This window comes from Pristiophorus japonicus, chromosome 10 (genome assembly GCF_044704955.1).
Source record: "Pristiophorus japonicus isolate sPriJap1 chromosome 10, sPriJap1.hap1, whole genome shotgun sequence".
In the NCBI taxonomy this organism is placed as follows: Eukaryota; Metazoa; Chordata; class Chondrichthyes; family Pristiophoridae; genus Pristiophorus; species Pristiophorus japonicus.
The window spans coordinates 148,673,800-148,810,820 of NC_091986.1; the positions used below are offsets into that span (position 1 = coordinate 148,673,800).

Sequence of the window (137,021 nt, forward strand, 5' to 3'; positions counted from 1 at the left end):
GCTGTGAGGAGGACACCAGGAGGCTGCAGGGTGACTTGGACAGGTTAGGTGAGTGGGCAAATGCATGGCTGATGCAGTATAATGTGGATAAATGTGAGGTTATCCACTTTGGGGGCAAAACCGCGAAGACAGAATATTATCTGAATGGCGGCAGATTAGGAAACGGGGAGGTGCAACGAGACCTGGGTGTCATGGTACATCAGTCATTGAAAATTGGCATACAGGTACAGCAGGCAGTGAAGAAGGCAAATGGCATGTTGGCCTTCATAGCTAGGGGATTTGAGTATAGGAGCAGTGAGGTCTTACTGCAGTTGTACAGGGCCTTGGTGAGGCCTCACCTTGAATATTGTGTTCAGTTTTGGTCTCCTAATCTGAGGAAGGACGTTCTATTGAGGGAGTGCAGCGAAGGTTCACCAGACTGATTCCCGGGATGGCAGGACTGACATATGAGGAGAGACTGGATCAACTGGGCCTTTATACATTGGAGTTTAGAAGGATGAGAGGGGATCTCATAGAAACATATAAGATTCTGACGGGATGGGACAGGTTAGATGCTGATAGAATGTTCCCGATGTTGGGAAAGTCCAGAACCAGGGGACACAGTCTTAGGATAAGGGGTAAGCCATTTAGGACTGAGATGAGGAGAAACTTCTTCACTCACAGAGTTGTTAACCTGTAGAACTCCCTGCTGCAGAGAGTTGTTGATGCCAGTTCATTGGATATATTCAAGAGGGAGTTAGATATGGCCCTTACGGCTAAGGGGATCAAGAGGTATGGAGAGAAAGCAGGAAAGGGGTACTGAGGGAATGATCAGCCATGATCTTATTGAATGGCGGTGCAGGCTCGAAGGGCCGAATGGCCTACTCCTGCACCTATTTTCTATGTTTCTATGTTTCTAGTATCAGATCAGCTACCCAGCCCCCAGTCATGACAGACTCAGAACGCTCGCCCATGGCTGGAGTTGAACTGAAACGATCAACTCAGAAGCGAAAAGTCCCGGACCACCTCAATTTGTAAAAAGACCATTACTAATATCTTAAAGGGGGATATTGTGATGTATGTATGCTTGGGTTTACTTGCCACCAGGTGGCGCCACTGTCGGAGGTCATTGGGTTGTACGCATGTGTGTGCGGCCCAGGTATAAAAGGCAAACCATCATGTAATGTAATCACTTCGGGCCCTAATAGAGCAGAGCCAGGTTTATACCTGTGTTAGTTTACAGTATTCAGTCTATCAAGTTATTACATACATAAGAATGTAATATGAAGTATAGCGGAGAGGCACTACTGGCACGAATACACGACCTCATCTCTCTCATCTGGAGGGAGGAGAGCATGCCGGGAGATCTTAGAGATGCAGTGATCGTGACCATCTTTTAAAAAGTGGACAAATCCGACCAGCAACTACAGAGGAATCTCCCTGCTATCAACCACCGGGAAAGTCGTCGCTAGAGTCCTCCTCAACCGTCTTCTTCCCATGGCCGACGAGCTCCTCTCAGAGTCGCAGTGCAGATTTCGGCCCCTCCGGGGCACAACGAACATGATCTTTGCAGCGCGACAGCTGCAGAAAAAATGCAGGTCCGGCGTGGTGTCGTTGATCCTGTGGGTGTGTGTTGTGGGCTCGAAAAAGGTGGTGTCTGCTGTGGGTTGTTCAGGGCAGTCTGTGAACTGCAGCCTCGTTTGGTCCAGGTGCTTTCTGCAAATTTGTCCATTGTCTAGTTTGACTACAAACACCCTACTCCCTTCTTTAGCTATCACCATGCCCACGATCCACTTGGGACCATGTCCATAGTTTAGCACATACAAAGGATCATTCAGGTCAATTTCCCGTGACACAGTGGCGCGACCATCGTTTACATTTTGTTGCTGCCACCTGCTCTCTACCTGATCATGCAGGTTGGAGTGAACCAGTGAGAGTCTGGTTTTGAGTGTCCTTTTCATGAGTAGCTCAGCTGGGGGCACCCCTGTGAGCGAGTGGGGTCTCGTGCAGTAGCTGAGCAGTACTCGGGACAGGTGGATTTGGAGTGAGCCTTCTGTGACTCGTTTAAGGCTCTGTTTGATGGTTTGTACTGCCCGCTCTGCCTGCCCATTGGAGGCTGGTTTAAACGGGGCCGAGGTGACATGTTTGATCCCATTGCGGGTCATGAATTCTTTAAATTCGGCACTGGTGAAACATGGCCCGTTGTCACTGACCAGTATGTCAGGCAGGTCGTGGGTGGCAAACATGGCCCTCAGGCTTTCAATGGTGGCGGTGGCGGTGCTTCCCGATGTTATTTCACATTCAATCCATTTTGAAAAAGCATCCACCACTACCAGGAACATTTTACCGAGAAACGGGCCCGCATAGTCGACATGGACCCTCGACCATGGTCTGGAGGGCCAGGACCACAAACTTAGTGGTGCCTCTCTGGGCGTGTTGCTCAACTGAGCACACACACTGCATTGCCGTGCACAGGACTCTAAGTCAGAGTCGATACCGGGCCACCACACGCTGTATCTGGTTATCGCTTTCATCATTATTATATTTGGGTGTGTGCTGTGGAGATCCGAGATGAAGGTCTCCTTGCCCTTTTTGGGTAGCGCTACATGGTCACCCCATGACAGCTCGTCCTTTCGCCGCTGGAACGGCTTAATTGGCTCTTGCATTTCAATGGCCCAGCTCCCATGCAGTACACAGTTTTTTACTAGGGACAGCAGAGGACCTTGGCTGGTCCAAGTCCTAATCTGGCAAGCTATGACAGGTGAGTTATCATTTTAAATGCTTCCATGACCATCAACAAGTCTGCGGGCTGCGCCACCATCAACAAGTTTGCAGGCTGCGCCATTTCCACCCCCGTGGTGGGCAATGGTAGCCAACTGAGAGCATCCGCACGGTTCTTGTCATGTATGTAACCACAATGTAACACCACTGTATTACTGTATACACTCAACCTAGATGCACATCTTGACCACAAGGGGTGAACTTGTGGGAGACACTCCTTACCTGATCACAGGGAGGTCCTTCATGAGCGCATAAGTCTTTGGTCATGAAGGGAGGTCCACGCAGGGTCATCATCTTTGGAGTCCTGTAAGTAAAGAGTTAAGGTCACAGAGTGACCTTGTCCCCAGAATGTGCCTCGTGTGGTTTCATATTGTAGAGTAAGGACTTTACATTGGCGACGAGAAACGGAAATTCACGACCCACGAGAATGGCCACCGGTAGCACAGAGGAACGGTTCTATGTTGGGGAAGACTGGGACAATTTTGTTGAGAGGCTTCAGCAAAAATTTGTTACAAAAGAATGGCTTGGGGATGCAGCGGCCGACAAGCGAAGGGCTCATTTTTTGACCAGCTGCGGACCAAAGACTTATGCGCTCATGAAGGACTTACTAGCACCTGAAAAGCCGGCGGACAAAACCTTTGAAGAACTTAGCAAATTGATCGGGGAGCACCTCAAACCGGCGAGTAGTATAAATATGGCCCGACACGGATTCTACACCCACTGATGTCGTGAAGGACAGAGCATACCGGACTTCGTAGCGGACCTCCGGTGTTTGGCCAGCCTCTGAAAGTTCACAGACGCCTGCAGGGGGGAGATGCTAAGGGACTTCTTTATCGAGGGCATTGGTTATGCGGGAATTTTCCACAAATTAATTGAGAACAAGGATTTGACCTTGGAAGCGGCGGCATTGATAGCTCAAACTTTCATGGTGGGGGAGGAAGAGACGGAAATAATATACACTCGTAATTCTGCCTCTAACGCGGCGATGGATTCGGGAGTCAGCATCATCAATGCGACTCAGAGCCCCGCAGGCAGGCAGGGGCAGTTCGACACTCCCCAGGCAGCAATAGACCCCAGAGTAGGACTTCAACAGAGACAATGACAGGCTGAACGGACATTCACACCATCACAGTGGACAATGCGGCCCGGGATGGGGCCATTGACACCCACAAATAAGAGCAGTCAAAGGGACAGTCAGCGCGGAATGCCTGGCCATAGTCCCTTTGTTCCCAACAATGGAAACTTTAACTCATGCTGGAGGTGTGGGGGAAAACACTCAGCTCGATCGTGCAGATTTCAACAGTTTGTCTGCAGGAACTGCAATCTCAGTGGCCACTTAGCTCGAATGTGCAGAAAGCCTGCAACCAGACTAATATATGAGGCGGATGGACCAGAAGAGGGTTCTTTGAAGCAGGATGACTTTTGGGGCAAATCGATGGACGCCGAGGTTCAGCGGGTCCATGTGGCAAATATTCACAGTTCATACACCAAAACGCCACCAATGATGATGAGGGTTTTATTAAACGGTATCCCAGTACGCATGGAGCTGGACACTGGGGCCAGACAGTCACTCATGGGCGTTCAGCAATTTGAGAAGCTATGGCCACTTAAAGCCAGTAGACCCAAATTAGCACGTATTGAGACACAATTACGGACTTACACTAAAGAAATCATTCCGGTGCTAGGCAGTGCAATGTTGGCTGTCACACACAATGGGGTAGTGAATCGGCTGCCGCTCTGGATTGTCCCGGGCAATGGTCCCGCACTGTTGGGGCGGAGCTGGCTAGCCGAGATGAACTGGAAATGGGGGTTGTTCACACAATGTCATCTGTGGAGCGAAGTTTGTGCTCACAAGTCCTACAACAATTCAATTCATTATTCCAACCTGGCGTCGGGACTTCCAAAGGCACTAAAGTAGTGATACACATCACCCCGGATGCCAGGCCAATGCACCACAAAGCCAGAGCGGTGTCGTATGTGATGCGGGAAAAGATCGAGAGCGAATTGGACCAACTGTTGAGAGAGGGCATCATTTCGCCTGTTGAATTCAGCGATTGGGCGAGTCCCATCGTTCCCGTCCTAAAAGCGGATGGCTCTGTCAGGATCTGTGGTGACTACAAGGCCACCATCAATCGGGTGTCCCTACAAGATCAATACCCGCTCCCGAGAGCGGAGGACCTCTTCGCCACGCTGGCAGGTGGCAAGCTGTTCACCAAGTTGGACCTCACTTCAGCCTATATGACCCAGGAACTGGCCGACGAATCTAAACTACTGACCAGCATCACCACGCACAAGGGACTGTTCGTTTATAACAGGTGCCCATTTGGCATTCGATCAGCGGCCGCAATTTTTCAAAGAAATATGGAAAGCCTGCTTAAACCCATTCCTGGAACGATCATATTCCAGGACGACATCCTCATCACGGGTCGAGACACCGAGGAACACCTCCACAACCTGGAGGAGGTGCTACGCCGACTGGACCGGGTAGGCCTGCGACTCAAGAAGTCTAAATATGTGTTCTTAGCTCCCGAGGTTGAGTTTCTGGGCAGGAGGGTTGCTGCAGATGGGATTCGGCCCACCGAATCCAAAACAGAGGCGATTCGACAAGCACCCAGACCCTGCAACACATCGGAATTGCGATCATTCCTGGGACTGTTGAACTATTTCGGGAACTTTCTGCCGAAATTGAGCACATTGTTGGAGCCGCTACACGTGCTCCTGCGTAAGGGTTGCGATTGGTTTTGGGGGGACTGTCAGGAACGGGCTTTTGATCGGGCGCAAAACCTACTTTGTTGAAACAAGTTGTTGACCCTGTACGACCCCTGCAAAAAATTGGTTCTGACATGTGATGCATCGTCCTATGGGGTTGGGTGCGTGTTGCAGCAGGGCAATGCTGAGGGTCAACTACAACCTGTGGCTTATGCCTCCAGGTCACTCTCTCAAGCAGAACAGGGATATGGGATGTTCGAGAAGGAAGCGCTTGCATGTGTCTATGGTGTAAAAAGAATGCGTCAGTACCTCTTTGGTAGGAAGTTTGAATTAGAGACGGACCACAAGCCATTAACATCCCTGTTGTCAGACAGCAAGGCTATCAATGCCAATGCATTTGCTCGCATACAGCGATGGGCTTTCACGCTGGCTGCTTATGACTACTCCATCCGGCACGGCACTGAAAATTGCGCTGATGCGCTTAGCAGGCTTCCACTGGCCACCACCGAGGGGGCAACGGAGCAAAGCGCCGAGATAGTCATGGCTGTTGATGCCTTTGACAGCGCAGGCTCCCCCATCACAGCCCGCCAGATCAAAATCTGGACAAACAGAGATCCCCTCCTATCCCTGATTAAGAAATGTGTCCTGACAGGGGATTGGCGCCCGCACACGGAGCATGTCCTGAGGAGGTCAGACCGTTCCACAGACGGATGGATGAGCTCTCCATCGAAGCTGACTGCCTACTATGGGGCAGCCGGGTAGTTATGCCCCAGAAGGGCAGGGAGGCATTCATCAGGGAACTCCACAGCGAGCACCCAGGAATTGTGCTGATGGAGGCCATTGCCCGGTCACATGTTTGGTGGCCTGGAATTGATTCAGACCTGGAACACTGTTCGCAGGTGCACAACATGTGCCCAGCTGGGTAATGCACCCAGGGAGGCCACGCTCAGCTTGTGACCCTGGCTCACCAGGCCATGATCACACATTCATGTTGACTATGCGGTCCCGTTCATGGGAAAGATGTTCCTTATTGTGGTAGATGCGTACTCGAAATGGATCGAGTGCATCATTTTGAATTCATGCACGTCATCCACCACTGTGGAAAGCCTACATGCGACCTTTGCAACCCATGGCTTGCCAGATATCCTGGTTAGTGATAATGGCCCATGTTTCACAAGCTACGAATTCCGAGAGTTTATGTCGGGCAATGGCATTAACCACGTCAGGATTGCACCGTTCAAGCCGGCCTCCAATGGTCAGGCGGAACGTGCGGTCCAAATCATTAAGCAAGATATGCTTAGGATTCAAGGACCCTCCCTACAATGCTGGCCTATAGATCCCGACTGCACTCGCTCACGGGGGTCCCACCCGCACAGCTACTAATGAAACGGACACTCAAAACTCGGTTGTCCCTCATTCACCCAGTACTGACCGACATAGTTGAGGGCAAGCGCAAGTCACAAAACGAGTACCATGACCATAATTCGAGGGGGAGATGTATAGAAATAAATGATCCTGTATTCGTCCTCAATCACGCCATGGGGCCCAAATCGCTTGAGGGCATTGTAATTGACAAAGAGGGGAATAGGGTCATCGTGGTAAAACTCAACAATGGTCAGATATGCCGTAAGCATCTGGACCAAGTAAAAAAAAGGTTCAGCATCGACACGGAGGAACCTGAAGAAGACCATGAGATGGAGCTCACAACACCGCCAGTGAACGAGCAACAAGAGAAATCAGAAGAATGCACAGTCCCTGCGGTCAGCCCAGACAGGCCGGAATCACCACAGGTGACAGACACTCACGTCAGTGTCCAACAACCTGAGCCCCAACTGCGGCGCTCCACGAAGGACGTACACCACCTGAAAGACTAAACCTGTGATCCCAATAAGACTTTGCGGGGGGAGGTGATGTCATGTATGCCACAATGTAACACCACTGTATTACTGTATACACTCAACCTAGATGCACATCTTGACCACAAGGGGTGAACTTGTGGGAGACACTCCTTATCTGATCACACAGGCATAAAAAGGGAGGTCCCATGCAGGGTCATCATCTTTGGAGTCCTGTAAATAAAGAGTTAAGGTCACAGAGTGACCTTGTCCCCAGAATGTGCCTCGTGTGGTTTCATATTGTAGAGTAAGGACTTTACAGTTCTCGGTGCCTGGCCTGTGGCAGATGGTATATTTATACGCTGATAGCGCGAGTGCCCACCTTTGTTTGCAGGCTGAGGCATTCGTATTTATCCCCTTGTTTTCAGCGAACAGGGATGTGAGGGGCTTGTGATCGGTTTCCAGCTCAAATTTGAGGCCAAACAGGTACTGATGCATTTTCTTTACCCCAAACACACACTAATGCCTCTTTCTCAATCATGCTGTCGGCACTCTTGGCCTTTGACAAGCTCCTGGAAGCATAGGCGACAGGTTGCAACTTCCCCGAAACGTTAGCTTGTTGTAATACACACCCGACTCCGTACGACGTCGCGTCACATGCTAGCACAGGTCTTTTACGCGAGTTATACAATACAAGCAGCTTGTTGGAGCATGAAATGTTTCTGGCTTTCTCAAAAGCGATTACTTGGTTTTTTCCCCTTACCCAGTTCTCACCTTTGCGCAATAACACATGTAGGGGCGCTAAGAGGGTGCTTAACCCCGGTAGAATGTTACCAAAATAGTTGAGGAGTCCCAGGAACGATCGCAGCTCCGTGATGTTCTGTGGCCTTGGCGCGTTCCTGATAGCCTCTGTCTTGGCATCTGTGGGCCGAATGCCGTCCACCGTGATCTTTCTCCCCAAAAACTCCACTTCTGTTGCCATGAAGACGCATTTCGCCCTCTTCAGCCGCAGCCCTACACAATCCAGTCGCTGGAGGACCTCCTCCAGGTTTTGTAGGTGCTCGGCGGTGTCTCGACCCGTGACCAATATGTCGTCCTGAAAGACCAATGTGTGTGGTACTGACTTGAGTAGGCTCTCCATGTTTCTCTGGAAGATCACTGCAGCCGACCGAATTCCAAACGGGCATCTGTTGTAGATGAACAGTCCTTTGTGCGTGTTGATGCAGATGAGGCCCTTCGAAGACTCCTCCAGCTCCTGTGTCATGTAGGCCAAAGTCAGGTCGAGCTTGGTAAACGTCTTGCCCCCTGCCAGCTTTGTAAATAGGTCGTCTGCCTTAGGTAGTGGGTATTGGTCTTGTAGCGAGAAACGATTAATAGTTACTTTATAATCGCCGCAAATCCTGACCGTGCCATCACTTTTGAGTACTGGAACAATTGGGCTGGCCCACTCGCTGAATTCCACTGGGGAGATGATGCCCTCGCGTTGCAGCCTGTCCAGCTCAATTTCCACTCTCTCCCTCATCATGTGAGGTACCGCTCGTGCCTTGTGGTGAATGGGTCGTGCCTCTGGCCCCGGAAAAGTTTCTAATGCCTGGCTCAAAAAGGAAGGAAATTTGTTAAGAACTTGGGTACATGAGGCCTCATCGACATGTGATAGCGCTCGGATGTCACCCCAGTTCCAGCGGATTTTGCCCAGCCAGTTCCTTCCAAACAGTGTGAGGCCATCGCCCGGGACAATCCAGAGTGGCAGTTCGTGCACCGTGCCCTCGTAGGTGACTTTGACCATGGCGCTGCCCAGGACAGTGATGAGCTCTTTGGTGTACGTTCTCAGTTTCGAATGGATGGGGCTCAGGGCTGGTCTGAATGCCTTGTTGTACCACAGTCTCTCAAACATCTTTTTACTCATGATGGATTGGTTAGCGTCAGTGTCCAGTTCCATGGCTATGGGTAAGCCATTCAATTTTACGTTTAGCATTATAGGTGAACATTTCGTCGAAAATGTGTGCACACCGTGTACTTCAGCATCTGCCTCCTCTCTCTGAGGCTCGAAATTGCTTTGATCTACCACAGACCGATCTTCCTCTGCCATGTGGTGGTTATCAGGTTTTGCAGAGCCTGCAGCTCATTTGCAAGCTCGTTGGAGGTGCCCCATTGTTCCACAGCTCTTGCAAACATACCCTTTGAAGCGGCATGAATAGGCTGAATGGAAGCCTCCACAATGCCAACAAGGTGTGAATTGCCTTGCATTCATCCTTTGTAGGGGACTCTGAGTCATCTGGGTCACCTGAGGCCTGCTGGCAGTTGCAGACTCGTGGTTTCTGCCCTGTACATTTCTGCTCGCAAACACAGTTCCAGTTAATTTATGAACATTGCTAGCACTTGTGTGCTGAGAGATTTGTTTGGTGTTATCACTGGTGGACATAAACGCTTGCACTATCGCAATGGCCTTACTGAGGGTCGGTGTCTCTACAGACAAAAGTTTTCGTAGGATGGTCTCGTGGCCAACGCCCAGTACAAAAAAGTCTCTGAGCATTTGCTCCAGGTAGCCATCAAACTCACATTGTCCTGCAAGTCGCCTTAGCTCGGCGACATAGCTCGCCACTTCCTGACCTCAGATCGCTGGCATGTGTAGAACCGATACCTCGCCATCAGCACGCTGTCCCTCGGGTTAAGATGCTCCGGAACCAGTGTACACAGCTCCTCATATGACTTATCTGTGGGTTTCACCGGAGCCAGAAGATTCTACATGAGGCTGTAGGTCAGTGCCCCGCAGACCGTGAGGAGGACCGCTCTCCTTTTTGCTGCGCTTCCTTCTCTGTCCAGCTCGTTGGCTACAAAGTACTAGTCTAGCCGTTCGACATAGGCTTCACCCTCCGAGAACTTCTCCAGGATACCCACAGTTTGCTGCATCTTTGCGTTGGATTCGTATACTCATCGGCAGTTATTGTGTTCCTAACACAGATGAGACGGCACACAGGGAGGTTAAAGTAACAGTGACCTCAGTCTTTAATAAGACACTCCAGAGTGAGGAACAGGCCTTAGGGGCTGGCTTATATACAGTGCTCCTAAGGGATGCTGGGATCCCTTGGGACTTCAGGGGATGAGCTCCCTGGTGGTGGAACATGGGAGTGCATGCTTTACAGATACACAACAGCCACCTAAGAACTCATGCTAAGAGTGGAACAAGTCTTCCTCGATTCTGAGGGACTGCCTATGATGATGATGATGACATAACAATTACCATCACCAAATCCCCTACCATCAACATCCTGTGGGTCACCATTGACCAGAAACTTAACTGGGTCAACCATATAAATACTGTGGCTATAAGAGCAGGTTAGAAGCTGGGTATTCTGTGGCATGTGTCTCATCTCCTGACTCTCCAAAGCCTTTCCACTATCTACAAGGCACAAGTCAGGAATGTGATAGAATATTCTTCGCTTGCCTGGAGGAGTGCAGCTCCAACAACACCCAAGAAGCTCGACACCATCCAGGATAAAGCTTCATCCACCATCTTCCACCTTCAACATTCACTCCCTCCACCACTGGTGCACCGTGGTTGCAGTGTATACCATCTATAAGACGCACTGCAACAGCTCGCCAAGGCTTCTTCGGCAGCACCTCCCAAACCTGCGGACTCTACCACCTCGAAGGACAAGGGCAGCAGGCGCGTGCAAGCTCCACCACCTGCAAGTTCCCACCAAGTCACACACCATCCTGACTTGGAAATATATCACCATTCCTTCATTGTCGCTGGGTCAGAATCCTGGAACTCCCTACCTAACAGCACTACGGGAGAACCTTCACCACAAGGACTGCAGCAGTTCGCGAAGGCGGCTCACCACCACCTTCTCAAGAGCAATTAGCGATGGGCAATAAATGCTGGCCTTGCCAGTGACGCCCACATGCCAGGAAAAAAAAATAATAATCCAATAGGCTAATATGGCTCATTTTTTGGCAATTAACTAATTGCACACAGAAAACACACACAAAAACTGGAAGATTCGAAGGTCTAGTGCTCCTTGATGCCACACTCAGTAAAATGCTGCCTTGATATTGAAGGCAGTCACTCTCACCTCACCTCTGAAATTCAGCTCTTTTGTCCATGTTTGGACCAAGGCTGGAATGAGGTCTGGAGCCGAATGGTCCTGGCGGAACCCAAACACAGTCAATTGAATTTTGGCAAATATTTAAAGAAGTGTATATCCAAATAAGGAAGAAATTCAACAATTAATTTAATAATTTTTCACATTTAATTGAAAGAAACCAAATAAATATTGCAAGGAAGAGCAAGAAAATGGGGAAAATATTTAACAATTAATAGTCCAAGTATTTAATAAAATGATATTTTAAAATTTTTGGCCAAAAGGGAAAAATGAAACACTGGTTTTCACACTGATAGTGCTGGTGTATATTTTAAACATGGCATTTACAGATAAGTACATTGACAGTCGAGTTGTGCATATTATTTTTACAGCAATTTAATACACTAGGGGGCCGAAATTCAGGGTCCACATAAGGCCGGTTACCGACGTTTTGTGACGGCCATGCGGCGGAATCGAATGGCCGCCAAGTTGCAATCCATTGGCCGTCCGACCCAAATTCAGCCTGGGCATTTTTCAGCCTGTCCCCACTTCCACCCTGCTGCTGCCAACTGCCGCAAGCACGTCATCAAAGCACGCACCGCCGCTATCTCGCATCTCCATTCCAATCCGCCCCAAATTTCCTTTAAAAAGTCCATGAGCCACTGCACGGTGCCCCCAACAGCTTTTTCTGTTTGTGCACCTTGTCCTGTCTGTGTGCAGCATGGCAGCGTGCAGCCCTTCAAGGGGAGGGCCCACTGCCGCGGCCGCCATGTTGTTATTTTTGCGGGATGACTTCCCGATCGGCCGGCCAATAATTGTCCCTGGTTCGGCTTGGCTGCCAACAGGCAGCCTGACATCCGCTCTTGGGTGCCAGGCCGCTGGCCCGGCCGAAACCTTCCCTGGTGGCCCTGTGAACCGATGTTTGTCAATGCCGAATGCTCTCCCAGGCTCCAGGGAACCCGGCAGCTAAAGGGAGGGGAGGACTGCTGGATCAAGGAGGTAAGTGCCTGGATCCACATACATGCCTCGACAACTCCCCATGACCGGACACTGTCCGATCTCCCACCCCTGACCTCCCCCACGAAGCCTCCAAACTCGCCCTCCCACCCCCACCGAGGCTTCCAATCTTTTCCACTGCGGCCTCCCACCTCCTCCCCCCACCCACCAAGGCCTCCTATCCCCCGCCTCTCCCCCGCCCCTGGCCTCCGATAGCCCCCACCTCCGACCTTCCGATCCTTGGCCTCCGATTGCCAACCCTGGCCCAGCCTGATTTTATTTCAGATTTCCAACAGCCCTGCAAGGGATGGGCTAAGCCCATGTTTTGGAGACGGGTAGGAAGTGGTGGGGTGGGCAGTCTGACCCTCCACCCCGATCACAATCTCCTCCGATCCCAGCCTTCTGACAACCCCTCCAGCTCCTCACCCCATCTGATCCCAGCCTTCCAACCCCTCTGATTCTGGGCTTTCCGACCACCCCAATCGCTGCCCCCTGCCCCGCCCCTGCGATCTCGGCCTTCTGACCCCACGCCCCCCACATCCCAGCCTTCCGACCCCCTCCCCTCCGGCCTCCAATCCCTCCCTACCTCCTCTCTGCTCCTCGGCTGAACCCATTCTCACTGGCTGCAGGTGGGAAACAGAGAAAAAAAATGTTAATCAGTCCCTGCCACTAAATTCAGCAGGGCCTGAGGGAAACCCGTTCTCTCAGGTGTCCCGATCACAATCCAGCCCTCCACCCCCGTCCCCCACTCCCACCATTCCCTGGCCCCCTCCAAGTTAAAATCCTGCCCACTATGAGGGCAGCACAGCTAGACAGGGATTCACATGGGCCGATCCCACTCCTGAGGTGAATGATCAGCCATGATCTTATTGAATGGTGGTGCAGGCTCGAAGGGTCTACTGCTGCACCTATTTTCTATGTTTCTATGTTTCTATGTTGCAGGGCTGCTGGAAACCTGAAAAATGCTGGAAATACACAGCACATCTGTCAACTTCTGCAAACATCTTCTGCTCACTGCTCCAACACCAATCCAGGAGTCTGGGTTGGGGTTCATTGCAGATGCACCCACTGGAGTTCTTGCTTCCAAAAAGGAGCCTGCCATTAAGCAAAATCCTACTGGTGTTACAGTGGACCCACTCCCATAGGGTCTTGTCTGTAATAGCACAAATGCTTCATTCTCAAGGTTAAAAAAATTAAGTCATAAAATGATTCACTTTAAAAAGTTAGGCAATCTTACTGGTCTACATTCTATCTAAACTCAAATCAGTGGCTAAAACAAAGATAGAGTTCATCTCCTATGCAGTCAGTTAACAGGAGTAACATTTACATGGAAAGTTTATGCTGTGGACAAAGATCATCATAGGGGGGTCCCTCGTATCGAGGATGACTTGCTTCCACGCCAAAGAGGGATGAGTTCACAGGTGTTTCAATGAAGGACCTAATATTCCAGGTCCCGAACTACATCCTGAAGGGTGGAAGATGCCTGTGCGTGGATTTTTTTTAATGTGTGGTGGCCGTTGCACGTCAGCCACAACACGGGCTTGACAGAGCTAGGTCTTGGTCCAGTGGCAAGGATTAACCAAGACAACTGGAGATCAGCTCTGCTCCACGGACCTAGTGTGCGCACATATTGCAGTGTGGGCTGGCACGTGCTGCCCCTGGGCCTATGCCTCTTCTGGGTCCCAAACTCACGCCTCTCCTGGGCCTCGATCATGTCGCTCTATGATCACTCGCCGCTCCTGCGCCCCAACCTCGCCGCTCCTGCCCACGCTCCAATCAGCGAACTAGACCCTGATGACGTCCAATCCAGTTTACAGTGGTTTCTGCAGCACCAGACTCTGAAATGTTCAACATGGCGGACAACTTCCCACACACGGAGCAGATGAACGGCCTCTCCCCAGTGTGGACAAAGATAACCCCAACACAAATGTGTTTATGTACTGTCATCTGCATTTGTGCAATTTAAAGAGTATTTACTGTGTGTTTATTAAACAAAGGAAACCAGTTTATTGTTAAGGAATTTTATTGCATCAGCATATAAAGAAACACAATGGGATTTAAAACACTAATAAGAGTTAAAGAAAAAATTCTTAAGAAACCCTTACAGCTGTACAGCTGTTCTGGTTTGCTGTTACCACAGGGTAGTCTCTGGAGATAAAGTGGATGGTAGGTTCTTGGGTATTGACATCACTTACTGAAACAGGGTTATCGAATCCACTAGATGCAGTTTGATGAATCTGGAGTTCAGCTGTGTGTGATGGAGTTGAGTTGTAGAGAATAAATCCAACCAAAATGATCACAAAAGCCAGGATATACAGTGCTGAAAACTAATAACAAATAAAGAATTGAAGGTACAACTATTCAGAGGTTTTTAATTGTTATGTATTAATTCAGTATAAGTGAAGCTTAATGACTTAAACCACCTAAAAACCTCAAACTATCTATTTTTCAACTTAATAGCACAGAGATACTAAATCTGAACTTCTGTTGAACTCCAAGAACTGTATGAGATGAGTTTTTCTCCACATAACAACCAAAATCTAACTTCTTAAATACAGAAATTAATTTATTTACAGTTTGCAGCATGAGATATTTTTCAGCATACAACAATGCTATTTTTAATGTAGATAAATGAGAATTATTAACTAAGAGTCCAGCTATTGTGGCTATTGTTCAGTGCTATCCACCCACAGAGGAACACAGCTGGGAAAAGTAGATTGTAGAATTACCCTTCAATTGTCATTTTTTTTTAAACTTTAAAAAAGAAATGCAAAAGAGAATTTTAATGTTAACCTTTCATATTAGTTGACTGGTTGATATAAAAGCAATATGTTAGGCCGCATGAGGTTGATGCTAATCACAGTAGTGACTTGAATCTTTTTCTTTTGGTTTCCATAGCACCCTCTTACACACTGCTATCAGGAGACACTAACCTTTGTACCGTTCTGTAATTATCCAACCCAGAAAATAGCCTGAAAACTGTTACTTGAGACTAGCTCTCAGCGTTGTGCTTTGTATTCTGTAATTGCCAATAATATTGCCAAGCACCTTGGCACAGCTGTATGATCTTTTAACAAAAAGATTTTATGGATGAATCAAATATATGCTTTATCCAATGGGACTGCCTAAAACAGTGTTGGTACATTAAAGTTAAGTTGACTAAAATATACAGAATAATAACTGCAATTATACCATATGATGATTTTGTGACATCATGAAAAATTATTGAACAATAATTGAAACTCTGGTTACTTCTATCTTAAGAGCTCTCAAATGAACACATAGCTAATTTTCAAAGAAATATTTATGGAGTTAAATGTCACTGATCTAGTTGTCACTAATTCAAGAGAATATATTATTTTAGTATCTTTACCTCAAATTTCTTTCCTCACCATCAAGTTTTTCTCTGCTTGTACTTTCCCAGTGTCTTGCACATGATGCACCCTCAATAACTATTAATGAGCCAACAGTGGTAAACCCATGAGAATGACCCAATGATGAAGGGAGAGAAATTATAAAGTGCTGCAGAATGGAGAGACCTGGAGGTCCTTGTACATGAAAGACAAAAAATTAGTATGCAGATGTAGCAAGTAATCAGGAAGGTAAATGGAATGTTGGTCTTTATTGCAAAGGGGATGGAGTATAAAAGTAGGGAAGTCCTGCTACAACTGTACAGGGTATTGGTGAGGTCACACCTGGAGTACTGCATATAGTTTTGGTCTCCTTATTTAAGGAGGGATATACTTGCATTGGAGGCAGTTCAGAGAAGGTTCACTAGGTTGATTCCTGAGATGAAGGGGTTGACTTATGAAGAAAGGTTGAGCAGGTTGGGCCGATACTCATTAGAAGAATGCGAGGTGATTTTATTGAAACGTATAAGATTCTGAGGGGGCTCGACAAGGTAGGTGCAGAGAGGATGTTTCCCCTCATGGGGAAATCTAGAACTAGGGGGCATAGTTTCAGTATAAGGGGTCGTCCATTTAGAACTGAAATGAGGAGGAATTTCTTCTCTCAGAGAGTCCTAAATCTGTGGAATTCTCTGCCCCAGAGAGCTGTAGAGGCTGGGTCATTGAATGTATTTAAGCTGGCAATAGACAGATTTTTGCGTGATAAGGGAGTGAAGGGTTATGGGGAGCAGGCAGGGAAGTGGAACTGAGCCCAAGTTCAGATCAGCCATGATCTTATTAAATGGCGGAGCTGGCTCGAGGGGCCAAATGGCCTTTACCTGCTCCTATTTCTTATGTTCTTATAACTAAATTCAGATTTGATCTACCCCTCTGGGAAGATGCCTCTTCTACATTTAGCACCTCTCCACTGCAGCACAGCTGCAATCAGGAACTCAGCAGACTAAGAGAATGTCCGGTTGTTCCATGGCACAGCATATCTAAAATTTCTCATAGTCTTGTGCCTTGCTTGTTGCTTTACTAAGTGTTCCCTGGGTACATTTTGAAAAGGTGTCTGAAATTTCACCTTAGTACTGACATTTCAACTACGTGCCAAATTATGCATACCTTGGAGGAGCCGAATTCAGGTTCAATGAAGTGAAGGAGTTACTGATAGTTTAAAATTTGAGGAGCCATAGTGGCTGATAGAATGGTTTCCCAGAGTGCAGAAAATTTGAATTCACTGATTTAAATTTTGAATTGGATTCATGCTTTTTGTTGTTCCCTGAGAATGTAATGCCTTTTGTTCAAGAAGGGAGAGAAGGATATATCAGTTTACTATAGATCAGACAGTCTGTCGTATCCATAATTTGAGTTAAGATTAATGAGAATTTAGAAATACGTGGGTTAAATCAAGGACAGCCAACACAGATTTGTCAAAGAAAAGTCATGTTTGATAAATTTAATAGCTTTTTGAAGAACAGATTGATTGGATAAATGAAAGAAGTGTCGATATGGATTTTCAAGGGGCATTCGGTAAGGGGTTTCGCAACAGGCTTGTTATAAAAATTCAGGTCAATGGGATAAGAGAGAATGCAGTAGTATGGATAGAAATTTGGTTGACAGACAAGAAACAAGTAGTTAGGTGTTGCTCAGATTAGAGAAGGGTTGAAAGTGGTCGAACCCAAAGGTCATCTTTTGTTCTCAGTATATATAGATGATTTGGACTTAGGTATAGGGAATAAAATTGTGAAAGTTGCTGATGACACATAAGTAGGAGGTTTTGCAAACAGCAAGGAGCATTATAAAAGATTTCAGGGTGAGCAAAATTGTAGAAGGGTGGCGGCACAGTTTAACAAGGAAAATTGTGAGCTGATACATTTTGAGAGGAACAACAAGAAATAGGAACATACAGTCAATGGAAAGACACTGAAGGGTGTAGATGAACAGAGACCTATGCTTCAAATACACAATTCCTTGAAAGTGTGCACATATGGAGACAAAAATATTAAAAAAGACAATAGTATTTTGGGTTTTACAACTGAAGCATAGAATACAGGAATGGCCGCTGGATGGCAAGATGGCTGCCAGGGTGACAGCTCCCTAGGGAGCTCCCCTGCTGAACAATTAGCACCTTCTGCCATCCGGCAACTTCCCACCCCTCCCCCCCTCCCCCCCTCACTGGCTAAACCTCCCCTAGCCCGAATAGACCCTACTAGGGGGTCTTGGACACTTAAACCCCTGCTCTAAACCCAACTCTACGAATCCTATGGGTTCGGGCCTACCTCAGGCTTCACCATGCCACTCATCAGCAACGATGACCGGGGTCCTTGATGCACGACGATGCCTGGCGAGCAGGTGAGCCTCCGACCAGGGGATCGGGACATCGCCACCCCCCCGCCTCCAGCGACGGGCCTCCACCCCTCCAGTGATGGGCCTCCATCCCTCCAGTGACGGGCCTCCATCCCTCCAGTGACAGGCCTCCATCCCTCCAGCGATGGACCTCCACCCCTCCTGCGATGGGCCTCCACCCCTCCAGTGACAGGCCTCCATCCCTCCAGTGGCAGGCCTCCATCCCTCCAGCGGCGGGCCACCATCCCTCTGGCGACAGGCATTCTTCCCTCCAGCGGGATCGGGCCTCTCCTCCTCGACGGCTGGACCTCTCCTTCCCCACTGGTGACCTGGCCTCTTCTAACTGGTGAGCATCACGGCGATGACTCTTCCACTCTCCCATTCCTTACTGACCTCCCACATGGAGCTTCAGCGGACCACTGACCTTCCCAATGACTGCCCCCAACCAAGCCTCGGACCACCTACCATCAAGGCCGCTACTCGGCACCGAGCTTGTGGCCAACATCTCTCCATAGGTAACTAGGCTCATACAGCAGTGCCTGTTCTCCAGTCATCTTGAACCCCTTTGCCGCTGGACCAAGACCTTGCTCAGCTAAGCCCAAGTCGTAATCGGTGTGCAACAGCCACCCCACGTTAAAAGAACTAATGCACAGGCATCTTCCACTCTGATAACATGAAGTTCGGGACCTGGAACGTCAGGAACCTCATGGACAACTCCAACAGCGACAGGCCAGAACGCCGCACCGCCATGGTTGCCCGGGAACTTAGACGCTTTGACATCAACATCGCCGCCTGAAGTGAGACCCAGCGGGCAGGGGAAGGCCAGCTCAAGGAACAAGGTGGAGGTTACACCATTTACTGGAAAGGGAAATGAGAGGAAGAACACCGCCTTCACGGAGTCGGCTTCGCCATCAAAAACGAGCTGGTTGACAGCCTCAAAGATTGCCCCTGCAGGGTTAACGAACGCCTCATGATTCTTCGATTCACCCTATCCTGGAACCAGTGCGCCACAGTCATCAGTGTGTACGCCACACCACTCGATGGAACGGATGAGACCAAAGAGAGTTTTTACTCCAACCTCGAAAAATCCCTGTCCCGTGTTTCCGCGGACGACAAACTGATCCTCCTAGGTGGCTTCAACGCCAGGGTCGGCAAAGACACAGACCTCTGGGGAGGCGTGATTGGCAGAGAGGGGGTAGGGAAAGCCAATTCCAGCGGTACCCTACTCCTGACAAAATGTCTAGAGCATGAACTCCTCATCACCAACACCCTGTTCCGCCAGAGGGACAAATACAACGCATCGTAGCAACACCCTCGCTCCAAACACTGGCACCTGCTCGACTATGTCATTGTCCGAGCCAGGGCTCGCAAGGATGTGCGCATCACCCGCGCCATGACAGAAGCTGACAACTGCTCGACGGACCATCGCCTAATCCGATCCATCATCGACATTAACATAGCCCCAAAACAGAGGGGACAGCAGAAGCAGTGCCGCAAAAAGTCAATGCCGGGGCACTTAAAGACCCTCTTAAGAGAGACCTATACAGCCAGCGCCTCACAGCTAACCTGGTGTGCCTTGATGACCCTGAGATGCAGAATGCCCACAGCGCTTGGTCTGCCCTCCAGGCCTCCATAACCAGTGCCTGCGAAGAGACGCTTGATCACTCAACCAGAAAACACCTGGACTGATTTGATAAGAATGATCAGGAGATCCAAGAACTAATAGATCGCAAGCGCAGAAAATTTCTGAGCCTTAAGCAACAACCCAACAGCAGCAAAGCAACATTACAGATGACTCAAGGCTGAGGTCCAACAAAAAACCCGGGACCTAAAGAACAGGTGGTGGATGGAGCAAGCACAGGAGATACAACAACTGGCCAGCAGCTATGATGTGCGAGGAATCTTCATTGCAGTCAAGGCCACCTATGGTCCAAACTCCCAAGGCCCCACCCCAATGCTGGCCAAGAACAGGGAAACACTCATTAAATACACCGAGGCATTCAGGGCCCGCTGGAAGGAGCACTTCGAAGATCTCCTCAATCGAGACTCTGCATTTGACTCAAGTGTTCTCTACTCCATCCCACAGCTTGCGACCCGCCACCACTTCAGTGAAACCCCAAAGCCGCACGAGGTAGGAAAAGCCATAAGACAGCTCAAGAAAACAATGCTATAGGAACGGAATCCCTGCTGAGGCACTAAAGTATGGTGGAGAGGCATTGTTGGCATGGACACATGACCTCATCTCTCTCATCTGCAGGGAGGAGAACATGCCGGGAGATCTCAGAGATGCAGTGATCGTGACCATCTTTTAAAAAGGGGACAAGTCCGACTGCAGCAACTACAGAGGATTCACCCTGTTATCAACCACTGGCAAAGTTGTCGCTAGATTCCTCCTTGACCGTCAGATAGCTCAGATGAATACGTGGCTTGAGGAGTGGTGCAGCAGGGAGGGATTCAAATTCCTGGGACATTGGAACCGGTTCTGGGGGAGGTGGGACCAGTACAAACCGGACGGTCTGCACCTGGGCAGGACCAGAACCAATGTCGTAGGGGGAGTGTTTGCTAGTGCTGTTGGGGAGGAGTTAAACTAATATGGCAGGGGGATGGGAACCTATGCAGGGAGACAGAGGGAAGTAGAATGGGGGCAGAAGCAAAAGATAGAAAGAAGAAAAGTAAAAGTGGAGGGCAGAGAAACCTAAGGCAAAAAGCAAAAAGGGCTACATTACAGCAAAATTCTAAAGGGGCAAAGTGTGTTAGAAAGACAAGCCTGAAGGCTCTGTGCCTCAATGCGAGGAGTATTCGGAATAAGGTGGACGAATTAACTGCGCAGATAGCAGTTAACGGGTATGATGTAATTGGCATCACGGAGACATGGCTCCAGGGTGACCAAGGCTGGGAACTCAACATCCAGGGGGTATTCAACATTTAGGAAGGATAGACAGAAAGGAAAAGGTGGCAAGGTGGCATTGCTGGTTAAAGAGGAAATTAATGCAATAGAAAGAAAGGACATTAGCTTGGATGATGTGGAATCGGTATGGATGGAGCTGCAGAATACCAAGGGGCAGAAAACGCTAGTGGGAGTTGTGTACAGACCACCAAACAGTAGTAGTAAGGTTGGGGACAGCATCAAACAAGAAATTAGGGATGCATGCTGTTGTGTATCTGTAAAGCATGCACTCCCATGTTCCGCCACCAGGGAGCGCATCCACTGAAGTCCCAAGGGATCCCAGCATCCCTTCGGAGCACTGTATATAAGCTGGGCCCTAAGGCCTGTTACTCACTCTGGAGTGTCTTAATAAAGACTGAGGTCACTGTTACTTTAACCTCCCTGTGTGCAGTCTCATCTGTGTTAGGAACACAATAACTGCCGACGAGTATACGAATCCAACGCAAAGATGCAGCAAACTGTGGGAATCCTGGAGAAGTTCTCAGAGGGTGAGGACTAGGAAGCCTATGTTGAACGGCTAGATCAGTACTTTGTAGCCAACGAGCTGGACGGAGAAGGAAGCGCTGCAAAAAGGAGAGCGGTCCTCCTCATAGTCTGCAGGGCACCGACCTACAGTCGCATGAAGAATCTTCTGGCTCCGGTGAAACCCACAGATAAGTCATATGAGGAGCTGTGTACACTGGTTCGGGAGCATCTTAACCCGAGGGAGAGCGTGCTGATCACGAGGTATCGGTTCTACACATGCCAGCGATCTGAAGGTAAGGAAGTGGCGAGCTATGTCGCCGAGCTAAGGCGACTTGCAGGGCAATGTGAGTTTGATGGCTACCCGGAGCAGATGCTCAGAGACTTTTTTGTACTGGGCATTGGCCACAAGACCATCCTACGAAAACCTTTGACCATAGAGACACCGACCCTCAGTAAGGCCATTGCGATAGCACAGGCGTTTATGTCCACCAGTGATAACACCAAACAAATCTCTCAGCACACAAGTGTTAGCAGTGTTCATAAATTAACTGGAACAGTGTTTGCGAGCAGAAATGTACAGGGCAGAAACCATGAGTCTGCAACTGCCAGCAGGCCTCAGGTGACCCAGAGGACTCAGAGTCCGCAACAAAGGATGAATGCAAGGCAATTCACGCCTTGTTGGCGTTGTGAAGCCTATTCATGCAGCTTCAAAGGGTATGTTTGCAAGAGCTGTGGAACAATGGGGCACCTCCAATGAGCTTGCAGACGAGCTGCAAGCTCTGCAAAACCTGATAACCACCACGTGGCAGAGGAAGATCGGTCCATGGTGGATCAAAGCAATTTCGAGCCTCAGAGAGAGAAGGCAGATGCTGAAGTACACGGGGTGCACACATTTTCGACGAAATGTCCACCTATAATGCTAAACATAAAATTGAATGGCTTACCCATAGCCATGGAACTGGACACTGGCGCTAGCCAATCCATCATGAGTAAAAAGATGTTTGAGAGACTGTGGTGCAACAAGGCATTCAGACCAGCCCTGAGCCCCATCCACACGAAACTGAGAACGTACACCAAAGAGCTCATCACTGTCCTGGGCAGCGCCATGGTCAAAGTCACCTACGAGGGCACAGTGCACGAACTGCCACTCTGGATTGTCCCGGACCCACACTGCTTGGAAGGAGCTGGCTAGGCAAAATCCGCTGGAACTGGGATGACATCCGAGCGCAATCACATGTCGATGAGGCCTCATGTACCCAAGTTCTTAACAAATTTCCTTCCCTTTTTGAGCCAGGCATTGGAAACTTTTCCGGGGCGAAGGTGCGGATCCACTTAGTACCAGAGGCACGACCCAGTCACCACAACGCGCGAGCATAACTCATATGATGAAGAAGAGAGTGGAAATCGAGCTGCACAGGTTGCAACGCGAGGGCATCATCTCCCCAGTGGAATTCAGTGAGTGGGCCAGCCCAATTGTTCCAGTACTCAATAGTGATGGCACGGTCAGGATTTGTGGCGATTATAAAGTAACTATTAATCGTTTCTCACTACAGGACCAATACCCGCTACCTAAGGCAGACGACCTATTTGCGACGCTGGCAGGGCAAGACGTTTACCAAGCTCGACCTGACTTCGGCCTACATGACGCATGAGCTGGAGGAGTTTTCGAAGGGCTTCACCTGCATCAACACGCACAAGGTACTGTTCATCTACAACAGATGCCCGTTTGGAATTTGGTCAGCTGCAGCGATCTTCCAGGGAAACATGCAGAGCCACGCACGGTGGTTTTTCAGGACGACATATTGGTCATGGGTCGGGACACCGCCGAGCACCTACAAAGCCTGGAGGAGGTCCTCCAGCGACTGGATCACGTAGGGCTGTGGCTGAAGAGGTCGAAATGCGTCTTCATGGCAACAGAAGTGGAGGTTTTGGGGAGAAAGATCACGGCAGACGGCATTCGGCCCACAGATGCCAAGACAGAGGCTATCAGGAACGCGCCCAGGGCATAGAACGTCACGGAGCTGCGGTCGTTCCTGGGATTCCTCAACTATTTTGGTAACTTCCTACCGGGGTTAAGCACCTTCTTAGAGCTCCTACATGTGTTATTGCGTAAAGGTGAGAACTGGGTATGGGGGAAAAAAACAAGTAATTGCTTTTGAGAAAGCCAGAAACATTTCATGCTCCAACAAGCTGCTTGTATTGTATAACCCGTGTAAAAGATTGTGCTAGCATGTGATGCATCGTCGTACGGAGCTAACGTTGCGGGGAAGTTGCAACCTGTCGCCTATGCCTCCAGGAGCTTGTCTAAAGCCGAGAGGGCCTACAGCATGATTGAGAAAGAGGCATTAGCGTGTGTGTTCGGGGTAAAGAAAATGCATCAGAACCTGTTTGGCCTCAAATTTGAGCTGGAAACTGATCACAAGCCCCTCACATCCCTGTTCACTGAAAACAAGGGGATAAATACTAATGCCTCAACCTGCACACAAAGGTGGGCACTCGTGCTATCAGCGTATAACTATACCGTCCGCCACAGGCAAGGCATCGAGAACTGTGCGGATGCTCTCAGTCAGCTACCATTGCCCATCACAGGATTGGAAATGGCGCAGCCTGCAAACTTGTTGATGGTGGCGCAGCCCGCAGACTTGTTGATGGTCATGGAAGCGTTTGAAAATGATAATTCACCTGTTATGGCCCATCAGATTCGGACTTGGACCAGCCAAGATCCTCTGCTGTCCCTAGTAAAAAAAACTGTGTACTGCATGGGAGCTGGGCCAGCATCCCCGTTGAAATGCAAGAGCTAATCAAGCCGTTCCAGTGGCGAAAGGACAAGCTGTCCATTCAGACAGGCTACCTGTTGTGGGATAACCGCGTAGTGCTACCCAAAAAGGGCAGGGAGACGTTCATCTCGGATCTCCACAGCACACACCCGGGTATAGTAATCATGAAAGCGATAGCCAGATCCCACAGGCCCGGTATCGACTCTGACTTAGAGTCCTGCGTACGAAAATGCAACTTGTGTGCTCAGTTGAGCAACGCGCCCAGAGAGGCACCACTAAGTTTGTGGTCCTGGCCTTCCGGACCATGGTCGAGGATCCATGTTGACTATGCGGGCCCGTTTCTCAGTAAAATATTCCTGGTGTTGATGGATCCTTTTTCAAAATGGATTGAATGTGAAATAATGTTGGGAAGCACCGCCACCCCCACCGCCACCATTGAAAGCCTGAGGGCCATGTTTGCCACCCACGACCTGCCTGACATACTGGTCAGTAACAACGGATCATGTTTCACCAGTGCCGAATTTAAAGAATTCATGACCCGCAATGGGATCAAACATGTCACCTCGGCCTCGTTTAAACCAGCCTCCAATGGGCAGGCAGAGCGGGCAGTACAAACAATCAAACAGAGCCTTAAACGAGTCACAGAAGGCTCACTCCAAATCCACCTGTCCCGAGTACTGCTCAGCTACTGCACGAGACCCCACTCGCTCACAGGGGTGCCCCCGGCTGAGCTACTCATGAAAAGGACACTCAAAACCAGACTCTCACTGGTTCACTCCAACCTGCATGATCAGGTAGAGAGCAGGCAGCAGCAACAAAATGTAAACGATGGTCGCACCACTGTGTCACGGGAAATTGACCTGAATGACCCTGTGTATGTGCTAAACTATGGACATGGTCCCAAGTGGATTGCGGGCACGGTGATAGCTAAAGAAGGGAGTAGGGTGTTTGTAGTCAAACTAGACAATGGACAAATTTGCAGAAAGCATCTGGACCAAACGAGGCTGCGGTTCACAGACTGCCCTGAACAACCCACAGCAGACACCACTTTTTTCGAGCCCACAACACACACCCAAAGGATCAACGACATCACCCCGGATCATGAAATTGAACCCATCATGCCCAACAGCCCAGCAAGGCCAGGCTCACCCAGCAGCCCTGCAGGGCCAACAACACGCCAGCCCAGCGAGGGCACAGCCAACACACCAGAACAGACATTTGTACCGAGGCGGTCCACCAGGGAAAGAAAGGCTCCCGACCGCCTCATCTTGTAAATAGTTTTCACTTTGAATTTGGGGGGAGCGATGTTGTGGGTCTGTAAAACATGCACTCCCATGTTCCGCCACCAGGGAACGCATCCCCTGAAGTCCCAAGGGATCCCAGCATCCCTTGGGAGCACTGTATATAAGCCGGCCCCAAAGGCCTGTTACTCACTCTGGAGTGTCTTAATAAAGACTGAGGTCCTGTTACTTTAACCTCCCGGAGTGCAGTTTCATCTGTGTTAGGAACACAATACATGCAACAAAGGTACAGCAGTTATCATGGGTGATTTAATCTACATATTAATTGGGCTAACCAAACTGGTAGCAATGCAGTGGAGGAGGATTTCCTGGACTGTATTAGGGATGGTTTTCTAGACCAATATGTCGAGGAACCAACCAGGGAGCTAGCCATCCTAGACTGGATGATGGGTAATGAGAAAGGACTTATTAGCAATCTTGTTGTGCAAGACCCCTTGGGGACGAGTGACCATAACATGGTAAAATTTTTTATTAGGATGGAGAGTGACACAGTTAATTCAAATACTAGGGTCCTGAACTTAAGGACAGGTAACTTCAATGGTATGAGACGTGAATTGGCTAGAATAGACAGGCAAATGATATTTAAAGGGTTGACGGTGGATATGCAATGGCAAACATTTAAAGATCACATCGATAAACTTCAGCAATTGTACATCCCTGTCTGGAGTAAAAATAAAACGGCGAAGGTGGCTCAACCGTGGCTAACAAGGGAAATTAAGGATAGTTTTAAATCCAAGGAAGAGGCATATAAATTGACCAGAAAAAGCAGCAAACCTGAGGACTGGGAGAAATTTAGAATTCATCAGAGGAGGACAAAGGGTTTAATTAAGAGGGGGAAAATAGAATGCGAGAAGAAGCTTGCCGCAAACATAAAAACTGACTGCAAAAGCTTCGATACATATGTGAAGAGAAAAAGATTAGTGAGGACAAATGTAGGTCCCTTGCAGTCGGATTCAGGTGAATTTATAATGGGGAACAAAGAAATGGCAGACCAATTGAACAAATACTTTGGTTCTGTCTTTACGAAGGAAGTCTCAAATAACCTTACGGAAATACTAGGGGACCGAGGGTCTATGGAGAAGGAGGAACTGAAGGATATCCTTATTAGGCAGGAAATTGTGTTAGGGAAATTAATGGGATTGAAGGCCGATAAATCCCCAGGGCCTGATAGTCTGCATCCCAGAGTACTTAACGAAGTAGCCCTAGAAATAGTGGATGCATTGGTGATCATTTTCCAACAGTCTATCGACTCGGGATCAGTTCCTATGGAATGGAGGGTAGCAAAATAACAGCACTTTTTAAAAAAGGAGGGAGAGAGAAAGCGGGTAATTATAGACCGGTTAGCCTGACATCAGTGGTAGGGAAAATGTTGGAATCAGTTATTAAGGATGAAATAGCAGCGCATTTGAAAAGCAGTGACAGGATCGGTCCAAGTCAGCATGGATTTATGAAAGGGAAATCATACTTGACAAATCTGGAATTTTTTGAGGATGTAACTACTAGAGTGGACAAGGGAGAACCAGTGGATGTAGTGTATTTGGAATTTCAAAAGGCTTTTGACAAGGTCCCACACAAGAGATTGGTGTGCAAAATCAAAGCACATGGTATTGGGGGTAATATACTGGATAGAGAACTGGTTTGCAGACAGGAAGCAGAGAGCCGGGATAAACGGGTCCTTTTCAGAATGGCAGGCAGTGACAAGTGGAGTGCCACAGGGCTCAGTGCTGGGACCCCAGCTTTTTACAATATACATCAATGATTTGGATGAAGGAATTGAGTGTAATATCTTCAAGTTTGCAGATGACACTAAACTGGGTGGCAGTGTGAGCTGTGAGGAGGACGCTAAGAGGCTGCAGGGTGACTTGGACAGTTTAGGCGAGTGGGCAAATGCATGGCAGATGCGGTATAATGTGAATAAATGTGATGTTATCCACTTTGGGGGCAAAAACTTGAAGACAGAATATTATCTGAATGGTGGCAGATTAGGAAAAGGGGAGGTGCAATGAGAACTGGGTGTCATGGTTCATCAGTCATTGAAAGTTGGCATACAGATGCAGCAGGCGGCAAAGAAGGCAACTGGTATGTTGGCCTTCATAGCTAGGGGTTTTGAGTATAGGAGCAGGAAGGTCTTACTGCAATTGTACAGGGCCTTGGTGAGGCCTGGAATATTGTGTTCAGTTTTGGTCACCTAATCTGAGGAAGGATGTTCTTGCTATTGAGAGAGTGCAGCGAAGGTTCACCAGACTGATTCCCAGGATGGCTGGACTGACATATGAGGAGAGAATGGATCAACTGGGCCTTTATACATTGGAGTTTAGAAGGATGAGAGGGGATCTCATAGAAACATACAAGATTCTGACGGGACTGGACAGGTTAGATGCGGGAAGAATGTTCCCGATGATGGAGATGTCCAGAACCAGGGGACACAGTCTTAGGATAAGGAATAGGCCATTTAGGACTGAGATGAGGAGAAACTTCTTCACTCAGAGAGTTGTTAACCTGTGGAGTTCCCTGCCGCAGAGAGTTGTTGATGCCAGCTTATTAGATATATTCAAGAGGGAGTTAGATATGGGCCTTACGGCTAAGGGGATCAAGGGGTATGGAGAGAAAGCAGGAAAGGGGTACTGAGGGAATGATCAGCCATGATCTTATCGAATGGTAGTGCAGGCTCGAAGGGCCGAATGGCCTACTCCTGCACCTATTTTCTATGTTTCTATATTTCTATGTCTTCTCCCTGTGGCCGAGGAGCTCCTCCCAGAGTCACAGTGCGGATTTCGCCCCCTACAGGGCACAACGGACATGATTTTTGCAGCGCGACAGCTGCAGGAAAAATGCAGGGAGCAGCACCAGCCCTTATACATGGCCTTTTTCGACCTTACAAAGGCCTTTGATGCTGTCAACCGCGAGGGTCTATGAAGCGTCCTCCACTGTTTCGGATGCCCCCAAAAGTTCATTAACATCCTCCGCCTGCTCCACGACGACATGCAGGCCGTGATCCTTACCAACGGATCTATTACAGACCCAATCCACGTCTGGACCTGGGTCAAATAGGGCTGCGTCCTCGCCCCAACCTTCTTTTCAATCTTCCTCGCTGCCATACTCCACCTCACAGTCAACAAAATCCCCACTGGAGTGAAACTAAACTACAGAACCAGTGGGAACCTGTTCAATCTTCGCCGCCTCCTGGCCAGGTCCAAGACCACCTCTGCCGTCGAGCTACAGTACGCAGACGATGCCTGTATCTGCGCACATTCAGAAGCTGAACTCCAGGACATAGTCGACGTATTTACTGAGGCGTACGAAAGCATAGGCCTTACGCTAAACATCCATTAGACAAAGGTCCTCCACCCGTCTTTCCTCGCCACATAGCACTGCCCCCAGTCATCAAGATCCATGGTGCAGCCCTGGACAACGTGGACCATTTCCCATATCTTGGGAGCCTTTTATCAACAAAAGCAGACATTGATGAGGAGATTCAACACCGCCTCCAGTGCGCCAGTGCAGCCTTCGGCCGCCTGAGGAAAAGAGTGTTCGAAGACCAGGCCCTCAAAACTGTCACCAAGTTCATGGTCTACAGGGCTGTAGTAATACCCGCCCTCCTGTATGGCTCAGAGACATGGACCAGGTACAACAGACACCTCAATTCGCTGGAGAAATACCACCAACGATGCCTCCGCAAGATCCTACAAATGCCCTGGGAGGACAGACGCACCAATGTTAGTGTCCTCGTCCAGGCCAACGTCCCTTGCATTGAAGCACTGACCACATTTGATCAGCTCCGCTGGGCAGGCCAGACACAAGACTCCCAAAACAAGCGCTCTACTCGGAACTCCTTCATGGCAAATGAGCCAAAGATGGACAGAGGAAACGTTACGAGGGCATCCTCAAAGCCTTCCTGATAAAGTGCAACATCCCCACCAACACCTGGGAGTCCCTGGCCAAAGACCGCCCTAAGTGGAGGAAGTGCCTCGAGTCTCATCACTGAGTGCATGCAGAAAACAAGCGCAGGCAGCAGAAAGAACATGCGGCAAACCTGTCCGACCCTCCCTTACCCTCAATAACTGTATGTCCCATCTGTGGCAGGGACTGTGGTTCTCGTATTGGACTGTTCAGCCACCTAAGGACTCATTCTAAGAGTGGAAGCAAGTCTTTCTCGATTCCGAGGGACTGCCTATGATGAGAATACAGGAGTAAAGCAGTAATGATAAATTTATACAAAACCACAATTAGAGAACTGAGAAGTTTTGGATACCCATTATAGAAAGGACATTAAAGCCATCGTGAGCATATAACATAAATTAACCAGGATGATAAACTATAGTTATAAAAAATATACTTTAAATACTGGGGGGCTGAAATTTGGTTGGACCACGTTTGGGGCGGTAATATTTTATTTTGAGAAAATTTAGCGCCATCAAGATGCCTTGCCAAATTATGGAAAAATGTCTGTTTTCGCCCCAAGGGTGAAGTGGCGAGAGGTGGGGGGTAAATGAGGTGCTAAAGGCCTCAGCTGGGCAATGCAGGGACGCTATTCACAGCCACTTGAAATCCCCTCCGTGCCTTTCAGTTCCGCGCGGAGGGGTTTCCTGTACGGGCTGCTCCTGCACACTCTCAACTTTGCCATCCTCGCCGGCCGTCCGGACACGCCATGGCGTACCATCCTGCCGTCCGGAGGAGGCGGGGGTCCCCGATGGAGGGCACTCTACGCAGGGGTCCTCCCACTATTCATCGGGGACTTGGCCTGGAGGGTGGTGCACGGAGCAGTGCCGTGCAATAAATTTTTAAGCAGGTTCACGGACTCCCAGGCCGCCTGCAATTTCTGCGGTCTGGAGGAGTCCGTGTTCCATGTTTTTATTGAGTGCACGAGGTTGCAGCCCCTGTTCCATTATTTGAAGGGGCTGCTCCTGAAGTTCTGGCTGCACTTCAGTCCCACTCTCCTGATCTTTGGGCACCCTGTGCGGAGGGGAGCGGGTAGGTCCGAAGGCTTCCTCGTAGGACTGCTCCTGGGCACGGCCAAGGGTGCCATCAGCCGGTCCAGGCAGCGGGCGGTCGAGGGGGTCGTTCAACCTGACTGCCTGCCTCTCTTCCGCTCTTACATCCGGTCCAGGGTGTCCTTGGAGATGGAGCACGCGGTGTCCACCGGTACGCTCGCGGCCTTCCGCGAGAGGTGGGCACCGGAGGGACTGGAGTGCATCATCACGCCCGGCAACCAAATTTTAATTTGATTTTATGTTTTAAAGTTTAATTTGTTTTAATTGCCGGTGCTTTTAGTGTACCCCTTCCCTTTTATAGGGGGCACTGGGGAAAAATTGTGATTTTAGTGCCCAAAAAAACCACACACAAAAAAAGAAAAACACAAAAAAAAACAAAAAAAGGGGAAAAAAGGGCCTTGTAAATGTCTGGTGTGTCACCCAGGTAGGGTGGCACGGTTTAATGTCTTTTGTTTTTGCAGATAAACTCCAAAAAGAGTTTCACAGCCACTTGCCCAATTTCAGCTGAGTTCCATTCAGCAATCAGCCTTCAATCCTTGACTCCAGCTCCATCTGGCTCTTAAAGGGGAGGTCATTTGAACTTAATGCCGCTCATTTTCAGCATTGCTGAACTTCGGTCACTGATCTCTGGAGCTGAGGAAGCTGGTGAAATGGCTGCTGGTGATCCCCCTTTAAGGGAGAGGGCCACAAGATTCAAAGATGTCGATTTGGAGGCATTGGTGGGGGCACTAGAAACCAGGAGGGCCTCCCTCTTCCCTGCCTCGCACCGCAGGTGTCCCGTGCCATGTGGCAAGAGATGGGCCGGGAGGTGTCGGCAAGCACTGAGGTGCACAGAAGCCTCATCCAGAGCCCCAAAAAATTCAATGACCTATGTCGGATGGTCAAAGTGAGTACAAACTTCCACACCTCCTCCATACCAGCCTCTCAACCTCTGTCTGTGCACACTGAATGTTGTGTATGGAGGAAGAGTCAGACTGAACACTGTGAGCTCAAAGTAAAGTGTGATCTTAGTCTTTTATTGCAGGTCTCCAGAGTGCCTCTCCAACCTGTGAAGTCTCCATAAATACATTTGTTCCCAAGGGATTATGGGATTCCTTGGGACTTGAGCCCTCTGGTGGCTGCACAGAGTAAATACAAGTTTACATTTCTAACAACACTCCCCACAAAAGTCAATAGTGTAACTATTTACAATGTGAGTCGATCTGGGGCCCTTCTTGCCCTGGTTGATCGTATCGGTGTGAAAGCTGGTGTTGTTGAATCATTTGTTGGGCCCTCGCTGGGCTGCTGTGCAGCTGGCCTTGCTGGGCTGCCTGGTGTGCTGGCTCCTGCTGGGCTGCTGTGGATGATGGGTTCTGCTTCGTGGTCAACCGTGATGCCGGTTGCCTCTGGTGTGTATGTTGGGGGAATCAAAAAAGGTTGGGTCCAAGGTGGGTTGCTCAGGACAGTCCGTGAATCTGAGTTTTATTTGATCCAAGTGTTTCCGATGAATGAGTCCATTTGAAAGTTTAACCCGAAACACCCTGCTCCCCTCTTTGGCCATGACAGTGCCGGGAAGCCACTGAGGACCTTGTCCATAATTTAATACAAATACAGGATCATTGATTTCAACCTCGCGTGACACATTTGCGCTATCATGGTTTGCACTTTGTTGAAGCCGCCTGCTCCCTACCTGTTCAAGTAGATCAGGGTGAACTAACGAGAGCCTTGTCTTAAGTGCTCTTTTCATAAGCAGTTCAGCAGGTGGGATCCCAGTGAGTGAGTGGGGTCTCATGCTGTAGCTAAGCAAGACTCGGGATAGGCGAGTCTGCAGTGAGCCTTCAGTTACCCTCTTCAAACGTTGCTTGATGGTTTGCACTGCTCTCTCTGCCTGACCATTGGACGCTGGTTTAAACGGGGCAGATGTGACATGTTTGATCCCGTTACGGGTCATGAATTCTTTGAACTCAGCACTAGTAAAACATGGCCCGCTGTCGCTCACCAGGACATCGGGTAGGCCGTGTGTGGCAAACATGGCCCGCTGGCTTTCAGTGGTGGCAGCGGACGTGCTAGCTGACATTATCTCACATTCAATCCACTTGGAGTACGCATCTACAACCACAAGGAACATTTTAACCAAGAACGGGCCTGCATAGTCAACGTGTATCCTAGACCACGGTTTGGAGGTCCAAGACAATCAACTTAGCAGCGCTTCCCTGGGTACATTGCTTAACTGCGAGCATGTATTACATCTGTGAACACAGGACTCTAAATCTGCATCGATACCGGGCCATCACACGTGGGATCTGGCTATTGTTTTCATCATTACAATGCCTGGGTGGGTACTGTGGAGGTCATTGATGAAGGTGTCTCTGCCCTTCTTGGGGACCACTACTTGATTGCCCCACTGAAGACAGTCTGCCTGTATAGACATTTCATCTTTGCGCCGCTGGAACGGCTTTATCTCTTCCTGCATTTCCACTGGGCGACTGGACCAGCTCCCGTGAAGCACACAACTTTTGACTAGAAATCATAAGGGGTCCTGGCTTGTCCAGGTTTTGATCTGCCGGGCAGTGACGGGTGATTGCTCACTCTCAAATGCTTCCATAACAATGGCTAGATCTGCGGGCTGCGCCATTTCCACCCCCATGGTGGGCAGTGGCAGCCTACTGAGAGCATCGGCGCAGTTTTCTGTGCCTGGCCTATAGCAGATGGCGTAGTTGTATGCGGACAACGTGAATGCCCATCTCTGGATGCGGGTCGATGCGTTGGTATTTATCCCTTTACTTTTGGAGAACAGGGATATAAGTGGCTTATTGTCAGTTTCCAATTCGAATTTAGCCCAAACAGATATTGATGCATTTTCTGTACCCCATTGACACACGCTAACGCTTCTTTTTCAATCATGCTGTAGGCTCTCTCAGCCTTAGACAGACTCCTGGATACATAGGCAACCGGTTGCAGCTTCCTGAAATCATTAGCTTGTTGCAATACACACCCGATGCCATATGACGATGCATCAGATGCTAGTACCAAATGCTTATATGGATCATACAACACAAGCAATTTGTTCGAGAATAACAATTTTCTCGCTTTTACAAAGGCATTTTCTTGGCTTTTGCCCCAAACCCATTCATTCCCTTTTCGTAGTAAGACATGCAGTGGTTCTAACAGTGTGCTGAGACCCGGTAAGAAGTTACCAAAGTAGTTCAGGAATCCCAGAAATGACCGCAGCTCTGTCACGTTCTGTGGCCTCGGTGTTTTCTCGATTGCATCCGTCTTCGTGTTGGTGGGCCTGATGCCATCCACCGCAATCCTCCTTCCCAGAAACTCCATTTCAGGTGCCAGTAAAACGGAATTCAAGTGTTTTAACCTGAGCCCCACGCGGTTGAGTCGACTAAGAACATCCTCCAGGTTCTGCAGGTGCTCGACTGTGTTCCGACCTGTGACCAAGATGTCGTCCTGGAAGACCACGGTGTGGGGAACCGACTTCAGTAAGCTTTCCACGTTTCTATGGAATATCGCCGCCGCCGATCGGATTCCAAACGGGCATCTGTTATAAATAAAAAGACCTTTGTGCGTGTTGATGCAGGTGCGGGCCTTCAATGATTCCTCCAGTTCCTGCGTCATGTAGGCTGAAGTCAGATCCAGCTTTGTGAATGTCTTTCCTGCCGCCAGCGTTGCAAAGAGGTCGTCGGCCTTTGGTAGTGCTATTGGTCCTGCAGGGAGAAACGATAGTTACTTTATAATCGCCACAGATTCTGACGTTGCCGTCTCCCTTGAGGACTGGGACGATAGGACTGGCCCACTCGTTCAACTCGATCGGGAAAATGATGCCCTCTCTTTGCAGCCGGTCTAGCTCGATCTCTACCCTTTCGCTCATCATTTACGGTACTGCTCTCGCCTTGTGATGGATGGGTCGCGCCCCTGGAATTAGGTGGATCTGCACTTTTGCTCCTTGGAATTTCCCGATGCCTGGTTCGAACAGTGAAGGAAATTTGTTTAAGACCTGGGCACACAAAGTGTCCTCAGGGGTGATAGTGCTCGGATGTCGTCCCAGTTCCAGCGTATCTTTCCCAGTCAGCTCCTGCCGAGTAGTGTGGGACCATCGCCCGGTACCACCCAGAGTGGTAGCTTGTGCACCGCTCTATCACAGGAGACCTTTATGGTAGCACTGCCGATTACAGGTGTCAGTTCTTTTGTGTAAGTTCTTAGTTGCGTGCAAACTGGAGTTAAGACTGGCCTTGAGGCCTTGTTGCACCACAACCTTTCAAAAGTCTTTTTGCCCACGATGGACTGGCTCGCGCCCATGTCCAGCTCGATTGACACCGGGAGTCCATTTAGTTCAACATTCAACATTATCAGGGGACAATTCGTGGTGAATGTGTGCACCCCATGTACCTCTGCCTCCTCTATCTGAGGCTCTGGTTCGTCGTGATCCTCCGTGAATCTGTCCTCCTCTACAACATGGTGGTTTGCAGGTTTAACAGGCTTTGCAGCTTGCCTGCACACTCGTTGGAGGTGTCCCATTGTTCCACAGCCCTTGCAAACGTACTCTTTGAATCGGCATGAATGGTCACCCTGCAACGCCAACAAGGTGTTAATGGCCTTGCATTCATCACCCTTGATGGTGGACTCTGAGACATCTGCGGACATGTAGCTGCAGGTATGTGTGACCTGCCCTGTATGTTGCGATTCGAAAACAACATCACTTTGTTCACAGTGCTTGTAGCAGCACTTGTGTTCTGAAAGATTTGCTTCGTATTGTCACTGGTGGCAATGAACGCCTGGGCTATCGCTATGGCCTTACTCAAGGTTAGGGTCTCTACGGTCAAAAGTTTGCGAAGTATGGTTTCGTGGCCAATGCCAAGTACGAAAAAGTCTCCGAGCATGTGCTCCAAATGTCCTTCAAATTCGCAATGTCCTGCAAGGTGTCTTAGCTTGGCGACATAACTCGCCACTTCCTGGCCTTCAGACCTTTTGTAGGTGTAGAACCGGTACCTCGCCATCAGAACGCTTTCCTTCGGGTTCAAATGCTCTCAGACCAGTGTGCACAAATTGTCGTACGATTTCTCCGTGGGTTTCGCTGGAGTGAGCAGATTCTTCATGTGGCCATACGTTGGTGCCCCACAGATGGTGAGGAGGATCGCCCTTCGTTTGGCAGCGCTCTCTTCCCCATCTAGCTTGTTGGCCACGAAGTATTGGTCGAGTCGCTCCACAAAAGTTTCCCAAATCATCTCCCTCCAAGAATTTCTCCAGGATGCCCACTGTTCTCTGCAACTTTGGGTTTGCTATCTGTATCTCGTCGCCAATTGTTGTGTATGGAGAAAGAGTCAGACTAAACACTGTGAACTCAAAGTAAAGTGTGACCTTAGTCTTTTATTGCAGGTCTCCACAGTGACTCTCCAACCTGTGAAGCCTTCTTAAATACCTGTGCTCCCAAGGGATTATGGGATCCCTTGGGACTCCAGGGGATGAGCCCTCTGATGGCTGTACAGAGTAAATACAAGTCCACATATATAACACTGAGCAAACCAGCACTTCCACACCTCCCAACCACCAAGCATCTGCAGATAGTCACACTCACATCCTCATCTCACGCCTTGCCTACAATCACAGCTGTTCAACCATGGTAGGCATATCTTCCACATACATAGCTGGACTCTTACTCACATGAGTTCTTTTCTTTTTCAGGCCAAGATGTCACATAATAGATGGGAGCATCACAGGACTGGAGATGGGGAACTTGAACTGCGGCCCCTCCCTTAAGGAGCACGAGCTGGGATTCATTGGCCCACAGGTGGTGGGCACTGTGGCTGGCAGAGACATTGACCCCACTGGGGGCAACAATGATATCTTTATCCCCTCTCCTTCTCTCATACCACTTCCCCCCCCTCTCCCCCATCCCAGAAGGCTTTACCACTTTCCAATCCCCTCTCCTTCTCTCAGAGCACTTCCCACCCCCCGCCCCCCAACCCCCACCCACCACCTCCCCCTCCCCTGCCACCCCACACCAGAAGGCTTTATCACTTTCCAGCTCCTGTTAAGGTCTGTCTGTATTCCTTGCACCATTCCTGCACCACTGCCCTCACCTTAATGCATGTCTTGTGCCATTTATACTTTCAGATAACCAGTCAGAAGCTGTCCATTCTGCAGCTGAGCCCCCCCCCCCCCACAAAAAAACATTCTGGAGGAGAGCAGGAGGAGGAGGAGCCAAGCACTGCATCATTGCATCTCTCACCCTTAGGCACCAGCTCAGATACTGGCACTACCTGTTCCTTAGAAATTAGGCTAGTAGAGGGGTCTGCACTGCAAGATGCACTGGGGCCTCGCGGGCTGCAGCAAGGCCAAGGGGAAAGGAAATCTTGAGAGCCATCTCCCCAGAGGGAGAGTTCATGCATGAGTTCTGCTCCACAGGACACAGATGAGGACCTTGATGGGGAGCCATTCACACAAAGGGTGATGGCCATGCACTCTGACATCATAGGTACAATGGCAAGGGTGCCAGAGAGGCTCTCGTCAATGATAAGTGTTGTGTATAGAAGAACACCATGAGGCTGAGTACTGTGAGCTAAACTTAATGTGACCTTAGTCTTCTTTATTACACCTCCAGAGTGCATAAACAACATGGCAGCCAACCTTTTATACTAGCCCTGCACATGTGTGCAGGTGACCATTAGGACTCCAACAGTCACGCCCTCTGGTGTCAAGTATTATATAGTTACATACATAACATCACTCCCCCCCCCACTCCCCCCCGCCAAAGTTTTCGGTACAAGTTATTTACAAGTTGAGGCGATCCGGAGCCCTTCGCTCCCTGGTTGATCGTCTAAGTTCAAACCCTGGCGTGTGTGAGTTGGCCGGACCATTGCTGCACTGCACCATGGCAGGTCTAACTGAACGGTCAGGAACGGTGGATTCATCCTCGTGATTGACAGCGAGGTTGATTGCTGGTTGGGTGTGTGTTGGTGGATCGTCGATGGTGATGTCCTCTTCAAGTCGTTCCTGGTTATCAGTAAATCGCAATTTGGTCTGATCTAAATGCTTTCTGCACGTTTGGCCATTTAACAGTTTGATTATAAACATCCTATTCCCTTCCTTGGCCAAAACAGTGCCAGCAACCCACTTGGGACCATGACCGTGATTCAGGACAAACACAGGGTCGTTAACATCAATGTCACGTGAAACAGCCGCGTGATCGTGGTATATGTTCTGCAGGTGTCGCTGGGTTTCCACGTGATCATTAAGATCTGGTTTTGAGGGCTCTCTTCACTAACAATTCTGCCGGGGGAACCCCGGTGAGCGAGTGGGGTCGCATCCAGTAACTGAGCAGAATGCGAGAGAGGCGGGTCTGCAGTTTCATGCTCTGCTTGATTGTTTGGACTGCCCACTCCGCTTGACCATTAGACTCGGGTTTAAACAGAGCAGACCTGACATGTTTGATGCCATTGCGGGTCATAAACTCATTGAATTCCGAGCTGATGAAACATGATCCATTGTCACTGACAAAGACGTCGGGCAAGCCATGGGTGGCGAACATGGCCCGGAGGCTTTCAATGGTGGCTGTGGACGTGCTGGATGACATGATTACGCATTCAATCCATTTGGAGTAAGCATCCACAACTACTAAAAACATCTTTCCTAGAAGGGGGCCGACAAAATCTACATGGATCCTGGAGGGCCATGACCACAGACTCAGTGGAGCCTCCCTTGGTGCATTGCTCAATTGCAAGCAAGTGTTGCGCTGATGCACGCATGACTCCAAGTCCGAGTCAATGTCGGGCCACCAAACATGTGACCTGGCAATTGACTTCATCATGACAATGCCTGAGTGGGTACTGTGTAGGTCGCGTATAAAGATTTCGCTGCCTTTTTTTGGCAAAACCACGCGATTACCCCATAAAAGACAATCCAACTGGATGGACATTTCATCTTCGCGTTGGTGAAATGGCTTAATTTCATCTTGCATTTCCACGGGAACGGCCAACCAGTTCCCATTTAGGACGCAACTCTTTACTAATGATAGCACAGAATCCTGGCTGGTCCAGGTCCTGATCTGGCGAGCTGTGACGGGTGACCCCTCGCTCTCAAAAGCATCCATGACCAGTAGCAAGTCTGCGGGCTGCGCCATTTCAACCACAGTGGTGGGTAATGGTAGCCGGCTGAGAGCATCGGCACAGTTTTCAGTGCCTGGTCTATGCGGATAACATAGTCAGAAGCGGATAATGTTAGTGCCCATCTTTGGACGAAGCATTGGTATTTATACCTTTGCTCTCTGAAAACAGCGACTTGTGGTCAGTTTCAAGCTCAAACCAAAGTCCAAATAAATATTGGTGCATTTTCTTAACCCCATATACACATGCTAATGCCTCTTTTTCGACCATTCTATAGGCTCTCTCAGCCTTAGACAGACTTCTAAACACGTATGCAACCGGTTGGAGGTTGCCCGATACATTGGCTTGCTGTAACACACAGCTGACCCCGTACGATGAGGCATCACAAACTAGCACTAAACGTTTACATGGGTCATAGTGTACAAGTAACTTATTTGAACATAGCAGGTTCCTGGTCTTCTCAAAGGCAGTGTCTTGAGATTTGCCCCAAACCCAGTCATCACTCTTACGTAGCAACATGTGCAAAGGCTCTAACAACATGCTCAACCTGGGTAGAAAGTTTCCAAAATAGTTGAGGAGTCTCAGGAACGAATGCAGCTCGATCACATTCTGTGGTCTGGGTGCATTCTTGATGGCCTCTGTCTTTGAGTCCGTGGGCCTAATGCCATCTGCTGCAATCTTTCTCCCCAAAAATTCGACTTCTGGTGCCAGGAAAACACACTTGGAGCGTTTCAGCCTGAGTCCCACTCTGTCTAGGCAACTTAGAACCTCTTCCAGGTTGTGTAGATGTTCGATGGTGTCACGATCAGTGATCAGGATATCGTCTTGAAACACAACGGTGCGCGGAACAGATTTCAGCAAACTCTCCATGTTTCTCTGGAAAATGGCTGCAGCCGAGCGAATCCCGAAAGGTCACCTGTGGTATATAAACAGCCCTTTGTGTGTGTTGATGCACATCAGTCTTTTCGAAGATTCAGCCAGCTCCTGTGTTATGTAGGTGGAGGTTAGGTCCAACTTGGTGAACGACTTTCCCCCCGCTAACGTTGCGAACAGGTCATCCGCTTTGGGCAGCGGGTATTGATCCTGTAGTGAGACCTTGTAGTCTCCGCAGATTCTGACCGTGCCATCGCTTTTCAACACCAGAACAATTGGACTGGCCCACTCGTTGAACTCGACTGGCGATATAATTCCTTCGCGTTGGAGTCTGTCCAGTTCGATCTCGACTTTCTCCTTCATCATGTGTGGAACCGCCCGAGCCTTGTGATGGACGGGCCACCCATCGGGGCCGAGATGGATCTGTACCTTGCTGTCTGTGAAGTTGCTGATGCCTGGTTCGAATAGCGAGGGAAACTTGCTCAGTACTTGAGCACAAGAGGCGTCATCCACTGAAGATAATGCTTTGATGTCATTCCAATTCCATCTAATCTTTTCTAGCCAGCTTCTGCCGAACAGCGTTGGGCCATTGCCTGGAACAATCCACAATGATAGGTCATGCACAGCTCCATCATGCGATACTTCCACTGCCGCACTTCCAATGACTGGTATGAGCTCTTTGGTGTATGTACGCAGCTTTGCATTAAACGTGCTCATTTTGGGCCTTTGTGCTTTATTACCTCACAGTTTCTCGAAAGCCGTCTGACTCATTATTGACTGACTCGTGCCCGTGTCCAACTCCATGGATACTGGAACTCCATTTAATTTGACTTTCAGCATTATAGGAGGGCTCTTGGTGGTGAAGGTATGTACCCCATACACTTCTTCCTCGGGTTGAGTTGCCTGTGCTGCGTGATCCGCGCCGGATCGATCATCCTCTGCCATGTGTCATCACAGGTCTTGCAGCTGCAGACGTATAGGTCCTGCCATATGCAGTTCGGCCTGCTAGCGACATCATTTTATGCACAGTACTTGCCGGTGAGCTTCGATGTTGCGAAGATAACTGTTTGGTGTTATCATCCGTGGCCATGCATGCCTGGGCGATTGCGATGGCCCTGCTCAGGTCTAGGGTTTCGGCAGCCAGCAGCTTTTGAAGAATGACCTCGTGGCTGATGCCCAGCTCGAAAAAGTCACGCAGCATTTGCCCCAATGCAGCTCTAAAATCGCAAGGTCCCCCGAGGCGTCTCAGATCGGCAACATAATCCACCACATCCTGGCCCCCGGAGTGATGGTGCGTGTAAAAACGATATCTGACCATGAGGATACTCTCCTTCGGCTTGAGGTGGTCCTGAACCAGCGTGCACAACTCTGTATATTCCTTCTCCGTTGGTTTTGTCGGTGCGAGCAAATTCTTTATGAGGTCATATATTTTAGGCCCACAGACGGTGAGGAGAACTGCCCTGCGCTTGGTTGCGTTAGTGTCTCCTTCCAGCTCATTGGCCACGAAGTACTGGTCGAGACGCTCGACAAAAGCTTCCCAATCATCACCCTCTACAAATCTCTCTAATATTCCAATGGCAGCCATGGTTGCGTGAAGGTTCGTATTCTGCTACTTGTCGCCAATTGTTCTGTATAGAAGAACTCCATGAGGCTGAGTACTGTGAGCTAAACTTAGTGTGACCTTAGTCTTCTTTATTACAACTCCAGAATGCCTAAACAACATGGCAGCCAACCTTTTATACAGGTCCTGCACGTGTGTGCAGGTGACCATTAGGACTCCAACAGTCGCGCCCTCTGGTGGCAAGTATTACATAGTTACATACATAACAGTAAGGACTGTGGAGGTGTCCGCTTCCAGCACTGCAGAGAGCTCTGCACACACCATGGAGCCCATCACTGCCAGTCTGCAGACAATGCTGACTCCCAGAGACCAGGCGGATCCACACATGACGTGTGTCATGGGCGACACGGCAGCTCCCACTGCAGCACAGTCAGAAGCAACTAAAGTTTTAGTGCTGTAATGCAGACAATGGTTTGTGGCATCAAAGTTCAGACTGCTCTCATGCAATTTCAGCTGGATGTCACAAGTGCTCTGACTGCTGAAATCGCCGCTGGATCCACCACTGTCCACCGGGGATGTCACAGTGTTGCAGCTGCCCACCAAACTATGCTCCAACATATTGGTGGTGATGCTGAGGTGCTGCCCCAGAGAAGTGACTCTGGGTCAGTGGAGTAGGAACCTGCTGTCCTCTCTCAGGGTGACAGCGTTCCTGAGCCCACCACTGCCACTCTTCCATTGCACTGGTCGCTAGCCGTCACTCAGCCAGCCCAGACTGCCATGCCCAGCCAGAAGTGGTGCAGTCTACAGTTGCCCCTTCCAGGCCCAGAGCTGGTCAAGGACGTCCTGCAAGGCCATCTGTAGTCTCTAGCCCTGACACACTAGCCATGCTGCAGCCACAGGGGATACAATGCAGAGGAGCACTAGATTAGTTAAAGCAAAAAGGGGATATAAGGAAATGCATAAGGGTGATTAGTAAATATATTATGTAAGCATTTGTTGTTCTGGTATAAATTTGGATTGGAACGTTTATTCTTTGCTGTTGTCTCTCATTTCAGTTTTGGGGCTTTGGAAAGAAAGAAAGAGTTTGAATGGAAGGGAAATTGGATGTGGTGATGGGGACATCCAGAGGAACTGGGAAGTGGGATGGACTTCACTGGAATTGAAGTCTGATGGGACGGTCGCGGACCTCCTTTGCAGAATGGCGATGAGCTCGCTGCCTCCTCCGTCGCTGTTGTTGCTGCTCCTGCTCCTCTTCTTCCTCCTCCTCCTCCTCAGGTGGTGCGGCTATGCCTGGTAGCAATGGTTGTGCCCTTATGATGGCCATGTTGTGCAGTATGCAGCAGACGACAACGAACAGGGACACCCGCTCAGGCACGTACTGATTGGCTCCTCTCGATCGGTCAAGGCAGTGGAACCGTTGCTTAAGCACTTCGATGATCCACTCAAGAATGTTCCTGGTGGCGGCATGGCTAGCATTGTATGAGTGCTGGGTAGGAGTGCTGGGGTTACGGAGGGGAGTCATGAGCCAGGTGGATAGCAATTAGCCCTTATCTCCGAGCAGCCTTCCCTGAGTTTGATGTTTTGGCTGGAACAGTCTAAGGATAAGGGGTAAGCCATTTAGGACCGAGATGAGGAGAAACTTCTTCACTCAGAGAGTTGTGAACTTGTGGAATTCTCTACCACAGAAAGTTGTTGAGGCCAGTTTGTTAGATATATTCAAAAGAGAGTTAGATGTGGTCCTTACGGCTAAAGGGATCAAGGGGTATGGAGAGAAAGCAGGAATGGGGTACTGAAGTTGCATGATCAGCCATGATCTTATTGAATGGTGGTGCAGGCTTGAAGGGCCGAATGGCCTACTCCTGCACCTATTTTCTATGTTTCTATGTTTCTATGGTGCAGGATGAAGGCATCGTGGCTGCTTCCCAATGGCAAGCAATCATGGTGAGGATTCTCCATGTGTGGTTGCAGACCAGCTGCACATTCAGTGAGTGGAAGCCTTTGCGTTTACGGAAGACCTTAGGATTGTGATGCGGTGCCCACAAAGTGCCATGGGTGCTGTCAATGGCGCCCTGCACCATGAGGAAGCCCATTCTCCTACCGAAGCCACATACACACTCATGCTGCTTCTCTCTGGTCATGAAGAAGGAAATGTAGTCCCTCCTTCTTCTGTACAGAGCATCTGTGACCTCACAGATGGAGCAATGGATGGCAAACTGGGAGATGTTGGAGATGTCTCCTGTCGCTCCCTGGAAGGATCCATTGGCATAGAAATTGAGCATGATGGTGATCTTCACTGCCACTGAGAGAGCCGTCCTCACCCTGGTCTGAGGCTTAAGGTCTGGTTGCAGCAGATGGCAGAGCTGTGTGACCACATCCGTTCTGAAGCGCAGCCTTCGAACACATTGGTCCTCTGTGAAATTGATGCATGAGAACTGCTGCCAGAATACACTGGGAAGTAAGGTCTCCTGTTGCCAGCCCTGTTGGGACTTCTCCCTCTGGCCACATTTTTCTGTCTTTCTCCCTGTCTTTCTCCCTGTGCCTCTCCCTGTCTTGCCCATATGTCTTTCTCCCTGCCTGTCTCTATGACTTTCTCTCTGCATTTGTCTCTGCATTTGTCTCCGCGTTTGTCTTCGCCTAAGAAGCCTTCGATGGAGACATCGGAGCAGGAGGTCGCGTGCCAACACAGCCCCCATGAAACGAGATAAATGTTGTGACTTGAAATCTGCCCTGAATGAATAGTTAGAAGGCAGAACAGTCCTTGAAGTCATAATCGCTATAATCTGTCCACCTGCCACTCTGCCTATGTGTTAGCAAGCTGCAAAGAGTAATGGCCGACAGAATTATTTTTTCAACATGGCGTTTTTAAATAGCGCTGCTTCAGCTGATTCCCAATTCCAACTCGACAGCTGAAGCTGTCGTTGTCACCGCCAGATGGTAAGTGAGGGCGCTTCCGGCAGGAGCGAGGCAATACCTCATACCTCCTCCGTAAAACCCCCACACAATTCTGCGTGGGGCGCTGTTATCACCGTGCCTGGGTGGAAAATATTTTGCACCCAGTTAGCACATCCCGGAGGCGCTAATGGCAGGCGCACAAGAGGCCAATTTTGGCCCCTGGGACTATTTACGCTGATGTAATGAATGCTAAGAGTAGATTTAATAGATATTGTTTTAATTAGAAAAGGTTTTCTGAGAGTAAATCTATATAAGCAACTATTTCCGCTGGTTGGGGAGTCAATGACGAAAGATCATCAGTTTAAAATTATTATTAAGAGTGAGGACAGATATTAGATGAGATTTCTCCACACAAAGAATTGTTAGAGCATGGAATGCTTTGGCACAGGAAGTGGTTAAGGCAGAGACCATTGTATCCTTTAAGGAACATTTAATAAATATTCAAAGCAGAGGAAGAACCAGGTCTATGGGAAGAATGCAGGGCAATGGATCAGACACAACAGATGAGGTAGAATATTCATTTCGATCACAATAACTCTCTCGCTGCAAAGCAAAGGAGACAGCCTTCATGCTTTAAGTTCTTTGAGAATTGGTTGAAAATTATTGAACCCTATGACTATGATACTGACCTTAGATCACCAAAGGGGAATGTTTCCTGAATAACAGGTGTCTTGGGTGATTACCCTGGATTTGAATAAATGACTCCATGCGGCCACTGATTAGGTTTGACATTACATACGTGCAAAACTAGAAAACTAATGAAAGCTGACTGCCTCCCCCGCCCTCAAAAATGCTGACAAAGTTTGACAGCTTCAAAGAAGCTCTGTATATAGACCTATGACAGATGAAGTCAAAGTGTTAGACTGAGTGCAACAGGACAAGGGTTTATCATAACCTAAGCTGCAGGCTTACCCAACATTTCATCAATTTATTGCAGTATAAGTGCTGAAAGTCTGCATTTTATCTACATGGGCATGCTTCCCAGAACATTTTGATTTTTAACACCTGATATGGTGCATCGATTGACATTTTGGAGCCTATTGTGAAAATGAATCTCAGTATAATTCCTTTTAATTACAATTAAAATGTATCCGTTTCCTGCTGAATTCCAGTTTCGTTTCTTGCTTTCCTGTGACGTCACAGGCCGACCTCCAGGCCTCCCGCTTCTCGCCGACCTCCAGGCCTCCCGCTTCTCGCCGACCTCCAGGCCTCTCGCTCCTTGCCGACCTCCAGGCCTCCCGCTTCTCGCCGACCTCCGGACCTCCCGCCCCTCACCGACCTCCGGGCCTCCCGCCCCTCACTGACCTCCAGGCCTTCCGCCCCTCGCCGACCTCCGGACCTCCCGCCCCTCACCGACCTCCAGGCCTCCCGCCCCTCACCAACCTCCAGGCCTTCTGCCCCTCGACGACCTCCAGGCCTCTCGCTCCTTGCCAACCTCCAGGCCTCTCGCTCCTTGCCAACCTCCAGGCCTCTCGCTCCTTGCCAACCTCCAGGCCTCTCGCTCCTTGCCAACCTCCAGGCCTCTCGCTCCTTGCCGACCTCCAGGCCTCCCGCTTCTCGCCGACCTCCAGGCCTCCCGCCCCTCGCCGACCTCCGGACCTCCCGCCCCTCACCGACCTCCAGGCCTCCCGCCCCTCACCGACCTCCAGGCCTTCCACCCCTCAACGACCTCCAGGCCTCTCGCTCCTTGCCAACCTCCAGGCCTCTCGCTCCTTGCCAACCTCCAGGCCTCTCGCTCCTTGCCAACCTCCAGGCCTCTCGCTCCTCACCGACCTACGGGCCTCCCGCCCCTCACCGACCTCCAGGCCTCTCGCTCCTCACCGACCTCCAGGCCTCTCGCTTCTCGCCGACCTCCGGGCCTCCCGCCCCTCGACAACCTCCAGGCCTCTCGCTCCTCACCGACCTACGGGCCTCCCGCCCCTCACCGACCTCCAGGCCTCTCGCTCCTTGCCAACCTCCAGACCTCTCGCTCCTCGCCGACCTCCAGGCCTCTCGCTCCTTGCCAACCTCCAGGCCTCCGGCTCCTCACCGACCTCCAGGCCTCTCGCTCCTCGCCAACTTCTGGGCCTCTCGCTCCTCGCCAACCTCCAGGCCTCTCGCTCCTCACCGACCTCCAGGCCTCTCGCTCCTCACCAACTTCTGGGCCTCCCGCTCCTCACCAACCTCCGGGCCTCTCGCTCCTCACCGACCTCCAGGCCTCTCGCTCCTCACCGACCTACGGGCCTCCCGCCCCTCACCGACCTCCAGGCCTCTCGCTCCTCGCCAACTTCTGGGCCTCCCGCTCCTCGCCAACCTCCAGGCTTCTCTCTCCTCACTGACTTCCCGCTCCTCGCCAACCTCCAGGCCTCCCGCTCCTCACTGACCTCCCGCTCCTCGCCGACCTCCGGGCCTCCCGCTCCTCGACGACCTCCAGGCCTCTCGCTCCTCACCGACTTCCCGCTCCTCGCCGACCTCCGGGCCTCCCGCTGCCGAGTGTGTTACTCCCCTGCGCCCCGCTGATTTCAGATTCAGCTCCAAACTGCATTTCTGATCTCTGCCCGCTAACAGCCCTCAGCCGAGCAGGTAAGTGATTGGCTGGTTTATTGATAAGTATCTCTCTTTCTATTTTATAACAGATAAGTCTAATTAGAGGGATGGCAGGGCAGTTCAGTCCTGTGGAGTGCATGTCCTGCAGCATGTGGGAAGTCCTGGATGCTTCGCGTAGCTTAGACAACCATGTGTGCAGGGGGTGTCTCCAGCTTCAACTACTTGAGCTCCATGTTTCAGAACTTGAGCAAAGGCTGGAGTCATTACGTTGCATCCGGGAGGCTGAGAGCTACGTGGATAGCACGTTTCAGGAGGTGGTCACCCCGCAGCTTAAAATCGTGCAGGCAGAGGGGAAGTGGGTGAATACCAGAAGGAGGAAGAACGCTAGACAGGTAGTGCAAGAGTCCTCTTCTAAGCCCATCTCGCTTTCCAACCGATATTCTCTTCTGAGCACCAATTGAGGGCGATGGAGCCTCTGGGGAGTGTAGCCAGAGCCAAGTCCAAGGCGTCACAGGTGGCTCAGCTGCACAGGGGGGAGGGACAAAGAATAAAAGAGCTTTAATGATAGAGGATTCAATAGTTATGGAAATAGAGAGGCATTTCTGCAGTCGTAGATGTGACTCCAGGATGGTATGGTGCCTCTCTTGTGCCAGGGTCAAGGATGTCACAGAACGGATGCAGGGCATTCTGGGGGGAGAGAGTGAACAGCCAGAGGTTGTGGTCCATATTGGGACCAATGACATAGAGGGATGAGGTCCTGCAGGCAGAATTTAGGGAGCTGGGAGAAAAATTAATGGGTAGGACCTCAAAGGTAGTAATCTCCGGGTTACTACCGGTGTCACTTGCTAATGAGTACAAGAACAGAAGGACAGAGAGGATGAATGCGTGGCTGGAGAGTTGGTGCAGGAGGGAGGGCTTTAAATTCCTAAGGCATTGGGACCGCTTCTGGGGGAAATGGGACCTGTACAAACGGGACCAATATCTTCACGGGGAGTTTTGTTACTGCTGTTGGGGAGAGTTTAAACTAGCTTAGCAGGGGGATGGGAACCTGAGAACAAATTCAATCAGTAAGGAAGTAAAGCTGAAATTGGAAAGCAAAAATGTAGAAAGTGAATCTGTAAGACAGAGGAAACAAGGATTAGTAAGTAGTAATCAAAGAGGTCTTCCTATGCTAAATGGTATATACTTCAATGCAAGGAGTATAGCGAACAAGGCGGATGAGCTGAGACCACAGGTAGACACTTGGGAGTGTGACATTACAGCCATTACAGAGACATGGCTGAAAGAGGGGCAGGTTTGGCAGCTCAATATTTCTGGTTACAGGATTTTTAGACAGGACAGAGAGGGGGTAAAAAAAGAGGGGATCACAGTATTGATTAAAGAAACTATTACAACTGTGAGGAGGGATGATATGTTAGAGGGATCATCAAATGAGACCATATGGGTCGAACTGAAAAATAAAAAAGGGGTGATCACACTGCTGGGCGTGTATTATCCCCAAACAGTGGGAGGGAGATAGAAGAGCAAATATGTAGACAAATTTCTGTGAAGTCCAAAAACCATAGGACAGTAATAGTAGGGGATTTCAACTATCCTAATATTGATTGGGACAAATATAGTCTGAAGGGTATAGAGGGTGCAGAATTCCTAAAATGCATTCAAGAGAACTTTTTTAATCAGCATGTAATAAGCCCAACACGAGAGGGGGCGGTTTTGGATTTAGTTTTGGGGAATGAAGCTGGGCAGGTGGAAGGGGTATCAGTGAGAGAGCACTTGGGTGCCAGTGACCATAATTCAGTCAGATTCAAGGTAGTTATGGATAAGGACAAGGATAGACAGGAACAAATGTCCCAAATTGGGGAAAAGCTAACTTTGCTAAGTTGAGAAGTGATTTGGCCACAATAGACTGGAAACAGCTACTTGAAGATAAATCAGTGTCGGAACAGTGGGAGTCATTCAAGGAGGAGATCCGGAGGGCTCAAGTCAGACATGTGCCCTTAAAGAAAAAGGGTGGGAATAACAATTCTAGAGCCCCTTGGATGTCTAGGGACTTATAGGGGAGGATAAAGAAAAGAAAAAAAAGGAACCTTATGTCATATACCGATGGCTAAATACTGCAGAATATCTGGAGGAATATAGAAAGTTCAGAGATGAAATTAAAAAGGATATTAGGAATGCTAAGAGAGAGCATGAAATATTCTTGGCAAGTAAAATCAAGGAAAACCCTAAGATGTTCTAAATATATTAAGAGCAAGAGGAAGTCATAACGGGGAACAAAGAAATTGAACAAGTACTTTGGTTCGGTATTCACGAAGGAGGACACGAACAACCTTCCGGTTATAAAAGGGGTCGGGGGGTCTAGTAAGGAGGAGGAACTGAGGGAAATCCTTATTAGCCGGGAAATTGTGTTGGGGAAATTGATGGGATTGAAGGCCGATAAATCCCCAGGGCCTGATGGACTGCATCCCAGAGTACTTAAGGAGGTGGCCTTGGAAATAGTGGATGCGTTGAGTCATTTTCCAACATTCCATTGACTCTGGATCAGTTCCTATGGAGTGGAGGGTAGCCAATGTAATCCCACTTTTTAAAAAAGGAGGGAGAGAGAAAACAGGGAATTATAGACCGGTCAGCCTGACATCGGTAGTGGGTAAAATGATGGAATCAATTATTAAGGATGTCATAGCAGTGCATTTGGAAAGAAGTGACATGATAGGTCCAAGTCAGCATGGATTTGTGAAAGGGAAATCATGCTTGACAAATCTTCTGGAATTTTTTGAGGATGTTTCCAGTAGAGTGGATAAGGGAGAACCAGTTGATGTGGTATATTTGGACTTTCAGAAGGCTTTCGACAAGGTCCCACACAAGAGATTGATGTGCAAAGTTAAAGCACATGGGATTGGGGGTAGTGTACTGACATGGATTGAGAACTGGTTGTCAGACAGGAAGCAAAGAGTAGGAGTAAATGGGTACTTTTCAGAATGGCAGGCAGTGACTAGTGGGGTACCGCAAGGTTCTGTGCTGGGGCCCCAGCTGTTTACACTGTACATTAATGATTTAGATGAGGGGATTAAATGTAGTATCTCCAAATTTGCGGATGACACTAAGTTGGGTGGCAGTGTGAGCTGCGAGGAGGATGCTGTGAGGCTGCAGAGCGACTTGGATAGGTTAGGTGAGTGGGCAAATGCATGGCAGATGAAGTATAATGTGGATAAATGTGAGGTTATCCACTTTGGTGGTAAAAACAGAGAGACAGACTATTATCTGAATGGTGACAGATTAGGAAAAGGGGAGGTGCAAAGAGACCTGGGTGTCGTGGTACATCAGTCATTGAAGGTTGGCATGCAGGTGCAGCAGGCGGTTAAGAAAGCAAATGGCATGTTGGCCTTCATAGCAAGGGGATTTGAGTACAGGGGCAGGGAGGTGTTGCTACAGTTGTACAGGGCCTTGGTGAGGCCACACCTGGAGTATTGTGTACAGTTTTGGTCTCCTAACCTGAGGAAGGACATTCTTGCTATTGAGGGAGTGCAGCGAAGGTTCACCAGACTGATTCCCGGGATGGCGGGACTGACCTATCAAGAAAGACTGGATCAACTGGGCTTGTATTCACTGGAGTTCAGAAGAATGAGAGGGGACCTCATAGAAACATTTAAAATTCTGACGGGGTTAGACAGGTTAGATGCAGGAAGAATGTTCCCAATGTTGGGGAAGTCCAGAACCAGAGGTCACAGTCTAAGGATAAGGGGTAAGCCATTTAGGACCGAGATGCGGAGGAACTTCTTCACCCAGAGAGTGGTGAACCTGTGGAATTCTCTACCACAGAAAGTTGTTGAGGCCAATTCACTAAATATATTCAAAAAGGAGTTAGATGAGGTCCTTACTACTAGGGGGATCAAGGGGTATGGCGAGAAAGCAGGAATGGGGTACTGAAGTTGAATGTTCAGCCATGAACTCATTGAATGGCGGTGCAGGCTAGAAGGGCCGAATGGCCTACTCCTGCACCTATTTTCTATGTTTCTATGTTTCTATAACTAAAGAAAGGGTAGGGCCTATTCGAGGCCATGAGGAGGCGGAAGATGTGAGTATGGTTCTTAATGAATACTTTGCGTGTTTTCACAAAGGAAAGGGGTAATGCAGATACTGCTATCGAGGAGGAGTGTGAAATTCTGGATGAAATAAACAAAGTGAGAGAGGAGGTATTAAGGGGCTTAGCAGCTTTGAAAGTGGATAAGTCCCCAGACAAAATGCATCCCAGCCTGTTGAGCAAAGGAAAAGAGGAAATAGCAGAGGCCTTGACCATCATTTTCCAGTCCTCTTTAGATTCAGGCATGATGCAGGAGGACTGGAGATTGCTAATGTGGTACCCTTGTTTAAGAAGGGAGAAAGGGATAGGCTGAGTAATTACAGGCTTGTCAGGCAAACCTCAGTGGTGGGAAAATTATTGGAAAAAATCCTGAAGGACAGGATAAATCTACATTTAGAAAGGCAAGGATTAATTAGGGACAGTCCGCACAGATTTGTTGAGGGAAGATTGTGTTTGACTAAGCTGATTGAATTTTTCGAAGAGGTAACTGTTACGTATGAATAAAGAGTCTGACTGGATACTGTGAGCTCAAAGTAAATTGTGACCTTAGTCTTTTATTGCAGGTCTCCAGAGTGCCTCTCCAGCCTGTGAGGCCTCCTTAAGTACCTGTGCTCCCATGGGATTGTGGGATCCTTTGGGACTCCAGGGGATGAGCCCTTTGGTGGCTACACAAGGTATATACAGATTTACATATATAACAACACTCCCCGCCAAAGTCAATAGTATAACTATTTACAAGGTGAGTCAATTTGGGGCCTTTCTTTCCCTGGTTGATCTTCTCGGTGCAAATGCTGGTTTTGGTGAGTTGTTTGTTGGGCCCTCGCTGGGTTGCTGTGCAGATGGCCTTGCTGGGCTGCTGGGGATGGTGAGTCCTGCTGGGCTGCTGCGGGTGATGGGTTCTGCTTCGTGGCCAACCGTGGTGACGGTTGCCACTGGTGTGTATGTTGGGGGGTCAAAAAAGGCAGGGTCTAATGTGGGTTGCTCTAGATAGTCCGTGAATCTGAGTTTGTTTTGGTCCAAGTGTTTCCGGTGAATGAGTCCATTTGAAAGTTTGACCCAAAACACCCTGTTCCCCTCTTTGGCCACAATAGTGCCGGGAAGCCACTTGGGATCTTGTCCATAGTTCAACACAAATACAGGATCATTGACTTCAATTTCGCGTGACACATTTGTGCTATCATGATTGTTGAAGCTGCCTGCTCTCCACCAGTTCATGTAGATCAGGGTGAACTAACGAGAGCCTTGACTTAAGTGCCCTTTTCATGAGCAGTTCAGCAGGTGGAATTCCAGTAAGCGAGTGCGGTCTCGTGCGGTAGCTAAGCAGGACTCGGGATAGGCGAGTCTGCAGTGAGCCTTCTGTTACCCTTTTAAAGACCTGCTTGATTGTTTGAACTGCTCGTTCTGCCTGACCATTGGACGCTGGCTTAAACGGGGCAGATGTAACATGTTTGATCCCATTACGGGTCATGAACTCTTTGAACTAGGCACTGGTGAAACATGGCCCATTGTCACTCACAAGGACATCAGGCAGTCCGTGTTTGGCAAACATGGCCGCAGGCTTTCAGTGCTGGCAGCAGACGTGCTTCCCGACATTATCTCACATTCAATCCATTTGGAGTACACATCTAGAACCACAAGGAACATTTTACCCAAAAACGGGCCTGCATAGTCGACATGAACCCTGGACCACAGTTTGGAGAGCCATGACCATAAAGTTAGTGGTGCCTCCCTGGGTACATTGCTTAACTGCGAGCATGTGTTACATTTGTGCACGCAGGACTCTAAGTCCGCAGCGATACCAGACCACCACACGTGGGATCTGGCTATGGCTTTCATCATTACGATGTCTGGGTGAATACTGTGGAGGTCATTGATGAAAGTGTCCCTGCCCTTCTTGGGAACCACTACCCGATTGCCCCACAGAAGGCAGTCTGCCTGTATAGACATTTCATCTTTGCGCCGCTGGAACGGCTTTATCTCTTCCTGCATTTCCACTGGGACACTGGACCAGCTCCCGTGAAGCACACAATTTTTTACTAGGGACAGTAAGGGGTCCTGGCTTGTCCAGGTTCTAATCTGTCGGGCTGTGACGGGTGATTGCTCACTCTCAAATGCTTCCATAACCATGACTAAATCTGCGGGCTGTACCATTTCCACCCCCGTGGTGGGCAATGGCAGTCTACTGAGAACATCGGCACAGTTTTCTGTGCCTGGCCTGTGGCGGATGGTGTAGTTGTATCCGGACAATGCGAGCGCCCATCTCTGGATGCGAGCCGATGCATTAGTATTTATTCCCTTACTTTCGGAGAAAAGGGATTATCAGTGGCTTATGGTCAGTTCCCAATTCAAATTTGAGCCCAAACAGATATTGATGCATTTTCTTTACTCCATAAACACACGCTAGCGCTTCTTTTTCAATCAGGCTGTAGGCTCTCTCAGCCTTAGACAGACTTCTGGATGCATAAGCAACCGGTTGCAATTTCCCAGAATCATTAGCTTGTTGCAATACACACCCAATGCTGTACGACGACGCATCACATGCTAGTACCAAACGTTTACATGGATCATATAACACAAGCAATTTGTTTGAGCATAACAATTTTCTCGCTTTTACAAAGGCATTTTCTTAGCTTTTGCCCCATACCCATTCATCTCCTTTACGCATTAAGGAATGCAGTGGTTCTAACAGTGTGCTGAGACCTGGTAAGAAGTTACCAAAGTAGTTCAGGAGTCCTAGAAACGACCGCAGCTCCATCACATTCTGTGGCCTCGGTGCGTTCTCGATTGCCTCCGTCTTCGAATCGGTGGGCCTGATGCCATCCACCGCGAGTCTTCTCCCCAGGAACTCCACTTCAGGCGCCAGGAAAACACACTTCGAGCGTTGTAACCTAAGCCCCACGCGGTTGAGTCGACTAAGAACGTCCTCCAGGTTCTGCAGATGCTCGACTGTGTCCCGATCTGTAACCAAGCCACTTCCTGGCCTTCAGACCTTTTGTTGGTGTAGAACCAGTATCTCGCCATCAGAACGCTTTCCTTCGTGTTCAGATGCTCCCGGACCAGTGTGCACAAATCATCGTATGATTTCTCTGTGGGTTTTGCTGGAGCAAGCAGATTTTTCATGAGGCCATACATTGGTGCCCTGCAGACGGTGAGGAGAATCGCCCTTCGTTTGGCAATGTTCGCTTCTCCTTCCAGCTCGTTGGCCACGAAGTATTGGTTGAGTCGCTCCATGAAGATTTCCCAATCATCTCCCTCCAAAAATTTCTCCAGGATGTCCACTGTTCTCTGCATCGTTGGGTTCGTCATCTGTATCTCGTCGCCAGTTGTTATGTGTGAATAAAGAGTCTGACTGGATACCATGAGCTCAAAGTAAAATGTGACCTTAGTCTTTTATTGCAGGTCTCCAGCGTGCCTCTCCAGCCTGTGAGGCCTCCTTAAGTACCTGTGCTCCCAAGGGATTGTGGGATCCCTTGAGACTCCAGGGGATGAACCCTCTGGTGGCTACACAAGGTATATACAGGTTTACATATATAACAGGAGGGTCGATGAGGATAGTGCGAACGATGTAGTGTATATGGACTTTAGCAAAGCTTTTGATAAGGTCCCACATGGCAGACTGGTCACGAAGGTAAAAGCCTAGAGGATCCAGGGCAAAGTGGCAAGTTGGATCCAAAATTGACTTGGAGGTAGGAAGCAAAGGGTAGTGATTGATGGATGTTTTTGTGACTGGAAGGATGTTTCCAGTGGGATTCCGCAGGGCTCAGTACTGGGTCCCTTGTTTTTTGTGGTATACATCAATGATCTAGATTTGAATATAGTGGGTATGATTAAGAAGTTTGCAGATGACACTAAAATTGGCTGTGTGGTTGATAATGAAGAGGAAAGTCATGGACTGCAGGAGGATATCAATCTACTGGTCAGGTGGGCAGAGCAGTGGCAAATGGAATTTAATTCAGAGAAGTGTGAGGTAATGCACTTAGAGAGGGCTAATAAGGAAAGGATATACACATTAAATGGTAGGCCACTTAGAAGTGTAGATGAACAAAGGGACCTTGGAGTGCTTGTCCACAGATCCCTGAAAGTAGCAGGCCAGGTGGATAAGATGGTTAAGAAGGCATACACAATGCGTGCCTTTATTGGCCAAGGCATAGAGTAAAAGAGCAGGGAGGTTATGCTTAAATTGTATAATACAGTGGTTCGGCCACAGCTGGAATACCGCGTGCAGTTCTGGTCACCGTATGATAGGAAAGTCGTGATTGCACTGGAGAGGGTGCAGAGGATGCTGCCTGGAATGGATAATCTTAGCTTTGTGGACAGATTGGATAGGCTGGGTTTGTTCTCCTTGGAACAAAGCAGGTCGAGGGGAGACCTCATTGAGGTGTATAAAATTTTGAGGGGCCTGGATATAGTGGATAGCAAGGGCCTATTTCCCTTGGTGGAGGGGTCAATTACGAGGGGGCATAGGTTTAAGATGGTTGGTGGAAGGTTTAGTGGGGATTTGAGGGGAAACCTCTTCACACAGAGGGTTGTGGGGGTCTGGAACTCACTGCCTGGAAAGGTGGTAGAGACAGAAACCCTCACCACATTTAAAAGATGCTTGGATTACAGCTTGAAGTGCTGTAATCTGCAGGGTTACAGATCTAGAGCTGGTAAGTGGAATTAGACTGGATAACCTCTTGTTGGCTGGTGCAGATACGATGGTAAGTACTGCAGGGTATCTAATACGGCCAGAGTGGGCTCCTGGACTAGTTTCGATCACTTGGATGGGGTCAGAGAGGAATTTTCCCAGATTTTTCCCCCAATTGGCCTGGGTTTTTATCTGTTTTTTTGCCTTTCCCAGGAGATCGCATGGCTCCGGGTGGGGAGGAGTGTAAAATGTTGCATTACATGGGGTATCGCAGTTGTGTGGGGAAGACTGGTTGGACCGGATACTCTTTACCTTTCCGCCATTGTTCATAGGTTTCTATGTAACCTTCAGGGCTGCTGACCGAGGGCCGTGTGGCTCTTTGTCGGCCGGCACAGACATGATGGGCCGAAATGGCCTCCTTCTACACTGTAAATATCTATGTTTCTATGTTTCTATCATCATTCCAAACCCACTCCCTATTTTGTTTCTGAACTTTGTCATTCCACAAATACAGTGCTAGTAATTATCAAATAATGCCAGTTCATGCATTCACTGAAGAGAACATTGTTTTACCTCAAGAAAGCAGTTGCAAGCAGTACTGAAGAAAATAAACTTTATAGCCAGGCATGCTCAGGAAAATTCCTTTGAGGAAAATAAAAGTTTTTCGAAGCTGCATTTTAGCAGCTTATTTTTAATTATACCTTCTTTGCGGGCAAACGCTAAATGAACAAATCTGTAGCTGTAACTCTCAGAAACCAACAACTCATTTGAAATTCTTCTGCCTCAAGTTTGTATGCAACCAACAATAGGAGAAAGTAATGACTGGTTCCAATCCTACCCTTCAAACAATCGGATTCTCAAAAGGTCCTGTCCCAACTTCCAAATGATCTGATTGAGCGAAACTGACAACCTCCACTGCTGGTGAATAAGCTATTCTTTCTTGTAAAGCACTGGCAAGTTGACACATGCCTGGACGATCCTACCGGTGGTGGCCTGGACCTCTGAAGATGAAAGGGTTATTTTTTTAATTGCGTAACTGCGGCCCTCTTACTCTGGCCGAGTAAGTGCCAAGATTATGGCCTGTGGATATTCAGTGCCACTGTATCTTACGTTGAGTGAAAATACTCAGATACATAACAGATGAGATGAGTGATAAAATACAACCTATTGGATCAATAAAGTGGATTGCTTCATCCAATTCATTAAGAGTAATTTACACGCCTACCAGTGTACCTCAGGGCTCTAACCCAGGTTTCATCTGTTTCATCATCTATATGCTGCCCCTTGGTGACATCATCTAGAAGCACAGGATCAGGTTCCACAGCTTTTGTTCAACCCTCCGAATGTCTGTCCAACATTAGGTTTTGAATTCATCAAATTTTCCTCTGCTTAATATAAACAAAACCAAATCGATCTTTGTCATCTCCCTTCATCTCCTGTGTGCCTCTGCCATTCATCCTCCCCAGCTACCATCTCAGGCTAAGTATCGTTGTGCAGAGCCATGACAAGCTGCTTGATCCCTGAGCAGAGTTTTCTTTCCCACATCCCTACTATTCCCAAGATCACCTTCTTCCACTTTTACAATATTGGCCACCTCAGCTCTACTTCCCTCTCACCGAGACTCTAATTCATGCCCATTTTTGAGGCTTGATTTCTCTAATGCTATCCTAGCCAGACTGTTGAAATCCCATCTCTACAAAGCAACTCATTCAGAATGCCACTGCCCTACTTCTGACCCACTCAGGCCCTACACTTTCATTATCTTAGACGCCACTTGCTCTCTATGGCCCCAAGTTTCCGCACGCGGCAAAACAGGCGCCCCTCCGAGCTGGGCGCCCGTTTTTCGCGTCGAAAACGGCACCTGAAAAAAAACGCGCTATTCTCCACCTCCCTGCAGGTCCTCTGGCCCTCGGCGCAGCGCAGCAGGAGCTGTAGGGGGGCGGAGCCAGGTCCCTGCGCTGAAAACAGTGCCGGGACCTCTGCACATGCGCGCTACAGTGGGCACGCAAGTGCAGTAGCTCCAGGCGCCCGAAACTGTGTAGGAGGGGCCCGAAGCACGCAGCCCCTAGCCCTGGCCGAATGGCCTCACTGAGGCTGCGTGAATAAGGCTCCTCCCACGGCCAGCTCCTGCTTCCTCCCGACTCCCGCTCCCGCTCCTGCTATCCCCCCCCACCGGACCCGACCCGACCCAATTCCCGCTCCCGCTCCCGCTCCCCCCCAACTGGACCCGACCCGACTCCTGACTCCCGCTCCCGCTCCCCCCCCGACTGGACCCGACCCGACTCCCGACTCCCGCTCCCGCTCCCGCTCCCCCCCGACTGGACCCGACCCAACCCGACTCCCGACTCCCGCTCCCGCTCCTCCCCGACTGGACCCGACCCGACCCGACCCGACTCCCGACTCCCGCTCCCCCCCGACTGGACCCGCCCCGACTCCCGACTCCCGCTCCCGCTCCCCCCCGACTGGACCCGACCCGACCCGACTCCCGACTCCCGCTCCCCCCCGACTGGACCCGACCCGACCCGACCCGACTCCCGCTCCCACTCCCCCCCCGACTGGACCCGACCCGACTCCCGACTCCCGCTCCTGCTCCCCCCCGACTGGACCCGACCCGACCCGACTCCCGCTCCCGCTCCCCCCCGACTGGACCCGACCCGACCCGACCCGACTCCCGACTCCCGCTCCCCCCCGACTGGACCCGACCCTACTCCCGCTCCCTCTCCCGCTCCCCCCCGACTGGACCCGACCCGACTCCCGCCCCCGCCCCCGGACTGGATCCGACCTGACCTCCCCCTCTCCCTACCCCCCCCCTCCCCCACCCCGCCGACCCGAACTGAACCTCCCTCCCCGACCCGACCCAACGCCACCTACCTGTAAATCTGGTGCTGGGGACGGGCCCTACCCGAAGTCTCGGGCCCGGCCCATTCAGCCTTCGACCCGCTGCCTGAAAGGCCTGCCTGAAGCACTTTCACACAGGTAGGAACATGGTTTATTTAATCTTTTCTTTGCTTATAAATTTTTATTCAGGTTGGATTTATTTGTATAATATTTGTATAAGTATAACTAAGGATTTATTGTAGAATTTAATGACTTCCCTTCCCCCCCTCGTTCCCTACGCCTAATTTGTAACCTGCGCCTGATTTTTTAATGTGTAGACAAGGTTTTTTCAAGCGTACAAAAATCTTCACTTACTCCATTCTAAGTTAGTATGGAGTACGTTTTCACTGTGGAAACTTTGAAATCAGGTGTAAGTGGCTGGACATGCCCCCTTTTGAAAAAAAAATTCTGTTCCAAAGTGAAACTGTTCTACCTGACTCGAACTGCAGAAAACTAAATGTGGAGAATTCCGATTTCTAAGATACTCCGTTCTACACCAGTTGCTCCTAAAAATCAGGAGCAAATCATGTAGAAACTTGGGGCCTTAGTCTCCAAGAATCAACTTCAAGATTCTTTCCTTCAGCTCCAAAAGCCTCCCTGGATTTGTGCCATCCTACTTCAGTGATCTCCTTCTGTCTTTTGTTCCTGCTTGTACCCTTTGCTCCTCTGACACGATCTATTCCCTGTTCTCTGTCCTTTTCGCTCCACCATTGGTGTTGTCCCCTAAACCACTGCCCTGCTCTCTGGAACTCCCTCCCACCAATATCATTCCACCTTATCTCTTCCGGTCCTGCTTTCAAAAATCTTTCTTTGCACCCTTCAGCCCGACTTCATAACTCCATTCTACTTGTTCTTTCCCTTCCACTCAATGTCTATTTTCTTATTTCTGTAAGGTGCTCTGAGACATCTTTACAATTGAGAGTAACTACAGAAATTTTAATTATTTTTCATCTAGTTAGTGGAGCAATATTTTTCTTGAAGTAAATTTTAATCAGAATTGATTTTTATTCATTTGTCTCTTGTTGTACTTGAACATATGACATTTTAAAATTACTCTTAATGAATTAGATGAAGCAATCCACTTTATTGATCCAATAGGTTGTATTTTATCACTCATCTCATCTGTTATGTATCTGAGTATTTTCACTCAACATAAGATACAGTGGCACTGAATATCCACAGGCCATAATCTTGGCACTTACTCGGCCAGAGTAAGGGGGCCGCAGTTACGCAATTAAAAAAATAACCCTTTCATCTTCAGAGGTCCAGGCCACCAATGGTGGGGCTCAGTTGCGCCCTTCAGCAAGCTGGTATTCTTCTTCTCATTCAGCATACTAGCAACCATGAGTCCCTGTGAGGCCAAGGATGCAAGAATGCCCAGCATATGGGGTACCCACCATCAGCCCTGTTCCCTCTGATGTGAGTGCCCTTATAAGGAGTAAAGGGAGGTTCCAGCCTATGCCCTACAAAACCCCTCACATAAGGCTAGCAGCTGACGTATCCAGATCCTGGAAGCGTTTGTGGCTATTCTGGTGGATTCCCGACAAAGGAATTTCGTCCCCAGTGTTTTGTAAAAAAGTGATTTACGGAGGACAATAAAACTCTCAGTCAATCTTCAGATGGAAACAGTGCATCATAAATTTCTACTGGTGGGATTTCTATGGGTTGTCCCAATCTTTCACTGTCACTTCAGCAGAAGATCTGTGGATTCCCTAGGGAAGCTTACAGGGTTACGGACCAAGAGCTGGAAAGTAGGATTAGACTGGATAACTCTTGGTCGGCCGGCGCAGACGCAATAGGCCGAAATGGCCTCCTTCTGTGCTGTAAATTTCTATGATTCTATGGGGCCGAAATTGATGGCCTTACCGCCCACTGCCGCCGAGTTTTTTCACCGCTCTCCCCTCGGTGACAGATTCCTCCAGGTCTGCATCCGGCGGGAGGGGAGTACCGCCGGGAACCACCTCTGGTGGCCAAGTCGCGTAAGTGACCTCTCGCCCGCCGAGCTGGCATATTGGTGCGGGCGGGAGTCGGCGGCAACAGGGGGAAGGATCGCTGCATGGAGGCAGGTCTAACCCCGACGGTAAGAAGACCTGCAAGAAAAGTTTAGTGATCATTTTTTAATTTTATTTTTTTCAGGGTTTTACCTGTATGAGGTCCCCTGAAGGTGTTATGATGCTTTTTTTTTTATTGTGAATATTTTTATTTTTCAGTGTTTCTCCCTCCCTGGGTCCGACTCAATCCTCGGCGGCACTTTGGCGAGGAACGCATTTACCGCCAAGATTGGGAGCTCCTGCCCGCTGCCGCCCAGATTGACGGCGTAAGCCATTATTTGGCTGCCAGGTGGTATGGCCATCTCTTTTAGAGGGATCTTCCTGGCAAAGTACCGCCCGGTCTCTCGGTGACCATCGGCTGTCGTTTGGGCGGCACTTGGGCGGGCCTTGGCTTCCACCAAATTCGGACACTATGATCCTATGAAATGGCATAAATGGATAAAACAGCTGTTTACGCCACTTCTCCAAGGTTTCTGCTAATTTTCTATCAAAGTTATGGTCAGAGATTGGGACAACCCCACGAAAGGCCTCCATCAGGTTTTTTAAATAGGTGTAATAAAAATGAGTTACATTTTGGTACTTTTGATTTGGTGCCTGTTCCTTTAAATCCAGTCATAAGCAGTTTAAAAAAAAGTGACTGCAGTTCAGATTCTTGTGCAAACCTATTTTGAACTATCTTTACGTTTCATTGCTTACAGGCTGGAGAGAAGAAAAATGGAAATTTAAACAATGCTGTGTGATTAGTTTTGTTTGTATAAGACTAACAGTTCCTTTTTAAATTTGAATGGCTTGATGTTCAAAATCCAGGAAATTCCAGTAACTCGTATTTATTAAAGCAAAAGTGATTCTGCTTGAATCAATTTGAAAACCTCTCAAAGAAACCAATCAGTTTGAAATGCCGGACAGAGAAAATTTAGATTAATATAAGCTCCCGCAATGGTAATAAATTGAAGAGACATTGCATAGTATAAATGTTATTTACATAGGTCGTATTTAGGGTTCTTATCCTTTTATTATTTTTCTGCTCAAGGAACTTGGTGGAGTGATTGCCACTATAAATATCATCATCATAGGCAGTCCCTCGGAATCAAGGAAGACTTGCTTCCACTCCTGAAGTGAGTTCTTTGGTGGCTGAACAGTCCAATACGAGAGCCACAGACCTTGTCACAAGTGGGACAGATAGTCGTTGAGGGAAGTGGTGGATGGGACTGGTTTGCCGCACGCTCTTTCCACTGCCTGCACTTGATTTCTGCATGTTCTCGGCGTTGAGACTCGAGGTGCTCAGCACCCTCTCAGATGCACTTCCTCCACTTAGGGCGGTCTTGGGCCAGGGACTCCCAGGTGTCAGTGGGGATGTCGCACTTTATCAGGGAGACTTTGAGGATGTCCTTGTAGCATTTCCGCTGCCCACCTTTGGCTCGTTTGCCATGAAGGAGCTCTGAGTAGAGCACTTGCTTTGGGAGTCTCGTGTCTGGCATGCGGACTATGTGGCCTGCCCAGCGGAGCTAATCGAGTGTGGTCGGTGCTTCAATGCTGGGGATGTTAGCCTGAGTGAGGACGCTGATGTTGGTGTACCTGTCCTCCCAGGGGATTTGTAGGATCTTGCGGAGGCATCGTTGGTGATATTTCTCCAGCAACTGGAGGTGTCTACTGTCATGGTCCATGTCTCTGAGCCATACATGAGGGCAGGTATTACTACAGCCCTGTAGACCATGAGCTTGGTGGCATTTGGAGGGCCTGGTCTTCAAACACTCTTTTCCTCAAGCGACCGAAGGCTGCACTGGTGCACTGGAGGCAGTGTTGGATCTCGTCGTTGATGCCTGCTCTTGTTGATAGGAGGCTCCCGAGATATGAGAAGTGGTCCACGGTGTGCAGGGCCGCACCGTGGATCTTGATGACTGGGGGGCAGTGCCGTGCGGTGAGGACAGGTTGGTGGAGGACCTTTGTATTACGGATGTTTAGCATAAGGCCCATGCTTTCGTACGCCTCAGTAAATACGTCGACTATGTCCTGGAATGCGGCCTCTGTATGTGCACAGGCGCAGGTGTCGTCCGCGTACTGTAGCTCGACGACAGAGGTTGGGGTGGTCTTGGATCTGGCCTGGGGACGACGAAGGTTGAACAGGTTCCCACTGGTTCTGTAGTTTAGTTCCACTCCAGCGGGGAGCTTGTTGACTGTGAGGTGAAGCATGGTGGCGAAAAAGATTGAGAAAAGGGTTGGGGCAAAAACACAGCCCTGTTTGACCCCAGTCCAGACGTGAATTGGATCTGTAATGATCCATTGGTAAGGATCACGGCCTGCATGTCGTCGTGGAGCAGGTGGAGGATGGTGACGTACTTTTGGGGGCATCCGAAACGGAGGAGGACACTCCATAGACCCTCGCGGTTGACAGTGTCAAAGGCCTTTGTAAGGTCGAAGAAGGTTATGTATCAGGGCTTGCGCTGTTCTCTGCGTTTTTCCTGTAGCTGTCGCGCTGCAAAAATCATGTGCGTTGTGCCCCCGCAGGGGACGAAATCCGCACTGTGACTCCGGGAGGAGCTCCTCGGCCATGGGAAGAAGACGGTTGAGGAGGACTCTAGCGACGACTTTCCCAGTGGCTGATAGCAGGGAGATTCCTCTGTAGTTGCCGCAGTCAGACTTGTCCCCTTTTTTAAAGATGGTCATGATTACTGCATCTCTGAGATCCCCCGGCATGCTCTCCTCCCTCCAGATGAGAGCGATGAGGTCTTGTATTCATGCCAGCAGTGCCTCTCCGCCATCTTTCAATGCCTCAGCGGGGATTCCATCCGCACCCATAGCCTTGTTGTTTTTGAGCTGTCTTATGGCTTTTTCTACCTCGTGCAGTGTTGGGGTCTCACTGAGATGTTGGCGGGTAGCATGCTGCGGGATGGAGTCGAGAACACTCGAGTCAAAGGCAGAGTCTCAATTGAGGAGATCTCAATCCTGGTCTCCAGTCGTCTTGGACGCCCCCTTGCCACTAGATCAAGACCTCGCTCAGCTAAGCAACGACCACCCCACATTAAAAGAATTCGCGCACAGGCATCTTCCACTTCGTTAACATGAAGTTCGGGACCTGAAACGTCAGGACTCTCATAGACAACCCCAACAGCGACACGCCGGAACGCCGCACCATAGTTGCCCGGGAACTTAGACGCTTTGATATCGACTATAAATATATATCTGTATTGTATGACTGCTACTTATTTGCTGGTTTAATTTTGTTAAATAAATTCACAAATTTAAAATAAGTTGTGATGGTATAATGCTTTACCACTCCTGAAGACAGGGCTAAGATCTTATGAAGAATAAGGCCAGTAGATGAAATAATTAACAGCCAAGGTTTTATTATTCATTCCCTGAGTATGTTACTGAAAGCTTACTTAGAGATCAAGGTTGGGATAGATTAAAGATGTGGGGAGTTAGCACTCACACATCAGAGTGATCTAAAATATGAGGGGTAGAAAGACACAAAAGTGTAACAATAGGCATACATTGAAAAGTCACTCATTTGTTTGGGATGCAACTTAAAAACCTGAGGGATAGGCTGTGGCATTGAAGCACAAAAGCCCAGGGTCATAGACTGGAGGAACACAAGTTCAGTCTCCATTCTGTTAAATTCCTAAACTCAGCCACGCGGCACAGGGAATTGCCAAGTGGATGTCAGGCATTTCCCTGCCGAAAGGAGCAAAAATCTCACAGAGGAAGTTGTCAATGGATCTTTTGGTGCCCAGCTAAGATCAGTGAAGACATTGGAGCAGCTAGACTGTCTACCTTCTTGGAAACAACAGGTAGGCGTCCCGGCAAGACCAGAACAAAGGGAGAGAAAATGGCCCTTACAACAATATGTAACCCAACCAAAATAAAGGAAATCTGAGGTAGAATATCCTCCAATGAATGTATTCAGTTTCTCTTGGATGGTTGCTCACCTTGTAATGGAATAAGAAAATCCCAAAGAAGAGGCTGTAGAGGTCCGCAGTCAGGATGGCAAGGTTGACCGAGGTGGCATTGCTGAGCTTAATCACAACTGGCAGGAAGCTATACCAACCAAACATGCAAACAGCAAATGCAGTGAATAATAACACTGTAAGAAAAAGAGGATATGGTTCAAGAACAAATATATGTTTAAATCTAATCTTGAAACTGTGATAGTGTACACCTAATGTAGTCAGACACGATCCAATCAATTTAGCAGTTATTTGATACATTCTTTCCCTATTTTCTTTGTTCCCCTCCCTCATTTCCAAACAACCATCAATTGGTTCCTTTATTAGCAGGGCGGCGAGAGACTATGTAGTCATCACAGTTTCTCTCAGATGTGCTGTTCAATGGCTCAAATTGCAATTGATTTAATATTATAGTCATCTTTACTGGCCTTGCTGGAAATATACAAAATATGTCAATTTTTACAAATCACATCAGAAATTCAGCTGTGATTTTAGACCATTAATAGTCAGAAAATCATGGGCTGTGCTCTTAATTTCTCATGCGCATTGTCAACAGACAGGGCACAGAAAATTACCCCAGTTATGCATTACATTTGCCAATTCAAAACCATGCCTTTAGGTTGCCTTGTATTGATTTTCCAGACGCTGTCCCCTTACTGCTGCACCATAAGGGAACGATAGCATAGTAGCAATGCTACTGGACGAATAATCCAGAGGCTTGGACTAATGATGCGGAGACGTGAGTTCAAATCCCACCATGGCAGCTGGGGAATTTAAATTCAGTTAATTAAATAAATCTGCAATAAAAAGCTAATGGTGACCATGAAACTCGCGGATTGTCGTAAAAAACAATCTGGTTCACTAATGTCCTTTGGGAAGGAAATCTACCATCACTACTTGGTCTGGCCTATATGTGACTCCTTACCCACAGCAATGACTCTTAACGTCCCTCTGAAATGGCCTAGCAAGGCACTCAGTTGTAACAAACTGCTATGAGAAACAATAAGAAAAATAAAACCGGACAGACCACTCGGCACCGGCTACAGACACGACAACGGCTACATACAACGACAATCCCCGTCGACCCATCCCTGGGTATGTCATGTCCCATCGGCATGACAGACCGACCAGAGGTTGCGCAGCACAGTGGTATACAGTCGGGAGGGAGTGGCCCTGGGAGTCCTCAACATGAAATTTCATGGCTTCAGGTCAAGCATGGGCAAGGAAACCTCATGCTGATTACCACCTACTGCCCTCCCTCAGCTGATGAATCAGTACTCCTCCATGTTGAACACCACTTGGAAGAAGCATTGAGAGGAGCAAGAGCACAGAATGTACTCTGGGTGGGGGAATTCAATGGCCTTCACCAACATCTGGGGATTTGTGCCAAAATTGAGAGCACTGATTGGTCAAGCAACAGCCTGACATAGTCATACTCACAGAATCATAACTTTTAGCCAATGTCCCAGACTCCTCTATCACCATCCCTGGGTATGTCATGTCCCATCGGCATGACAGACCGACCAGAGGTTGCGCAGCACAGTGGTATACAGTCGGGAGGGAGTGGCCCTGGGAGTCCTCAACATGAAATTTCATGGCTTCAGGTCAAGCATGGGCAAGGAAACCTCATGCTGATTACCACCTACTGCCCTCCCTCAGCTGATGAATCAGTACTCCTCCATGTTGAACACCACTTGGAAGAAGCATTGAGAGGAGCAAGAGCACAGAATGTACTCTGGGTGGGGGAATTCAATGGCCATCACCAAGAGTGGCTCAGAAGCACCACCACTGACTGAGCTGGCCGAGTCCTGAAGAACATGGCTGCCAGACTGGGCCTGCAGCAGGTGGCGAGAGAATCAACACGAGGGAAAAACCTACTTGACCTCGTCCCCACCAATTTACCTGTCGCAGATGCATCTGTCTGTGACAGCATTGGTAACAGTGACCACTGCACAGTCATTGTGGAGATAAAATCACATCTTCACACTGAGGACACCCTCCATCATGTTGTGTGGCACTATCACTGTGCTAAATGGGATAGATTCAGAACAGATCTAGCAGCTCAAAACTGGGCATCCACGAAGGGCCATCAGCAGCAATAGAATTGCATTCCACCACAATCTGTAACCTCATGATCCAGCATATCCCTCACTCTACCATTACCATCAAGCCAGGGGACCAATCCTGGTTCAAAGAGGAGTGTAGAAGAACATATCAGGAGCAGAAACAGGCATACTTAAAAATGAGGTGCCAGCCTGGGGAAGCTGTAACACAGGACTACATGCATGCTAAGCAGTGGAAGCAGCATTCTATAGACGAGGCTAAGCGATCCCACAACCAATGGACCAGATTAAAGTTCTGTAGTCCTGCCACATCAATTCGCGAATGGTGGTGGTTCATTAAAAACCTAACAGGAGGAGGCGGCTCCATGAATATCCCCATCCTCAATGATGGCGGAGCCCAGTACGTGAGTGCAAAAGGCAAGGCTGCAACCATCTTCAGCCAGAAGTGCCGAGTGGATGATCCATATTGGCCTCCTCCTGAGGTTCCCACCATCACAGAAACGAGTCCTCAGCCAATTTGATTCACTCCACGTGATAGCAAGAAACGACTGAGTGCACTGGATACAGCAAAGGCTATGGGCCCGAACAATATCCCGGCTGTCGTGCTGAAGACTTGTGCTCCAGAATTAGCCACGCTTCTAGCCAAACTGTTCAAGTACAGCTACAACACTGGCATCTATCCAACAATGTGGAAAACTGCCCAGGTATGTCCTGTCCACAAAAAGCAAGACAAATCCAATCAGGCCAATTACCGCCCCATCAGTCTACTCTCAACCATCAGCAAAGTGATGGAAGGTGTCGTCGACAGTGCTATCAAGCGACACTTACTCACCAATAACCTGATCACTGATGCCCAGTTTGGGTTCCGCCAGGACCACTCGGCTCCAGACCTCATTACAGCCTTAGTCCAAACATGGACAAAAGAGCTGAATTCCAGAGGTGAGGTGAGAGTGACTGTCCTTGACATCAAGGCAGCATTTGTCCAAGTGTGGCATCAAGGAGCCCTAGTAAAACTGAAGTCAATGGGAATCAGGGGGAAAACTCTCCACTGGTTGGAGTCATACCTAGCACAAAGGAAGATGGTTGTGGGGGTTTGAGGTCATTTATCACATCCCCAGGACATTGCTGTAGGAGTTCCTCATGGCAGTGTCCTAGGTCCAATCATCAATGACCTTCCCTCCAACATAAGGCCAGAAATGGGGATGTTCGCTTATGATTGCACAGTGTTCAGTTCCATTCGCAACTCCTCAGATAATGAAGCAGTCCATGCAGCAAGACCTAAATGATGTTCAGGCTTGGGCTGATAAGTGGCGAGTAACATTCGCGCCACACAAGTGCCAGGCAATGTCTATCTCCAACAAGCGAGACTCTAACCACTGTCCCATGACATTCAACGGCATTACTATTGCCAGATTCTGCACCATCAACATCCTGGGGGTCACCACTGACCAGAAACTTAACTGGACCAGCCACATAAATATTGTGGCAACAGGAGCAGGTCAGAGGCTGGGTATTCTGTGGCGAGTGTCTCACCTCCTAGCTCCCCAAAGCCTTTCCACCATCTACAAGGCACAAATCAGGAGTGTGATGGAATACTCTCCACTTGCCTGGATGAGTGCAGCTTCAACAACACTCAAGAAGTTCCGACACATCCAGGACAAAGCAGCCCGTTTGATTGGTACCCCATCCATCACCTTATACATTCACTCCCTCCACCACCAGCGTACCGTGGCTACAATGTGTACCATCTACAAGATGCACTGCAGCAACATGCCAACACCCCTATGACAGCACGTCCCAAACCCGCATGGGAACACTACCATCTCCGCATTCCCCTCCAAGTCACACACCATCCTGACTTGAATGTATATCACCGTTCCTTCATCGTCACTGACTCAAAATCCTGGAACTCCCAACATACCAGCACTGTGGGAGTACCTTCATTACACAGACTGCAACAGTTCAAGAAGGCAGCTCACCACCATCTTCACAAGCCAATAAATGCTGGCCTTGCCAGTGACACCCACATCCCGTGAATGAATTTTAAAAAAGCATTGAGATCAAGTGCAGCATTTTTACTTTCAAGGAATCTGGTGTTCTATTCTTTTTATGTTATCTTCCAGACAATTGTGGTTTTCCTCTGTTATAAATTTAGGGTCTGACCTTTTTGAGTTCAGTGGCACAGTTCACTCCTTTGAGCATCTTACTTTTATGGGCATTATTGTACACTGTTGGGGTACAATAATAGTATGCCTTCGTAACCTGAATCAGATATTTATGTATTTTGTAGGTGTCTCTCCGTTTTTCCGAAGGCAGACTGAGCAAACACTTGGTAAGATGAGGTCTGATACAAACCGAGAAGCTGCTTTATTTCACCATGAACAACAGTTATGGTTGGACTCGAATTCAATCAGCACAACTTATTGTTCCATAATAATACAAAATAAAGAACATGCCAAACTTCTCCACATAAGATCATCTTACCTGACAAGATGAATTCAAGCTTTCCCCCAGCACAGGTATTTATCATCATCATCATGGGCAGTCCCTCGGAATCGAGGAAGATTTGCTTCCACTCTTAACATGAGTTCTTAGGTGGCTGTACAGTCCAATACGAGAACCACAGTCTCTGTCACAGGTGGGACAGATAGCCGTTGAGGGAAGGGGTGGGTGGAACTGGTTTGCCGCACGCTCTTTCCGCTGGCCGCGCTTGATTTCTGCATGCTCTCGGCAACGAGACTCGAGGTGCTCAGCGCTCCCTCGGATGCACTTCCTCCACTTAGGGCGGTCTTTGGCCAGGGGCTCCCAGGTGTCAGTGAGGATGTTGCACTTTATCAGGGAGGCTTTGAGGGTGTCCTTGTAACGTTTCTGCTGCCCACCTTTGGCTCATTTGCCGTGAAGGAGTTCCGAGTAGAGCGCTTGCTTTGGGAGTCTCGTGTCTGGCATGCGAACTATGTGGCCTGCCCAGTGGAGCTGATCAAGTGTGATCAGTGCTTCAATGCTGGGGATGTTGGCCTGGTCAAGGACGCTAACGTTGATGCGTCTGTCCTCCCAGGGGATTTGTAGGATCTTGCGGAGACATCGTTGGTGGTATTTCTCCAGTGACTTAAGGTGTCTACCGTACATGGTCCATGTTTCTGAGCCATACAGGAGGGCGGGTATTACTACAGCCCTGTAGACCATGAGTTTGGTGACCGTTTTGAGGGCCTGGTCTTCAAACACTCTTTTCCTCAGGCGGTCGAAATTTGCACTGGCGCACTGGAGGTGGTGTTGAATCTCGTCGTCAATGCCTGTTCTTGTTGATAGGAGGTTCCCGAGATATAGGAAATGGTCCACGTTGTCCAGGGCCGCACTGTGGATCTTGATGACTGGGGGGCAGTGCTCTGCGGCGAGGACAGGCTGGTGGAGGACCTTTGTCTTGCTAATAGGTAGCGTAAGGCCCATGCTTTCGTACACCTCAGTAAATATGCGACTGGGCCTCCCGGCTGGGCCTCCTGCAGCGACTGGGCCTGGCTATCGGGCCTCCACCCCTTCCTCCAACGGCGATCAGAACACCTCCAGCAACGGCAGATGGGCTTCTGCTCCACGACGGAATCTGGGCCTCCTCAGCGATGGCTGGACCTCCTGCGGCGACAGATAACCTTCTCCTCAACAGCGACCGGGTCTGCTGGCCTTCCCCCCCCTCCTTCAGCAATGACTGGAGTTCTCCTTCCCCACTAGTGACCTGGCCTCCAGCACATGGTGAGTACCATGGCTGTGACCCCCCTGCCCTCCCACTCTGAACCCCAGTGGGCCACTGACCCTCCCAATGCCTGCCTCCAACCAAGCCTTGGACCATCTACCATCAAGTCTGCGGCCAACATCTCACAGGTATTTATTACCTCTTAGTCTCTGCAAAATCCCTTGACGCTTTCTCTTTTAAAAAATCTGACTGACTGTGTCCTTGTCTCTGTATTCACAGCTTAAAAAAGAAGACTTACCAGACACTTCCTAAGGAGCGCCTGAATCAATAGATGTGGGATATCTATTAATGAGACAAGTTAACACATTGCTCATTGTTTACATTCTGCTGCTAACAGGGAATATGCCACATCTGGAACCTATATTTTGTTATACAAGTACAACAGTCACTTCCCTGACACAGGAGCCAATCTTTTTGAGAAAAAATGATCACAGGCAAGTGACAACTATATGGCAAGAGGCAAAAATTGATTGAAAGACTTGCATTCTCTTTCATTCTGGAACTGGTTCAGAAGTAGTTCTGCTTTATTATCTGAGGCTGCCAGTTCTATGAAATCTGCCCTTTCTATACTTTGGAGTGGGCCCCAAGCAAAAAACAAACCGTGCACTTTTGAAATTCATGGTTCAAGCTGCTGGATCTCTCTAATGACTTGGCAAATTCTGTATAGGCCAGTGATGGGAGAATCATATTAGTCCTGTTTTGGTAGGCAAAAGTCCTTAGCTTGATGGCTATTAGAAAATATGGTAGCCTTTGCCTCCAGTGCTTGCTTCTACATTTGCTACTAAGGGTACTGCTCTACCTGGAGCTGCCAGCAAAAGCCATTTCTTTAATGGAAAGCAGCAGCACTTCTTAAAGTTGAAACTGTCACACTGCAAAACAGGCATAAGAGACACCCCGATTTGCCCAAAGAGGAAACATAGAAACATAGAAAATAGGTGCAGGAGTAGGCCATTCGGCCCTTCTAGCCTGCACCGCCATTCAATGAGTTCATGGCTGAACATTCAACTTCAGTACCCCATTCCTGCTTTCTCGCCATACCCCTTGATCCCCCTAGTAGTAAGGACTATATCTAACTCCTTTTTGAATATATTTAGTGAATTGGCCTCAACAACTTTCTGTGGTGGAGAATTCCACAGGTTCACCACTCTCTGGGTGAAGAAGTTCCTCCGCATCTCGGTCCTAAATGGCTTACCCCTTATCCTTAGACTGTGACCCCTGGTTCTGGACTTCCCCAACATTGGGAACATTCTTCCTGCATCTAACCTGTCTAACCCCGTCAGAATTTTAAATGTTTCTATGAGGTCCCCTCTCATTCTTCTGAACTCCAGTGAATACAAGCCCAGTTGATCCAGTCTTTCTTGATAGGTCAGTCCCGCCATCCCGGGAATCAGTCTGGTGAACCTTCGCTGCACTCCCTCAATAGCAAGAATGTCCTTCCTCAGGTTAGGAGACCAAAACTGTACACAATACTCCAGGTGTGGCCTCACCAAGGCCCTGTACAACTGTAGCAACACCTCCCTGCCCCTGTACTCAAATCCCCTTGCTATGAAGGCCACCATGCCATTTGCTTTCTTAACCGCCTGCTGTACCTGCATGCCAACCTTCAATGACTGATGTACCACGACACCCAGGTCTCTTTGCACCTCCCCTTTTCCTAATCTGTCACCATTCAGATAATAGTCTGTCTCTCTGTTTTTACCACCAAAGTGGATAACCTCACATTTATCCACATTATACTTCATCTGCCATGCATTTGCCCACTCACCTAACCTATCCAAGTCGCTCTGCAGCCTCACAGCATCCTCCTCGCAGCTCACACTGCCACCCAACTTAGTGTCATCCGCAAATTTGGAGATACTACATTTAATCCCCTCATCTAAATCATTAATGTACAGTGTAAACAGCTGGGGCCCCAGCACAGAACCTTGCGGTACCCCACTAGTCACTGCCTGCCATTCTGAAAAGTACCCATTTACTCCTACTCTTTGCTTCCTGTCTGACAACCAGTTCTCAATCCATGTCAGCACACTACCCCCAATCCCATGTGATCTAACTTTGCACATCAATCTCTTGTGTGGGACCTTGTCGAACGCCTTCTGAAAGTCCAAATATACCACATCAACTGGTTCTCCCTTGTCCACTCTACTGGAAACATCCTCAAAAAATTCCAGAAGATTTGTCAAGCATGATTTCCCTTTCACAAATCCATGCTGACTTGGACCTATCATGTCACCGCTTTCCAAATGCACTGCTATGACATCCTTAATAATTGATTCCATCATTTTACCCACTACCGATGTCAGGCTGACCGGTCTATAATTCCCTGTTTTCTCTCTCCCTCCTTTTTTAAAAAGTGGGGTTACATTGGCTACCCTCCACTCTATAGGAACTGATCCAGAGTCAATGGAATGTTGGAAAATGACTGTCAATGCATCCACTATTTCCAAGGCCACCTCCTTAAGTACTCTGGGATGCAGTCCATCAGGCCCTGGGGATTTATCGGCCTTCAATCCCATCAATTTCCCCAACACAATTTCCCGACTAATAAGGATTTCCCTCAGTTCCTCCTCCTTACTAGACCCCCCGACCCCTTTTATAACCGGAAGGTTGTTTGTGTCCTCCTTTGTGAATACCGAACCAAAGTACTTGTTCAATTAGTCCGCCATTTCTTTGTTCCCCGTTATGACTTCCCCTGATTCTGACTGCAGGAGACCTACGTTTGTCTTTACTAACCTTTTTCTCTTTACATATCTATAGAAAGTTTTGCAATCCGTCTTAATGTTCCCTGCAAGCTTCTTCTCGTACTCCATTTTCCCTGCCCTAATCAAACCCTTTGTCCTCCTCTGCTGAGTTCTAAATTTCTCCCAGTCCCCAGGTTCGCTGCTATTTCTGGCCAATTTGTATGCCACTTCCTTGGCTTTAATACTATCCCTGATTTCCCTTGATAGCCACAGTTGAGCCACCTTCCCTTTTTTATTTTTATGCCAGACAGGAATGTACAATTGTTGTAGTTCATCCATGCGGTCTCTAAATGTCTGCCATTGCCCATCCACAGTCAACCCCTTAAGTATCATTCGCCAATCCATCCCAGCCAATTCACGCCTCATACCTTCAAAGTTAGCCTTCTTTAAGTTCTGGACCATGGTCTCTGAATTAACTGTTTCATTCTCCATCCTAATGCAGAATTCCACCATATTATGGTCACTCTTCCCCAAGGGGCCTCGCACAACGAGATTGCTAATTAATCCTCTCTCATTACACAACACCCAGTCTAAGATGGCCTCCCCCCTAGTTGGTTCCTCGACATATTGGTCTAAAAAACCATCCCTTATGCACTCCAGGAAATCCTCCTCCACCGTGTTGCTTCCAGTTTGGTTAGCCCAATCTATGTGCATATTAAAGTCACCCATTATAACTGCTGCACTTAATTGTTGACAAGTAGAAATTCAAAATTACCTGCAATTTTTATACAAATATTAGGCTCTTATTTTGATTTGTTTATGCATTTTCTTAATGTTTGACAAATTTTCTGGAATTCTTTGAGAATGTAACGAACAGGGTGGATAAAGGGGAACCAGTGGATGTGGTGTATTTGGACTTCCAGAAGGCATTTGACAAGGTGCCACATAAAAGGTTACTGCACAAGATAAAAGTTCACGGGGTTGGGAGTAATATTTAGTATGGATAGAGGATTGGCTAACTAACAGAGAACAGAGAGTCGGGATAAATGGTTCATTCTCTGGTTGGCAACCAGTAACTAGTGGGGTGCCGCAGGGATCAGTGCTGGGACCCCAACTATTTACAATCTATATTAACGATTTGGAAGAGGGCACTGAGTGTAACGTAGCCAAGTTTGCTGACGATACAAAGATGGGAGGAAAAGCAATGTGTGAGGAGGACCCACAAAATATGCAAAAGGACATAGACAGGCTAAGTGAGTGGGCAAAAATTTGGCAGATGGAGTATAATGTTGGTCATGTACTTTGGCAGAAAAAAATCGCAGAGCAAGTTATTATTTAAATGGAGAAAGATTGCAAAGTGCCACAGTACAGCGGGACCTGGGGATACTTGTGCATGAAACACAAAAGGATAGTATGCAGTAACAGCAAGTGATCAGGAAGGCCAATGGTATCTTGGCCTTTATTGCAAAGGGAATGGAGTATAAAAGCAGGGAAGTCTTGCTACAGCTATATAAGGTATTGGTGAGGCCACACCTGGAATACTGCGTACAGTTTTGGTTTCCCTATTTACGAAAGGATATACTTGCTTTAGTGGCAGTTCAGAGAAGGAAAATGTTGGAGTCCATTATTAAAGAAGCAGTAGCAGGACATCTGGAAAAGCAAAATTCGGTCAGGCAGAGTCAGCATGGATTCATGAAGGAGAAGTCATGTTTGGCAAATTTGCTGGGGTTCTTTGAGGATGTAACAAACAGGGTGGATAAAGGGGAACCAGTGGATGTGGTGTATTTGGACTTCCAGAAGGCATTTGACAAGATGCCACATAAAAGGTTACTGCACAAAATAAAAGTTCACGGGGTGGGGGTAATATATTAGCACGGATAGAGGATTGGCTAACTAACAGAAAACCGAGAGCCAGAATAAATGGTTCATTCTTGGGTTGGTAATCAGTAACTAGTGGTTGCCGCCGGGATCAGTGCTGGGACCCCAACTATTTACAATCTATATCAACGACTTGGAGGAAGGGACTGAGTGCAACGTAGCCAAGTTTGCTGACGACACAAAGATGGGAGGAAAAGCAATGTGTGAAGAGGACACAAAAAACCTGCAAAAGGACATAGACAGGCTAAGTGAATGGGCATAAATTTGGCAGATGGAGTATAATGTTTGAAAGTGTGAGGTTATGCACTTTGGCAGAAAAAAATCGAAGAGCAAGTTATTATTTAAATAGAGAAAAATTGCAAAGTGCTGCAGTACAGCGGGACCTGGGGGTCCTGGTACATGAAACACAAAAGGATCGTATACAGGTTCAGCAAGTGATCAGGAAGGCCAATGGAATCTTGGCCTTTATTGTAAAGGGGATGGAGTGTAAAAGCAGGGAAGTCTTGCTACAGATTTACAGGGTATTGGTGAGGCTATACCTGGAATACTGCGTACAGTTTTGGTTTCCATATTTAAGAAAGGATATACTTGCTTTGGAGGCAGTGCAAAGAAGGTTCACTAGGTTGATTCTGGAGATGAGGGGGTTGACTTATGAGGAAAGGTTGAGTAGGTTGAGTGGATTGAGAACTGGTTGGCAGACAGGAAGCAAAGAGTAGGAGTAAATGGGTACTTTTCAGAATGGCAGGCAGTGACTAGTGGGGTACCGCAAGGTTCTGTGCTGTGGCCCCAGCTATTTACATTGTACATTCATGATTTAGACGAGGGGATTAAATGTAGTATTTCCAAATTTGCAGATGACACTAAGTTGGGTGGCAGTGTGAGCTGCGAGGAGGATGCTATGAGGCTGCAGAGTGACTTGGATAGGTTAGGTGAGTGGGAAAATGCATGGCAGATGAAGTATAATGTGGATAAATATGAGGTTATCCACTTTGGTGGTAAAAACAGAGAGACAGACTATTATCTGAATGGTGACAGATTAGGAAAAGGGGAGGTGCAACGAAACCTGGGTGTCATGGTACATCAGTCATTGAAGGTTGGCATGCAGGTACAGCAGGCGGTTAAGAAGGCAAATGGCATGTTGGCTTTCATAGCGAGGGGATTTGAGTACAGGGTCAGGGATGTGTTACTACAGTTGTACAGGGCCTTGGTGAGGCCACACCTGGAGTATTGTGTACAGTTTTGGTCTCCTAACTTGAGGAAGGACATTCTTGCTATTGAGGGAGAGCAGCGAAGGTTCACCAGACTGATTCCCGGGATGGCGGGACTGACATATCAAGAAAGACTGGATCAACTAGGCTTGTATTCACTGGAGTTCAGAAGAATGAGAGGGGATCTCAGGCGGGACTGACATATCAAGAAAGACTGGATCAACTAGGCTTGTATTCACTGGAGTTCAGAAGAATGAGAGGGGATCTCATAGAAACGTTTAAAATTCTGATGGGTTTAGACAGGTTAAATGCAGGAAGAATGTTCCCAATGTTGGGAAAGTCCAGAACCAGGAGTCACAGTCCAAGGATAAGGGGTAAGCCATTTAGGACTGAGATGAGGAGAAACTTCTTCACCCAGAGAGTGGTGAACCTGTGGAATTCTCTACCACAGAAAGTTGTTGAGGCCAATTCATTAAATATATTCAAAAATGAGTTAGATGTAGTCCTTACTACTAGGGGGGTCAAGGGGTATGGCGAGTGTTATGTAATGATGTGTGTATCGTCCCAGTACCTTAAATGTATTGTAAGTACTATGCCACACCACAGAGAGCGCTGCGGTGGGAAACCCTGGTAGCACCTGTAACAAGGACTATATAAGGCTGACCACCATACCTGGGAGGCACTCTGGAGCTGAACAATAAAGGACGAAGGTCACAACAGTTAGACTTACAACAGACCGTGTGGAGTCAGTGATTTGTGTGCTACATACACCACATTGGCAACGAGGAAGCGGACGAGCTCCACGCAACCATGGCTACTCTGGGCTCGCTAAAGGATTTTACCGTGGGCAATGATTGGGAGGCCTTTACGGAAAGGCTCGAGTACTACTTCACAGCAAATGACCTGACGGAGGACACATACGCAATGAGAGATAACCGTAAGGCGATATTGCTCTCCAGTTGTGGAGATGAGGTTTACTGTCTCGTCAGGGATTTGCTGGCACCTGGGAGCGCCAGGGACAAATCATACGAGGAGCTGACTGAACTCATTCGTGACCAGTTGAAACCGAAGGAGAGCATCCTCACGGCCAGATACAAATTTTACCATCACTGCAGACCTGAGGGCCAGGATGTCACCAAATATGCTGCGGACCTCAGGAGACTCGCGGCGCCGTGTGATTTTGGGGCACACCTTGACGAGGCTTTGCGGGACGTTTTCATTATGGGGATTGGCCACGAGGGCCTCCTTCACAAGCTGCTGGCCACGGAACCCACAGTCACTCTGACAAAGGCCATCGCCATCAGCCGGGCACATATAATCTCGACTTGCAGCACCAAGCAAATAATCCACACAGTCTCGAACCCGGCAGGCACTGTCCACAGGGTAGCGCCCACCACGGACAAAACTGCAGAACGTGGCTCTGCCCAGGGCAGAGAGCACGGACCTCGGGATCCTGGAGCTCAGAGTCCGCCGAGGGGGGCCAATCAAGCAGCACCATGCTGGCGCTGTGGAGGAAGCCATGGGGCTCACCGGTGCAGGTTTGCGGAGTATACGTGCAATACCTGCCACGTTAAAGGCCACCTTCAGCGTATGTGTAAAAGAAATCGGACTCACCGTGTGGCTGAGGAGATGGGGGATGATCCACTGTTCAGCGAGGATCAGGTAGAAGATGATGAGGTGTTTGGACTGTATACGTGCACCGACGATTCGCCCCCAGTGATAAGTGAAGTAAAAATCAATGGAGTCCCAGTGAGTATGGAAGTGGACACGGGCTCGGGTCCGTCGTTGATGAGTCAGAGAACTTTTGATAAACTGTGGATTAACCCAGCTGCACGACCCAAGCTGGTCCTGGTCACGGCGAAGCTGCGTACCTGCACCAGGGAACTAATACCTGTTCTCGGCAGAGCGATGGTGCAGGTATCCCATGGAGACGAGACGCACGCTTTACCTTTGTGGGTCGTTGCAGGCGATGGGCCGACACTCCTCGGCCGGAGGTGGATGGGGACGGTCCGTGGGAGCTGGGAAGACTTCATCACTCCACAGGCTGCTGCTCCCCGGGGTGCTGCCGTGCCCCGGGTCCCCAGAGAGCAGCGCCGACCGAGCTGGAGCTGCAGCCTCAATCGCCACAGGCAAACCCCAGGCCTGGACCTCACACAGAGATCCTGCAGCCTTAATCGCCACAGGCAAGTCCCAGGCCCGGGCCTCACACAAAGATCCTGCAGCCCCAGCCCCCACAGGCAAGCAGCCCTGCACAGAGGGGCCCAAGGGTGGGTGGAGGTTGAGCCGGCGGGACGCTGTGGGCGGGGTGCTGAGGGATCCAGGGGCCGGCGGATCGGAAGAGCCCCGCAGAGGAGCTGTTACTGTCGGGCGGCGGCAGCAGCTGGAGGTCGGGGGCTACAGACGCCGCGGGGGACGCGGCAAGTGCAGCCGCTGGAGAGGCCACGACGGCCGCAGGAGAGGCAGCAAGTCAGGTGGCAGCGGAGGCTGCGACGGCGGAGGGCATTCGGAGCGGTGGAGATGATGTTATGTAATGATGTGTGTATCGTCCCAGTACCTTAAATGTATTGTAAGGACTATGCCACACCAGAGAGGGCGCTGCGGTGGGAAACCCTGATAGTACCTGTAACAGGTGCTATATAAGGCTGACCACCACACCTGGGAGGCACTCTGGAGCTGAACAATAAAGGACGAAGGTCACAGCAGTTAGACTTACACCAGACCTTGTGGAGTCAGTGATTTGTATATACACCACAGCGAGAAAGCAGGAATGGGATACTGAAGTTGCATGTTCAGCCATGAACTCATTGAATGGCAGTGCAGGCTCGAAGGGCCGAATGGCCTACTCCTGCACCTATTTTCTATGTTTCTATGTTTCTATTCATTGGAATTCAGATGAGAGGTGATCTTATCGAAACGTATAAGATTATGAGGGGGCTTGGCAAACTGGATGCAGAGAGGATGTTTCCTCTGATCGGGGAGACTAGAACTAGAGGGCATAATCTTAGAATAAGGGGCCGCCCATTTAAAACTGAGATGAGGAGGAATTTCTTCTCAGAGGGCTGTAAATCTGTGGAATTCGCTGCCTCAGAAAGCTGTGGAAGCTGGGTCATTGAATAAATCTAAGACAGAGATAGATAGTTTCTTAACTGATAAGGGAATAAGAGGTTATGAGGAATGGGCATGGAAGTGGAGCTGAGTCCATGATCAGATCAGCTATGATCGTATTAAATGGCGGAACAGGCTCAAGGGGTAGTATGGCCTACTCCTGCTCCTATTTCTTATGTTCTTATGTTCTTATTAATGGACTATAATTTTGTGAAATGTTGTAAAGCAAAACCAGAAATTGCATGTATTCCTGATGAGAGTAAGTTATTTGTTTGGTTTTTCCTCCGATACAGCAATTTCAATGTTTCAGCCTTTTAGTGCAAAATTTGGATACTAGGGCAGTAAATCATGCTGTAAAAATTCATGGGGTTTATTGTGATTATGACATTAAGACAGGAGAAGCAATGGTATCCATGACTGCAGTTTTGCACTTTGACTCCTTTGAGAGCAACACACACCACCAACTCTGGGCAAAGGATTTTTCTTGGTGAGCAAAGTATTGAAGTAGAAAATTAAATAAATAGAGTAGAGTTCTCCTTCAACTGTTGTGCCACTCAGAACATACACATCAGTTGAGGACAGTGTTAGTCTAGACTGTGATGCCACATGTTGTCAAATAACCTGCTGTAACTCACTGCCTCAGCTTGCATTACACCTTCTTATGTGAAGTATTTGAGGGCTGCCATTGTCGCATGAAACTGTACAGCAGCATAATTTAGTGCCTTCAGGGGAGATGGGGAGAATATTAGAAGAAAGCAACAACAAAAATTGGCTGCTGCTATGTTGAAACACCAGCATTAAAATATCACAGTTTTATCCATGCAAATTAGTGCATTTCATTAGAAATAACCAGAAAAGAGTGATTCTCTTTTTTCTAGACTCTATTCATAGTGTAAACCATAAAATGAGTATGATGCAGTTCAGTGGAAATGTTCAAATGGTACATATTCTCACGAGTGAATGCTTACCAACTTGCCAGTTCCAATTAATGTTTGCAATTGCATTATGTTCCAGAATGCTTCTACAACAGAAAAAAAAGAAAGGCTTGATTTTTAAAATTAATACCAAGGGTACAAGACCATTCATAGCACCATTTTTTTACAAGACAGATCGCTTTCTTTCTCTTTTTCTTCCTCCCTCCCACTTTCTTTATCTCTGTTTATCTATATCTCTTCCCTATTGATTTTCTTCCAGGTATGGTAATAGTAGCTTATCTCCCACATACTATATATTCCTGAAATATGCTATCAAAAATGAACCTTGGTCCTACTATATTAGTAGTAATGCCACATAACTGCATGTCTGACGTCACTCTCATCTTGGTTACTCAATTGCCTACATCATCATTCAGAATAATCCACATCTCCTCAACAGCACCATTAAATAGCCCAAACCTAAGCCAGCAGCGTGACCCTTAACCACCTCCATTACCAGCTAAGTCAGATTTTTTACAGGATGTAATGATGCAAGACGATAATCAAACCAAGAGATTTGCTTTTGTGGTTTATGCTATTATAAAATTTATCCCATTCCCCATTGCTCAATTAATATCCGATATTTCACTGGCAGTTATCTAACAACACATGTGAATTATACTGCATATTGAAGTATTGGAATAATAGTTATATATTTGTATTGTCTATGCGGAGCTGTCACAATGAAGGAAATGCTAAGAGTGACATTTACTATCAGCAAAAGTGACACACTTTATAAACCTATTCAAAGATACGGAGCTGTGCTTATTTTTCAGGCTAACTTAAATCAAATAGGTCACATTTTTAAACCACTCGTAATGAGTAGTTCTTGACCAGGACTGTTATATGTTACTACTAAACCTGGTTGAATTGGAATAAATTAATTCAGGTTCTGGCTAGACACCATGGGCTGTTTGCTCGATCATGATTCATAACCTGGTGTACATTACAAGATTCCATAGCTCTCCTCAGGAAACAGACTTTCTCTTAGATGCCTAATATTAAATGGTAAACAAAGGTTACACGCTACTGAATAGCAGAATACCCAGTTAATTATATGCCTGAGGAAGGCAACCTACAACTAAATCAAAATGCACTTTTTGATTACTATAATCTCTCGTTCTCATTTTGTCTGCTGTTTGTAGAATAAGTGTAGACATTCACCCACTAATCTATCATGGGAGCTGTTTTCTATAGTTCAATATGGAAAGCATTGATTGAAAAGAAGCTAAACTTAAGCTAACATTTTACTTATGAACACTGCTTTCTATTGTACAGAGAACATTAAAACACAGTTATATTGGAAACAATTTAGAAAAACGTTGCCATTCCTTACAGTTGTAAACCGCTAAAGAAGGTTGCAAATAAGCCAAGCATTCCCAGGAACTCCTCTCTGCTAAAGTTTTTCACAATGAATTCTTCAGACACATTAGAAATTCCGTAACAAATAGCACCCCCCAGGACCAGCAGGTCTCCCAGCAACTTGTTGTTCCCTATTAAAAAAAAGACACCAAATTCTCTTAAGAAAAAAAATCAAACCTTTAATAACAGTGCTTTTTAGAATAAATCAGAACAATATTTTGAGAATATGTAGCCACTTTCTTGTGTTCATATTTGAGCAAAGAAAAATATTAAAAGCATTTTTAGTGAATACCTGTATATGGAACAAACTTCCACAGAAAGTAATTGACTCAGAGTCAATCGATCAGCACCTTTAAAAAGGAGCTGATCTAACATCTGGTAAAAGTGGGATTGAGCTTATAAAGAAATTTATTACACTGCCAGGGAGATATAATGCTCCCTATAGTATAGGAGGGAAGTTCATGATAAAATAATGATGCACTAACTCTGGGTGGAGCATGTTAGTTGTGCCAAATGGTCATTTTGTGTTCTGGATTTCATTTTTTTTTAAATATTCGTTCACGGGATGTGGGCGTCGCTGGCAAGACCAGCATTTATTGCTTATCCCTAATTGACTTGAGAAGATGGTGGTGAGCCCCCTTCAAACATATGAAAAAGGCCAGGTATATACAAGCTGGCCCATGCAGTCTGTTCTATTCTGGCATGGTGTAACACTATTAGCCCAATGCCTCTTGCCATGCAACCACAAAATCTGCTGAAAACGATAGAAAAAAAGAGAGAAAACCTTAGGCTCTTTTAAGGGAAAACCCCTGAAGGCGATGGAACAAGCTTCAGGAGACGAAAGTGACTGGGCGGCACGATCCCCAATGACAAACCTACCTTCTATATGTAAATATGTTAGCCACTCTCAGGGACTCACCCAGTTCCTTTTCAATGCTTGCAACAAATCCGCAATCACTGCCTGTGCTGACAACTTATTCCGTAGGTTAACAAATCTGCAAAAAGAAGTATAGTCCTCCTAGCATCTAGAAACATAGAAACATAGAAAATAGGTGCAGGAGTAGGCCATTCGGCTCTTCGAGCCTGCACCACCATTCAATAAGATCATGGCTGATCATTCACCTCAGTACCCCTTTCCTGCTTTCCCTCCATACCCCTTGATCCCTTTGGCCACAAGGGCCATATCTAACTCCCTCTTGAATATATCCAATGAACTGGCATCAACAACTCTCTGTGGTAGAGAATTCCACAGGTTAACAACTCTCTGAGTGAAGAAGTTTCTCCTCATCTCAGTCCTAAATGGCTTACCCCTTATCCTTAGACTGTGTCCCTGGTTCTGGACTTCCCCAACATCGGGAACATTCTTCCTGTATCTAACACGTCCAGTCCCGTCAGAATGTTATATGTTTCTAGGAGATCCCCTCTCATCCTTCTAAACTCCAGTGAATACAGACCCAGTCGATCCAGTCTCTCCTCATATGTCAATCCTGCCATCCCAGGAATCAGTCTGGTGAACCTTCGCTGCACTCCCTCAATAGCAAGAACATCCTTCCTCAGATTGGAGACCAAAACTGAACACAATATTCCAGGTGAGGCCTCAACAAGGCTCTGTACAACTGCAGTAAGACTTCCCTGCTCCTATACTCAAATCCCCTAGCTATGAAGGCCAACATACCATTTGCCTTCTTCACTGCCTGCTGTATCTGCATGCCAACTTTCAATGACTGATGTACCATGACACCCAGGTCTCATTGCACCTCCCCTTTTCCTAATCTGCCGCCATTCAGATAATATTCTGCCTTCATGTTTTTGCCACCAAAGTGCATAACCTCACATTTATCCACATTATACAGCATCTGCCATGCATTTGCCCACTCACCTAACCTGTCCAAGTCACCCTGCAACCTCTTAGCGTCCTCCTCACAGCTCACACCACCGCCCAGCTTAGTGTCATCTGAAGACTTGGAGATATTACACTCAATTCCTTCATCCAAATCATTGATGTATATTGTAAATAGCTGTGGTCCCAGCACTGAGCTCTGCGGCACCCCACTAGTCACTGCTTGCCATTCTGAAAAGGACCCGTTAATCCCGACTCTCTGCTTCCTGTCTGCCAACCAGTTCTCTATCCATGTCAGTACATTACCCCCAATACCATGTGCTTTCATTTTGCGCACAAATCTCTTGTGTGGGACCTTGTCAAAAGCCTTTTGAAAGTCCAAATACACCACATCCACTGGTTCTCCCTTGTCCACTCTACTAGTTACATCCTCAAAAATTTTTAGAAGATTTGTCAAGCATGATTTCCCTTTCATAAATCCATGCTGACTTGGACCGATCCTGTCACTGCTTTCCAAATGCGCTGCTATTTCATCTTTAATAATTGATTCCAACATTTTCCTCACTACTGATATCAGGCTAACTGGTCTATAATTACCCGTTTTCTTTCTCCCTCCTTTTTTTAAAAAGTGGCATTACGTTAGCTACCCTCCAGTCCATAGGAACTGATCCAGAGTCGATAGACTGTTGGAAAATGATCACCAATGCATCCACTATTTCTAGGGCCACATCCTTACGTACTCTGGGATGCAGACTATCAGGCCCCGGGGATTTATCAGCCTTCAGTCCCATCAATTTCCCCACCTAATAAGGATTTCCTTCAGTTCCTCCTTCTCACTAGACCCTCGTTCCCCTAGTATTTCCAGAAGGTTATTTGTGTCTTCCTTCGTGAAGATAGAACCAAAGTATTTGTTCAACTGGTCTGCCATTTCTTTGTTCCCCATTATAAATTCACCTGAATCTGACTACAAAGGACCTACGTTTGCCTTCACTAATCTTTTTCTCTTCACATATCTATAGAAGCTTTTGCAATCAGTTTTTATATTCCCAGCAAGCTTCCTCTCATACTTTATTTTCCCCCTCCTAATTAAACACTTTGTCCTCCTCTACTGGATTCTAAACTAGTTCCATCCTTAAATATCTTCTACTTATGTCCCTTAGTGCTCCTTAACCTATCCAACTCGAATAGTCTATCAACTTGCACCGTCTAATTCTTTCATTGAAAAGACTTCAATCAAATCTCCCCGAAGTCTACACTTTTCTAATGTAAAAAGCCCCAGCCCGCTTAAACTAGATATCAATCTATTGGCCCTCCTTTTAAACTTTTCTTAAACTGGTGACCAGAACTAACTAACATCTTACAGGGGAAATGCACTTACACAAGAAGCAGACTGCACACCCCTGCCAAACCCACACAAGCATGCTTATTAACACAGATATACCTACTTGAGAATATCTGGTGAGAATTGCCTTCACAGGCCAAGGTTCATTATGGGGAAGGCAGTGACAGAGTTTGTACCATCTGCTGCAAGCTGACCTGCAGACAGACTCCACCACCGGAATGGCAATGCCAGGATACTGGAGGTCACCACCACCATCATTGTTTGTGCCTCTGGATCCTTCTAGTCTACCACAGGGGACATCTGTAGCATTAGTCATTTTCATTGGGCATAAATGTATCTAGAAAGTCAGTGATGCTTTTTTTGTTCAATGAGGAAAATACTTTTTCACATTCCAAAAAAGCATCAGCAGAATGAGATGGCACTGCAATTCTTTCACAAGGCAAGATTCCCCAAGGTCCAGGGGGTTATTGATGGAATCCATAGCCAATGGACATCCACACCCAAAATCACAATGCCAAGGTATTTGTGAACCACAGGGGTTTCATTCCATCAATATCCGGATGGTCAGTGGCAGCAAAACAGAACTTTGAAGGTCAATACCCCTTTCTGAAGCAACAGTCATGAATCTTTTACTTTAAGGTAATCCTCTGAGCCTGGCTTATTTGAACAAGAAGGCAGATTGGCTCCCAAAGGATGGCTCCTGAGAGACCAACATTACTCCCTGTGGCCCTGGTTAATGGCTCTTGCAAGAACTAAAGACAAAACTAAGTGCAGATACAATAAGGCCCATACTTCTAACATGTGATATAAGAATCAAATATTTGTATCTTGAAGTCGGGCTTTAGATGCCCAGATAGATTCTGACCACATTGCAGTGCAGCCCTGTTAGAGTATCCAAGATGTATGTTGTATGCTGCACGACTTTGCCATCTAAATAGGCCTAACTATAAAAGAACTGAAGGAGGAGGTGCATCCACAAGCCAGGCCAGATGAGGACACTGGCAATGACCCGTAGGATGTCACCAGGCATTCATAGAAATCACATTTACCTAATTGCCAGAGCCAACCATGAAACTACGTTGTTTGCACATAGGAACTATGCAGTGCCTGAGTACACTTTCACCAACATGGTCCTCTGCACTGCTGAAACTACCACGGATGCAAATCTACTGATTCCTTACTCTGCACTGTTAGAAATAAACTGGAAAAAGTGGGAGTGAAATATTTTTTTGACTATAAGTTTGAAATATATGTATTTATCCTAGTGCTTCCCTTTGATGACAGTATAGGATTTGTGTGTCCTCAAACCTATTCTCGTGCTTTTTCTAGGTGTTTCCCCAGTGAGAGAAATAAGTGAGCTCGCAAGCTGCTATTTGCCCATGGGAACTCCTTGGGATTAAGGTGGCCCTGTATCTAATTGTGCTGGCCTTGAGATAGTGCTTAAATTGGTACAACAGAGGTGTCATCTTTCGAATGTGATGTTAAACTGAGGCCCCGTCTGCTCCCTCAGGTGGGCGTAAAAGATTCCACAGCACTTCTTCAAAGAAGGGCACAGAAGTTGTCCCCGGTGTCTTGGCCAATATTTACCCCTCAATCAACATCATTAAAAAACAGATTATCTGATCATTATCATATTGCTGTTTGTGCAACAGTGACTACAATTCAAAAAATACTTCAATGGCTATAAAGTACTTTGGGACATCCTGAGGTTGTGAAAGGCACTATATAAATACAAGTCTTTCTTTTTGGTGCTCCCTGAAAGACAGCAGCCTCATTTGTGACTAATTTAGCCATGTCTCTGCTGCTGTGCACTCCCTCAATAAGTTGAATCATCTTCGTGGGAGCTGACCTCTGGGCACCAATAAGTAATGAAGCTTTATGCAATGATGCTCTCCATTTGTCGCTCCCCAGCATCCGGTCATCCATAGCACAGTGTGAGTATTCATGAGAGATACTCCCACTGAGCACAAGAATTTTGTTACTCGGGGCTGAGCTACAAAATCCCTCGGAGACGCTGCGGGGGGTCAATGTGTTACAGTTTGAGAGAAAACATTTTGGGGCATCCATACTTCACATAATCTTTCTATAGGAAATAATTAGATAGCCTTACTTTGGTACAGACTTGGATGCCTGAAAATGTTTTATGAATCTGCTGTTGGCATTCACAATGACCACCGTCCCCTCCAGGCACTGCTCTCCTGTGGGAGGGTGCCCTGGACTGCAGAACAGAGTAACCCTTCTTTGGTGCACTTGTTGCAACAGTAGCTACAGTTCTACTTCCGAAAACCATACACTTTTTGTATGACGCAGCTTCATCGCTACTCAGCCTGTACCTCTTTTAATTCTGCAACAAGTAAGAATCATGCTGCAGTCTTTTAAATTCCAGCACTTGCACAGAATATCCCATCTCTCCAAATTTACAAACTCCCAGCGATAGGCTCAAGTCATTCTGCATAGTTAAAAAGCTGCAACCTGGAAGTTGGAGCTCATTGCTATGTGTCCAACTGTAGCTTGCACTTTGAACCAACCGCCGCACCTCCATCACTATCAGGAAAGGCAGTGCACTTCTGAACCTCACCCATGCGGCCATTATTCAAATGTGTGTCTGGACACTGAGTACCATAGTACTATCCAGTCTGTAAAGTTAGGGCTATTTATGGAATCATTTGTTCTTGTTCAGTTATGGCCAAAGATTTATGTCTGGTCATCCTAGTTTTTCCTTTAAAAAGCTTCTGTCAGGCTCATTTGATTATAATTTGATACACATTGTTCTAGCTTTGGTGAAGCCACATTTGGAATATTGTTTGGAGTTCTTGGCATCTTATCTTCAAGAGGTTATTGGTTTATTACTTCTTAAGAACAAAAGATAAAGTCAAGGATGAGAAAACACCATTCAGCCCATCTAGCCTGGCCCTCTAATACTCCATCAGGCATAGCATTCAAAAAGAAAAAAGGATTTGCATTTATTTAGCCTCTTATCACATCTCAGAAATACTTCAAAGCAGCTCCTATACAATTTATTACTTTGAAATTCAGTAGCTGTTGAAGTTTAGGCAAATATAGCTGCCGTTTTGTGCACAGCAAAATGTTGAAACATTCGTGAGATAAATGACCAGTTATTTGTTTTGGCCTATTGATGAAGAAGAAATAGACACCAAGAGAACTCCTTACTCTTTCACATCTACCTGAGCAACTTGAGTGGGCAAATGGGGCCTTCAATTTAATATCTCATCCAAAGGATGGTACTTCTGATATTGCCACACAACTTCAATATCTGCTGATACTCAAGTTCTGGAGCAGGGTTTGAACCTATAAGTTATTGACTCAGAGATAAGAACGCTACCAACTGAACTAAATTGCACTTTGAACTATCCTGATAATGGAAGAGTTCAGACAAGGGCAAGGAGAGACTTAGAGCCCTATGTAATGATAAGAAATTTACAATCCAGGCCTTTACGGGGCCAAAATTGCCCTCTGCCCCAAATAATTCGAATTAAATGATGATTCTCCGCCCAAATTGATGGGGCGGAGAATCGATCGAAATTGCCAGCTTTTAAAAAAATTGTTGGGACGATGTTTGTAGGGCTGAGGGGGGGAAATGCATCAGGAGCGGGGCGGAAGGCAGGCGGTGTCATCAGCGCTGCGCCGAGCACGTCATTGTCGAGCCGTAGCCGCCATTGTCGAGCCGATTTCAGAGCCGGGTGACAATTAAAACAAAATGGCGGCCACAGCTGTGCACCCTCCCCTTTAAGGGCGGATGCGCTGCCCAACCACTGGCAGCTTTCTGCTGGGAAAAGTTGTCGGGGGTACCGACGGGCAGCGGCTCCGCCCCTACGGGACAATTTCCCTCGTGGGGCTGAAAGGGGTCGCCACGTACTTGATGGGGCGGGAACACGGGGCACGGTGGAAACTCGTTTCCACCACCCCCGACCCGAAGGCAATTTCGGATGGGTCAACCCATCCGCCTGCCCCCCTGCTCGGCAATGACGGGCTCAACACAACGCTGATTATACCGCCCGCCTTCTGCCCCGCTCCTGATGCATTAGAGGTGGTAATGGACCTTGAAGAGGGGAGCAATTTTGGCCCCTTGCTTTTTAAAATGCTGAGAAAAATAGAAGATACGGATGTAAGCACACTATTCCACATGAACTGTGAGGATAGAACTGTAGTGTATGTAGGCACATTTAGTAATGACTCCATGAGGCAGGATATGATACTTAAACTGTGTAGACCTGTAGTCCTTTATTTGCAGCTCCTCCAGTGAGGACACCAAACTGTGAGCTCCCTTTTATACTGGGTTACCCGCAGTGCGCAGGTAACCCTTAGGTCTCCAGCAGCAGCAACCTCTGGTGTACTGGTAAGGTGTGTACAGGCTAAGGGTACATTCAGTGTTAAGTAACAGTGTTACAGACGTCACACAACAAACAAGCATGCATATATAACAACACTCCCCTCTAAGCATTTTTAATATCCTTATGTCATGACCTGGGGAGGCGATCAGTAGTGGGTTATGGGAGGTTGTGGTGAGGGTTGTGTGGGTGCCAGGTATGATCCCTGTGCTTGAGGCAAGCCTCTTACGTTTCCCCTCCCTCACACACAGACCATGTGGGTGTCACTGTTGTGGGATCCCTCAGGGAGGTAGTCACAGCAGCAGTAGGTAGGGTGCATACTCTGTGATGTGGGTAATTGTGTGGTGGTGGCTGTGCTGCCCATTGGCCACTATCCCTGTAGTGGGTCTGCTCCCACTGGGTGTGTGTGTATCCTTCCAGGGACATTACATTTGTTCTAAAGGTCCAGGCTACATGGTCAGGTAGCCCGCTCGACCTGAGGGTCTCCCACAGGGGGATTCCTCTAGCATCAGTGTGGTCCCTGTAGAACCCAATGTCCTTTAGCAATGCCCTACCTGTATACATGACACCTTGGCTATGATCACACATAGTCGAGCCTACATTATAAATTACAGCATCTGCATCACTTTTGGGTGTCATAGTCTCACCAGACATGGTTACATTAGGCATTTCAAACTCTCTGTCATAATTATCAAACATAACAAACTTGTTCTTAACCTTACTTACACAAGCATTCATCTCATTAGTCACATTAGTTACACCAGCATCACAATTCATGATTACATTGCATACATTATCATACTTGCACCCTTTTATTGCATCTTTAGCTTTAAAGTCCTTGTCCTCATTTAGTTGAAACTATCCTTTTAAATTTCTTTGGTTACCGGTCTCCTTTAAGGGAGCCTTCCAATCCGATTGGTCGCTCAGTGCCATGTGTCGCTCCTCCAACGCTGCCCCTCGTGGCCATTTTGATTGCAGGTTCTTCTCCTCGTGGTGCGGGTGCCATCTTCTGGCTCTCCTCCAGTTAGGCTGTGATGGTCTTTTCTTCCACAGGTTCGGCCCTGGACATCGGGAATCCACTCCTTTCGATGATGTTCACCTCTTGGAGTCCTGCCCCGGCCCGGAAAGTGGAGTTTGGATTTTCGGTCCTGGAGATTTCACCGCGATGTTGTTGTGTCGTCACCGCGCAGTCGAGCTGGATGGTGGGATCTCTGGATGCAGCAATGGATCCATGTTTGCTGTCGATTGCTGGAGCCCGGAGGCCGTCGCTGCTTCGACCGCCTTGGACTGGGTTCATCCAATTCCTACCCAGCATCGTGGGACCATCGCCAGCTATGATTCACAGGGGAAGTTTGATCAACACGCCTCCCTGGAAGACCTGGACGGCCACGCTGCCAACGACTGGGATTTTACTTTTGTATAGGTGAGCAGCTTCGCTTGGACAGGATGCAGTTTTGGTCGATTGGCGGGATTTATCCAAAGTTTTTCAAAGGTCGTTTGGTTCATCACAGACTGGCTCGCCCCTGTGTCGATCTCCATAGAAACTGGGACCCCGTTGATGTCTACTTCCATCGTTCATGGAGAACTTTCGGTGGAGCAGGTAGAAATTCCATACTCTTCTTCCAGGGTTTGAGCAGTTTCACCTTCCTCTGTGTCGGAGCCCCGGTGATCAGCCAACTCATCAGAGACGCGGTGAGTACAGCTTTTTCTGCACATTCTCTGAAGGTGCCCTTTCTCTTTGCAGCCTTTGCATGCATAGCCTTTGTAGTGGCACTGGTGGGCTCTGCGGTTTCCTCCACAGCGCCAGCACGGGACCATCCGGTTTGCCCATGTGGCGGACTCAGGGTTGCTGGACTCGGGGCACATTCCTGCCTTTCGAAGTATCCATGCGGTGCACTGCGCTCGCCGATTTAGAGTCCTGGGTCAGTATTCACCTGGAGTTGCTGGCCGAAGCCATGTAGGCCTGGCTCACTTGAATTGCTTTCTGCAGGGCGACCGTGATGTCGGCAGAGAGCAACTTGTGCAGGAGGCCCTCGTGGCCGATTCCGATGACAAATATGTCCCTTAGTGCTTCATTAAGGTGGTCTCTAAAATCACATGGTGCAGCTAGTCTTCTTAAATGTGCAGCATACTTAGTAATTTCTTGGCCTTCAGGTCGCCGGTAAGTGTAGAACCGGTGCCTGGCTGTGAGGATGCTTTCTTTTGGTTTTAGTTGCTCCTGTATAAGTTGCAAGTTCTTCATAGCTTTTGGTGGTTGTCTTCGCTGGGGCTAGCAAGTCCTTGACGAAACCATGGATGGTGGGCCCACAACTGCTAAGCAGGATGGCCCTGCGCTTGTTCGGTAGTGTGGCCGGTGTGTTCCTGTCCAGGTCGTTGGCTATAAAGAAATGTTCCAATCTTTCTACAAAAGCGTCCCAATCTTCCCCCTCTGTAAATTGCTGAAAGTTGCTGAGATTCGACATGTTGAGCGTGTAGTTCGTGACCTCGTATCCTCATCGCCAGTTGTAGTGTATGTAGGCACCTTTAGTAATGACTCCATGAGGCAGGGTATGATACAGTGTGCAGGTAACCCAGCAGCAGCACCCTCTGGTGTACAGGTAAGGTGTGTACAGGGTAAGGGTACATTCAGTGTTACATAACAGTGTAACAGACTTCACACAACAAACAAGCATGCATATATAACAAGAACTTTGGTACAGACCTCCAAAATTAATAAGCCCTACCAAAACCAAATATTAGAAAACTGTTTGCCACCCCACCTAATTCCCTCCGCCTCCTCCACAGAGTAGTGGATATGTGGGACAGTCTCCCAGCAAAAGCAGCTACAGATATTGCTATATCGATCAACTCCTTCAAAAAAGAGCGGGAAAATGTCTGTTTAGGACAGAATCAGAAGTTATGCAGAGATAATTAAAATTATGCTTAATTTGGAAAAGTGTAGTGTTATGCAGTAGGCAGGCGAATGATCAACATACATACACCCTTAAGGGGAAAGTATTAAAGAAGGTGTAGAAAGAATGATCTAGACGTTCTAGTGCGTAGATGCCTAAAGGTTCATGAGCAATGCTATGAAACGAAAGTTAGAACCAACAGGGTGCATTCATAGGACAATTGATTATACTACTTTGTCCTTGTATAAGGCCTTGGTCAGGCCTCACTTGGAATACTGAATCCAATTTTGAACTCCTCACATGGTGGGTGATATTGAGGCTTTGGAAAGGGTGCAGAGGAAGGAGTTGGGACTTTACACTTTAGAGAAGTGTGGACTGAAGGGTGATCTGATCAGGGTTTATAAAATGATGAAGAAAATAGATTGTGTTCCACTGAACAGTTTGTTCCAATTAAATAGGTTAAGGAGGGCCAGGGACACAATTTTAAGCTGTACAAGGCCAGATCTATGTTAGATGTCAGGAGTTGGTTCTTTTCCCAGAGATTAGTGGACCTCTGACACAGGCTGTCGTCTCATGCGGTAGATGCCGATTCACTGAATTCCTTCAAGAGAGATGGACCTGTTTCTGGCTGGGGCAGAGATCTCCTCTTACAAAACGTAGGTATTGCAAGGAATTCAAGGCCAGAGTGATCTCCTGGACTAGTTTTGATCACTTAGATGGTAGGGGAATTTTCCAGATTTTTTTCCACAAATTGGCCTGCGTTTTTATCTGTTTTTTAGGTGAAGAGGTATCACAATTGTGTGGGACAGGCTGGATGGACCAGAGGGTCTTTTCTTGTCTGTCATTGTATGTAAATGCTTTTCAAAATATACTGGACAGCAACTAGCCTGGATTAAATAGTGCTGATACTGATGTGTGGATATTCTGGAGTTTTACTTTGGAGTTTAGGAAAAAATATGTAGAACTTTCCCTTAGGAGGTGAACTAAGTAGAGTAGAGTTCATGATCAGGAAGATTGTATATGGCGGGACTATGCTTATGGGATGAATGTCCTTTTCTCAGTCCATGCTTTGTTTGCATTATTAAGCTCATACAACACTATGAATAGTCTGACTGTTCAAAAACATTTCATACAATTCCAGATCCAGCCAGGCCTTCTGCACCAATGAGTCTTACCTGTTCCTTGATGTTTTTCTGCCAGAACATCTGCACCAACCATAATCCCAACGCCCAACAAACACATTAAAATGGCCACAAAATGGGTGGCTTTGTATCTTGAATGTAAAATAAACCATGATAGGAACATCACCACAGGAATGGTAAAGCAATCTAGGAGCTGAAAGTGCACAACAAACACATGTTAACATGTAATTCACTTATATTTACATATACAGAGAGTGTGTTTTAATCTGTTTACCATTTGTTCTTTCTAGTACCTACTGAATCCATTGGAATTTTTTGCATTAAAATTAAATTTGAACCAATGGCAGGAATTATTGCTTGTACACATTGGCACCAGGAAGTGCCAGATTTCTTCATTTTGTTTCATAGTCTAAATCACTTGGAATTCAATTAATAGTATAGAAATTAAAGATTCTTTATTTAATTCAGACGAGGCTTTTCCTGCGAGTGGCATGTTTACCAGTTTTCTATCAGTTTTACCTGGTGGTAGTGCTGGCTAATATAAGCCATTTTCCTAATAAGATTCATACTGGTGTTTTGGGCTTTCCACTGGTGTAAGGAGATGAGGGTATTGGGGCAGGTACAAGACAATTATTGCCCAGTCTTGATGTCTGACATTCCTACATTACAACAGTGACTACACTTCAAAAAGTACTTCATTGGCTGTAAAGCGCTTTGAGACATCCGGCGGTCGGGGAAGGCGCTATATAAATCCAAGCCTGTCTTTCCTTTCCTTTCTGACTGTTTTGGAAATAGAGGCAATATTTTACAAAGATCTCTGTTCCACGTAGCTAGAGTCATGGGACAGGGCCTGGTCATTTATTTTCAGGCATGCTCATTTTTGACATCCTGTCTGTATTTTTATCCTAAGCTCAACAAGCCTCTTCACCTTCAGCCTCTACCCGGGGTTAAAATGTGCCAAAAGACTAGTTGGGCCAAGTGGCCTATTTCTGTGCTGTAGACTCAATGGGGGGAAAATTTGAGGCATTTGTGCCTCCCGTTAGCCCCACTGGGGGGGGGGGGGGCGTTAACAGGGCGCAAAGGACTTTTCGCCTGGGCACGGCACCGCTATTGACACCTGCAAAATTCCACAAGAGTTTAGCAGCGGTGGTAACTGGTAGCACCCTGCTTCTACCGGCAGCGCCCCGCTCCGCTGCGCCGGCGATTACAACATCATCACGATGCGCAACAACCCGTTTTCGGCCCAGAGCGGAAATTCAATAGCGCCCCCTGAAGCTGCCACTGTAGGCTGTTCGCAGGGAGAAAATTAAAGGGGCGATGCGGCAGGAAAAAAAATGTCCGACTTACTTGTGTGCCGAGCTACTGAAGGGGAGGGCCCTGTCTAAGCGCCAGCACTACGCGTCCCACCACATAGCGCTGCTAACTTTGCGCCCTGCTCCTGCCCCCGAGAGGATGTGCAGTGTGATATTTTGCGCTGCACTTCCTCTCGGGGGGCGGCAACCCGAATATAGGTCGCGGGGCGGGACGTCCGCGCCTGACGCAGGAACTCCCGCCCAAACAGGGTGGTACCAAATTTTGCCCCAATGTAAATGCTGCTGCCAGAATATTTCAAGGTGTACAATAATGATTTACTGCTGAAAGTCAAAAAAACTTATGGCAGCAAACTGTTGGTTTAATTTATAAAAGCACCACGTGAGAGGGTACTGAACCATGCAGAGGAGAAAGCCCCAAAGTCAATCCCTACTCTGTACTGAGTTAGCTGATCTCAGCCAGGGCAGCAGTGGGAACACTACAATTTTCCTCAGCACTCCCAAGGTAGAAAGGGGAAAAAATGTGCCAGGATTCCCACTCCTGATTGTTGTCTAATAATCCTTGTTGAAAAATACACATATGTAGGCACTGGGCAAGGACAGGATAGGGATTAGTTATAATGCCCTTCACCATTAAAAAGCCGACTGCTGTCACGCAAAAAGGATGTCCACTTGGGTGAAGTATCAGATGGCTGTTAAGATTCATGGTGCCATACCCGAGCATGATTCAACTTTAGGGCAGAGGAGAGAGAATTGGGGGTAAGGGTTAATTGTTTAGAAAACTCTTAGCACCCACACATAGGAAAATACAGGATATCACAACTGAAGTAATAAGGTTTATAAGGTTGAACACATACCTGAACACTTGTTAATGTTGTATATTGGTAAGCTTTGACTACCATGTAGTTTGCTTCAACATCAATTAATCCCAGCAGAAGATACTTCCACCATTTTGCCTTCAGTATTTGTACTAAATTGTCATCGCCTGGTTAAAAGTAAAATTAACTTAGCACTTCAATTTTGATGCTATAATTATTTTAACATCATACTGTACATTCTGCTGATTCTGAACATTTCAAACAGAATCTTCTTTTTGTTCACTACATACCCTGCCTGAAAGCCAATATCCCCGTGTAAACCAGGAACAATAGAAGGTAGTTGATAAAACCCTGAAGCATTGGAGTGTTCACAGCAAATTCATCTGCCAAATATTGACTGCTGATTGCAGTTCCACATAATAACATGGATAATCCTTGACCAAGAAGTAATACCTTTAGAAGGCTCCTAAAATAAATCAAGAATTCTGGTTAGTGCACAAACATTTGGTTATTTTGGAGCTAACCTGAAATATGAGCATAAAAGAGAAATACCTAACCATTAACCCCTAACAAGTACACTGTGACAGTTCCTTGGCTCCTCTCTAGGACAGGCTCCCTCACATTTAAAAAGCAGTAATTGACTGGACTTCTCTTTATTTTGTACATTTTTAATAGATAATTCAGTTATGATTTGTTGGGTGATTGATACAGTGTGACATCTGGAGTGTGACAGACAGTCTCACAACTTTGATGTAAATAGATAGCTACCTATTTAATTAGGTGGACTGGACAGGGCAAAGAGTAGAAGGAGCAGGAAGCAGAAGGGTGTGAGCTGGAGGCCTAGACAGAGGGAGCGCCTCACTTACAACAATATAGAAAAAGTCATTTGGACATTCCAAAAAGGATTAAAATTGTGAAAAACAGTGGAAAAGATTAAAACCAGATTACAACAGGTGGAACTAACTGAGTTTGAATGAAAATGTCTACCTATGCAAAAAAGTTACTGTGCTGTATTGGAATGTCTATGCATTGGGATAACTAAAATGAAGATGAGATCCAAGAGAGGAACAACCTCCCCCCCCCCACCCCAACCCGCCCCCACCGACCCCCCACCCCCCGCCGACCCCCGACCCCCATCCCCAACACCTGCCCACCACCCAAAAACAATCTGCCTCCTGTCCTTGGCTGAAACTTGCCAATTTTACGAATTGTCATACTGAATGAATGTGTTCAAATGAAAAGGTTCATGAAATAGTTGCTGCTATAATAAATCAGTCTGTATTTGCTTTTCTTGTTTTTCCTTTGAACCCATTGTTCTGCCCTCCTTCCCTGAAGGCACTGACTTATGCTTGTGTACAGTTCCATAAGTTCTGGTGGTCACCCAGTAACTTGCTCAAATAGTCATTTTTCATGTGTGAGTTAACAAGTGAGTGCTCTAGGACTATTTGACTGTGGGAGTATCGTAGTGAACCCAGTTTGCCTCACTCAATATCCACACTTCCCAGCAGGAGCTGTAGGCGAGCAATCGTGTGAGAGAATTCCGGCTGATGTTTTCCGATCTGCCATAGCTGTGATCAGTTAACTCCACACAGATCTCAGGTCCTCCCTGGCTTGTGGGGCTCAATATTACATTCAATATTTCCCTATTGAACCAACTAAGGAGCCCCCAAGTGGGTTTTAAGTTTTGAAGTGCCTCTAATTGTTGACGGTATAGGGGATGTGCGCTTTTAATTAGTGAGAAAACACCCAAACATGGGAAAAACTTCCTGCATATTTCACCACAAAAATCACTGCAGAATTTACCAAATTCTCGACCAATTTTCACTGGCACCAATTATAACTGGAATCTTTAAAGTAAGGTAATGGTTTATTTTGAACTTTTACAGTTTACAGATACAAATCATCAAATGTGCTAAATCATATACTAAAGCCATTCATCTACTGAGATTTCATGGATTTTAGAGGTAAAATATAAAGACAAACATTGAACAATAACTAGATTAGCAACTTCAAGAAAAATGACATCATTATTTTCTTTGTAATTAAAAGATTTGTAAAGCTGTTTGCATAATGTACTAGTAGAATATGAAAAGCTTTAATTTAATCAACAACTGTTCAAAGTTCAATTCCAGTCATCAGATCAGAATGTCGTGATCCATTTAGTTGAATTATGTGCTCAGATAATGAGGAAGAGTCCTCTATTATAAAAGTCAAAATGATGACAATGGTAAATCAGAGTCTTTAAGCACTTTTATTGTATTCCAACACCATCAACTCTCATGCCCAGGCCTCTGTTTTCTGAATGGGCCTACACAAGAATGGAAGCAGAGGACAATTAAAGATGGGAAACCAGTGTTTGCTTCCCACAATCAGAATACAGTGTGAAAGGGCCTTTATTGTTTGACAGAAGTTAATGAGAATTTGTCTGTGAGCAATGAAAATGAATTAAAAAATATAAGCTATCTTTTGACAGGTATATTCTCCAAATTTCAGTTATTCTCACTCAATAAGAACAGGTAGGCCCTAACATTTGTTTTTTTGTTTCTGGGATCATGTGGGTGACATTGGCAACACCACATTTATTGCTCATATATTGCCTGCCCTGAGAGGATGATGGTGGGCCTTCTCCTTGACCTGCTGCAGTCCTTGTGGCGATGGTGCTCCCACAATGGAATTCTAGGATTTTGACCCACCGATGATGAAGGAACCTGTTGTGTATCTGTAAAGCATGCACTCCCATATTCCGCCACCAGGGAGCGCATCCCCAGAAGTCCCAAGGGATCCCAGCACCCCTTGAGAGCACTGTATATAAGCCAGCCTCTAAGGCCTGTTCCTCACTCTGGAGTGTCTTAATAAAGACTGAGGTCACTGTTACTTTAACCTCCCTGTGTGCAGTCTCATCTGTGTTCGGAACACAACAGAACCATGGTGTATATGCAAGTCAGGAAATTGTGTGACTTAGACGAGAACTTACAGGCCATGGTGCTAACATGACGTTGCTGCTCTCAATAATAGAGGTCACGAGGCTGGGAGCTGCAGTTAAGTTTGGCAAGTTGATGCAACGCAACCTGTAAATCGTACATACAGCAGCCACAGTGCATCTGTGGTAGAGCGGCTGCTTGTTGAGTTCAATGGCAACGGTGCTAATCAAGCGGACAACTTGCTAGATGGGGTTGAGCTTCTTGAGTGTTGTTTCAGCTGTACCCATCTAGCTAAGTAGTGAGTATTCCATCATACTCCTGACTTTATCCTTGTAGATGGAGGTGGGGCTTTGAGGGATCAGGAAGTGAGTCACTTACAGCAAAATATTCAGCTTCTGTCCTGCTCTTGTAGCCACAGTGTTGATACGGCTATTACCTCACCTCGCCTCTGGCATTCAGCTCTTACCTCCTCGATATTCAATGGTATTACCATTGTCAAATCCCCCACCATCAACATCCTGGGGGTCACCATTGAGTAGAAACTTTACTAGACCAGCCCCATAAATACTGGAAATCTCAGCAGGTCAGGCAGCATCTGTGGATTGGAAGCAGAGTTAACGTTTCGGGTCGATGACCCTTCGTCAGAACCGTTAACTCATCGACCCGAAACGTTAACTCTGCTTCCAATCCACAGATGCTACCTTGACCTGCTGAGATTTCCAGCATTTTCTGTTTTTATTCCAGATTCCAGCATCCACAGTGTTTTGCTTGTGTTCACAAGCAGGTGGCGACAAGAGCAGGTCAGAGACTGGGTATTCTGCAGTGAGTGACTCACCTCCTGACTCCGCAAAACCTTTCCATCATCTACAAGGCACAAGTCAGGGGTGTGATAGAATACTCTCCATTTGCCTAGATTTGTGCAACTCCAACAGGCAGGACAAAGCAGTCCGGTTGATTGGCACTCCCATCCACCACCATAAACATTTACTCCCACCACCACCGACCCAACATGCACTTACTGATTGCGACGTGTACCATCTACAAGATGCACTATAGCATCTTGCCAAGGCTTCTTTGACAGCACCTTCCAAGCCCACGACCTGTACAATCTAGAAGGACAAGGGCAGCAGGCACATGGGAACACCACCACCTCCAAGTTTCCCTCTGTTATGTGTGCAATAAAGGGTCAAACTGAGTACTGTTTAACTAAGCAAGGTACAACCTTGCCTCTGCTTTATTTAGGCCCAAAGTGTCTGACTCACAAAATGGCTGGCCTTTTATACCAGAGCAGCACGATGTGCATGCTGCTCAGTGGCCTCCAACAATGGCACCATCTGGTGGCTACAAACAACATATATATACACATGACAATACCCTCCTCTGAGATCTTATCACAGTCTTTCACAGGTTGAGACGGTCCGGTGCTTTACGTTCCCGGGTTGACCGTCTCAGTTCAATTCCGGCCTTGGGTGAGTGTGCGGTGTCTGTTGTGGCTGGTGGCTGGATGGCTGACTTGTTAAGGGTGGCAGTAGCCATGTCAGGAATTGCAAGTCCATTTTTATTGAACAAGTCCGTGGTGGAAATTTCGGGTTCACTGATGACCCTTGAGTTCACTGAAAACTGCTGGTAGGTTGATTGGTCATCGATGATTTCTTCGTCCGACTTGTGTGCCTCAGCTTTGTTTGATCCAAATGTTTCCTGCAAGTTTGCCCATTCTTGAGCTTAATAACAAATACTCTGTTGCCCTCCTTGGCCATGACTGTACCAGAGATCCATAATTCAACACATATGCAGGATCATTAACAGAAATCTCACGTGACACAGTTTCGCGATCGTGGTACTCTTGTTGACTCTATCATCTGTATTCAACATGATTACTTAAATCCGGGTGTACAAGCAGGCGAGACCCCTGTGAGTGTGGGGGCTCTTGTCCTGTAACTCAGCAGTATGCAAGACAAGCGGGTCTACAGTGATCCTTGGGTTGCTCTCCTCATGATTTGCTTGATAATTTGCACTGCACGTTCTGCTTGCCCGTTGGACGCAGGCTTGAACGGTGCTGACCTTACATGTTTTATGCCATTAAGTTTTACAAACTCCTGAAACGCCTGACTGGTGAAGCACAACCCATTGTCATTCACCACTATGTCAGGCTGATCATGTGTCGCGAACATGACATTGAGATTCTCTATGGTTGGCGTGGACGTACAGGATGACATGATTATGCATTCTTTCCACTTTGAAAAAGCATCCACAACCACTAAAAACATCTTGCCCAGGAAGGGACCTGCAAAATCTACATGGATCCTGGACCTAGGTTTGGATGGCCATGAGCACAGACTCAGCGACGATTCCGCTGGTGCTTTGCTGAGCTGCATGCAGGTGTTGCACTGATTCATGCATGCTTCCATCCCAGAATCAATTCCTGGCCACCATACATGGGACCTGGCGATGGCCTTCATCATCATTATACCAGGATGTGTAAGTCACACATAAACTTCTCTCTCCCTTTCTTAGGCATTACAACTCAATTGCCCCACAATATGCAATCTACTTGAAGAGACAGTTCGTCCTTGCAACGAATGTACGGTTTGGCCTCCTTGCAAATTTGCTTAGATATGGCAGACCAATCCCCTTTGAGGATGCAACCCTTTACCACCGATAACATCGGCTCCTGGCTGGTCCAGGTCTTAACTTGTTGAGCCATGACAAGGGTACCTTCACTCTCAAAAGCATCCATGATTAGCATTAAATCTGCCAGTTGTGGTGCTTCCACCTCCGATGTGGGCAACGGCAACCGGATCAAAGCATCAGCACAATTCTCTGTTCCAGGTCTGTGACGAATGACATAATCATAGGCAGATAATGTCAGCGTCCACTTTTGGATGCAGGATGAAGCATTGATATTGATACCTTTGCTCTAGGAAAATAACAAATTGAGTGGCTTGTGACCAGACTCTAATTCGAACCTCAGACCGAACAGGTATTGATGCATCTTTTTAACACCGTACACACACGCTAAAGCTTCTTTTTTTACCATACTGTAGGCTCTTTCTGCTTTAAACAAACTTTTGGATGCATGTGCGACAGCTTGAAGTGTCCCCGACTCATTGGCTTATTGTAATCAATTATTAAAGATTGTTGGAATCAATTATTAAAGATGAAATAACAGCGCATTTGGAAAGCAGTGACAGGATCGGTCCAAGTCAATATGGATTTATGAAAGGGAAATCATGCTTGACAAATCTTCTAAAATTTTTGAGGATGTAACTGGTAGAGTGGACAAGGGAGAACCAGTGGATGTGGTGTATTTGGACTTTCAAAAGGCTTTTGACAAGGTCCCACACAAGAGATTGGTGTGCAAAATTAAAGCACATGGTATTGGGGGTAATGTACTGACGTGGATAGAGAACTGGTTGGCAGACAGGAAGCAGAGAGTCGGGATAAACGGGTCCTTTTCAGAATGGCAGGCAGTGACTAGTGGGGTGCTGCAGGGCTCAGTGCTGGGACCCCAGCTCTTTACAATATACATTAATGATTTGGATGAAGGAATTGAGTATAATATCTCCAAGTTTGCAGATGACACTAAGCTGGTTGGCGGTGTGAGCTGTGAGGAGATCGCTAAGAGGCTGCAGGGTGACTTGGACAGGTTAGGTGATTGGCAAATGCATGGCAGATGCAGTATAATGTGGATAAATGTGAGGTTAGCCACTTTGGGGGCAAAAACACGAAGGCAGAATATTATCTGAATGGCGGCAGATTAGGAAAAGGGGAGGTGCAACGAGACCTGGGTGTCATGGTACATCAGTCATTGAAAGTTGGCATGCAGGTACAGCAGGCGGTGAAGAAGGCAAATGGTATGTTGGCCTTCATAGCTAAGGGATTTGAGTATAGGAGCAGGGAGGTCTTACTGCAGTTGTACAGGGCCTTGGTGAGGCCTCACCTGGAATATTGTGTTCAGTTTTGGTCCCCTAATCTGAGGAAGGACGTTCTTGCTATTGAGGGAAAGTTCACCAGACTGATTCACGGGATGGCTGGACTGACATATGAGGAGAGACTGGAATGACTGGGAATGTATTCACTAGAGTTTAGAAGGATGAGAGGGGATCCCATAGAAACATATAAAATTCTGATGGGACTGGACAGGTTAGATGCAGGAAGAATGTTCCTGATGTTGGGGAAGTCCAGAACCAGGAGACACAGTCTAAGGATAAGGGGTAAGCCATTTAGGATTGAGATGAGGAGAAACTTCTTCACTCAGAGAGTTGTTAGCCTGTGGAATTTTCTACCGCAGAGAGTTGTTGACGCCAGTTCATTGGATATATTCAAGAGGGAGTTAGATATGGCCCTTATGGCTAAAGGGATCAAGAGGTATGGAGAGAAAGCAGGAAACGGGTACTGAAGTGAATAATCAGCCATGATCTTATTGAATGGTGGTGCAGGCTCGAAGGGCCGAATGGCCTACTCGTGCACTATTTTCTATGTTTCTATGTTTCTATGTAACACGCAACCAATTCCATATGACGATGCATCACAGGCCAAAACTAAACATTTACATGGGTCATAATGTACCAGCAGCTTGTTCGAGCAAAGCAGATTGGTGGCTTTCTCGAAAGCTCTCTCTTGTAATGCGCCCCACACCCTTTTCTCAATAGCATGTGCAGTGGTTTAAGTAAGGTGCTCAATTTAGGTAGGAAGTTACCAAAGTAGTTGAGTCGACCCAGGAACGAACGCAGCTTCGTCACATTCTGCAGCTTGGGTGCATTCTTGATGGCTTTGGTTTTCACGTCAGTAGGTCTGATGCCATCAGCGGCGATTTTCCACCCGAGAAATTTGACCTCCAATGCCATGAAGACGCACTTCGAGCGTTTAAGTCTGAGTCCCACTCTGTCCAAACGCAATAGAACTCTTCCAGTTTGTTCAGATGTTCCTTGGAGCCATGACCGGTGATCAGGATGTCATCTTGGAACATGACGGTTCTGGGAACGGACTTCAGTAGACTTTCCATATTCCTCTGGAATATTGCTGCAGCTGAGCGAATTCCAAACGGACACCTGTGGTAAATAAATAGTCCTTTGAGCATGTTAATGCACATAAGTCTCTTCGACATCTCGACCAACCTTTGCTTCATATAGGCAGACGTCAAGTCCAGTTTTGTGAACGACTTCCCTCCGCGTAGCATTGCAAACAAGTCATCAGCCTTCGGTAACCGGTACTGATCTTGTTTCGAAACCCTGTTGATCGTAGCCCAGTAGTCTCCACAGATTCTGACTGTGCCATCACTTTTCAGCACAGGAACAATGGGACTGGCCCATTCATTAAATTCGACTGGTGATATGATCCCTTCATGCTGGAGTCTGTCCAGTTCAATTTCGACCTTCTCCCTCATCATATACGGCATTGTCCGAGCTTTATGATGGATGAGTCTTAATCTGAGTCCACGTGGATCTGCACCTTGGCTCCCGTGAAGTTGCTGATACCCGGTTCGAACAGCAAGGGGAACTTGCTCAATACTTGGGCACATGTATCTTCCGCCGACGACAACGCCTTTACGTCGTTCCAGTCGCATCTGATTTTCTCCAACCAGCTCCTGCCGAGCAGCATTGACCCATTGCCTGGAACAATCCACAGCAGTAATTCGTGAACTGCACCGTTGTACAACACATTAATTTGTGCACTGCCAATCACCTTTATCAGTTCTTTGGTGTACGTGCGCAGCTGGGCTTAACAGGGCTCAGCCTGGGCCTCACAGTCTTAGTATCCCACAGCTTATTAAATGCCCTCATGTTCATGATCGATTGACTCGCCCCTGTGTCCAGTTCCATCGATACTGGTATCCCGTTAAACTTCACTTTAATCAAACTTGGTTTACTCTTGGTTATGAAAGAGTACAGTCCATACACTTCCTCATCTGGCATCTCAGATTGCGTATCCGGATCCGTGCTAGTCTGACTCTCATCCTCCACGTGGTGTGTCGCAGCTCGCTTGCTCACCTGCGGACACTTGTGCTGGAGATGCCCCACTCTCAGACAGCCTTTGCAACTGTATTGCTTAAATCGGCATTGCTGGTGCCGATGATTTCCCCCACAACGCCAACACGGAGAAGTCGGATACATTCCCTCTGCCGGACTTTGGGCAGCCACAGGTTTTGCGAACGCAGCCAGATAGGCCCTGCCATGTGTCGCTCTGCCGAACACCGAATCAATCGCATTTACAGTACTTGCCGAGGTTCGGTTCTTCACCGCTATTTGCTTTAAACTCCTGTCTGTCGTCATACATGATTGAGCGATCTGGATGGCCCTTTTTAAATCCAACCCCTCCACCGCCAGAAGTTTGCACAGGATCACCTCGTGGTTGTTACCGATAACAAAGAAGTCCCGCAGCACATCTGCCAACACTGTCCCGAACTTGCATGGTCCCGCTAGACGTCTCAGGTCGGCAACGAATTCCACCGCGCTCTGGCCCTCTGATTGAACATGTGTCTAAAACCTGTATCTCAAGATGATGATGCCATCGTCTGGTTTGAGGTGCTCCCGTACCAATGTACACAACTCCTCGTACGTTTACTCTGTTGGATCACTCGGCATGAGTAGATTCTTTATCAGACCGTAGATTTTTGAGCCACACACAGTGAGGAACACGGCCCGGCACCGATCTGCATCGTCGACCCCTTTCATTTTGTTGGCCACGAAGTACTGGTTCAAACGGCTCACAAAGTCTGCCCAATTTTCTCCCTCCACGAATTGCTCTAAAAATCCAATCGTGCTCATTTTGCAAACAAAGGTTCTTGTATTCTCATTGCCAAATGTGATGTATGCAATAAAGGTTCAAACTGAGTACTGTTTAACTAAGCAAGGTACAACCTTGGTTCTGCTTTATTTAGGCCCAAAGTGTCTGACTCACAAAATGTCTGGCCTTTTATACCAGAGCAGCACCATGTGCATGCTGCTCAGTTGCCTCCAACAATGACACCATCTGGTGGCTACAAACAGCATGTACATACATGACACCCTCCAAGACGCACACTATCCTGCCTTGAAATATATTACCATTCCTTCATCGACACTGGGCCAAAATCCTGGAACTCCCTCCCTAACAGCACTGTGGGAGCACCTTCACCACATGGACTGCAGCGGTTCAAGAAGGCAGCTCACCACCACCTTCTCAAGGGCAATTAGTGATGGGAAATAAATGCTGGCATTGCCAGAAATGTCTACATCCCCTGAAATGAATAAATTTTTAAAAAATGTCTGGATGAAGATTGTGAAAAGTTTTGGAACCAAGTGGTTCTAGTGTAATGCAAATTGAGCATCAGCAAACAGGTTTTAGGTGAGCAGCATCACTTGATGGTACTGATGATTATTTCTTCTTAACTTTGCTGATGATTGAGAAAAGGCTAATAGGATGATAATGGGTCTGGTTAAACGTTATTTTTATGGATTGGACATAACTGGACAATTTTGCATAATGTTGGGTAGAGGGCAGTGTAATATTTACATCAAGCTCATGATCTGCAGGGCAGTAGTGATACCCGCCCTCCTAAATAGCTCAGAGACGTGGACTATACACAGCAGATACCTCAAAACGCTGGAGAAGTACCACCAGCGCTGCCTCCACAAGATCCTGCAAATCCATTGGCAGGACAGACACACCAACATCAGTGTTCTCGCTCAGGCCAACATCCCCAGCATAGAAGCATTGACCATGCTCGATCAGCTCCGTTGGGCGGGCCACATCGTCTGCATGCCCGACACGAGACTCCCAAAGCAAGCGCTCTATGCGGAGCTTTGATACAGCAAGCGAGCCCCAGGTGGGCAGAGGAAACGCTTCCAGGACACCCTCAAAGCCTCCTTGATAAAGTGCAACATTCCTACCGACTCCTGGGAATCCCTGGCCCACGACCGGCCAAAGTGGAGAAAGAGCATCCGAAAGGGTACTGAGCACCTCGAGTCTCATCACCGAGAACAAGCAGAATCCAAACGTAGACAGCGAAAGGAGCGTGCGTCAACCCAGGCTCCCCACCCACCCGTTCCTTCAATCACTGTCTGCCCCACCTGTGACAGAGACTGTAGGTCACGCATTGGACTCCTCAGTCACCTGAGAACTCACTTTTAGAGTGGAAGCAAGTCATCCTCGACTCCGAGGGACTGCCTATAATGATTTGCATTGGAATAGCTTGGCTAGGCGGCCAGCTAGTTCTGATGTGCAGGTCTTCAGCACTACAGCCAGTGTGTTTTCAGGGCTCATAGTCTTTGCTATGTTCAGTGTTCTCAGCTGCTTCTTATTATCAAGTGCAGTGAAATGAATTGGTTGGACATTGGCAACTATGATGATGGGGACCTTGACAGCAGACAAGTAGGATTATCCACTTGCCACTTTTGGCTAAAGATAGCTGCAAACATTTCAGCCTTGTCTCTTGCTGTGCTTTCCCATGGTTGAGAGTGGGGATGCTCATAGTTAGTTATCTAATTATCCACCACCATTCTCAATGGTTGGTGATAGGGCCACAAAGCTTTGCTCTGATCCGTTACTCACAGAACTGCTTAGCTCTGTCTATAACTTGCTGCTTTTGGTATCTAGCATGCAGACAGAAAAATTCCAGGCTAAACAGCCAAAATATAATTATTTCCCCACTATTCATAGTAATAGATGCAGATCACTTTTATCTGAAACTACCTTATGCTTGAAAGACCGATTGATTCAGCATTATTGTTCTGACAACTGAAGAATATGATATTGAAAAGTTAATGTTCAATTTCCACTCACTTACCATGTCAAACGTTCTCTTGCGTTGGTTTTTTCTGCCAAATTGCAGAAAAAGTTCTTCACCTTGCTGCGTCTCTGTGGTATTCCCTCGCTGCTCTCCATTGCTCAACGTGAAGTACACAGGAAACCAAAGAGGAGATCCAAAACGAAAGGACACAAGAAGCTGACCTGGCTCATTCATTAACATGTACAGATTTCTGAGAGGCTGACTGAATGATTAACCCTCTTAATGAACAATGAAATAAGATAATGTGCGGGTTCACCCATTCAGCAAAGTTCTTGTGAAAGATGAAAAGAGGAATGACTAAACATGCTGATTAGTAGTGGGGGAAAAAATCAGATGTCATTGCAGCAATAGTTTCAATAATAAGGCACTTGAATTGTGGTGATGTCCAATCGTGCTTCTTGATTAGATTTTTAAACCAAAAAAAAAAGCTAATTTTATCAGGGACTTCCTCACTAGGTCAACTGATCCATATTTGTTGCACTTTACATTAATGTTTTCTTTTAATTTGATTTAAATGTAAAAAAATGAAATAATTGCTGTAAAATTCAATGAATAAGTCATATCTTCATGCAGGTTTTATGAGCTGCAAACATGGGGGTGCAATTTATAATCAATTTATATCTTTTGCAGGGTTATCTGACGTAAAAGTCATATGTTGCATCGTTTACAGCAGATTTTATGGTAGTTTGTCAAACACACAGGGCAATTTCACAATGTTATGCATAGGTAAGCTGATTACTTGGTTTAATGTTTGCCAGAAGGCACATGATATGCTGTAAAAATGTAATACTATGTAGCTGGAAGCCACTGTCCCAAAAGTAAATATATTATAGATATATATAAAAACTAGAACCTTGTGTAACCTTAGTGCCAAGTACTCTGTATGAGAACCTTAACAAATGCTAATGGAGATAAAAACTTGGAGGGGCAGAGAATAGTTTGTATATTAAATAAATACATCGCTGAAGTAACTATTAGAAAATACTTTAGCAACATGCCTAACTCTGACAAAAGAAACCCACCAGAATTAAGAATTTTGACATCAATGAGATGAAGGTTCTCAAAACAGACTAATCCCTGGGGACAGACCCTATCGATTCCAGTGTATTAGGAGAGATAAGGGATGAAATTTATGTAGGGCTAATAATCAACATCAGAAAGTCAATTAATGTTGGAGAGGTACCACCAGAATAGCAGTATGGTAAGGTAGTATCCACATACAAGAAGCGGGACGGATTTAAACCAGGCTATTACATACTGCCAGCCGATTCCTGGTAAAACAATGAAATTGCTTATCAGGAGAAAACCTATATGGGAATAATCTAATAAATACAAGGCAAGTTAGCTTTAGTCTGTAAAGATCCCGCCCGACACTTCTCTTTGTTTTTTTTGAGAAAGCGACATTCCAAGTGGACAATAAAAAAAACATGTAATTGTTTAAAAGCTGCTCAGTCTTTCCTTCCCAAAGGTCCATCTTTATTTTCAAATCTAGTCAGGCTCGTCCCTCTTATCAATTTCATCAGGTGGTCAACTCCTGTTTCTCTTCATATTTAAATACATTGGAGGGAATTTGCTGCTACGGAATTCTTGGTGACAATTGCTATAAGTAAGGCCATTGCATCCCAATCCTTGATTTTCCCCTCCATCTACCATAGTACTCACTCGAAAATATTGGGGTTGAAATTGCCCTCCGACCCATTTGGGGCAGATAATTCAAATTATCTGATGAATTACTGCCCGAAATGATGGGGCGGAGAATAGAAGGAAATTGTCCTCTTTTCTTTAAAAAAAATCATCGAGGTGCTTTTTGGGGTGGAAGCGAGTCGGGAGCAGAGCAGAAGGCGGGCAGTGTCATCAGCGCCGCGCTGAGCACGTCAGCACAACGTTGCTGATATCAGCCGAGTCGTGCTGATGCGTATCAATATCCCTCCCCATCACTTAAAGGGGAAGGACACTGCGAGGCCTATGCCGAGCCCACTGGCCCACCATGGAGGGTTTCGGCCAGGTCAGCTGCCCGGTACCCAAGAGGGGCTGCCGGCCTGCATGTTGACAGTCCGGCCGAACCCATGGCCACCACTGTCGAGCTGACTGCAGAGTCAGCTGACAATTCAAATTAAATGGCGGCTGCGGCAGTGCACCCTCCCCTTTAAGGGCGGGTGCACCGCCCAGCCTCTGGTAGCTTCCCGTGGGAGAAGTTTTCGGGGAAACCAACCGGCGCCGGCTCCGCTCCCGCGGGGCAATTTCCCTCGCGGGGCACAAAAGGGTCGCCGCCAGGTGGTAAGGGGTCTGCACGTGCCCGACAATGGGTCGGAGCGCCAGGCGGGATGGAAACACGAGACGCGGTGGAAACCCATTTTCACTGCCCAATGCCTGGGGGCAATTCCGCATGGGTCGGGTATAGAATGGGATAGTAATAATGTAAAGGGCAGAGAGGGTGAAGAATTTCTGAAGTGTGTTCACGAGAACTTTCTTGATCAGTACGTTTCCAACCCAACGAGGAAGGAAGCATTGCTGGAACTGGTTCTGGGGAATGAGGTGGGTCAAGTGGAGCAAGTGTCAGTAGAGGAACATTTAGGCAACAGTGATCATAGTATCATAAGGTTTATATTAGCTATAGAAAAGGACAAGGAGCAATCTAGAGTAAAACTACTTAATTGGAGGAGGGCCAATTTCAGTGAGTTGAGAATGGATCTGGCCTGGGTAAATTGGAATCAAAGATTGGCAGACAAAACTGTAACTGAATAATTGGCTCCCTTTAAAGAGATGGTTCGAGTAAAGTCGAGATACCCACGAGGGGAAAGGTAGGGCAACCAAAGCCAGAGCTCCCTATATGACGAAAAAGATAGAGAGTAATATGAAGCAGAAAATGGGGCTTATGACAGATGTCAGGTTGAGTATACAAGTAAGAACCAGGCTGAATACAGAAAGTTCAGAGGGGAAGTGAAAAAGGAAATAAGCAGGGCAAATAGAGAGTATGAAAATAGACTGGCAGCAAACATAAACGGTAATACAAAAGTCTTCTATAGGCATATAAATAGTAAGAAGAGGGGTAGGGCCAATCAGCGACCAAAAAGACCTTCACATGGAGGCAGAGGGCATAGCTGAGGTACAGTACAAAGCCTGAAATCCGGTAACCTTGGGACCAAGATCGTTCCGGTTTATGGACTTTTCCGGATCTCGGACCTTGCTGTTGGCACTCCTCACCACCCGCCGATCCTTCGCCGCCCACCGATCCTCACCGCTCACCGATTCCTGCTGCTCCTCCGCTCCTCACCACCCGCTGATTCTCGCCGCCCGCGGCCTCCTGGCGCTGCGCTTTTTTACCAGTTTCCTCGTCCCTCACTGCCTGATGTCGCCATCTTGGCCACCTCAAAATGTCGATCTTTGGACAGCCGGATTTGAGACGTTGTACCTGTACTAAATGAGTACTTTACATCTGGCTTTATCCAGGAAGAAATCATCATGAAAGAGGAAGTCATTGAGATACTGGATGGGCTAAAATTGATAGAGGCTGGCTGTACTTAAAGTAGATAAGTCACTAGGACAGCAAACTGTGGGGATAAATTGAGGAAAGTCAGCATGGATTTGTAAAAGGCAAATCATATTTAATTAACTTGATTGTGTTTTTTGATGAGGTAACAGAGAGCGTTGATGAGGGCAATGTGGTTGATGTGGTGTGCATGGACTTCCAGAAGGCGTTTGATAAAGTTTGATAGGCTTCCCAGCAAAGTTGAAGTCCATGGAATTAAATGGACAGTGGCAGCATGGATACGAAACAGAGAGTAGTGGTATTTTACGGACTGGAGGAAGGTACACAATGTGTTCCCCAGGGATTGGTACTAGGACCACTGCTCTTCTTGATATATATTAAAGACTTGGATTTGGGTGTACAGGGCACAATTTTAAAATTTACAGATGAAACAAAACATGGAAGTATAGTGAACAGTGAGGAGGATAGTGATAGACTTCAAGAAGACATAGACAGGCTGGTGGAATGAGCAGACATGTGGCAGATGAAATATAATGCAGAAAAGTGCGAAATGATACTGTTGTGTAGGCGATAACTCAATACACTGAATACGGTAAACTCCGAACAGGTACAAACCTGGCTCAACGTTATTAGGGCCCAAAGTAATTACATTACAAGATGGCTGGCCTTTTATACCAGGGCCGCACAGCCCAATGACCTCTGACAGTGGTGCCACCTGGTGGCTAGTAAACCCAAGCATACATACATGACAGATACATTTTGGTAGGAAGAACAAGGAGAGGCAATATAAACTGAAGGATACAATTCTAAAAGGTTTGCAGGAATAGAGAGACCTGGGGGTATATGTGCACAAATCGTTGAAGGTTACAGGGCAGGTTGAGAAAGTGGTTAACATAGAAACATAGACAATAGGTGCAGGAGTAGGCCATTCGGCCCTTCAAGCCTGCACCACCATTCAATAAGATCATGGCTGATCATTCACCTCAGTATCCCTTTCCTGCTTTCTCTCCATACCCCTTGATCCCTTTAGCCATAAGGGCCATATCTAATTCCCTCTTGAATATATCCAATGAACTGGCATCAACAACTCTCTGCGGTAGGGAATTCCACAGGTTAACAACTCTCTGAGTAAAGAAGTTTCTCCTCATCTCAGTCCTAAATGGCATACCCCTTATCCTTAGATGTGTCCTCTGGTTATGGACTTCCCTAACTTCGGGAACGTTCTTCCTGCATTTAACGTGTCCAGTCCCGTCAGAATTTTATATGTTTCTATGAGGTCCCCTCTCATCCTTCTAAACTCCAGTGAATACAAGCCCAGTCGATCCAGTCTCTCCTCATATGTCAGTCCAGCCATCCCAGGAATCAGTCTGGCGAACCTTCGCTTCACTTCCTCAATAGCAAGAACGTCCTTCCTCAGATTAGGAGACCAAAACTGAACACACTATTCCAGGTGAGGCCTCACCAAGGCCCTGTACAACTGCAGTTAGACCTCCCTGCTCCTATACTCAAATCCCCTAGCTATGAAGGCCAACATACCATTTGCCTTCTTCACCGCCTGCTGTACCTGCATGCCAACTTTCAATGACTGATGTACCATGACACCCAGGTCTCGTTGCACCTCCCCTTTTCCTAATCTGCCGCCATTCAGATAATATTCTGCCTTCGTGTTTTTGCCCCCAAAGTGGCTAACCTCACATTTATCCACATTATACTGCATCTGCCATGCATTTGCCCACTCACCTAACCTGTCCAAGTCACCCTGCAGCCTCTTAGCGTCCTTCTCACAGCTCACACCGCCACCCAGCTTAGTGTCATCTGCAAACTTGGAGATATTACACTCAATTCCTTCATCTAAATCATTAATGTTTATTGTAAATAGCTGGGATCCCAGCACTGAACTCTGCAGCACCCCACTAGTCACTGCCTGCCATTCTGAAAAGGACCCATTTATCCTGACTCTCTGCTTCCTCTCTGCCAACCAGTTCTCTATCCACGTCAGTACATGACCCCCAATACCATGTGTTTTAATTTTGCACACCAATCTCTTGTGTGGGACCTTGTCAAAAGCCTTTTGAAAGTCCAAATACACCATATCCACTGGTTCTCCCTTGTCCACTCTACTAGTTACATCCTCAAAAAATTCCAGAGATTTGTCAAGCATGATTTCCCTTTCATAAATCCATGCTGACTTGGACCGATCCTGTCACTGCTTTCCAAATGCGCTGCTATTTCATCTTAAATAATTGATTCCAACATTTTCCTCACTACTGATGTCAGGCTAACTGGTCTATAATTACCCGTTTTCTCTCCCACTCCTTTTTTAAAATGTGTTGTTACATTAGCTACCCTCCAGTCCATAGGAACTGATCCAGAGTCGATAGACTGTTGGAAAATGATCACTAATGCATCCACTATTTCTAAGGCCACATCCTTACATACTCTGGGATGCAGACTATCAAGCCCCGGGGATTTATCAGCCTTCAATCCCATCAATTTCCCTAACACAATTTACCGCCGAATAAGGATTTCCTTCAGTTCCTCCTTCTCACTAGACCCTCTGTGCCCTAGTATTTCCAGAAGGTTATTTGTGTCTTCCTTCGTGAAGACAGAACCAAAGTATTTGTTCAACTGGTCTGCCATTTCCTTGTTCCCCATTACAAATTCAGCTGAATCTGACTGCAAGGGACCTAAGTCTGTCTTCATTGGATATATTCAAGAGGGAATTAGATATGGCCCTTACGGCTAAAGGGATCAAGGGGTATGGTGAGAAAGCAGGAAAGGGGTACTGAGGTGAATGATCAGCCATGATCTTATTGAATGGTGGTGCAGGCTCGAAGGGCCGAATGGTCTACTCGTGCACCTATTTTCTATGTTTCTATGTTTCTATGTTTCACTAATCTCTTTCTCTTCACATATCTATAGAAGCTTTAACAGTCAATTTTTATGTTCCCAGCAAGCTTCCTCTCATACTCTATTTTCCCTCTCCTAATTAAACCCTTTGTCCTCCTCTGCTGAATTCTAAATTTCTCCCAGTCCTCAGGTTTGCTGCTTTTTCTGGCCAATTTATATGCCTCTTCCTTGGATTTAACACTATCCTTAATTTCCCTTGTTAGCCACAGTTGAGCCACCTTCCACATTTTATTTTTACTCCAGACAGGGATGTACAATTATTGAAGTTCATCCATGTGATCTTTAAACGTTTGCCATTGTCTATCCACCATCAACCCTTTAAGTATCATTTGCCAGTCTATTCAAGCCAATTCATGCCTCATATCATCGAAGTTACCTTTCCTTAAGTTCAGGACCCTAGTCTCTGAATTAACTGTGTCACTCTCCATCTTAATAAAGAATTCTACCATATTATGGTCACTCTTCCAGAAGGCGCCTCACACAACAAGATTGCTAATTAGTCCCTTCTCATTACACATCACCCAGTCTAGGGTGGCCAGCTCTCTAGTTGGTTCCTTGACATATTGGTCTAGAAAACCATCCCTAATACACTCCAGGAAATCCTCCTCCACTATATTGCTACCAGTTTGGTTAGCCCAATCTGTATGTAGATTACAGTCACCCATGATAACTGCTGTACCTTTATTGCATGCATCCCTAATTTCTTGTTTGATGCTGTCCCCAAACTCACTACTACTGTTTGGTGGTCTGTACACAACTCCCATTAGCAGTTTCTGCCCTTTGGTATTCCGCAGCTCCACCCATACAGATTCCACATCATCCAAGCTAATGTCCTTCCTTACTATTGCGTTAATTTCTTCTTTAGCCAGCAATGCTACCCCACCTCCTTTTTCTTTCTGTCTATCCATCCTGAATGTTGATTACCCCTGGATGTTGAGTTCTCAGCCTTGGTCACCCTGGAGCCATGTCTCCGTGATGTTCTTATTAATGTTGGGGAAGTCCAGAACCAGGGGTCACAGTCTAAGGATAAGGGGTAAGCCATTTAGGACCGAGATGAGGAGAAACTTCTTCACCCAGAGAGTGGTGAACCTGTGGAATTCTCTACCACAGAAAGATGTTGAGGCCAATTCACTAAATATATTCAAAAAGGAATTAGATGTAGTCCTTACTACTAGGGGGATCAAGGGGTATGGCGAGAAAGCAGGAATGGGGTACTGAAGTTGCATGTTCAGCCATGAACTCATTGAATGGCGGTGCAAGCTTGAAGGGCCGAATGGCCTACTCCTGCACCTATTTTCTATGTTTCTATGTTTCTATGTGATGCCAATTATATCATATTCGTTAATTGCTGGCTGTGCAGTTAATTCGTCCACCTTATTATGAATGCTCCTCGTATTGAGGCACAGAACCTTCAGGCTTGTTTTTTTAACACATTTTGCCTCTTTAGAATTTGTAATGTGGCCCTTTTTGATTTTTGCCTTGGGTTTCTCTGCCCTCCACTTTACTTTTCTTCTTTCTATCTTTTGCTTCTGCCCCCATTCTACTTCCCTCTGTCTCCCTGCATAGGTTCCCATCCCCCTGCCATATTAGTTTATCCCCTCCCCAAAAGCACTGGCAAACACTCCCCCTAGGACATCGGTTCTGGTCCTGCCCAGGTGCAGACCGTCCGGTTTGTACTGGTCTCACCTCTCCCAGAACCAGTTCCAATGTCCCAGGATCAGTTCCAATGTCCCTCCCTTCTACACCACTCCTCAAGCCATGTATTCATCTGAGCTATCCTGCGATTCCTACGTGGCAGTAGTAGCAATCCTGAGATTATTACCTTTGAGGTCCTACTTTTTAATTTAACTCCTAGCTCCCTAAATTCACCTTGTAGGACCTCATCCCATTTTTTACCTATATCGTTGGTACCTATATGCACCACGACAACTGGTTGTTCACCCTCCCCCTCCAAAATGTCCTGCAACCGCTCCGAGACATCCTTGACCCTTGCATCAGGGAGGCAACATACCATCCTGGAATCTCGATTGCGGACACAGAAACGTCTATCTATTCCCTTTACAATAGAATCCCCTACCACAATAGCTCTCCCACTCTTTTTCCTGCCCTCCTGTGCAGCAGAGCCACCCACGGTGCCATGAAATGCATATAGGATCCTGCATATAGGATGATATAGGATGCATATAGGTTGCATGGATAGACTGGAGAAGCGGGGTTTGTTCCCTTAGAATAGAGGTTGAGAGAGATTTCAAAGAGGTTTTCAAATTTATGAGGGGTCTAGACAGAGTAGATAGAGAGAAATTGTTCCCATTGGCGGAAGGGTCAAAAACCAAAGGACACAGATTTAAGGTGATTGGCAGAAGAACCAAAGGCAACAGGAGGAAACACTTTTTACGCCACTGTTCAGCATTTATTGCCCATCCTAATTGCCCTTGAGAATGTCGTGGTGAGCCGCCTTACAGAACCGTTGTTCCCACAGTGCTGTTAGGTAGGGAGTTCCAGGATTTTTACGCAGCGAGTGGTTATGATCTGGAATGCACTTCCTAAAAGGGTGGTGGAGGCAGATTCAATCGTGGCTTTCAAAAGGGAACTGGATAACTACCCGAAGGAAAAACATTAGCAGGGGTACTGGGAAATGGTGGGGAGTGGGACTAGCTGAAGTGCGTTTGCAGAGAGCTGGCACAGGCGCGAATGGCCTCCTTCTGTGCAATAACCATTCTATGATTCTATGATTTTTCAGCATTTTGTTACATGAGCCTGATGTAATAAAAATACTATTGGATCATTTTAAGACAGGGGAAAGGCCTTATTTTCACGTGTTCATTCATGGGATGTGGGCATTGCTGGTAAGTCCAGCATTTATTGCCCATCCTAATTGCCCTTGAGAATGTCCTGGTGAGCCGCCTACTAGAACTGTGCTGTTAGGTAAGGATTTCCAGGATTTTGACCCAGCGACGATGAAAGAACGGCAATGTATTTCTAAGTCAGGATGGTATGTGACTTGGAGAGTGTTATGTCTGTAATGTACTTATGAATGACTCCACAAGGCAATGTGTTGTACTCAAACTGTAGTGACCTTCGTCCTTTATTCCAAACTCCAGAGTGAAGCACAAACATGGTGTGAAGCCTTTTATACTGGGCCTTGCCACCAGGGAAGGAAACCCCCGATCTCCACCAGTTGTACCCTCTAGTGGTACCAGCATGTATATACACAGTGTAAACCTTATTGATAGTACATCAGGTAAACAAGTCTCCATCTTATGCAACCACACAGTGACTACACAGAGAGTACATCCATAGTCAGCATATACAATATCACTCTCCCCCAAGTCCTTTGTGCCAATTACCTTTGCACTATGTGCTCTGGCTTAGCTCTCCCCAGACTTAAGTGCCAATAGCCCTTGCACCTTGGCTGTGCTTTGGCTTGGCCCTCTCCCTGTTAACCCCCAAGTCCTTTTGCCACAACGTTAGGTAGTGGTTACCAGATTGGATGGTTCGATGATGCAATGGAGGTTCCAGTGGGTTCTGGGTGTGATCCATGTGTGTGTCCATGGCTACATACATCCATTCCCCCCGCAACCGCCCGCACAGCGAGATCATGCAGCTGGCCCGTTACATTAACATACAGGATCGGACACAGTGCAAGTACAAAGAAAGGAAGAAAAAACATTTTTTTACAGTTTGTATCATGACATCTTGGTTCAGTGACTTACATTCGTTATGTTTTACGGTCGTGCGCCAGGATTGGGTAGATTGCATTCATGGTTTAGTCATGGTCAGTACTGAGGTAGCAGTACAGGTATGCGAGGACGCTAGGTCCAGAGCAACTGGACGGGGTCCTATTCGTCTGATAGCAGCGCTGCACCCCTGCTAGCGGGGTGGGCTTGGTTCGCTCACCTAGCCAGGACTCAGGGCCTTTGTTGTTGCCTAGTGGTGGGCAGAGCCACAGATGTATGTGGTCTCCCTGTCCTCCTTTGAGGGCTGCAGAGTCTTCTGCTGCTCTCTAACGGTGTTGGGAATCTGGCTGTTCCAGGTCCCGTTTGGGGAACTCGTTGGTTCTGACCTTTCGCTCCGGACATGGCCGAGGTAGCGACTGGGTCTGGGGGCTGTGCCGTCTCCACCCGGGTGGTGGGCAACGGCAGCCGACTGCGTGTATTGGCACCGTTTTCGTTTCAGGGTCTGTGGCGAATAGTGCCATGGGGTGCCTGCAGTGTGGGATAGACCTGGGGCAGGGTATCAGGGTATCAGGATCAGTGCCTTCACCCTCCTGAGGTCGCTGGCCTATAACTTGTGGAGACACCTGGGGCTGGGCATCAGGATCAGCGCCTTTACCTTCCCGAATTCGCTCACTTGCTACTTTTGGGGACATTCTATTCCCGACATCTCGCAACAACATTTTGTTCTTTACATTACGTCTGGTACCGACATCTCGCAACAACATTTTGTTCACAATCTTAATCGGTTCGTTACATTGATTGCCATGCATACAATGTCTCTTTAAGTTCAGTTGGTTGTAGGTCTCCTTTAAGAGAACCCTGCTGGCTTTACCCCAATCAAATCGTTTGTTAGACACCATGTATTGGTCCCTCAGCGTTACACCTCGTGATATGACCGCGACCATCTTTTTTTTCAGCCACGCTGCACCTCGCTGCAGCAGGGACGCCATCTTGCCTCTGTCCTCGAGGTCGACTGCCTTGATCCTTCTCTCCTGTGATTCTGCCACAAAAGCTGGAAGAGTGCCTGTGAATTCGATCTTCTTCCCCAGGAGTCCTGCCACTGGAGTCGGGAAGGTACTTTTAGGTCGTTCCGGTCGGATCATTGCCACGTGATGGACGGTCTGTGCCTCAGGTGCTGCGCTGGTCTGTTCTCTGGTGCCTGGCCCAAACGAAGGTGAGGTTTTGCTCTACCTCTGAGCACGGGGGACATCGATTGCTGGAGTGAAGAAGTCTTCCCATTTCCACTAGATCTTCCCCATCCACCTTCTTCCGAGTAGCATTAGATCATCGCCTGCAACAATCCACAGAGGTAACTTGTGCACCACGCCATTATGGATTACACTTACATTCGCACTACCAGGGACTGGGATCAGCTCCTTGGTGTAGGTGCGCAACTTTTCCTGTACTGGAACCGTTTTTCATTCCATAGCCTCTCAAAGGCATCCTGGCTCATCACTGACTGCCTCGCTCCCATGTCCACTTCCATGAAGACTGGAATGCCGTTTATCTCGACATCCATCGTCACTGGAGGACAATCGGTGGTGCAGGTATATACTCCATACACTTCTTCTTGGGGCTGAGCTGCCTCTCTGGCCAAATCATCATACTCCCCGCTGGATTCAAAGTCATCTACCAACTCCTCTGCTAGACGGTGAGTCGTATTTCTTTTACACATATGCTGGAGGTGGCCTTCGTGTTACAGGTTCAGCAAACCGACACTGGTGAGCTCTATGGTTTCCTCCGTAATGCCAGCCTGGTGCTACTCGATTAGCTGCCCTCGGTGGACTCTGAGTTCTGGAACCCTGAGGTCTGTGCTCTCTGCCCTGGGCAGAGCCACGTACTACAGTCTTGCCAGTGAAAGGCACCATTCTGTGTACAGTACTTGCTGGGTTTGAGTTCACAGGATGAATGATTTGTTTGGTGCTGCAGGTCGAGGTCATGAACGTCTGACTGATGCTGATGGCCTTCTGCAGGTTGACTGTGGTGTCGGCAGATAATAGCTTGTGAAGGAGGCCCTCGTGGCCGATTCCTATAACGAAGATGTCTCGCAGTGCTTCATTGAGGTGAATGTCAAAATCACACGGTGCCGCAAGTCTCCTGAGGCCGGCAGCATATTTTGCAATCTCCTGCCCCTCAGGTCTGTGGTGAGTGTAGAATCTGTACCTGACCATGAGGATGCTTTCTTTTGGTTTTAGTTGGTCACGAATTAGTTCAGTCAGCTCATCGTATGTCTTATCCTTGGCCTTCGTGGGTGCCAACAAGTCCCTGACGAGGCGGTAGACTGGTCAGCAGTATAGCCTTGCGCTTCTCCGCCAATGTGTCTGCCTTCCCTGCCAGGTCGTTTGCCACGAAATATTGCTCGAGCCTTTCCGTGAAAGCATCCCAATCATCACCCTCTGCGAAGTCTTTTAGTTTGCCAAAGGCAGCCATAATATTGCGTGAAAGTCCTTATTCTTGTCGCCAATTGTTATGTCTGTAATGCCACGAGGCAATGTGTTTTATTCAAACTGTAGTGACCTTGGTCCTTTATTCCAAACTCCAGAGTGAGGCACAAGCATGGTGTGCAGCCTTTTATACTGGGCCCTGCCACCAGGGAAGGAAACCCCCGATCTCTGCCAGTTGCACCCTCTAGTGGTACCAGCATGTATATACACAGTGTAAACCTTATTGAAAGTACATCAGGTAAACAAGTCTCCATCTTAGGCAACCACACAGTGACTACACATGGAGTACATCCATAGTCTGCATATACAACGGAGAGGAACTTGGAAGTAGTGGTGTTCCTATGTGACTGCTGCCCTTGTCCTTCTAGGTGGTTTTGGACGTGCTGTCGAAGAAGCCTTGGCAAGTTGCTATAGTGCATCTTGTAGATGGTACACACTGCAGCCACAGTGCGCCGGTGATGGGGGGAGTGAATGTTTAAGATGGTGGATACAACAAATTTATTTAAAGGAAAGAGTACATTAAAGACAGTCCCTAACTACAAGAATAAATAGTGGCACTGGGCCAAAGGGTATGTGATTCTGTGGGAAGTAAAGCAACATTTTTTTTAAACAATTTTAAACAAACGTTTTATGATAAATGCAACTAATGATGTGACTAATTTGATGATTCATCATTTCTATCATGTTACACCAATTAAATTGTATCCATTTGTAAACTCTCTACAAAGCTTTTTAATTTAAAATTTAAACAGTTTGCAGTCACAACAGTTCAGAATTCTCCAACTATGAGCAGTGAAGTAAATTTACCAATTTGTAAAAAACAGAATGGGAACCAATCAGACTGCTTCAAAATTGGGTTTTCACCTCGCTCATTTAATTCACAAGTAAAATTAAATGTTATAACATATAAAATAAATAATACTTTTAAAGGAAATATATAATAGAATAAAATACATGGGCCAAGAAATTCCTGGGTCTGCGAAGGTGCTACAGTGGCAGAAAATGTCTGAATTTGGGTGGGACCCATCTCTGCTGCATCTCAATCTATTTTTTAAACAGTGAAAAAGTCTGCCAGAACTGAGGCAGGGCACGATTCCACTGATGGCAAAAGAGGCAGGATGGGATGAAGTCACCTGGCAGAAATCCCACCAGTACTGTCTGCTCTGACTCCAAGTAAAAAGCACACCTGCGCACCTGATGTGCATATACTAACATTCCAGGATAAATGCAATCAATTGCTTGCAGAAACATGGCAACTGTGAAATGGTGACTGCTTTTTTTAAAAGTCAACAATTGTGTGCCAAAATGCACCCCTCCCCACCCCCACACCGCCACCCCCCCTCCCCCTCCCCCACCAATGGAGTCACACTGTAATTCCTGGCCCCTTGCCAGAAGTGTGTAGGAGCCTTCCCTTAAATAATCTCGTCCTGTAATTTGGGATAGGGTTGGGGCAGGCTGATGGGTGGAAGTCCCACCACATCTGGGGGAAGAATTTTGCACTGTTGGTGGTTTCCTAAAATTGTCCGTACAGTGCTTTAACTCCCTGGAGAACATTTTCTCTGAAAGGCTTACGTCTAGTTTAAGAACAGGAAGTTCAATCAGCCCACCATCTCTTCCATGTTCAAAGGGAATCTTATATGTGAGATCACAATCTCACACCCTCCCATGTTATGCTTTTGTTTTGAACCAGACTGTTCGCAACCTTGGTGTTATATTTGACCCTGAAATGAGCTTTCAACCACATAACCGCAGCATAACTAAGACCGCCTATTTCTACCTTCGTAACATCGCCCGGCTCCACCCTTGCCTCAGTTCATCCGCTGCTGAAGCTCTCATCCATGCCTTTGTTACCTCTAGACTTGACTATTCCAATGCACTCCTGGCTGGCCTCCTACATTCTACCCTACGTAAACTAGAGGTGATCCAAAATTCGGCTGCCCATGTCCTAACTCGCACCAATTCCCATTCACCCATCACCCCTGTGCTTACTGACCTATATTGGCTTCCGGTTAAGCAATGCCTCGATTTCAAAATTCTCATCTTTATTTTCAAATCCCTTCATGGCCTCACCCCTCCCTATCTCTGTAATCTCCTCCAGCCCCACAACCCCCCAAGATGTCTAAGCTCCTCTAATTCTGCTCTCTTGAGCATCCCTGATTATAATCACTCAACCATTGGTGGCCGTGCCTTCTGTTGCCTAGGCCCCAAGCTCTGGAATTCCCTGCCTAAACCTCTCAGCCTCTCTACCTCTTTCCTCCTTCAAGACACTCCTTAAAACATACCTCTTTGACCAAGCTTTTGGTCACCTGCGCTAACTACTACTTACACGGCTCGGTATCAATTTTTTTTATCTCATAATACTGCTGTGAAGTGCCTTGGAATGTTTCACTATGTTAAAGGTGTTATATAAATACAAGTTGTTGTTGATATATTTATTTTCAAGATATGGGCATTGCTAGCAAGACCGCCATTTATTGCCATCTCTAGTTGCCCTTGAGAAGGTGGTGGTGGGCTTTCTTTTTGAACCGCTGAAGTCTACATGGTAACGGTCCTATAAATAGTACATTACCTGCTGGTGGAGGGGGAGAATGTTTAGACTAGTGGATGAAGTGCCAATCAAGGTGACTGCTTTTTCCTGGATAATGTCGAGCTTCTTGAATATTGTTGCAGCTGCATCCATCCAAGCAAGCATTCTAACACATTCCTTCCCCCAGATCGGGGGGGCACGGTTTAATGTTTTTTGTTTACTCCCAAAAAGAGTTTCTAACACATTCCTAAATTGTACCTTGTAGGTGATGGAGAACTCTTTGCAAACAGGAGGTGAGCTACAGGCTGCAGATAACCTAGCCTCTGACCTGCTCTAGTAGCCATGGCATTTATGTGGCTGTTCAACTTGAGCTTCTGGTCAATGGATACTCCAGGATGTTGACGGTGGAGGATTCGGTGATAGTAATGCCATTGAACATCAAGGGGAGGCCATTATGCTCTCTCTTGTTGGAGATGATCATTGCCTGACACTTGTGTGGTGAATGTTACTTGCCATTTATCAACCCAAGCCTGGATATTGACCAGGTTTTGCTGCATATGGGCATGGACTGCTTCATTATCTGAGGAATGTGAATGGAGCTGAGCACTGTGCAATCATCATCAAATAGCTCCACTTTTGACCTTATGAAGAAAGGAAGGTTATGGATGAAGCAGCAGAAGATAGTTAGTCAGAAGGCATGCCTTCAGAAACTGCTGCAATGATGTCTATAAGTACGCACAGTACACAAGGGCTTTGGCTTCAAGCTCTTTACTCGAACCCACTACAGTTCTTTTCCATTTCTTTAATTGAACAATTGAACCAATTAGGGGACACTGGGTTGTCCTAGTGTTATCAAACGTACGAGCATAAGAAATAGGAGCACGAGTAAGCCCTTCAAGCCTGCTCCTCATTCAATAAGATCATGGCTGATCTTCTACCTCAACTCCCCCTTCCCGTACTATCCCCATATTCCTTGGTTCCCTTAGTATCCAAAAATCTATGGCTTGATTATACTCAATGGCTGAGCCTCCATAGCCCTTAGGGGTAGAGAATTCCAAAGATTCATAACCCTTTGGGTGAAGAAATTTGTCCTCATCTCTGTCCAAAATGGCCAACCTCTTATTCTCAGACTGTGACCCGTAGTTCTAAACTCCCCAGCCAGGGGAAACATCCTTCCAGTATCTACCCTGTCAAGCCCCTTAAGAATTTTAAACATTTCAATGAGATTGCCTTTCATTCTTCTAAACTCGAGAAAATATAGGCCTAGTCTACTCAATCTCTCCTCATAGGACAATCCCCCATCCCGAGAATCAGTCTAGTGAAACTTCATTGCACTCCCTCTTGGGCAAGGATATTCTTCCTTAGGTAAGGAGATCAAAACTGTACACAGTACTCCAGGTGTGGTCTCACCAAGGCCTTATATAATTACAGTAAGACTTCTTGGGGGCGAATTTGCCCCTCGCCCTGATTGGGGCCGGTACCCTTCTGGGTCCAGAACTTTTATTGCCCGGCTTGGAAGTCCTGCCCCCAACGTGGAATTGAGCCGTGCACCGCTCAAAGGAAGTGGAGCGCTGTCTCCGGCGCTATGCTTCCTTGGAGGGGCACTCCCAGGGCATGAGCTCTGCATAGCACTGACACACTACAGCGCCCCTCTCCTTCAATTAAAGGGGAGGGCCGCTGCGTACTCTGCAGGCCCTTTAGTGGCCAGCCACTGGACCACTAGGGATGCGATCAATCAGGCCAGTGGCCCAGCACCCAAAACAGAGTGCTAGGCTGCATGATGGTGTCCCGGTCGACATGAGGGTCGCTATTGTCGGGCCGACGCAAGAGTCGTATGACAAAGTAAATTGGCGGCCTGGCTAAAGGGGCACCCCGGCGGTGGATGTCCGGCAGCTTTGCGACCGCGAAGCTGGCGTTGAAATCAGCCCGAGCCAGCCTTGCAGCCTACAGGGCAATTTCCCCCACGGGACGCAAAGGGATTGGTGTGCATGGCAATTACATCATCGCCGGGTGTGAGCCGGCCTGGAGTGATAGCGGGGCTATAAAATTGGCCAATTTCGGCCCCCTTTACTCTTATACTCCAATCCTTTTGTAATAAAGGCTAACATACCATTTGCTTTCCTCACTGCTTATTCTACTTGCATGTAACTTTCTGTCATTCGTATACAGGACACCCGGATCCCTCTGAATACCAACATTTTCCAATCTCTTACCATTTAAAAATATTCTGCTTTTATATTTTTCCTACCAAATTATATGCCATCTGCCATGTTCTTGCCCACTCACCTAACCTGTCTATATCCCTTTGCAGCCTCTTTGCGTCTCCTCACAACTTACTTTCCCACCCAACTTTATATCGTCAACAAACTACGATACATTTCACTCAGTCCCCTCAGCTAAGTCATTGATAAATATTGTAAATAGCTGTGGCCCAAGCACTGATCCTTGCGGTACCCCACTAGTTAAAGCTTGCCAACCCGAAAATGACCCATTATTCCTATTTCTATCCATTAACCAATCCTCAATCCAAACGAATAAATTACCCCCAGTCCCGTAAGCCCTAATTTTGTGTAGTAACCTCTCATGTGGCACCTAATTGAATGCTTTTTGAAAATCCAAATACACTACATCTACTGGTTCTCTCATTTGTCCTGCGAGTTACAACCTCAAAAAACTCTATTTGTCAAACATGATTTCCCTTTCATAAATCCATGTTGATTCTGCCCAATCATATTATGATTTTCTAAGGGCCCTGTTACCACTAATAATAGTTCTTGCATTTTCCCTACTACTGATGTCAGACTAACTGGTCTATAGTTTCCTGTTTTCTCTCTCTCTCCTTTCTTGAATAGCAGTGTTATATTTGCTACCTTCCAATTCGTGGGAATGTTCTTGAATCTAGGGACTTCTGGAAGATCAACACCAATGCATCCACTATCTCTGTAGCCACTTCTTTTAAAACCCTGTAGACCGTCAGGTGCAGGGGATTTGTCGGCTTTTAGTCCTATTAATTTCTCCAGTACTATTTCTTTACTAATATTAATTTCTCTGCGTTCCTTATTCTCCCTTACTATTTCTGGAATTTTTTTTGTGTCTTCTTCTGTGAAGACAGATACAAAGTACTTGTTTAATATCTCTGCTATTTCCTTATTACCCATTATAATTTCTCCTGCCTCTGCCTATAAGAACATAAGAACATAAGAAATAGGAACAGGAGTAGGCCATACGGCCCCTCGAGCCTGCTCCGCCATTCAATAAGATCATGGCTGATCTGATCATGGACTCAGCTCCACTTCCCCGCCTGCTCCCCATAACCCCTTATCCCCTTATCGTTTAAGAAACTGTCTATTTCTGTCTTAAATTTATTCAATGTCTCAGCTTCCACAGCTCTCTGAGACAGCGAATTCCACAGATATACAACCTTCAGAGAAAAAATTTCTCCTCGTCTCTGTTTTAAATGGGCAGCCCCTTATTCTAAGATCGTGCTCTCTAGTTCTAGTCTCCCCCATCAGTGGAAACATCCTCTCTGCATCCACCTTGTCAAGCCCCCTCATAATCTTATACGTTTCGATAAGATCACCTCTCATTCTTTTGAATTTCAATGAGTAGAGGCCCAACCTACTCAACCTTTCCTCATAAGTCAACCCCCTCATCCCCGGAATCAACCTAGTGAACCTTCTCTGAACTGCCTCCAAAGCAAGTATACCCTTTCTTAAATATGGAAACCAAAATTACATGCAGTATTCCAGATGTGGACTCACCAATACCTTATATAGCTGTAGTAAGACTTCCCTGCTTTTATACTCCATTCCCTTTGCAATAAAGGCCAAGATACCATTGGCCTTCCTGATCAGGCCAATGGTATCTTGCTGTTACTGCATACTATCCTTTTGTGTTTCATGCACAAGTACCCCCAGGTCCTGCTGTACTGTGACACTTTGCAATCTTTCTCCATTTAAATAATAACTTGCTCTGTGATTTTTTTTCTGCCAAAGTACATGACCTCACAGTTTCCAACATTATACTCCATCTGCCAAATTTTTGCCCACTCACTTAGCCTGTCTATGTCCTTTGCAGATTTTTTGTGTCCTCCTCACACATTGCTTTTCCTACCATCTTTTTATCATCAGTAAACTTGGCTACGTTACACTCAGTCCCCTCTTCCAAGTCGTTAATATAGATTATAAATAGTTGGGGTCCCAGCACTGATCCCTGCGGCATCCCACTAGTTACTGGTTGCCAACCAAAGAATGAACCATTTATCCCGACTCTCTGTGCTCTGTTAGTTAGCCAATCTTCTATCCATACTAAATATTACCCCCAACCCCGTGAACTTTTATCTTGTGCAGTAACCTTTTAAGTGGCACCTTGTCAAATGCCTTCTGGAAGTCCAAATACACCACATCCACTGGTTCCCCTTTATCCACCGTGTTCGTTACATCCTCAAAGAACTCCAGCAAATTTGTCAAACATGACTTCCCTTTCTTAAATCAATGCTGACTCTGCCTGACCGAATTTTGCTTTTCCAAATGGACCCATGCTTATTAATCTCTTCCTTTTGACATACCTATAGAAGCTTTTACAATCTGTTTTAATGTCTATTGCTAGTTTACTCTCATTTTCTCTTTTCTCTCTCTTTATCAATTTTTTGGTCATCCTTTGATGAATTCTAAAATCCTTCCAATCCTCAGGCTTACTACTCTTTTTAGCAACATTATAAGCCTCTTCCTTTAATCTAATGCTATCTTTAACTTCTCATGTTAACCACGGTTGGACCAATTTTGCCGTGAGGTTTTTATTCCTTAAGGGAATGTATATTCATTGCGAATTATGAATTGTTTCTTTAAATGTTTGTCATTGCTTATGTCCCATCATACCTTTTAATGTAGTTTCCCAATCTATCTTAGCCAACTCGCCCCTCATACCTAGATAATTTGCTTTGTTCAGACTTAAGAACAAAAAAGATTGAACAAATGTTTAAAGGGGCACAAAGAATAAACACCCAAATCATAAAAAACAAAGGAAACTTATCAAATTAAATAGGAATATTATCTTCTATCAGTTGATTTCTAACAGTTCCAGTCTGGGTTATTCTATAGGTATGACTCATCAGCAAGTGTCGTTAATTACTTAATCAATTACATATCTAGGCTGACGCTCCAATGAGACACTTAAGGAGGGCTACATCATCAAAGGTTGTCCTTCAGATGAAATGTTAAATCTAATTTCTGTTGATAGTATTAGCTACAAATCCTGTCATCACAGAGGGTCCCCAAGCTGAATAATGTGGTGGGCATCCTGCTGCAAATTTGCAATATTTTGCCATTTTAAAAATGTTAATTTGCACTACTGCTGGTCATAATTCTTGCTCCACTTTTACCTGTTTGAGTTTCTCAGTCCTTGAGCTTGGGGGTTGTTCTTTATGCTATTATTGGTGGATTCAGGTCATAATTACAGATGTGCGAGGATTCTTCATTGCAGTCAAGGCTGTTATGTATTTAACCACTTGTAACCTGTATTACCCTACCACCAGAGGGCCTACCTGTTGGAGTCCCAAGGGATCCCAGCACCCCTTGGGAGCACGGTAGAAAAGCAGGCCACCCAGGAGGTACCTGCACTCTGTAGTCTTATTAAAGGAGCTAAGGTCACACTTGCTCATTTGTACACAGTACTCAGTTTCATCCTTTATTGTGAGCATAGCAATTGGTGACGAGGTAACGAACAACCCTGCGAAAATGCAAAGAACAGTTGGTATCCTAGAGCAGTTCTCAGAAGGGGACGATTGGGAGGCCTTCATGGAGAGACTCGACCAATATTTCGTGGCCAATGAGCTGGAAGGGGACAAGAACGGTACCAAATGAAGGACGATTCTCCTAACTGTCTGGGGGGCAACAACCTATGGCCTCATGAAGAACCTCCTAGCTCCGGCAAAACCAACAGAGAAATTCTATGAGGAATTGTGTACGCTGGTCTGGGAGCACCTAAATCCTAAGCAAAGTGTTTTGGTGGCAAGATATCGGTTCTACACGTGTCAACAATCGGAGGGCCAGGAAATGGCGAGCTATGTCGCCGAACTAAGGCGCTTCACAGGACATTGTGAGTTTGAGAGACTTTTTTGTACTGGGCATTGGCCATGAGACAATCCTTCGCAAACTGTTGACTGTAGAAACTCCGAATCTAAGTAAAGCCATAACAATAGCCCAGGCATTTATGTCCACCAGCGACAACACCAAACAGATTTAGCAGAGGAAAAAAGTTTTGACCAGTACTGTGCATAAAGTAACGTCGGTTTTGAGCAGAAATATACATGGCAGAACGTACATGCCGGCTGCTGCTCCCGACCTCAGATGACCCAATGTCCGCCATCAATGTTAATGAGAGGCAGTTAATACCTTGTTGGCGTTGTGGAGGTGATCATCGGCCCCATCAATGTCGCTTCAAGCACTATGAATGCAATGGTTGCAGAACAATGGGACACCTCCAGCAAATGTGCAGACGAGCTGCAAACCCTGCAAACCACCACGTTGCAGAGGAAGATCGATCCACTGTGGATCAGGCTGAATTGGAGACTCGTACCGAGGAGGCAGAAGTGTATAGGGTACACACATTCACTACGAAATGTCCACCAATAATATTAAAAGTTGAACTGAACGGTATTCCAGTATCTATGGAACTGGACACAGGGGCAAGTCAGTCCATAATGAGTAAAAAGGCCTTCGACAGGCTGTGGGGCATAAAGGCACACAGGCCCAAGCTCAGACCCATTCACACCAAACTAAGGACTTACACCAAGGAACTAATCCCTGTAATTGGCAGTGCAGAAGTCAAAGTCTCCTATGATGGAGCAGTACACGAACTCCCGCTGTGGATTGTGCCATGGCATGGCCCCACATTGTTTGGCAGAAGCTGGCTGGGGAAAATCCGCTGGAACTGGGACGACATCTGAGCGCTTTCATCTGTTGACGACGCCTCATGTGCCCAGGATCAGAGCAAGTTCCCATCGTTGTTCGAGCCAGGCATTGGAAACTTCTCGGGGGTGAAAGTGCAGATCCATTTGATTCCCGGTACGCGACCCATCCACCACAAGACACGGGCAGTACCATACATGATGCGGGAGAAAGTGGAAATTGAGCTGGACAGGCTGCAGCGAGAAGGCATCATCGTGCTGGTGGAATTCAACGAGTGGGCCAGTCCGATTGTCCGGTACTTAAAGAGGACAGCACGGTTAGAATTTGTGGGGACTATAAAGTAATGATTAACCGTTTTTCACTACAGGACCAGTACTCACTACCCAAGGCAGACGACCTATTCGCGACCTTGGCTGGAGCGAAGACGTTCACCAAGCTGGACCTGACCTCAGCCTACATGACGCAGGAGGTGGAGGAGTCTTTGAAAGGCCTCACCTGTATCAACACGCACAAAGGTCTGTTCATCTATAACTGGTGCCCGTTCAGGATTCGGTCGGCCGCGGCAATCTTCCAATGGAACATGGAGAGCCTGCTAAAGTTGGTTCCTCGCACCATAGTTTTCCAGGGCGACATACTGGTTACAGGTCGGGACACCATTGAGCACTTGAAGAATCTGGAAGAGGTTCTTAGTCGGTTGGATCGTGTGGGACTCAGGTTGAAACGCTCGAAGTGTGTTTTCTTGGCGCAGGAGGTCGAGTTCTTGGGACGAAGAATCGCGGCAGATGGCATCAGACCCACCATGCCAAGACGGAGGCCATCAAAAACGCGCCAAGACCACAGAATGTGACGGAGCTGCGGTCGTTCCTGGGACTCCTTAACTATTTTGGTAATTTCCTACCTGGGTTAAGCACCCTGCTAGAACTCCTACATGCGCTACTGCACAAGGGAGACGACTGAGTATGGGGGAATTCACAAGAGGCTGCCTTTAAGAAAGCCAGAAATCTGTTGTGTTCAAACAAACTGCTTGTCCTGTATAACCCTTGTAAAAGATTAGTGCTAGTTTGCGATGCATCGTCATATGAGGTCGGGTGTGTGTTGCAGCAGGCTAACGAATCGGGGATCTTGCAACCGGTCGTTATGCGTCCAGGAGTTTGTCCAAGGCCGAAAGGGCCTACAGCATGATTGAAAAAGAGTCTCTGGTGTGCGTTTACAGGGTAAAAGAAATGCACCAGTACTTATTTGGCCTCAAGTTTGAGCTTGAAACTGACCACAAGATGCTCACATCGCTGTTCTTTGAGAGCAAAGGATTAACACCAATGCCTCTGCCCGCATCCAAAGATGAGCGATCACGCTGTCGGCATACAACTATGTAATCCGCCACAGACCAGGCACAGAGAACTGCTCTCAGTCGGCTGCCATTGCCCACCACCGGGGTGGAAATGGCACAGCCAGCGGACTTGCTCATGGTCATGGAGGCACTTGAGAAAGAAAAGTCCCCCATTACGACCCTTCAGATCAGGACCTGGAGCAGCCAGGATCCTTTACTGTCCTTGGTTAAAAAAAACTGTATCCTCCATGGGAGCTGGTCCAGTGTCCCAGCAAAGATACAGGAGGCGATTAAGCCATTCCACAGGCGCAAAGACAAAATGATGAAAGCCATAGCCAGATCTCATGTGTGGTGGCCTGGCATCGACTCAGATTTAGAGTCATGTGTACGCCAGTGCAACACTTGCTCTCAACTGAGCAATGCACCCAGAGAGGCACCGCTAAGTTTGTGGTCATGGCCCTCCAAACCGTGGTCGAGGATCCACGTGGACTATGCGGGCCCATTTCTAGGAAAAATGTTTTTGGTTTTCGTGGATAATGTGCGATAATGTCAGTAAGCACGTCCGCAGCCATTATTGAAAGCCTACAAGCCATGTTTGCCACGCAGGGCTTGCCTGATATCCTCGTCAGCGACAATGGCCCGTGCTTCACCAGTGCTGAATTCAAGGAATTTATGACCTGCAAGGGGTTCAAACATGTCACATGTGCCCCAATCAAGCCTGCATCCAACGACCAGGCAGAACGGGCAGTTCAAACCATCAAGCAAAGCTTGAAACGTGTGTCGGAAGGCTCCCTGCAGACGCGGTTGTCCCAAGAGCTGCTCAGCTACCGCACCAGACCCCACTCACTCACTGGGGTTCCCCCAGCCGAGCTGCTCATGAAAAGGGCACTAAAAACAAGACTCTCTCTTGTCCACCCTGATCTCCATGATCACGTGGAGGGCAAGAAGCACCAGCAAAGTGTGTACCATGACCGCGCAAATTTGTCACGCGATACTGAGATCAATGATCCTGTGTTTGTGCTCAATTATGGACATGGTCCCAAATGGCTCGCTGGCACGATCACAGCCAAAGAGGGGAGTAAGGTGTTTCAGGTCAAATTGGCCAATGGACAAACGCACAGAAAACATTTAGACCAAATCAAATTGCGGTTCACCAACAGCTACGAACCACCCGAAGAAGGCACCACCAACTTTGACCCTCCAACACACACACAAGTGGCAACTGACATCATGGTTGACCACGAAGCCGAACTCACCATCCCCAGCTGCCCGGCAAGGCCAACTGCCCAGCAGCCCAGTGAAGAACCAACCAACTCACCCACACCTGCATTTGTACTGAGACGATCGACAAGAGAGCGAAAAGCCCCAGATCATCTCACCTTGTAAATAAATGTATTGTTGACTTCACGGGGGAGTGATGTTATGTATTTAACCCCTTGTAACCCCTTGGGAGCATGGTATATAAGCAGGTCACCCACGAGGTACCTGCACTCTGGAGTCTTATACACAGTACTTAGTTTCATTCTTTATTGTGAGTATAGCAAAGGTCACCTATGGTCCAAACACCCAAGGCCCCACCCCGCTGCTGGCCAAGAACAGGGAAAGGACACCAAGGCAGTTAGGGCTCGCTGGAAAGAGCACTTCGAAGATCTCCTCAATCGAGACTCTGCCTTTGACTCAAGTGTTCTTAACTCCATTCCGCAGCATGCTACCCACCACCACCTCAGTGAGATCCGTACACGGCACAAGGTAGAAAAAGCCATAAGACAGCTAAAAAACAAAAGGGAGCGGATGGAATCCCCGCTGAGGCACTGAAGTATGGCGGAGCGGCACTGCTGGTGTAAATACACGACCTCATCTCTCCCATCTGGAGTGAGAAGACATGCCGGGAGATCTTAGAGATGCAGTGATCGTGACCATCTTTAAAAAAGGGGACAAGTCCGACTGCGGTAACTACAGAGGAATCTCCCTGCTATCAGCCACTGGGAAAGTCGTCGCCAGAGTCCTCCTCAACCGTCTTCTCCCCGTGGCTGAGGATCTCCTCCAGGAGTATCAGTGCAGATTTAGTTCCCTCCGGGGTACAACGGACATGATTTTTGCAGCGTGACAGCTGCAGGGAATAGTGCCAGCCCTTATACATGGCTTTCTTCGACCTTACAAAGGCCTTTGACACTGTCAACCACGAAGGTCGATGGAGCGTCCTCCTCCGTTACAGATGCCCCCAAAAGTACATCACTATCCTCCGCCTGCTCCACGACGACATGCAGACCATGATCCTCACCAACGGATCCATCACAGACCCAATCCACATCCGGACCGGGGTCAAGCAGGGCTGCGTCATCGTCCCAACTCTCTTCTCGATCTTCCTTGCTGCCATGCTCCACCTCACAATCAACAAGCTTCCCACTGGAGTGGAACTAAACTACAGAACCAGTGGGAAGCTGTTCAATCATCGCCGTCTCCAGGCCAGGTCCAAGATCACTCCAACCTCTGTCGTCGAGCTACAGTTCGCGGACAACACCTGCATCTGTGCACACACAGAGGCTGAACTCCAGGGCATAGTCAACGTATTTACCGAGGTGTATGAAAGCATGGGCCTTATGCTAAATATTAGTAAGACAAAGGTCCTCCACCAGCCTGCCCTCGCCGTACAGCACTGTCCCCCAGACATCAAGATCCACGGCTCGGCCCTGGACAACATGGACCATTTCCCTTATCTCGGGAGTCTCCTATCAACAAGAGCAGGCATTGACAACGAGATCCAACACCGCCTCCAGTGCACCAGTGCAGCCTTCGGCCGCCTGAGGTAAAGAGTGTTTGAAGACCAGACCCTCAAAACTGTCATCAAGCTCATTGTCTACAGGGCCGTAGTAATACCCATCCTCCTGTATGGCTCAGAGACATGGACCATGTACAGCAGACACCTCAAGTTGCTGGAGAAATACCACCAACGTTGTCTCCGCAAGATCTTACAAATCCCCTGGGAGGACAGACACACCAACATTAGCGTCCTCGTCCAGGCCAACATCCCCAGCATTGAAGCACTGACCACACTTGATCAGCTTCGCTGGGCAGGCCACATAGTTCGCATGCCAGACACGAGACTCCCAAAGCAAGCACTCTACTTCAAACTCATCCCCGGCAAGCAAGCCAAAGGTGGGCAGAGGAAACATTACAAGGACACCCTCAAAGCCTCCCTGATAAAGTGCGACATCCCCACTGACACCTGGGAGTCCCTGGCCAAAGATCGCCCTAAGTGGAGGAAGTGCACCTCGAGTATCGTCGCTGAGAGCATGCAGAAATCAAGCGCAGGCAGCGGAAAGAGCGTGCAGCAAACCAGGCTCCCCGCCTACCCTTCCCTTCAACCACTGTCTGTCCTACCTGTGACAGAGACTGTGGTTCTCGTATTGGACTGTACAGCCACCTAAGAACTCATGCTAAGAGCGGAAGCAAGTCTTCCTCAATTCCGAGGGATTGCCTATGATGATGATGACAGGAGAGCAGCCACTAAGAGAATCCACTCAACATTTGGTCTATAATAGTTTCTCCTTGATCAGGTGAGTAGAAGTGTTCCATGTCTGAGGTTCCTAAATTTGTAGTTATGTTTAGTGTCATGTATTCAACCAGCATTGTAACCCATGTATAATCTGACCTAAGTTGTACACTGTGAGAACACTGACCACTAGGTGGGAGACACTCCTAACCTGGACCTTCAGGTTCAAAAGGGGAAGCTCCACCCACCTTCATCACTTGAGTGCTAAGGAATAAAGGACAGGTCACAGACTGACCTTCTCTCAAGCATGGGCCTCGTGTGCATTTCTACTGTATAGTAAGGACCTATCAATGGCGACGAGAAACTGGGATTTAAACCACGCGAGCATGGCCACTAGCAGAACAGATGAGAGGTACGGTGTTAAGGAATGGTTGGGACAGAGATTCAACATTGTTAAAGCAGCACACAGTTCTCCAGGCAGACAAGGGCAATCGGGCATGCCCCAACATGTAATCGAACCCAGAGGGGGAGTTCGACAGGGACAATGGCAAGTTGAATGGCAATTCACGCCATTGCAAGGGACAATGCGGCCAGTAATGGGGCCATCAACACTTGTTAATGGTGCATTCAACGACAGTCACAGGGGCAGTCAGGAACGATCGACTGGCAAGGGACCTTTTTTTTCCAACAACAGCTCATGTTGGAGGCGTGGAGGCACACACTCAGCCAGAGTTTGCAGAGATGAGCAAAATACCTGCAGAAATTGCAGAAATGAACGCTGGGGGAAACCGCTGGAAGCTGAAGTTCAGCGAGTTCATGTGGAGCACGTATACAGTTCATACACCAGGATGCCACCGATAATGATGAAAGTGCTCCTCAATGGCATCCCAGTATCAATGGAGCTAGACACGGGGGCCAGCCAGTCCCTGATGGGTATCAAACAGTTCGAAACGTCGTGGGCGTCCAAGGCCAGGAGGCCAAAATTATCGCCGATTGACGCACAGCTACGGACTTACACAAAGCAGATGATTCCGGTGCTAGGCAGCGCCACTGTAGTCATGACCCACAAAGATTCGGAGAACAGGTTGCCACTCTGGGTTGTCCCGCACTACTAGGGCGGAATTGGCTTGCTGTCATGAACTGGAAATGGGGCGCTGTCAATGCAATTTCCTCTGTGGAGCGAGTATCATGCTCACAGATCCTGGACAAATTTGACTCATTATTTCAACCCGGCATCGGCACTTTCATGGGGGCCAAGGTAGTGATTCACATAAACCCGTCGCCAGGCCAGTACACCACAAGGCCAGAGCGGTGCCATATGTGATGCGGGAAAAGATAAAAGGCGAATTGGACCGCCTGCTGAGGGAAGGCATCATCTCGCCAGTCGAATTCAGTGACTGGGCGAGCCCGATCATGCCGGTGCTCAAGGCGGATGGGTCGGTCAGGATATGTGGTGATTATAAGGCCACCATCAATTGGGTGTCACTCCAAGACCAGTACCCGCTACCGAGAGCGGAGGACCTCTTTGCGACGCTATCCGGTGGCAAACTTTTTTCAAAATTGGACTTGACCTCAGCTTATATGACCCAGGAGCTGGTGAGTGAGTCAAAGAAGCTGACCACCATCACGACACACAAGGGGTTGTTTGAGTACAACAGATGTCCGTTCGGGATTCGCTTGGCTGCCGCGATCTTCCAACGAAATATGGAAAGTCTCCTCAAGTCGATTCCAGGGACGGTGGTTTTTCAGGACGACATCCTCATCACGGGCTACGATACTGAAGAACACCTCCACAACCTGGAGGAGGTGCTACGCAGACTGGACCGGGTAGGGCTGCGACTGAAAAAGGCGAAGTGCGTCTTCCTAGCTCCAGAGATAGAATTCCTGGGGATGAGGGTAGCAGCAGACGGGATCAGCCCTACTGCGTCCAAGACGGAAGCGATCCAGAGAGCACCCATACCCCGTAACACGACAGAGCTGCATTCGTTCCTGGGGCTCCTGAACTATTTTGGTAACTTTCTTCCCAAATTGAGCACGCTGCTAGAGCCGCTACACGTGCTCCTACGCAAAGGTCACGAATGGGTCTGGGGGGACAGCCAGGAAAGGGCTTTTAATAGAGCCCGCAATTTGTTATGTTCCAACACTCTGTTAACACTATATGACCCATGTAAGAAACTTGTGTTAACGTGCGATGCATCATCCTATGGTGTCGGGTGTGTGTTGCAGCATGTCAATGTCATGCCGGTAGCTTATGCCTCCAGAAGTCTGTCCAGGCAGAAAGGGGTTACGGGATGGTAGAAAAGGAGGCGCTCGCATGTGTATATGCTGTAAAGAAAATGCACCAGTACCTGTTTGGCAGGAAATTTGAGCTGGAGACAGATCACAAACCCCTAACGTCCCTTTTGGCTGACAACAAGGCCATAAATGCAAACGCATCGGCCCGCATACAGAGGTGGGCACTCACGTTAGCCGCCTATGACTATACAATTCGGCACAGGCCGGGCACCGAAAACTGCGCCGATGCACTCAGCAGGCTCCCACTAGCCACCACTGAAGGGGCTACCGAGCATGCTGCTGAGATGGTCATGGCTGTTGAAGCTTTCGGAAGCGAAGGCTCACCCGTGACAACCTGTCAGATTAAAGTCTGGACAAATAGAGACCCGCTATTGTCTCTAGTCAAGAAATGTATCCTGAATGGGGACTGGGCAGCCACGTACAGGGCATGCCCTGAGGAATTTAAACCATTTCACAGGCGCAGGGATGAACTCTCGATTCAGGCCGATTGCCTACTACCGAGTAGTCATGCCCCAGATGGGCAGAGAGGTGTTCATCAGAGAACTCCACAATGAGCGCCCGGGCATTGTCATGATGAAGGAAATTGCCAGGTCACACGTTTGGTGGCCAGGGATAGACGCAGATCTGGAACTTTGTGTTCGCAGGTGCAACACGTGTGCCCAGCTGGGCAATGCGCCCAGGGAAGCTCCCCTTAGCCCCTGGCCATGGCCCGCCAAGCCTTGGTCACGCAACCATGTGGACTACGCAGGTCCTTTCATGGGAAAAATGTTTTTGGTTGTAGTAGACGCCTACTCCAAATGGATCGAGTGTGACATTCTAAATTCAAGCACATCCTCTGCCACGGTTCAATGTTCGCCGCCCACGGTCTACCGGACATCTTGGTCAGCGACAATGGCCCGTGCATCAGAAGCACTGAATTCCAGGACTTCATGGCAGGCAATGGAATTAACCATGTCAGAATGGCACCGTTCAAGCCGGCCTCAAACGGCCAGGTGGAACGAGCAGTGCAGATAATCAAACAGGGGATGCTCAGAATCCAAGGGGGTTCCCTACAAAGACGCTTATCACGCCTCCTGTTGGCCTATAGATCCCGAACACACTCGCTCACAGGGGTTCCACCCACAGAGCTGCTAATGAAAAGGACGCTCAAAACCCGGCTATCCCTTATACACCCCACCATGAAAGAAATTGTCGAGAGCAGGCGCCAGCCACAATATGACTACCATGACAGGAATGCGAGGGTGCGATGTATTGATGTGAATGATCCTGTTTTTGTCCTCAACTACGCTGCAGGGCCCAAATGGCTCGCAGGCACTGTGATTGCCAAAGAGG

The 137,021-nt window shown here is 47.5% G+C and overlaps 1 protein-coding gene across 1 annotated transcript; it reads right to left on the bottom strand.

The window, feature by feature from the left end:
- Window positions 1–11,923: 11,923 nt before the first annotated feature.
- On the bottom strand, window positions 11,924–106,674 carry LOC139274634 (solute carrier family 35 member F2-like). Its single transcript, XM_070891312.1, has 9 exons — window positions 106,577–106,674; window positions 95,179–95,354; window positions 94,928–95,055; window positions 92,794–92,953; window positions 81,171–81,327; window positions 79,829–79,881; window positions 64,166–64,320; window positions 14,521–14,712; window positions 11,924–12,355 (listed from the first exon to the last, which is right to left on the bottom strand). The coding sequence occupies exons 1-9, from the start codon at window positions 106,672–106,674 to the stop codon at window positions 11,924–11,926; spliced, it is 1,551 nt and encodes a 516-aa protein (XP_070747413.1).
- Between the last annotated feature and the right edge of the window lie 30,347 nt (window positions 106,675–137,021).

Excerpts from the sequence above, each read along its gene's own strand:
- LOC139274634 (XM_070891312.1), bottom strand. The coding sequence starts at position 106,674 with ATGGAGAGCAGCGAGGGAATACCACAGAGACGCAGCAAGGTGAAGAAC. Across the intron at positions 64,321-79,828 it reads TAATTGGAACTGGCAAGTTG|TGTTATTATTCACTGCATTT; the intron begins GTAAGCATTCAC and ends TTTTTCTTACAG. Across the intron at positions 14,713-64,165 it reads TTTTCTTATTCCATTACAAG|TTTTCAGCACTGTATATCCT; the intron begins GTGAGCAACCAT and ends ATTTGTTATTAG.